At 46.1% G+C, this 123416-nt stretch overlaps 4 protein-coding genes across 10 annotated transcripts in view; all 4 read right to left on the bottom strand.

Moving 5' to 3' along the window:
• The window catches only part of LOC142582961 (cell adhesion molecule DSCAML1-like), a 159219-nt gene extending 146497 nt beyond the window's left edge, over positions 1–12722 (bottom strand). Inside the window, exon 1 of the mRNA XM_075693128.1 lies at positions 12311–12722. Within this exon, the coding sequence (XP_075549243.1) occupies positions 12311–12362 (52 nt within the window). The 5' untranslated portion in view covers positions 12363–12722. The remainder of the gene's footprint in view (positions 1–12310) is intronic.
• Positions 12723–46797: 34075 nt separating this feature from the next.
• On the bottom strand, positions 46798–85318 carry LOC142582956 (homeobox protein PKNOX2-like). 7 transcript variants are annotated; one of them, XM_075693118.1, is made up of 11 exons: positions 85137–85318; positions 83546–83675; positions 80247–80509; positions 77843–78014; positions 74216–74497; positions 67668–67775; positions 65393–65507; positions 63279–63412; positions 61247–61323; positions 59419–59630; positions 46798–52585 (listed from the first exon to the last, which is right to left on the bottom strand). In XM_075693118.1, exons 3-11 carry the CDS (start codon positions 80468–80470, stop codon positions 52470–52472), a joined length of 1440 nt encoding a protein of 479 aa, XP_075549233.1. In that variant the 5' UTR covers positions 80471–80509; positions 83546–83675; positions 85137–85318; the 3' UTR covers positions 46798–52469. The 7 variants fall into 7 exon arrangements, with proteins under 7 accessions (XP_075549233.1, XP_075549232.1, XP_075549235.1 ...); XM_075693117.1 differs by lacking the exon at positions 85137–85318 and adding an exon at positions 84568–84822; XM_075693120.1 differs by lacking the exon at positions 85137–85318 and adding an exon at positions 84370–84508.
• A 5644-nt stretch (positions 85319–90962) lies between these two features.
• Nup44A (nuclear pore complex protein Nup44A) lies at positions 90963–118851 on the bottom strand. Its single transcript, XM_075693124.1, has 8 exons — positions 118174–118851; positions 116781–116831; positions 116537–116642; positions 115749–116031; positions 106334–106570; positions 104956–105043; positions 103172–103250; positions 90963–91238 (listed from the first exon to the last, which is right to left on the bottom strand). The coding sequence occupies exons 1-8, from the start codon at positions 118282–118284 to the stop codon at positions 91075–91077; spliced, it is 1119 nt and encodes a 372-aa protein (XP_075549239.1). The 5' UTR covers positions 118285–118851; the 3' UTR covers positions 90963–91074.
• On the bottom strand, positions 117146–118175 carry LOC142582958 (U6 snRNA phosphodiesterase 1). Its single transcript, XM_075693125.1, has one exon. The coding sequence runs from the start codon at positions 118118–118120 to the stop codon at positions 117248–117250; it is 873 nt and encodes a 290-aa protein (XP_075549240.1). The 5' UTR covers positions 118121–118175; the 3' UTR covers positions 117146–117247.
• Positions 118852–123416: the final 4565 nt, after the last annotated feature.

Genomic DNA, 123416 nt, shown 5'->3' with positions numbered 1-123416 from the left:
TAATCCGCCGCTGAGCTGCACCTGCTGGACAACGAGACGCTGAAATCCGAGAGGAGGGAGAAAGTCATAAACACCGAGAGAGGACTTGTCTTTTTTTTTTTTTTTCATACAAACGCGGAGGTTTGCAGCGAGCGGCACTGTTGGGTATTCGTAGGAACCCAGATACACGAATGACGTCATGTGGAGTAATCGGCATCATTAAAACTGGATGCATGTGCGAAAGAAGGCCACCCAGGACCTAATACACGGACAGTCAGCACGAAATCAGCGGATTCGTGTGCCCCGGTAAGGGGCCTTCACAATCATTTCCCTTCGCAGCTCGCGATATATATGCTTATATATTAACGCAACAACACACTTCTGATTACAGATATGCTTAACAGCGATATTTACTGCTTAGTGCTGAAGGTACTCGGCCCTGTAGACAAGCTCCGCTGCGGCGAGAAAAGAGATAAATAGAAGTCTCCTAAGACCGTCAAATCGTTCACGATGACAGAAAAATCGGCCTGCCCGCCTCCAACGAAGGCTTCCTAAGGGAGCTTCGCGCATGCATCTAATGCTTATTCACTAGAATTATGAACACTAGAACCAAAATGAACAAATCGCAAAATGAACACTAGAAGCCAAAATTTTAAATCGAACATGCTGCAGCATATTCGACGTGACCAACCACGCGTTGAAGTAGAAAAAAAAAGAGAACAAAAGAAAGCCAGTATTTCTGACTACTTTGAAAAAAAATGCGCGGATAAATATATAACAGTTACATGGGCATAAGACGTATAGCCTCCGGTGTACGTAAGAACGGTTTATTTATTATTGGCCGGTCACCGCCGCCGATAATATACACGCGTACTTGCTGTCGCGGTCGGTTCGCCCGATGTGAATACGGACCCTGCGTCGGCTCAGCCATCGCAGCGAGTCCTGCAGTCGCTAATCCACCGCCGTTTCTGGTCGCACGGCAAGGCAAGTGTCAAGCTCGGCGCTGCCGCGACACTTGGCGATCCGAGGAAAGGGGTGACATCGCGGAAAGGCGCGGTGCACTTCGGGATAAAAAAGAAAAAAGAACGCGTTTCTACCCGCGCGACGATGCCCGCAAAAGAAAGTTGACGTCCGCGCGCAGTCGGTTACGGGCTTTTCGCGGATTTCGCACAAGACGAACGGCTCCGTAGAAAAATCTCCCTCAGCCAAAAGAGACAGAGGAGAGAGAGAGAGAGACTGCAGCCGCGGCGCCATCATTCAACGCGCGCCACTTACAAATCCCCACTTCAAAGGATGGCATGCGGCCACAGTATTGTATACACCATCCGCGGCTTTCGAAGGGGACGCGCCTGCTTCGGCATGCATGAGTCCGCGGCCGCCGCCTCATCTTCCAAGTACGCAGGGCCCGACACAAACGCAAGTCTGAGGAAGGGCCGCCGCGATTGCCGCGGCTCGCGCAAACCCCCTGACGAAGCTGAGCGAGCCGGGAGTCGCGCTGCGCATGCCAATGCCCGCCCTTCCCCACGCTCCCTCCAACTTGCTTCACTCCAAGACGATGACCAAGCGGCCCCCCTTCAAGACAGGACTGCACCTGCCGTCCTTGAAGTTGTATGAGTCTTTAGAAGAGCACGCCTAGAGAACGCCAGGTGGAACACGATTTGCCAAGTTTTCTGTATCATACGAGGGCCAGCGTATAAGTGGGGGGTTGGTTTCAGAAATTGCCTCGTTTTTTGTTTTTTTTTAAGCCCGTGCCGCCGTAATCTGTATACGAAGAACTATATGCTATAATGACTTCGCTAAAACGATCGCGAAACTTCCAGGCACGCGTATATTAGCGCACCGAAACCACAACAACGACAGGCCGCCGCCGATCCATTGGCGGAGCGAGCGAGAACCGTCGCAGAAACGCTGTCCATTCTCTCGCGGCGGCGCGTATATACGCTCGATGACCTCAGCCGCTCGAACTCGGTTACCCGACGAAACGCCCGCGACGCCTCCCAAGAGACCGGCTGTCCACCAGCTCGCTCCCAACGTCCATTTTCACTCCGTAAAGCGACCACTTAAAGCGGGGTTCGCATTAGCGGGGACCTCCGAAAGAGCCGTTAATTCTAAGAGAGTTGCGCTGATCGTCGAGAAACGATATGCGGCTCGGCAAGGCATCGCACAAACGCGGCGCGCGCGCGCGGAGCACTGACCTTGCCCTCAATGCTCGTGCGCGTGCCACGCTTGGCACAGACCGCGAGCCATTGTCGCGCCGAACTGCTTTTGTCTAAAAGGCGAACGGTGAGCGGACACGACCGCGGTATACGCACTGCCCGCTCGAGAGCCGCGCACGGAGTCATCACACGCCCGCGCGCTAACTCGCGATGCGAGAGAGCCGCCGCGATCGCGACGGCGTCTTGGATGTGGAACGCTGAAACCGGTAGCCGCACCGCTAGACGACGCCGGCGTTGCGTGTGTGTGTTGAACGGCAATTCGAGACACTATTGGTCATTACTCTGCTACGGATGATGTCTAAAAAATCTGCGCGTGAGGAACCGTTGCTCGCGCCAAAGCGGTCTCCGTAAAACGGTCATGCGATCGCCTTCACCCCGACACCTAGACGTTATTTTTTTTTTTAAATCTCGTTCACGGCATACGTTCGTTGACCTACTGCTTGAAAACGCTAATTCCTCTAATGGTGCTTTAAAGGATTGGAAACTCGGCCCGTATCCACAAAAAGGAAGGTTGCTACACTAGCACTCTTACTTAAGAAGATATGTGACACAATCGTGACGTTGAAATATTAGCCGAGGCAGCGATTATGAATGTGAAAGTTTGTGAATTCGGTCTATGAACTAGGGGTGACCCCCCCCCCCCCATGCTTAACAATGTTACGCATCGTCGATTGTATGGCCGCCTCTACTAAATCTTACTTCATACTGCAATCGGCGCTGACTCACACTCGTTTTGTTAAAGGGACAACGTTCTCCAGAAGGCTGCGGAGCTTAGCTCACAAACGCGAAACTTGCAGACCTTCTGTTGAGAGTTGGCAGCATGCAGCCGAAGGCGACTTAAAACGAGCTCGGGAAGGACCGAACGCTTGACCTTCTCAGAGGATGCGCTCGCGTTTGCAGGCCTGTCATTATGCACGTGGCGTGTACTCTCGTGTCTTCCCCCTCGTAAAACGTGGCTTTCCTCTTACACCGACGTGGCATGCAGCGCTAGGCGCATCCACGGGTCGAGTGAAAACACGCAAGCTGCTTCGCGGGGGATCAACGCGCCAAGAAATGTCCCAAGTTAAACGATAGACTATACAAACACGGCCTCCCGATATGAGTCATTAGAGAGTTTGAGCATAGCGGAAATGTGCTAGCGCGGATGTATAAGGAAGACTTCTCCAGGAATAGCAGCGCATGTGAGGACATCTTGCGACGCTGCGCTCAGCCAGAACACGTCGGAAAAGTTTGTTGTTGTTGTTGCAGGACTCTTCCTCTTTGAAAAACGAACGAGATGCCAACTACGTCACTGCCGATAACTTTACGCCATTTTACGCCACAAGCGAAACACGCGTGGAACACAGCACATAATGTAACACAACAGTTCCGTGCGCTCTGGTTAAACATAGCGCCACAACATGTATCCACTAGCACTACTGTGCATGGGTACTTATTGCACCACGTGCATAAACACTTGCGCTATATGATCCTATAGTACGCCTGCACCGCTTGAGCACACGTGTGGTGACGCCGGGGCTTACCGGCAGGAACTGACGGGCGCTCCACTTTCACAGGTGGACACTGGGAGATTTAGCGCACCGCTGTTGCTCTGCCGTTACTGTTACCACTGCGGCCACCTGAAATTGCCTTGAACCACGTCATTGCGTGCGTGCGGCACGGCTTAGCTAATTTGCGCAAAGCTAGCACGCGGCCGACGCAGCAGCAGCAACGGTAGAGAGACGGTGGTGCGTTAAAACTCCCTATTGTGAGGGAACAGTGCGGGTGAGATTTCATGAATTTAAAACCTAACGAGGAAACAGAGATAATCACAAGGCCGCGACCGCGAGCCAGAGCTGTGCTTGGCGATGACGTTGCACCGCAAGGCAAGAGGCGGCAACGGGAAAGAATTAGAAAAAGAAGAAAGCAAGAAAAAAATGCAACCGAGACCGTGAGGGAACGCGCAGCGCCTGTTTTCTCGCGCCAAGCTACACGGAAAAGAGTCGCCAGCGGCAACTGTCGCACGATCGCGCTAACGATCTTCCTCGCCTCGAGGCAGAACAGGCGCTAGTTCGTAAAAGGGCAACATCGGTGCGTGCGGTAATGCTGCAAGCACTTAAACGCCAAGAACCGGGATAAGATCGCAGCAGGTGACGAAAAAAGAATCATCTCGTAAGGCATACCACATTCGCCAAACAATGCACGATCACTCAGAGGGAAGGTGCCCTGGAAAAATTTTTATAAAAATGAACGAAAGCTAACTGTTCCTGCTTTGAGGCTGAAAAAGTGTTCGGTTACATCCCCCCCCCCTCCCGAATACGTTTCCGCTTCTTGACAAATCCGCCCACCCCCCCCCCCGTACTAATGCACCGTACGGTGCATGAGTAAGTGCTGCTACTTGGCAACATGTGCAGTCGGCTCCATATGTCAAAGGGGACGCGAGAGCAGCCGAGAATTTTTACCTCTGGCAAAGTGCACAGTGCGGCTGACTTGTTATTGGTTGCGCCGGCACACCTTTCGAAACAACAGCCGACACGCAGCTAGAACCCCAGCCAAGTGAGAGTCGCGCAAACTAGAGCGCTCCCTTTAACAGTGTACCGCAGTGTGTGCACTATTAAAGCACCGCGACTGTCACGGAACGAGGGAGAGGAGGAGGACGCGCAGACCTCCTCGGCGCGAAGCGGCGGCGCTGGAATCCCGTCTGGCTTCGGGGGAATCGATTGCTCGCGATGGCCTGACCTCGACAAAAGGTGCCAGCCGCCACCACCGACCGACCGACGCAGCGAGCGGCAGCAGCAGGTCGCAGCGGCTGCGCCCCGGGGTGAAATAGCGGAGAACAGCGGAGAGAGAAGAAACGAAGAAACAGCTCCCGGGGCACCGCAGGGCAGCGAGCGCGGCCTGGACAAAGTCCGTGCCGCGAGGTGTTTTCTAGAGCGCGCCCGTCCATCGCAGCATGCGGACTGCAGAGTGCGCGCCAACGCAGACGCGTCGACTCTTCCAAACCTGGAAGCCTACGTAGCTTAGCCTCCCTTATCCCTTACCCCTTCTAATAATAAAGTTGACACTCACTCACTCGACTCTTCCACTCGTGTAGCAGCAGCGAGCACGACCAACCACGCGGCTCGCAGAAGCTCGACGCGAACCACTGTCCAACGCCCGCGGTGGACTCCGCGTATCGAGCTTTCCACTCGCATTCGGAGACAGGCAGCCATTCAAAAGTGCTCCCCGACTCCACTGAGTGGATGGATGGAAACAACTTTATTTTAAATCCGGCAAAGTTTGACGACCCGGGCTCGGGTCTCCCATGAGGGGACTTCGAGGCCTTGCCTCGTCGTGGAGCACAGCGCCACCCTTCTGCTGATGAACACGCGCTTCAGTAATGCTTCTCCGTGATCCTTATGACGCAGACGTGCTCGAGAGGCACACCTTCGCTCAAGAGCATTCGAGTAGATAGCGCAGTGTACAGCGAAAATATGCGGAACTTGAGCGTTGGAAGCCGGCCGCGGGCTTCTTTGACACCGCGTTGGCGGCACTGTTCGGTGGCATCGGCGAATGCAGCGTTCACACATTCTCCTCCGTTCTTCTGTAGTTCAAAGGTGTCGCTGAGGATGGCGTAAAAAAAAAAACTTCACAGAGTCATCAAAGTTAGCTGACCGTGGTAATCGGAATACCTAGCGTGAAACGACGCTTACAGTACCCGTTAAAACCACTTTGCCACGTTGTCCGGTCGGTACATACGTACACAAAACTTCATTCGCGACGTGACAAACAAGGATGTGGCGCCTCCCACCATCGCGACGATACGAACGCACCCTGGAAGTGAAACAAGATTAAATACCGACCAGCGACGAGTGTCAAAGGTATACGGGTTCGTCCACCTCGAACAGCTTCCCACTGGAAAGCAGCGCCCCGGTTCTTGGCTATCTAAATCAGCTAAGCCAGCGGGCAACATGAACGGGGCAAAGCGAGCGACGTGAAGGGAGAGGAAAGCAGTAAAAAAACAGCCCGCGGCCATAACCACACATTTCGAATGTCACCGCGCGAGCTTCGCTTCCTTTGTCGTCGCCGAAAGTGCTTTCACCCGTGCAAGCGAGGTCCCCGCCGTCTACCTGGCGACCATAGAAAACCCACGCGCCCCTTCGAAACAGCACTGCAGAGGCTGGTTCGCTACAGCACCCCGCTATCTCTCGACATGAGATTGCTTGGGGCAGCCAGCCCTGCGCGTGGGCTTCCAGGACCGGACTTCCAAGGAGTGACGGGGCAAGAAGGAGGGGACAGCGAGAGAAGAAAGACAACGCCAGATGGACGAAGGAGGCGGAGGGGGGGAGGACACTCGACGTGACCCCGACGCGGAGCCAGGTGTGCCACGATAAGGGGACAGGTGGCGCCGAGCAAAACACGGCGAACGCTGCCTTGCTCGTGTCTCCGCGGCACAGCCTCGCCTTGCAAAGCAGGGCCCCGCATCCATGTGCAGTGCGCACCACGGCTTCCGGCACACGACTACAGAAGAGCGCCGAGCGGCATGTCTAGCGTCGCGAGCTAACGTTGATCTCGCAAGAGGCTGTAGCTAAACGGTCGTTCTAGAGAACGATGTTCCGATCGATGCGATTCGCTAGAACTGACCGAGCAGTGTTCTTTTCCGAGTGCTGCCGGAGTACGCTTAAGATCAATGCCATCAGTGTACACGCCAGTCAAGTACTGTTCCGCTGATCAGCATGCATTTCGATTAACCTATTCAGGCGAAGTGACATTTCACTTTCGCTTCCGTGTCAAGGTTGGAACAAGGTAAATATTAACACGAAATGAGAACCGCACACAAAGTTTCACGTTTGAATGAGTTCTCCTTTATAACATCAGCGATATTTTTCGTTTATAACAGTGAGTTTTAGTTCAGGGAACGCAAGGCGTTGGGGTCCCTAGCGTTTGAGTACGCAAGCAAAAACACGTTATATGTCAGCGGCCCCAAACGCAAGCCGCACTCAGGTCGCATGCGCTCGCAGCGCCATCAGTGTCTGATCGTTGCTGCGTTATCATATTTTAAAATAAGAAATCAAGCATATGAAGTAAGGTAGATTAAACTATTTTTACTAAAAACAGTTAACATATAGACGAACGATGTCTGTCGACACTAGGAAAAATATTTATAAAATTATCTACGCGCATACGTTACGACTGAGGCCGAGCCGAAGCAATCCAAACATACGTTTGGTAAACTGTAGTTAGACGTCTCGTGCAGCATAATCCGTTGTGGTCTGTTTTGTTTATTTAGATCCTCCTGCAAATTTTGACAGACCGCCGTTGCGGCGACAGCGTATACCGGTTGCTCTGCGACCAGCTTCTTTACCACGTCGGCCGTGAGATGCACACGTGCACAAGTCCCCGCCGGCGCAGTCATGTTCTCCGCCTGTGTGGCGGGATGGGCGGCTTGTCTCGGCTGGTCTCGCTTCTCGTAAGTTCTCGTACACCGCGAGAGTCACGTGGGTAACGTGACTTCTTAGGGGCAGCGATGTTTTCGGCCGCTCCAACAACACAAGGACGCAAGTAGACGCAGCGGTCGGCGCATGCGCAGTACTGTCGCCCCTAGTTCTTGCGTACGCAAACCGCTTGCGTCCCCTAAACTAAAGCTTTCTAATAATTGCACTCGTTCCACGTTCTAGTAACATCGCGCAGTCAGGGACAGTGATGTGAGACCGCGAGTTCCACGTCGCCAGTCTATTAAGTACTGTTTATAACAAGTGTGTGCACGCCTCTGCACGGTAAAAGCCGCACAGAAAGCACAACGTATACACCGCCGTCGGGCATTTCTGTTTGAAAACGAATCTGCAACATGTAGCTTTGAAGGTGTCCAGATGTTCGCTATGCCGCGGTCAACGGTGAGGCATAGACAGCTCAGTGCAATCGCACAGATGTCCGTGCAAAGAATACCACGGGTCTTTTAACACAACAGCACATTGACTTTCCTGCACTTCAACCTTGATGTTATCCGAAGCCAAAACTACAGGCGTTATAACAGATCTTGGAGAATGCGTACTGGAATCCTCTGCAACAAATGCGCCCGTGGTATGTACATGCATAAAGGTATTTACGTTATATGAAAATATTCTGAACGCCTGCTTCCTCCCTGACCCTGTTGGAGGAATTAAAGCGTGACGGGACGGCAAATTAATACTATACAAGAGAAGAAAAAAAGAAACAAACATTTTGCACGTAATGTGCATCTCACACACTAACCTAATGGGGAAGCTAGACCTCTCTAAAGATGGAACAATGAAGTTTACAAAGTGACACACGTTGACTACTGACTCGGCCACTGTACAAAGCGCTCGAGTATGTTGGCAGTGATTCAAAAGTTGAGTGGACTTCTTTATGACTCATTAGACAACCCGAGGGCAAGCTGTGATGAGCAGAGAGCCAGGAGAAAAGAGAAAGAGAGAGAAAGGAAACGAAAGAAAGGAAACGAGAATGACGCCGGGAAACGAAGCCCCGAAAGATTTCCCCAGTTTCCGTCGCCACTCAGCGCCTTGAGTCAACACGCTTTAAAAATGCTTTCGCGAAAACAACTGCAAGATGCCTGTGATGTGGAGCGTTACTCTTAATCCGCACTGCGCGCGTACCGATGCCGTGACGTGTACCGTACACAATCATCCACGAGGCCCAAAACTTACACAAGGACGAGAAACTGCAAATCGAATCACCGATGTCGCGCGCTCACAACCCCGCCTGCTCGTCAGCGCATGTTCTCCTTGCGAAAGCACCAGTGCAGGCAATTTAACCGAAGAGTCACGGAAAATCGTGATGCATGGAATGTAGTCGCTATGGAACGGAAAAAGAAGCATCGTGCAGTGTGCTAGGGCCATGAAAGGGAAGAGGACGAATCACGCCGCCCTTGCATTGCTTGCGATATAAGCTCACACTGTTTCTACCGCCAACAAGTAGCAGACAGATATTCCATGCGCTTCTGTGTAGCACGGGATATGTGAACATGTGTCGCGAGTCAACAACCGTCAGATGAGCGAGACGTGGGGGAACACCTCTCGTGCAAGCACCGCAGGAAGCGAGAACGCAGGGGTCCCAAAGGAAAGCGGGAGACCACCGCTGGCGGGGTTTCGGGTATGCGTTCCCCCAAGAACGCGCCTCCCCATCCATTTAAGAGCGCCGTAGGGGGAAGCCCGCACCGCCACACAACCAGTGAACCACCAAGGTGGACTGGGCCCACGCGGCGCTCTGAAGCCGTGCTGCGTGGCTTTATACTGTGCGTAGGCGTCCCCTTCGCCAGGGGGCAGCAGTTGCTTCTGCTGACCCCCTCCTTTCATTCTCACTTCTTTTCGGGAGACCATCCCCTCCTTTTCCTTTTTCCCAAGACGGAAGACGAGCTGGGGATCCTGAGGCAAACTAAAGCTCAGGTAGGTAGACGACGAGGCGACGCCATTCGCATCTCCCCCGCCCGGGCGGGCGACCAGGTAAAAGCGACAGAAAACATTCCAAAGAGAAACCGCGATAACAAAGAGACGTAAGAAGGGGAGAAAAGGGCACGTGAGACGGGCACATCGCCTTAACGAGGGGTACGGCGCCAGGACCCGGCAAGTAATCCGCCCAGGCGGTGGTTCAGAGGAAGTTGGCCGACGCCGTCCTAACACAAGAAGCCTCTGGAACTGCCTTAGGCCTAACGACCACGTGAGTTTCCTTGTGAAATGACGAATATGGCGGCTGCCCGCTTCCACAAGCGGCTCGCTGCAATGTTCTTTCAGTATAACGCTCACATTTACTCGTCTCGCCAGATACACCTTGCTGAACAAGAACACACGGGCCAAGCAAGTCCCAAGTATTCCCTTACCCTCAGTGCCTCTCTCCTCCAGATACCGAGCTACATTAACGCAAGAGTCCTCAATGTTACTGGGTCTTCTTTTTTTTTTTTATAAGTCACACTATCCGTCGTGTGGCATTATTTAGTCCGAGCTTCTTTTGTTTCGGTTCTATGTTTAGACTATACAGCAACAAACAGTAGAAGCAAGGAGTGAAGTTCGCCTTTGTTCCACGCCCCTGATTTGTCCACGTAGCAACTCGAGTGTGCTAACAGCTCAGACATAGCAGCTCCCCTTTATCTGCATGCACGCGCTGAAAGCTCTCAGAGGGCGCTGTTGCAGTGCTTATACTTAGCTTATACTGAATGCGCTGCGCGACGGCGATCGCAACTGAATCAATTCCCAAGTCGCTTACGCCGATGATTAGCACGAAAACGTGCGACCGGAAATTGCAATTTCCTGAAAACCGGGGCTGCAGTTCTCACATATATGTCACGCCGGTCTCTTGTACTCTCCACCTTCTGTCAGTAGGCATAGACTCAGGCTTCGAGTTGCCAGCGACTAATCTCTTTCGCTTGTGTGCTTCTGCGAGTGGCGAGACGCAGGCCGTTAAAGCACAACGACAAAAGGTCCGCGCATGCTCCATAAATTCCGGGGACAAGCCTGCAGAATCTATTCGGGCAGCCCTTGTTTCGACCGGAAAATCTTGCTCAGGAAGATAGTTGAATCCTTTCCGGAACAGACTGCTCTTCCTTGAGCAGAGAGGAGACATCAACAATGAACCGGCGCAGTGACGGCAGCTGCTTGAAAGCATGATTGGCACAATGGGGACGATGGCCACGTAGCGCTGTCTTGCACCGTTTCCTGCTTTTGAATGCGTGTTTTGGTGAGAACTAAGAGAGATCCGAGAGCGGGAACACCGCGTCGGAATAGCACTAGACTAGTATACGCACGACTACGTGATGCACAGACATCATCCGTTCGTTCGCCTTCTGTAAGGACGTTTGAGACCTTGCGTTGTCTTCTGCACACTGAGCGCGAGCCTCTTCCTTTTGTGCGTAATGTAGTGATACTTGCGTTCTGGGAGAAGTTAGGGGACGTGCGCTGTTCGCACGCCTCCTTATTTCGGCTGACTTTAGCAGGGAGCTTGTTTCCGATGGCAGTGCTGTGTGCGCCTGTCAGGCTATGTCCTTCCCCATCCTAAAACCCTTAAGCGTTTGCTTTCTACTGTCCGCACATGTTGTATACAACGGCTCAGAAATAGTACCCCGTGCATTCGGTTTGCATGTGTGAGCACTGAGCACATTGCGCACAGACGAGGCGTTTCTTCTGGAAAACGCCAGGGGTCTTCGAAGTTCCCTATAATCTATTCACCTACACATAGAATTGCAGCCTCCTTCCAAACACTTCGACGTAGACACGCAATTTCTTCGCCGGCGCTCGCATAGGTTCGATAAATGCGTCTCCGTTTACGTCTTTTCCGTAGCACAACAAAGAAATAAGGCAGGGGGGGGCTCGAGAGAACTCTCGCAAAAGGCAATTTGCCAAGCCGTGTGGCCATCCCGGAAGCTAATAAAGCAAGGCAGCAGCTACGCAGGTAACACGATGGAGACATTCAAGGCTTCTTTCTGACAGAGAAGTACTTGCAGCACGACACGAGCCAAGCCAAGCGCTTCTTTTCGTTTACTCTCTATGCAGACAGCAAAGTTGTTGCACAAAAATGTGCTTATACGATTCTCGAGCAAATGTAGCGGAGAACAAGGTTGGCGCACGCAACTTTCGCACTCGAAACCAGCGTAATTAACCGAATTCCATGCTCTCCCACACAGATCACAGCACACGGGTTCGCACACATACCACACATGAGGGCACGCACGATTCTTTGGGCTAGCAGGCACAAACTAGCAAGTGAGGCGCCGCAAACATAAGCGCGAGGAATACGTTTGAAAAGCGCTGCAGCGGCCACGAGCGGCGCGCAGTACACCATGCGGAACGAACCCGGCGCCTCTTTTGAAGGTGTTCCCAACGGCCGTTACGGCAGGAAACCGTTTTCAGCTCTCCGCTAGTAGGATGAAGTTTTATGAAATCGTGATTTAATACTGCAGCACAAGTAAGCTTTGACCACGATCGCCAGAAATACGTTGCGCAGTGGTTGAACCATGCACTTAGCTTTACCCACGGTCTCACACACTAACGTACTACGACCACCTGGCGGGGAAAACGATTTCAGCAACCTGACGAAATGGAATTTTCACGGGCTCCCGTAACGTATCCTTGTATGTATCTTTCATCGACGCGCGTTTTCCCTCCCGATGGTCTGGCGCTAGGCCTCACCTGTGAAGAGGTGCCACCGGGAGACCAGTCCACCGTCCTTGACTTGATGCATGGTGTCGTAGGTGTCGGCGGAGTGCACACTTGCCAAAACACGCACCGACGCACACGAGAGCAATCCTCCGGCAGTGTCAATGCACGCGTATTCCTCGAGGGGCTGTCACAGGCGCGCGCGCGCTGGGAGTCACGACGCGTAGGCTGCCATCGCCGTAACAGCAACCACCACCAACACACACGCACCGTCGGCCAGGGCGAGCCGAGCCGACTGGTTCTTCGGTCGCCGTCGCCCCTCGCACCGTAGCCACGCGCGGAGGGAACAGCAGCAAGAGCAGGCAGGAGCGAATAGCCGTAGAACTGCCCACCGAAGGCCGAAGCACACAACGCCGCTACCGCCACCACTCGTCGCTCTCCGCAATCGCACGCCGGCGGCGCAAGGAGACAAGTCGCCTTCTCACCTCGTCTAGTTAGGAATGGCGACGCAGTAAAGAGTTCGCAAGAAAAGCGGTAAATGACGGTCTACCTACTGCAAATGTAGTTTACTTAACGTATCTGCAATAATTTTGGCGTCTAATTATATACCTATTTATTAAATTATTTCCCATTCAAAACTGTTTTAAAAAGCGAAATTGAGAGCCATGAAGCGGGCTACTTGAACTCAGCCGTGGACGTTATTTTCGGCGAGTTCCAGTAAGCGTAATCAAGAAGTTACTTTGATTCCGTAATTGCAAGGCAGAAACATGTACTTACACTCTGTCCATACGTGCTATAGAAATGCTATCAAAGTAGCGGATAGCTTATTTAGGCAATCTTTCAGTGCAATGTAGCGTACGCAGGAGTACAGACTATCGTGGAACATATATAGCAGCAAAGATGTGGCGCTGATTTTCAAGTACAAACGGATACATCTTAAGCAATTTTTAGGCCATTTAAAAATTAGCAAAAATCATATGTTTACGATAAGAAGCATATCACCACGTATTCTGCATCTCAACGCAGAACAAATGTCATCCACGATTGACTACGCTGTCTAAGGCACGGTTCTTATTGTAGCATACACTACAATTCAGCGACCCAAATATCAAGGCAGCATTTCCTTTTAGGAAGGTGATATATTTCTGAGCATACCACAGCTTTATTTCCAGCCGTAAGCTTGTGTACGTGTAGAAGATATGAAGAGAAAATGGCAAAATTACTCAGTTGATTTCTGTACAAGTTGTCTGACTTAAACTTCACGAGAAGGTAGTACGAGAAGATGAATGTTTTACCCAAAATAACTCAGCGTGGCACTATGGTCACGCTAGCGTTTAAATAACGAGATTTCTCACTAGACTTCATGGACTACAGCAGAGCTGTGTGGCATACCATGGGAGCAACGAAGATAATTTCCAGTATTGACCCTTTTCGCGGCGATTCCGTGGGCGCTGCCATGTTTGATCACATGGCGACGCGTACATTTCTTGCCTCGACTCCCTCCGTTGCCTCCGTGTTTACAATGGGTTTGTATGACGCCGGTGCGGCTTAGCAAACCCCTGTTTCGGGATATATCGTAGTCGGTGACAATAGGCGGACGAAAGGAAAATTTTGGCCACAGCTTCAAGACTATACAAAAGCACTTTCTGAGCTGGTTAAGCTATGTCCAAACGGCACGAGCAGTGCATATCGTGCTCGTTCTAAAAGCGGGGCCAAATATGTATTCCAAGCTTTCCGAACTTTCCGTTTATGAATTGAATCAGGATTAGTGTGTTTTGCTCTTCGTTCTTTATTTGGCAAATATTTATTTATTTATTTATTTATTTATTTATTTATTTATTTATTTATTTATTTATTTATTTATACCCTCATGGCCCACAGGGCATTATTGAGGGGAGTGGTACACACATTTCAATAAATTTGTTACAAAAGGATGCAACGCATACAATATATATTGTGAGACGAGGTTTAGGCAGCCAGTCTCTTCTTTATTCTCTCTCGAGAGACCCACCACCAGGCCCCAAAACGGTGATGATGAGTATGTACAGGTGAGAATATGAAGCGTATGAATAATGCTCACACTAATTTCCCCGCACGCGCAAGCGGCCTGCCAGGCCGCGACTTAGCCAGGAGGGGAACGCCGAACGAATCGTTTTAGGCGCGAAACGTGAATCTCCGAACCACGACAACGATGGTCGGAAGAAACGTCTCCGGGAGTAACGCGATAGTTCACGGGGGATGTTTCTTCATTAATAATATAGGGTCCAAGGAAGCGGGATTCAAACTTCTCGCACAAACCGGGTGTACGAATAAGCGTCCAAAGGAGCACTTCCTCTCCAGGACGAAAGGAGACGTCGCGACGACAGATGTCGTAACGTTGCTTGCGATCTAGCTGACTGACTTCTGTGTTGAAGCGAGCACGTTGACGGCATTCCTCAAGTCTCGAGACGAACTGTTCGGGTATACTGGCCGAGGTGTTAGTTGGGGCATTGAAGAAAGCGGCGTCGATGGTGAATGTCGGTGAGCGGCCGTAAACTAGGTAGAAAGGTGAGTATCCCGTAGTTCGTTGGATAGCGGTGTTCTGAGCAAAATTAAGTCACGAAAGGTAAAAGTTTGTCCCAATTGTCGTGTTTTGGCCCGATATACATTGATATCATATCTGTTAGTGTGCGATGAAATCGCTCGGTCAAGCCATTTGTTTGTGGGTGATATGCGGATGTCGTCTTATGAACTGTGCCACAAGCTCCGAGTACTTCTGTGAGCATTGTTAACATGAAAGTCTTGCCGCGGTCGCTTAACAGTACACGAGGTGCACCATGGCGCAGCACAATGGCATCTATAAAGAAGGTGGCAACGTCTGAGGCCGAACTAGAGCGTAGAGGAGCGGTCTCTGCGTAACGTGTGAGCTGGTCAACAGCTGTCACGACCCATCGATGACCCGCTGGCGTTATGGGCAGAGGGCCGACTAGGTCTATCCCAACGATGGCAAACGGTGGCTCGGGACATGGGACGGGCTGTAAAAGCCCAGCAGGAGGCGAAGTCGGTCGTTTCCGCCGTTGACACTGAACACAAGAAGCGACGTACTTGGCCACAAAGGTAGACAAGCCTGGCCAAAAGAAACGGCTCCTAACGCGGTGGTATGTTTTGTGGAATCCCAAATGGCCAGCAGATGGTTCGTCGTGCAAGACTTCAAGGACTTGTGTGCGCGTCGAACGTGGAAGAACGTGGAAGGGGAGGGCCATTACACGGTGTCTTCACTTTTCGCAATCGAGAACACAAGTGAGCCCTAATAACGGAAAGCGATGCACCTGTGTCAACCAAGGCTTCGATGCGGACACCTTCAACACACACCAAAAGTACATTTGACGGGCGCTCCGGAGGAGTTTCACATTGTCCAAAAGATGCAGCTTTCCCTCCTGAAGCTTCACCATTTAGTTTTCCGGGCGGTGATCGGAGGACGAAGTAGCCGGTCGTAGAGGGGAAGAAGAGCGCCGCATCGGTGATGGAGAGCGACGACGCGGGAAACGCAATGAACCGGTAGTGTTGAAGTCCTGTGGAGATGGGGAACGTCGTGGATAATAATCGTAGTCAGAACGCCGACGTCGTGGTACAGGGCCAGAAAACTGATCCCTTTCAAAGCCGTCATAGCCACGTCTTTCATCTTGCTGACGGCGTCGGCAAAACCTGGAAATGTGGCCACGGATGCCGCAGTAGTAACAAACCGGTAGAGGTGGGCTCCATGCGTTATAACACGGAACAGGCGATGGTCTTGCAGTGATAGGGTTCAGGGGCATGTGCGGTGCAGGTGCCTGTTGTGGTGGCTGCTGAGAGGGTGGCACTATAGAGGCAACCTGAGCGTACGTTGGCGTATGGATAGGGTGCGGGCTCGTGATTTGCGGGCAGGTCACGGCAGCTATCTCTTCCCTCACGATATGGCGTAGGCCGCCACCAGGAGGCGTCAGATGGACCTCAAGAGGGTTTGACGAAGCTTGGGCGTGCAGTTCCTCACGGATGATGGAGCGAATCAAGGCACGTAGCTCGCTGTCGTTGGACGCCTTGAAATCAGAAGTGTCAGGGTGTAAGCGGAGCATATGAAGCTCATCGAGACGCTGACACGTACTGATGCTGTCGGCGACGGTAGTGGGATTCAGCACTACAAGAGCATTGAATGCCGCAGTCCCAATACCCTTGAGCAGGTGGCGTACACGGTCACTCTCTGCCATCGAGGTGTTCACGTGGCGGCAGAGGGCGAGGACGTCCTCTGTGTACGAAGTGTAGTACTCGCCTGAGTGCTGAACACGCTCTGCAAGCTTCTCCTTAGCGATATCGGAGCGGACAGACGAGTTCGCGAAAATCTGGCGTAGATGGTGTTTAAGGATGCCCCAGTTGACCAGATCGAGCGCATGGTTGTAAAACCAAGTTTTCGCAACTCCGGTTAGGTAGAAGGCGACGTGAGCAAGTTTTGCTGATTCGTTCCAGTGGTTAAAGTCACTCACGCGCTCGTATAGCTCCAACCAGTCTTCAATGTCGTCGCCTGGAAGCCCAGCAAATACCGGTGGATCCTGCTGAGGGGTGGTGACTGCCCAAGAAGGGGTTCCCGCAGGAGTAGGCAAGGTGGATGTCGTGGTACTGGTCTGCTGGTCTTGCGACATGGTTGAGTGCAGTTAGTAGAGGCGGCGACCTGAGCGAAGCTCCAGGGATGTAACGTAGGTGAAGCTGGAGAGAGACCGGGAGCGAGAGGGCGAAGGAACCGGACAGCACACTCCACCACTTGTGAGACGAGGTTTAGGCAGCCAGTCTCTTCTTTATTCTCTCTCGAGAGACCCACCACCAGGCCCCAAAACGGTGATGATGAGTATGTACAGGTGAGAATATGAAGCGTATGAATAATGCTCACAATATATATATATATATATATATATATATATATATATATATATATATATATATATATATATCTATATATATATATATATATATATATATATATATATATATATATATATATAGTGGAACAAATACTTAATTAAAAACCCGGAACATGAAGTGAGCTCAAAATGATACAAATACCAAGAAACGCTAAATCACACAAAGAAAAGTTATGCAAATTGCAAAACGCCACCATTAATACAAATATTAACGCAGCAAATCCGGGGGAAAATATATAAGAATGCGCATGATTACGAGGAAAAAGTAAATGGAACCAAAGCTATGGTAAGCAATAATGTGTTCATAGTGTTCTTCTTAAGTTCATCAAAGTCTTTGGAAAGTGCAATATCCCGTGGTAGGTAGTTCCAGTCCAACGATGTTTTTGGAATGAATGAATTCATGCAGGATGTTGTACGGCACTGTGGAACACCAACTTTGCATGTGTGATCTATAAGCGAAGGAAGGAAGGAAAAAGTGGAAAAGGAAAGGCAGGGAGGTTAACCAGTTTAGCTTAACCGGTTTGCTAGCCTACACATGGGAGAGGGATGAGGGCGATGAAAAATTGGGAGGGGGAAGAGAGAGAGAGAGAGAGAGACAGAGAGAGAGAGCACATAGCACAGCACACACACATCGTCCGTTAGAGTCCATCAATCAGGCATGGTACGTGATATCACTGTCACAGCCGCTTGCCCAATCCCGTCGCTTTCAAAAACCGAAGTAGTCCCTTCGTCGCCTTCACCTGCGATGTCTGCTGTCGGCGGCATGTGAAAATCGTGCCGAGGGAAATGGTCTAGCTAGAACGGATGCCAGGGACTGTCGCTGAACATTATATTCAGGACAGTCGCACAGAATGTGTTCCAGCGTCTCCTCGCAAAGGCAGGCATTGCAGAGAGCGTTGTCGGCCATTCCAATGCGAAATGAGTAAGATTTCGTGAAAGCCACCCCTAGTCATAAGCGATAAAGCAGAGTCGCCCCTCTTCGGCGGAGTCCAGTTGGCATATAGAGATGCATCAAAGAGGGCAGGTGGTATTGACGGTTGCTCTGGTTGGTCTGGCTGTTTGGTGTGCACCATAGAGAGAGCGTGATCTCCTGTGCAAGCACTCGAAGTCTGCTAGCTGCGTCGGATCGTGAAAGCGATATGGCCTCTTCTTGTGCGTCTTCAAGAGCTGCCCGAGCGGCATTATCGGCGTCTTCGTTTCCAGTGACGCCGCAGCGACTTGGCAGCCACTGAAACGTCACGTGGTGTCCTTTCTCCTGTGATGTGTGGAGTAGGCATCTAATATCGAATACGAACTGTTCGAATGACCCGCGACGCAGAGCTGATAGTACAGATTGTAGGGCTGCCTTTGAGTCGTTGAAGATTGACCATTGTCGAGGTGGCTCCCGATTTACGAAACAAAGTGCAGCGCGAAGAGCAGCTAGTTCAGCAGATGTCGATGTTGTAGAGTGGTCAGTCCTAAAGCTGATGGTAATAGCTTTTGCTGGGACAACCACAGCACCAGACGAACACTGGATGTTTGTGAAAACCATCAGTATAAATGTGTTCACTGTCCGCGTACCTCTCGTGCAGAAGAAGCAGAGACAGTTGTTTCAGCACAGGCGACGACAGTTCAGACTTTTTCCCGATTCCTGGTACACTGAGATGGACTGTGGGGCTGATAAGACACCAAGGGGGGGGGGGGGGGGGGCTATCGATGGTTTAAATGCAGCGGTGAAGCCCGAGGGAAGTTTGTCGTTGTACTTGATGATAGTTTTAGAGAATGATGATTGGTGCCTGTTTGAAGGTAGTGTTGCAAGGTGGTGATAGGGGGCACGTGAAAAATGTCTGATGTGCGTTCTCAGGGCTTCCACGGTAATGTGAGTTCGCATTGGATGGTCCCGAACAATCGCAAGAGTTGCCTCTGCTGACGTGCATCTGGGCAAACCAAGGCAGACTCTGAGTGCTTGAGCTTGTGCTGCCTGCAGAACACGAATATTTGTCTTGCAGGTGTTCGTCAGTACAGGTAGACTATATCTTTAAAAAACTGAGAAAGAGAGCTCTGTAGAGTTTAAGCATTGCGTCTACTGACATCCCCCATGTCTTTCCTGTCAAGTATTTAAACAACTGGGAAGTTGCTGTCAGGCGCCGTTTCATGTAGGCCACGTGCGGGCTCCAACAGAGGTCTCGGTCAATAATTACGCCAAGGAATCTGTGGGTTCGGACATAGGAAATGGTCCGCCCATTGATTCAGATGACATAAGGCGTCATCGGTTTGCGAGTAAATGCTATAGTGCGCATTTTTTCTGGCGATATGCTCGGACCCTGTTTATACAAGTAGTTCGCTATCAAAGTGGCCGCTCTTTGAAGCCGCGCACGTATCTGAGGACGTGTGACTGCCGAAGTCCAGATACAGATGTCAGCGTATATTGAAATTTTGATGGTAGTTGGCAAGTATTCAGCAAGTCCAACAAGAGCGAGGTTGAATAGCGTCGGGCTGAGAGCACCGCCTTGAGGAACGCCCCTGCTGGTATAGCGTCGTGTAGTTGGGCCATCGTCAGTTAACACATAGAATGATCTTCTAGATAGGTAACTTGCAATCCACAAAAAAACTCGACCACCTAGGCCAACGGCCGCAAGAGCGTCGAGAATGGCCTCATGTAATACGTTATCGTATGCCGCTTTCACATCTAAGAATAAAGCTGCAGATAAACGCTTACAGGACCTTTCGTGCTGGACATATGAAACGAGATCAACTGCATTGTCGATGGAAGAGCAGTCGCGTCGGAAACCAGCCATGGAAATCGGATAAATCTTGTAATAATATTTGGGGTTTTACGTGCCAAAACCACTTTCTGATTATGAGGCACGCCGTAGTGGAGGACTCCGGAAATTTTGACCACCTGGGGTTCTTTAACGTGCACCTAAATCTAAGCACACGGGTGTTTTCGCATTTCGCCCCCATCGAAATGCGGCCGCCGTGGCCGGGATTCGATCCCGCGACCTCGTGCTCAGCAGCCCAACACCATAGCCACTGAGCAACCCCGGCGGGTATAAATCTTGTAGTATTCAAGGTACCATTCCAGGCGGCCAAGGATCATCCGTTCCATTATCTTTCCTACACAGCTGGCCAGCGCTATTGGGCGGTAAGAGGCGAGTTCTATTGGGGATTTGCCTTGCTTTAAGAGTGGCACCAGGCGGCTTACTTTCCATTCGTCAGGAACATTTCCCTCCTGCCATGAGGAGTTGTAAAGGCTCAAGAATTCTATCCGTGCGGACTCTCCGAGATAGCACAAGGCCCGGTATGATATACCATCTGGACCTGGAGATGATGAGCGCCTGCAGAGAGCTAGTGCCGCTTCGAGCTCCTCCATTGTAAAAGGAAGGTCCATGCGGCAATCACGGGAATGGGAGGAGCGTCAGCTCGGGCTGGAGGATAAGCGAGATGAAACATATGTTGGCGGCGTGAGTAATGTATCTTTAAGGGTGGAGTTCATGTGGTAAATTAAAAAAAAACAGACACAGGCGTGATATTTTCCTGCGCACTGAGAGAGTGGTTAGTGACAATGTGTTTTTCATTTCTGTGACGCTGGACAAACGATCGTAGTTACGGAAGATGAAACGTGCTGCTATGTTCTGTACGGCTTCGAGGGCGTCGATAAGAGAGTTTATGAAAGGGTCCCATACTGAGTTAGCATATTCTAATTTGGAGCGGACAAGCGATTTGTACAGAAGAAGTTTAACAGGTGTCGGGGCTAAGGAAAAATTCCGTTTCAGATATCCAAGCATGCGGTTAGCGGACGCGATGACAGAAATGATATGTGCCTTCCAAGCTAGGTTTGACGTTATAATGACGCCGAGGTATTTCTAAGATGCTACCGATGTTAGCAAGGAAGAACAAATAGTGCAGGGAGCGGGGCACTGATTGACGCGACGCGAAAAACGCATTTTAAGCTCGAGCCGCCCATCGCTGCAAGCCGCACCGCACGCTTGCGGTTGCGCGAAAAATTGCACGTATCCAGCACTTGTGCACAAATTTCGGTTTACAATGTGTAAGGTATACACTGTTTACACAGTGTAAATGGTAATCTGTGCACAAGTGTTTGATACGTGCAATCTTTCGCGCGACCGCAAGCGTGCGGTGCGGCTTGCGGCAATGGGCGGCTCGAGCGTAAATCGGCCCTAAACAGGCCCTGCCATTTTCCATTGCGAACACCAGTTATATATAGTAGCTAAGTCTTCCTGGAGTAGTACGGTGTCATTAGCATTTTTTTTATTATTTCCCGGTAAACCACACAGTCATCCGCAAAAAGTCGCCTCGTGGATGTCACGTTGTTATAGGCAAGTCATTAATATATACCAGAAGCAGCAAGGGACGAGTTAATGCCATTAGCGTGCACGTAGTGGAATCTGTTAGATAAAAAGCATTCAATCCATCGTAGTACATTTTGGTCGATATTAAGTTTAGTTAGTTTGTGAAGAAGCAAGCTGTGAGAGATTTTGTCAAATGCTTTGGAAAAATCTAAATAGATACAGTCAACCTCACTGCCACGATCAAGTATGAAGTTAACATAATTTGTAAAATTTATTAGCTGTGTTTCACAAGAAAATTGCTTTCTAAAACCATGCTGTGCACGAGTGAAAAAGGATGATGAGTCAAGAAAGTTTGCTAGGGATGACAAGATGACATGCCCCATTATCTAGCAAGGAATACCGATTAGTGATACTGGCCGATAGTTGAGTTATAGGTGCTTGTCGCCTGATTTATGGAGTGGAACCGCCTTAGACAATTTCCTGTCGTCTTGAACGTCACAAGTTTCAAGGGATTGCTCAAATATTTTTGATAGTATGAAGGAAGAATATATTTAAGTGTTTTTGATGATGTTAGAGCTGATATCATCGGGACCACATGAGGAGGATAACTTTAAACGATATATGATACTTACAATGCCTTCAAAGTCAAAACAAATGGGATCCATTGGAAATATGATATTGGGAGTATAGTGTGGTAGTTATGCGCTAAAAGGGACAGAAAATGCATTAGCAAAAGTCTCATTAAGCACATTAGCACTGTCACTGTTAGGGATGGGATTTGATTGAGAATCCAGGAGAGAGATTGATGACTGATCTGAACCATTAACAACGTTCAAGAATTTTTTAGAATCAGTTAAAAAAATTATGGCAGTGTGACATTAAAGAAATGTTGTTCAGCAGTTTTAACGATATTTTATAAGTGCTAACCCCTGCTCTTAGAGCTGACCAATGCTCTGATTTTCCCGACGACCTCGCCCAGACATATAACCGCCTTTTTCTGTTCCCAAGGCGTTTTAAGGAACGAGTGAACCATGGTGACCTACGATTAGTCGTGATGATTTTACGAGGGATGTGTAATTCGATTAATTCACGCAGTTTTTTTTAAAAAAAAAACATGCACCAATTCTTATTAACAGATCGTTCGGCACATGCCAGGACGAAACCGTCGAGAAAAAGCTGGAGGCCATCATTAATTGAAGAAAAATCTGCTTTAGCATAATCGTAAATGATTTTCGTTTTATTTGGCGTTTTATTCGACATTAAATTCAACGTGATGTGCAGTAAACAATGATCACTTAAGCCTTTACCTCGGAAACAAAATCTGGGGCGCTCGTTAGCAAAAGGTCTAATATGTTAGAACTGGTAGCTGTCATCCTTGTCGGCTGGGTGACCATTTATGTTAGCGAGAAGAAGGGGCAAAGGGCTGAAAAACTTGCCGACTCAGAAGATCCGTCACCGTCCACTGCAGTGCTAGACCAGTTAATGGTCGGGAAATTGAAGTCACCAAAAATAAAAATAGGACGATCAGGAACCTTTGTTTGAATTATGTTCAGAATATCATGAAGGTCGTTAGAAAAGCCGACGGGCGTAGACGGTGCGCGGTAGCATGCACAAAATAAAAGAGCTTTATTGTTAATTGTAACCTGTACACATTTGAACTCCAGTGTAGTATCAACCCTAACTTCAAAGCGTTCTATATTGTCGGGCACAGCGATTAATACACCACCGCCGCGACCAAAAGAACGGTCAAAGCTAAATACACGGTAACACATTCCCTTGAAAATATTTCATATATATGCACAGTTTCTTTGAACCAGGTTTGTTAGTACAATGATGTCAGCCGCTGTAGTATCGGCCGTGCAAGATAAGCTATCACGATTGCGAATGACACTTCGTATATTAGTAAAAAGAACTGAGACGTTATGTGGTGCCTGCGCAGGTCGGTGCTCATGTTCATTGAGCTGTCTCGGAGACAAAGGACTACCCGCCGTGGTTGCTCAGTGGCTATGGTGTTAGGCTGCTGAGGACAAGGTCGCGGGATCGAATTCCGGTCACGGCGGCCGCATTACGATGGGGGCGAAATGCGAATACACGCGTGTACTTAGATTTAGGTGCACGTTAAAGTACCCCAGGTGGTCGAAATTTCCGGAGGCCTCCACTACGGCGTGCCTCATGATCAGTAAGTGGTTTTGGCATGTAAAGCCCCATAATAAAAAATATATATAGCAAAAAAACCAGAGTTAGTTACAACACGTTTTTGATCTTTTTCTTGAACGCTATCAGTTATGGGGCAGTAGGTGTAGCATTTTTTCTTCAGAATAAGCTTGTTAAGCATGTCAGGATTGGGGGCTCAGTCCCATCGCTCGTGATCCGTTGTCAAGATTGGAGTCGGGCATCAATTAGAAGGTAGATGGCCCATGCCGTCGTCCAACTTATCCACGCTGAGGACGTTGTTGAAGGGAAGGACTGCTTCTCATCGAGAACGAGGAATATGGGTTTATTTACAGTATCTATACCAGTCTAACATGACTGTTTGAGAGAGAGTGCCCTGAGCAGCCGCACAACAGCGGTTTTTAAACACTCGGTCCTCTCCCGATACAAGGTGATGCGAACGTTCGTTTAGTCATCGCAAACTAGCCGCCTCTCCGCGGCACGGTTTACACATACACACGCACACACGCATACAAACACGTGTTTACGGTCCGAAACCGACACCCCACTAATTTCATAGAACTCGGAGCCGTTCCGGGTAGCGCGTGGTCTTGCGTCTTGGTCGAGGCGTGGGAAGGAGCGAAAAACGGCGTTCCCGCGGCAACTCGCGCACCCGTAGCAGATCAGGTCCGCGTTGGGGAGTTTGGTAACAATAGTTGGCCCACCGAACTCATTCCGTCACAACGGCGATGAGGCTAGAGGTTGGCGGCGGTTTCAGCACAAAGCCTGCTTCATCGAACGCATCCTAGCTGAAGCGACGGAGAGTGGAGGACGCGCGTGTTGTTCCCCGACACAAAGTCGATTTAGTCACGCTGTGGCTAGAGGTTGGCGGCGATGCTCCCGAGATGTTGCTTCCACAGTCGCAACTGGTTGGCAAAACTTGCACTGCAGCTGGCCGTTCTTAACAAGCAGTGGCTTGTAACATTTCTGACTCCCTCGGTGGGGTCGCTATCTGATTATTTTCTGCCTAATCACTCGCGGCTGTGCTCACTTCCGATAGATTTGTTCTTGCTGCACGCAAAGCTTGAAACGTGGCTGTCTTGTACTTTGTAACACCTTGTAGCAAAGATGTATTATCGCTAGTAACTCGCTTACGCTTGTGGACCGCCACGAAACATTCAGCTTCGACCATTCGTGTGCTGTTAGTGCAGTCCGTCATTTATTGTGCGTGTATGGCGCGCATATATTCAAGTGTGCGCCCATTCACTCGTAGACACATTGGCGATAAAGTGGGCGTAAGTTTCCGTCCAGTTGGGGTAAATGTGTGTTGATACTGGACGCGAAACTTACTATGGCAGGAAGCGGTGCTGTCCCCTTGTCATTGTTTAACGAGCGGTACTCACTCTTGTGGGCGTTCTGAGGCTGAAGCACTTCTTCTCTTCTTTTTTTTTTTGAAGCGATAGAATGCTGGCGTATGAACAAATTTCTGCGTCCTCGAGGAAACCCGTACATCTCGAAGTGCAGGTAATACGAACGCACAGTTGCAGCAGCGGTCCGTGAACTTGGCCACGTAGATTGATTCCATTCCTTAATATGACAGTCACTATTTTTGCAGCCAATTACTGCGCACGTCTTATATCTACATGATCCAATCCAGCATGACTGGAGCACAGTGCGTTAGCGAAAGCTCAGTTGAATTTCCGACAGCTGATCGCACAGAAGCAAGGTGGAAGCGGTAGTGGTTTCGTATTCGTGCGCTGTCGCTGAGGCTACGCGCGGCGCGCCGCCGAAAGCGCCATCTCGTTTCTCTAGAACAAACTGCTCCGCGAAAAGGGTCAATAAATGCATTTCAAAACTGGGTAGTCAAGCTCGAACTCAGAAGTCAGTACTACAGCTAGTGACATTATTTGTTTTCATCGCTGAACATGTGCATAGTGCAGAAGTTTGGTATCACGGTCCAGCCAATTATCGATGCAGTCCGCAACCTCCCTCTCTCTCTCTATCTGGAGATTCATTTACCAAGTTTGTATAGGTGTTCTGTGCATTTACTTAACTTTCGGTCGCTTTGGATTCCAGCGCATGATCGCTGTCTGACGAAGTGGTTCCGCTGAGATGAAACCTCGCTCGCTATATTCAGAGCGAGTAAAAAGTATTCTATATCTCATCAACTCTGTGCAGTACATCGAAAACTACGGGCCATACGTGCGTCAGCCAACCGGAAAAGTATTTGCTCCGCATAGAGGTATACACTGGGAGAACAATTAAGATGTTCCTCCACAGTCACGGATCCTATTTTCATTAAGGCGAAAGCCGCGCGACACCGGTTGAATTGAAGCTTCGTGGCAGAGCAGGCTGCTTGTGGCACTGAGGGATGCGCAAACACGACGCAGGCATCGCCAAACTAATGGCGTTTTTCACTGGTCGATTCGGAGCAGGATTTCTTGCTCCGTGGCAACGAATCCGAATTTCACTGGTCGATCTGGAGCGGGTTCGCGCGTTCCACTGGTCGTTTTGGATCAACTCGCTCCGCGCCGGATCGCTCTGACTTGCTCCGCCGCCGAGGCGCGGATTCGGGCGGAAATAGTTCGCGTCACTTCCGGCTTCAAGCGAAATCGGTACCCGGTTGGTGCGCACAACATTGTGTTGCTTCGCAAGATGGCTGCGTTCGGTGCTGCTGCAGCGCTCGCGTTTAGTGACGAGAGCGCAGACGACAGCGATTACGAAGTGACGCAGGTGCTGTACGAATACTTCTATGCACGTTGTCCATGCACAATCCCTGCTGGCGCGACATGGAAATGACGGGCTATACGACTGCCACGGTCAAATTACACACGGGGGACGGCGAGTTTGGTTGCCGTGGAAACGTACAGAACGGAAGTAGGGCATGTAGCCTAACTAGAATGGAAGCTTGCACGGTAGCGCACGATGGGCGTGCTACGAGATAGCACTGCGTGCAACATAACTCTAAAGCTGACACGAGCCCTAGACTTCGCTGTTACCGCAAGTGGTTGGCGAGTGGTTAATGCAGTGTAGTCATTCAATAGTCGCTCTCTATAGGTCTTTCTATCATCTTCTTCTTTCTTTTTTTCAAAGAGAAGGCAGCTTATAATTACCGGAGATCTTTAGAGCGTCTTCCTTGCTTCAAAAGAGATGTCGCCTCGTCGTGTCTGGCTTAATTTTAAGACACGGCATGCATAATACAGAGAAGAACAAGGTCGCAACAATTGCAATCACTTTTGGTCATTGTAACGTACTTTTTTTTTTTTTAATACAACCAAATCAACCTGCTCAGTACTGCCGACCAGATGGCTAAAAAAAATTCCGTTTTGCCGTTGAACACGTCGAACTCGCCAACGTTAAATGATTTCTCGGCCTTGTGGGACTCGGGGTTCGTGTCCTCGGAGTCTGGCGTCAACTGAGGGTGGCTCTCTAGCCTACGCCGCCGGTGCGGTGCGCCTCGTAAAGGGTAGCTGGCCTACTCCACGGAGGCTAAGCGGGCCCACGCCGACGTCCGAGCTTTCTTGACGAGGCTCGCTTCCTTCGTGATGAGTATACGAGGACGAGAGGTATAAGGAAATGAATGAGAGGGTTTATTTACATAGGAATTTATTTACACAACTATACACTCTAAAAACTGTTTGCACCCTTTGGGGTGTATATTTGTCCCACAACAATAATCGTCATCTGCCTTGCTTGCGTTTCCTTTCTTGAAAACTCGGCGCTCGCTACTTTCCTGTCGAGAATGCTGCGCCACACTGATAACGCGCATGCTGTTCGTGACTGGGAAGTACCGGGCTCGCAGCGTTAAAGAAAGGAAACGCGGGCAAGACAGATGGCGATTATTGTTGTGGGACAAAAAAACACCTCAAAGGGTGCAACTGTTTTTAGAGTGTAGGGAAACTCGTACAGGTCGCGGAGCACGGAGCGCAGTGCATCGTTCTCGTAGCATGAGCTGCAGGTCTAAGCAGACTGTCACACGGCAAATCTAATGTCATTTCCAACAAATCGCATTTGTTGCGATTAATGTCATTATCACAGCGCGCTGTCACACGGCGAAAACTAATGTCATTTGAAAATGATGACAATGACGATAGTAAAAAAAAAAGACACGCCTCAAACCCACTTTTGTCCAATAATTATTTTACAATATGCTAAATTCCACTAGGATATGTGATCGTTGCTTTCAAACCGTAGCGTTCGGTCACTAACTTGTCGACATTGCCAACGAAGTTGAGTCGAGCCAAGCCAAGCCAAAGCTAAAGCAAGCAACAGGGCCATAACAGGGCGAAGAGAACGGTATGCGCGTCCGCTACATCTGCTAAAGTGGTAGGAGAAGGGCAGTTGCCTGTCATCGCCGTTCTGATGTGCATGCGTGCTTCTAATATCCTCATTCTTGGCGCGTGCCACAGGAAAACACGCGCACGCTTTTACGCCAAGTCAATTGAAGCGGCCGCGGCCGATGCGAACCAACACGACTGCTGCAGCGAAAGCTAAAGACGGCTGTCTGGTCACTGGACGGAGAGTAGTTTTCTGTATTTACGCACGTGATGGACTTCAATGTCGTTAAAGCAATAATTAGGTAATAAAATGGATAGAATAATAGTGATTTTTTGTTAAAACAAAAGAGAAGCATGTACTGTTTGCGAAACACTGGTAAACTCGTGATGTCGAGGCTACACATTCAGTTCCAAACGAATGCGAATGAGTTTGGCGAACTCATTCGTTTGTAAATGTCATTTTCGAAAATGTCCTTACATTTTACCGGGTGACAGCAAACAAATGGCATTATCAGCGAATGTCATTCGTTGTAAATGACATTAGATTTGCCGTGTGACCTATCTGGGAGAGCACACACCAGAGCACACTAAAATGTCCGCCCAGATCCACCTGGTCTCCCTAGATCTCAAGCCAGTGAAACCCGCGGTCACGCCAACCTCCAGGTTTCAGCCTCTGCGGTTTTGAACACAGTGAATTAAAAAAAAATGCCGATTGTGTTTCGGCAAGTGATTTAGCCGATATTTGGTATTACGTGAAAAGGAGTAGCAGTCTCCATTATATGGAGATTCAATCTTATTTTCATTTCAGCAATAACGACAAGATTATAATACAGCGATGTGCCCATCTTCGTTTATCAATAGCAGGGATAGAACTAGTAGAGTCCATGAGCAGAACAACACATATCTTTATTATTGTTGTTGTTTTTTTCTTTTTTGCTTCGTGCAGTTCACTTGGGCTTATTTACAGTGCATTCCAGAAGGGTACACCTGTTCCTTCTCTCTGCGCGCGCCTTCCTTCTGTCAAGCTATTTCTGCGGGAAGAAATTTACGTTTAGTGTGTGATTTAGTCCTATCAAATAATTTAGCGCGCGAAAATAAAAAGCAATACCGGCAAACAGAGGCCTCGGGAGAGCATAAGAGATTATAATAAGCCTCCTATGGCCAGGCCGCGAGGAAAGTGAGAATTTGCGCATGTACCAAGTTTAAACAAAGCGTCATTATTCAGTACACTTTGGCGACACCTCCGGGACAAAACAAACGGGCAATTATAAACACCAGTGGGGACACCAAAGCTGGAACCCGGGCTACTGGTTCGTGGGTTTGGGGCTCGCCGATGCCTACACGTGCCCGCTGGGTATAAGATCGGCTGTCCGCCAGCCGATTTTGTTTGCGAGCGCCGCCCAGCACACTCTGGAGTCCGGCCTCGCCAGCGCGAACCCGCGGACTGCTCTGGTTACAGGTTTGATGGAGATCCCATGAATTTCTTTCTCTATGGAGATCCTCACGAGACCTTGCACTGCCCGCTGTATTAAATCTCCGGTGCTCTTTTCGGGCATCCACGACTCAAACAAACCGTTTCGACGCCGAGACTAGAGTGCTGCGATGGTGCTGCCTCAGCGCGGAGATGAGGGCAAGCGTAACGAAAGAACAATGACACCCGCGGGATTCGAGCGAGAGCGTACCGCGTTGAGTATTGTAGAAATAAACCGTAGGAAAGCGTGCTGCCAGGAGCCGCTACGATTATCTCGCAGTGCTTCCAGTTATGCGCGTAGGTATATATGGAGCATGTTATGGAGTAATGGCAGCGGTAATACTCACAAACTTCTCACCACAAAGACGGCACTAGGGCGAAGAAGACATAACGGTACAAGCCCCGATTCGCAACGTTTTTTTCTTCGTAGCACAGATTGGTGGGCTATAGTAGCGTTGATCGCTTTTACAGCGAAGCTGTATATACCTCTACCATCCAAGGAAGCTTCCGTATCGTTGTAAACAAAACAAAAAAAAAACTACCCGTACGTGGGCCGATTCCGAAGATAGTGCAATGCCGGGCCGACCCGCGGCGTAGGTGAAGCAGGCGTTAAGCACTCCCCATACGTGGGTCGATCCCGAAGATAGTGCAATGCCGGGCCGACCCGCGGCGGAGGTGAAGCAGGCGTTAAGCACTCCCGATACGTGAGTCGATCCCGAAGCTAGTGTAATGACAGGCCGACCCGCGGCGGAGGTGAAGCAGGCGTTAAGCACTCCCGATACGTGGGTCGATCCCGAAGCTAGTGTAATGACAGGCCGACCCGCGGCGGAGGTGAAGCAGGCGTTAAGCACTCCCCGTACGTGGACCAATCACGAAGATAGTGCAATACCGATCCCGAAGATAGCGCAATGCCGACCCTACCCGCGGCGGAGGTGCAGTTCGCCATTAAGGGACCGACATACACAGCTTACACACACAAGGTGCAGCGGTGGCATAGAGGTAGAGCATCCGCCTGGCGTGTAAGAGGACCGTGGTTCGAATCCCGGTGCCGCGCAATTTTCCACCGGATTAAAAAAAAACGCGTGTTGATAAAATTGCATAAACAGGCCTGGAGTGCGGCCTGATCCCGGTGACCAGGAACGGCAATGCACTCTCTCACCAAAGCAGGATTGGCCACCCTGGTGCAGTACTTGGCCACAACCTCCCATAAAAATACAACAATCAAACCCTGGACCTCAATCGCCAGCAGCTGCGAAACAACTGACCACGGCAGCGGTCAGACCTGTCGCGCAGCAGAGGATGCTAAGAATCCCTGGGTCCGGACAGGCCGCCATTGGAATCTGAACCTGGCAACGTTTAATGCTAGAATCTCATCTAGTGAGGCGAGTCTAGCAGTGCTATTGGAGGAATTAGTGGGCAGTAAATGGGATATAATAGGGCTCAGTGAAGTTAGGAGGCCAAAATACGCATATACAGTGCTCAAAAGCGGGCACGTCCTGTGCTACCGGGGCTTAGCGGAGAGACGAGAACTAGGAATCGGATTCCTGATTAATAAGAATATAGCTGGTAACATACAGGAATTCTACAGCATTAACGAGAGCGTGGCCGGTTTTGTTGTGAAACTTAATAAGAGGTACAAAACGTGGAATCGGCGATGGGTAGAGTGAAAACAAAATACACTATACTAATGGGCGACTTTAATGCCAAGGTAGGCAAGAAGCAGGCTGGAGACAAGGCAGTGGGGGAATATGGCATAGGCACTAGGAATAGCAGGGGAGAGTTATTAGTAGAGTTTGCGGAACAGAATAATATGCGGATAATGAATACCTTCTTCCGCAAGCGGCATAGCCGAAAGTGGACGTGGAGGAGCCCGAACGGCGAGACTAGAAATGAAATAGACTTCATACTCTGCGCTAACCCTGGCATCATACAATATGTGGACGTGCTCGGCAAGGTGCGCTGCAGTGACCACAGGATGGTAAGAACTCGAATTAGCATAGACCTGAGGAGGAAAAGGAAAAGCTGGTACATAAGAAGCCGATCAACGATTTAGCGGTAAGAGGGAAAATAGAGGAATTCCAGATCAAGCTACAGAACAGGTATTCGGCTTTAACTCAGCAAGAGGACCTTAGTGTTGAAGCAATGAACGACAATCTTGTGGACATCATTAAGGAGTGTGTAATAGAAGTCGGTGGAAACTCCGTTAGACAGGATACCAGTAAGCTATCGCAGGAGACGAAAGATCTGATCAAGAAACGTCAATGCATGAAAGCCTCTAACCCTACAGCTAGAATAGAACTGGCAGAAGTTTCGAAGTTCATCAACAAGCGTAAGACAGCTGACATAAGCAAGTATAGTATGGATAGAATTGAACATGCTCTCAGGAACGGAGGAAGCCTTAAAGCAGTGAATAAGAAACTAGGAATAGGCAAGAATCAGATGTATGCGTTAAGAGACAAAGCCGGCAATATTACTACTAATATGGATGAGATAGTTCAAATGGCTGAGGAGTTCTACAGAGATTTATACAGTACCAGTGGTACCCACGACGATAATGGAAGAGAGAATATTGGATTGGAAAAACTTCCTGCAGTCCTGCAGGACGCACGTCAGCGCGCAGTGGGCGTCTCCCACGCATGGACCGACAGGGAATACCTGGCGGCCGCTGCGCGAGCCTGCTGGACGGCCCATTGCTGGTCATGTAGGAGCGGGCTTCATAGGGTCTTCTCCCACTTGTCGAAGGTAGAGTCAGGAGGAGCGTTTCTGCGCTCCCAGAGCACGTGTGCGAGTGTCGCCGTGACCCCGCACGAGGGGCACGCATCGTCTGGGTAGGCGTCCGGGTAGATGATGTGTAGGTGGCGGGGTTTGGATAGGTATCTGTCTGTAATAAGTGTAGCGTTAGCGCCTGCGGCCTGTTTAGATTAGGGTGCGGGGGTGGAAAGAGACGTCGTCCCATGTAAAAGTGTTTGGTTATTTCATTGTAGGTTACTGGGGCATCTCTGTTCGCCTCCAACTCATCGAGACGTAGTTGCCCGGCGGTGACGGCGCGGTCGGTAAGCGCGCGCGCAGCGTCGTGGGCTGTCTCGTTGAGGTTGGGCGGGGCGCCCGGGATCCGACCCAGGTGGGCGGGAAACCAGATGACGGTGTGGTGTTTGAGGGTGCTTTGATCAGCGCCGCGGAGGAACGCCTTGACGGAGACGACTCCTCTCTCGAACGCTTTGATGGCTGGTCTCGAGTCGCTGAATATTGTCGTTCGCTTATCGTCGAGCATTGCCAGGGCTATGGCCACTTGCTCCGCCACCTCGGGATCACGTGTGCGTACCGTGGCGGCGCTTAAAGTCCGTTGCGAGGACGAGACCGCTACCGCGGTGAAGGCTCGGTTGCATCGGTAGGCGGCGGCGTCCACGAAGCGACGTCGTCCGCTTTCTTGTTTATTCGTTTGAGGAACGCGGTGGCCCGGGCTTGGCGCCTGCCTCGATTGTGTTCCGGATGGACGTTTCGCGGAATGGGTGCGATCGTGATCAGGTCGCGGAGCTCGCGGGGAACCGGCGTAAGCTCCGGTGCATCCTGGGTGTGCGCTGGGAAGATAGAATATAGTCTAGAGGAATTTTAAATCCCACAAGGAACGCCGGAAGAAGTAAATAAAGCCTCGGGAACTATGTAAAGGGGGAAGGCAGCTGGGGAGGATCACGTAACAGCAGATTTGTTGAAGGATGGTGGGCAGATTGTTCTAGAAAAACTGGCCACCCTGTATACGCTATGCCTCATGACCTCGAGCATACCGGAATCTTGGAAGAACGCTAACACGTTCCTAATCCTTAAGAAAGGGGACGCCAAAGATTTGAAAAATTATAGACCGATCAGCTTACTTTCCGTTGCCTACAAAGTATTTACTAAGGTAATCGCAAATAGAATCAGGAAAATGTTATACTTCTGTCAACTAAATGACCAGGCAGGATTCCGTAAAGGTTACTCAACAATAGACCTCACACTATCAATCAGGTGATAGAGAAATCTACGGAATATAACCAACCCTTATATATAGCTTTCATTGATTACGAGAAAGCGTTCGATTCAGTCGAAACCTCAGCAGTCATGGAGGCATTACGGAATCAGGGTTGTTAGATATGGAGCTGTTTCCTGAGCCTACTTCAAATTCCCCAGACCACTTCGAATCGCGCCACTTCTAAGTAAGGGATGTAGAAACACGGATGACACATTCCAGAGGATCGCTCGAGCCAACAAGTTCACGTGCCAACAAGTTCGTACGCCGCGGTAGCTATTCAATGCTTGAGTTTTCCAGAAAACGAAGGGATCGCCCGGCATTGTTGCAAGGAAAGTGGGTCCCGAAACAAGACGGCTGCGATGTTCCGGGAAGGCCTGGCAGCGTCGCACCGGTCGCCTTTGAAGAAGGCATTTGGCACCTCAGCGGGGCTGTACCACCGGGAGCAGGTGAGCCTCGGACAATGGGGCCCAATCATGCCCCTTCTCCGCCTTTGAAGAGAGCATTGCACCACAGCAAGGCAAGACTGCGGGGAGCCGCCGGGTGTGACATCACGGCACGGGTGCCTACCATTGGCCGAAGGTGGTGTCATCTGAGCGGGCTCTCCCATTGGCCGAACTTGACGCGACTTCCAGTCCTCGAAGGGTTTAAAAGAAGCATTCCAGAGAGACCAGAGCATTCCCTGATTCCCTGATTAACCTCTCTCGAACTTCTTGCCGCGGGCCGCAGCGTCCGAGTTGCTGCCGGCCCGTAATGACTGTACGACTGTTGCTTGACTCTCACCTCTCTGTATATAATGTAAAATAAATCCCTCCCAAGTTTGGTTTTCATCCCGAAGTCCGTCCTCCAACCCCTACAACTGGTGGCAGCGGTGGGATCGCCTCCGAATGCAACAGCTGATGGCAGCGCTACGGATCAACCTTCGTCGAGAGAGATCCTAAGGAACCGGGAAGAGCGAAGAAGAGAGAGCCTTCGTCGAAAGAGGTCCGAAGAAACTGGGAGTAGCGAAGAAGGAGCGAGCCTTCGACCCAGGGAGTCCGGAGGAACCGGGAACAGCGGACGAATGAACCGGATGGCAGGGTGCTGCAACCGTAAGTGAGCGCGTGGTTTCTTTCCTTATGATTCGCCAGACTCAAATGTTGTGTGTTCATTTTGATAGTTCTGGGAATCGGGAGTTTGATGCATTGTGTGTTTGCACAAATTAATTAAGGAAAACAGTTCTAACCACCTGTCGGGGCAGCTGCCATGGATCTTAGAAGGTTGACGAGGTTGGACTTATTGTTGGTGTGCGACGATTTGGGAGTTGAGGCGGACGAACGGATGAAAACGCCAGCTATCATAAAGGCGATTAACGATAGTGGCAATGATGGCAAAAGCATTGAGCTTGCTTGGGAGGTGATACAGGAACCACGAGAGCGTGAGCGTCGTGTACGTGTGCGAGACCGTCGTGAACTTAGGAGTGAGAGTAAGCGTGAAGAACGCGAGAATGAACGGAAGCATGAGCTTCAAGAACTTACTCTTAGGTGTGAACGTCACGAACGTGAGAATGAACGCGAACGTGAGTATCGTGAGCGTGAGCAAAAGTATGAGAGAGAGAAGGCAGCACTGATCAAAGAGATACAGTATTGTGATCAGTTATTGGCACAGAGACAACGGCTGTCTGAGAATTCTGCAGGTAGTACAGAGCGAAAGAATGAGGAAGTGTCTAGCGGATTTTCGCCAAAAGCCGACGAGAAGAGTAGTGCCTGTGAGAATGGCTGCCGATTGATAAGTGAAGGGAATAGGCTAGCTGCTAACGATGCCTTAGTGGCAACAGAGGCTGTTAAAGGCCGCAAGGAGAGCGACGAGGTGCTGTGCCAACAGATGACTGTAGAGACAGCTAGGCCAGCTGCGAACAAATTGGCACAGTTACCGAGCGTGTGCGTCGCTGGTAATGTTAGCGAGGTTGCTAGCGAAGAAAAGGGTACTGCTGACCCGACAGACGCGAGCACCCAGGTAGAGCCAGATCTGCGTGCAGAAGTGATGTGCGAGCTGGACGATGCAGTTGAGAATAGTTCTCGGGATGGCGAGCTCCGTAGTTCACGAGAGAACAACTGCATTGTTCAGGGATCGGTGCGGCTCTCCGCCAGTCTAGATAGCCTAGATAGGGATCGTTCAGTTATTAATCATTCGGACTGTGCTCGTGAGGCAGCAATCGATACCGACGGGCTGTGTGCCGATGCACAGCGTGAGCTGGGCAATGTAGCAGAGGGCAGTTCGCAAGAGTGCGAGTTGTCTAACTCGAGTAAAGCCTGCTGCATTGTGCCAGAGTCGGTTGGGCTGTCCGCCAGTCGAGGCAAAGTGAGAGTAGATTTAAATGTAAATCACTCAGACTGTGCGGGTAAGAGACCGATCCGGGCCGACGAAATGTGTACCGGCCAGCACGAGGCACGAGGCGACATGAAAGCGAGTGCAAAGAGAAAGCGCCGTAAAAAGAAGCGCGGTAAAGACCGAAAGTCGGTAACTAATGTAGCGCCGCCAAAGATGGCGAGAAACCCAAATGGGCAGGGCGCGAGGAGAAGAAAGGTGGGGTCGTCATTGACGATGTTGACGCACCCAAAATGTTCAAACCACCGGTCCAAGGGGGACCGCGAAGCATGTTCTGCACGGACGCGGACAAAGGGCACGAGGTTGTTAAACTCCTCGTCGTTCCGTAGTTCTTTTCAAAGCTCAGCGTGCAGTTCGAAGAAACGCAAGGTGGAAGGACGAGACCAGGTGGGGAGTAGCGACGCGGTCAATCGAGTTTGTGAGGAAAGCGGGGCGCGAGGACGCAAATTGGCAGGAGACCGTAACGCCTTGGGGGAGCTGATAGTTAGTCAGCCCTTTTGTTGTGTCCCGGTAGCCAGAGTAGCTTTCAAACCGCGCCCACCTCGAGTCCGACTGAAGGTATGAGTCAGTCGAAAACGTTTGGAAGGGGAGGCCAAGAGCGCTTCCGTAGAAATGAAGTGTTTTGTTTTATTTTTGAACATCGGAAAGTTTTCGCGAATTGAGACTAGGATTTCTTTCAATGTGTAAGGTTTGAGCTTTGTTTGTTTTCGTTTGAGAAGCTCCGAAATTTGAAATATGCGTTTTATGTAAACCTGTAGTCTCGCGAGATGTTCATTAATAAGTATATAGGCTTTCTTTTTGTGTGTGTGTGTGAGTAACCTGAAGGTCGAGGTTATCGTCGAAAGGCATATGGTAAAGCGCGTGTGTTATTTAACCTTCTTTCTTTTTAAGTGTTGTTGAATTTTCTAAGGTTAAGCGCGTATATTTTCAGTGAGTGCATGATTTGCACTGAGAAGCGTTTTTAGTTCCATTAGCGCGTGTCCTGTGTGGACGGAAGGAAGCAGATTTATGGCTAGGTTGCTCGTGTGTGTTGAGGGCAGCCGTATTCTGACTTCTCAGATAAGTATGCGTGGAACGAGTTATTAAAAGACGCATTATTTTAAGGGTTCTGCGGAGTGTGTAAGTCCCGCAAGTTTAATTGTTCGTTTATGTCACGTGTCCTGTAGGACTTTCAGGGAAGAAACGTGAGTAAGCGTAAATAAAAAGTTTGCCTACAACGCAAGTACGCGTTTTGTTTAGTGACTACAATGCTAGTGCGCTTGTGATTACGTGCTTGTGAGGTTGACCAGATTGTTCAGTGGCACCAATACGTGCGATAAGTACGCCACTGCGCTAGATTGGAAACATGCTGTTCGTGTAGTTAGGCCACTTAAGTTATGTTCGGCTGTTTTCATTTGTTGTTTGCTACGTCAACGACACTTTGTTTTGCAACAACAATAGTACTCTGGTCTTGTCGGCATTTGAGGTGAAATGGATAGCTGTTTGGAAGGGTGGTTGGAACTGTTTTGTCGAAATTGGGGAAATAAAAGATCAGGGTTCATTTTGACTCAGTAATAGCCTGGCGAGTCAGGGGTGAAGAGCCTGCGCTTACGCGTGGTGCAGCGCTGTGTTGTTTGGTTTGTTTGACGTCTGTTCTCCAGGGCCCAGGATCCCGAAGTTCGTCAAACGAGGCTCGACACCAATACCCTGCAGGTTCTTTCAGCGTTCCTCATGGCCAGCGAATTGAGTTCACCGGCCATTCAGAACAACCGGGGCGAGGACGAGCTGTTAGATATGGAGCTGTTTCCTGAGCCTACTTCAAATTCCCCAGACCACTTCGAATCGCGCCACTTCTAAGTAAGGGATGTAGAAACACGGATGACACATTCCAGAGGATCGCTCGAGCCAACAAGTTCACGTGCCAACAAGTTCGTACGCCGCGGTAGCTATTCAATGCTTGAGTTTTCCAGAAAACGAAGGGATCGCCCGGCATTGTTGCAAGGAAAGTGGGTCCCGAAACAAGACGGCTGCGATGTTCCGGGAAGGCCTGGCAGCGTCGCACCGGTCGCCTTTGAAGAAGGCATTTGGCACCTCAGCGGGGCTGTACCACCGGGAGCAGGTGAGCCTCGGACAATGGGGCCCAATCATGCCCCTTCTCCGCCTTTGAAGAGAGCATTGCACCACAGCAAGGCAAGACTGCGGGGAGCCGCCGGGTGTGACATCACGGCACGGGTGCCTACCATTGGCCGAAGGTGGTGTCATCTGAGCGGGCTCTCCCATTGGCCGAACTTGACGCGACTTCCAGTCCTCGAAGGGTTTAAAAGAAGCATTCCAGAGAGACCAGAGCATTCCCTGATTCCCTGATTAACCTCTCTCGAACTTCTTGCCGCGGGCCGCAGCGTCCGAGTTGCTGCCGGCCCGTAATGACTGTACGACTGTTGCTTGACTCTCACCTCTCTGTATATAATGTAAAATAAATCCCTCCCAAGTTTGGTTTTCATCCCGAAGTCCGTCCTCCAACCCCTACAGGGTGTAGACGAACTGTATGTAAAAATACTGAAAGATATCTATAGCAGCTCGACAGCCACCGTAGTCGTCCATAAAGAAAGCAACAAAATCCCAATAAAGAAAGGCGGCAGGCAGGGAGGTACGATCTCTCCAATGCCATTCACAGCGTGTTTACAGGAGCTATTCAGAGGCTGCTGAGCATGAGGTCGCGGGATCAAATCCCGGCCACGGCGGCCCCATTTTTACTTAGATTTAGGTGCACGTTAAGGAACCCCAGGTAGTCGAAATTTCCGGAGTCCTCCACTAGCTAAGGCGTGCCTCATAATCAGAAAGTGGTTTTGGCACCTAAAACCCCATAATTAATTAGGAGTCATTCAGAGACCTGGATTGGGAAGAATTAGGGGTAACAGTTAATGGAGATTACCTTAGTAACTTGCGATTCGCTGATGATATTGCCTTGCTTAGTAACTCAAGGGACCAATTGCAATGCATGCTCACTGACCTGGAGAGGCAAAGCAGAAGGGTGGGTCTAACAATTAATCTGCAGAAAACTAAAGTAATGTTTAACAGTCTCGGGAGAGAACAGCAGTTTACGATAGGTAGCGAGGCACTGGAAGTGGTAAGGGAATATATCTACTTAGTGCAGGTAGGAGGAGGAGGAAAAACTTTATTTGCTCTAATTGATTAGAAATTAGCGGTGGCAGATGTGGTCGGCCGTCTTCACGGTCTTATTCCCCATCTGCGCAGGGTCGGCGCCCCTATTCCAGGGCACCACTGAGGGTGGCTACTCGGTGAGCGTGCCTTACTAGTCCATGCTGGACTTTCGGGTCGCTGCTGGAGAGCACCCTCTCCCACTGCTCCGCACTCGGGTCTTTTATTTGAAGGAATTGTTGGTTCTGAACGCATTCCCATGTAATGTGGTATAAGCTAGGCTTGGCGCCGCACCAGGGGCAAATGTCTCTATACTGGGTTGGAAACATCTTGCTTAGTGTGTTTAGTAGTGACCGCGGATCCGTATCACGAGACCGAAATAATAGGAAGAATAAGAATGGGCAGGGGTGCGTTTGGCAGGCATTCTCAGATCATGAACAGCAGGTTGCCATTATCCCTGAAGAGATAAGTGTATAACAGCTGTGTCTTACCAGTACTCACGTACGGGGCAGAAACCTGGAGGCTTACGAAAAGGGTTCTGCTTAAATTGAGGATGACGCAACGAGCTATGGAAAGAAGAATGATGGGTGTAACGTTAAGGGATAAGAAAAGAGCAAATTGGGTGAGGGAACAAACGCGAGTTAATGACATCTTAGTTGAAATCAAGAAAAAAGAAATGGGGGGCATGGGCAGGACATGTAATGAGGAGGGAAGATAAACGTTGGTCATTAAGAGGAAGCTTTAGCTCGGGCCCAACTCCGACGCGGCCTATTCAAATACATGTAAAACGCAAAAACGTTTTTATGAGATAACCCCTGGACCGATTTTGATGAAATTTGTTGCATTTGAAAGAGAAAGTTAAAGTCTAGTGACTGTTGGAAGCCGAATTTCGATTTAGGGCTTGAATTTTCTTCAAACGATTTTCAAATATTTGACCGTTTGAAAAATATAGAAGCACGAAGTTTGCAAATTCATAGCTCTGCATCAAAAACTGATATCGTGGTTCTGTAAACGGCATCTATTAGATCATTCCAAGCGGACAAATTCAATATGTCATTTTACATCTTACGTGAATTTGTTACGTTGGTTACAACGGTTTTGCAAAAGTTGTATTTTCCTAGGATTACATTTCTTTATATTCGTGTGTAACATATCAATTTTGTCCGCTTTAGATGTACTATTAGATGCAATTCACAGAATTGTATTATCATTTTTAGTGGTTGAGTTACAGAGTTGTAAACTTGACAGTTTCGTTTTTTGAAAATGTTCGATTTTTGCCAATTTTTGCAATTTTTGCCAACTTGGTGCAGTGGTTGCCGAGAAAAACGAATTCTCCTTTTACATGTATTTAGATAGGAGCACTCGAGCTAAAGCTTCCTCTTAAGGGTTACGGACTGGATTCCAAGGGAAGGGAAGCGTTGCAGGGGGCGGCAGAAAGTTACGTGGACGGATGAGATTAAGAAGTTTGCAGGGACAACTTGGCCACAATTAGTACATGACCGGGGTAGTTGGAGAAGTATGGGAGAGGCCTTTGCCCTGCAGTGGGTGTAACCAGGCTGATGATGATGATGGTGATACACAGCTTCGCTGGTCATCCTTGTTCCCAGATTGGAAGGGCACTGAGATTTTTTTAAAGCGAAGTTCTCTTCGCCTATCATCCCATGACTTCGCCTGGGTCGGTCGGTCGGACCACGGCCTCTGGTTGAAAAAAAAGATTGGCTGCGGCTTATACCCGACATCTAACCGAGCCAGACGTGCAAGGTCTGTAAAACTGAATCAGCAACACTCCCCCACATGCTATGGGAGTGCAAACATGAATACCCAGACCTTAATCCCGTGACCCTCTCGTCGAGATGGCACGCCGCCCTGCGCAGCTCCCATCTCGACGACCAACTCTGGGCGACCCAGCAGGCCTACGAAGCGGCGAAGAAGCAAGACCTCGACGTCCCGTCGTGGGAGGCCTAGGCCCAGCCGACTGAACTGCTGGGGCGCGATCGGAGATATTTTGTTCGATACGCGTTCTGTTCAGTTGCTGCAACGTCACAAAGTTGCAGTATGTAAAATTTGTGACAGCGGGGCGGAGAGAGCAGCCAATCAGGAAGCGGTGACCTCCCCGGAAGTTTACTTCCGTCGTTTGTCGTCTGCTTGCAAACAGTATACTACAAAACCAAATGTTTCTCGTCTTCCAAATGAATTAAATCTTTATCTAAAAAAATGTATTTTTTCTTCTCAAGCCCAAACACGTTTTCAAATAGTAGTACGTGTGACTACTGCAATTTATAACTATAAGGTTCTTTGCGTCGTCCCTAGGTGGTGTCGCGCACAGCGAGAAGAAAAAAGAAAAAAAAAACGACGGGAAGAGTGGCGCACTTTTCAAGAGGCAGCGACAACATTCCAGTGGCTCGCTGGCACCGATGATGTTGTCGATTTCTCTGTACAACCAACGAATTATTTGTTTCGAGAAACAAAAAGGACTCCGGAATTCACTTTCTGCCATTTCTTCAAACGCGTTTCGCACCGCCACCCGCTCTCCTCCTTCCTCTAGAAACGCCAGCGCAACAACCTAAGTTCCCAACGGAAGCGCCATTTTCTCGAATTAAACTATGGATTGGATTCAAACGTGCCATTCCGCAGCCTAAAAGGCCGCCTGTTGGATCCAATCCAATCCACCGGACGCGCCATGCGAAGCCGTATGATCGCTCCAAACTTCCCAGCTCCCGTCGGGTTCGGCGCCTAGCAGACGAAATGCTCGGTGGGAGGATGATTGACAGGAGCGTGTCATTTTGACGTCACCAAAAACGTGGCCGCGCCCCGCGGCTGGCGACGTCGGCGCGGAGTAGGCTGAGTAGGCCAATCGCGCGCGCCGGTAACCGAACGAACGCGCCGAACAACCGTCTCCGATCGCACCCCTGGTGCTCATTAAAGTTCTCTCTCTCTCTCTCTTGGCGGCTTAGCTCACCTAACCCTGGATATGCGAAGCAAAAACTTGGTTTAGCTTGGGGTAATCTTGGTTTCACTTGGTTAACCTTTGATTTAGCTGTAATTATTATACTTAGGTATACAATCATCGTTAAGCCAGGTATGACAGCTGTGCCTAGGTCGATGGCTAGACATGACTGTGATTAGGCTTGGGTAAACAAACATCATTCGACGGTGTGACGCCTGTTGTGTCACAGGGAAAGCGCAAGTGCGGAGGTGAAGTCTTTGCGGAGACTTGCAAGGAGACGCCGTGAACGTGCGCAGCGTCGAAGCACAAACAGAAAGGACGCGAACGCGGCCGCTACATTGATCTCGATGGTGCGACGCCAGTTGTATTCCGGACCCTCTCCAGTGAAGCAGCTGGCCGGGTGATATCCGCGGGGTGGCGAGACGCCACTTGGCGACGATGGCTCAAAGCCTCCCGCTCCCGCGCAACGCTCACAGAAGACGGCCCGCCCTCACTCTCAATCATGGCCAAGCTTGCACTGACTAGGCGAGCACGGCGCTCCTCTTAGCCAGGCGCGCGGCTAGTCACGTGGTCAGGCGGCGACCCCGCTGTTGAGAGCGCATGCGCCAATCCGGCGGCGGCGGATTGGAGCTAATATAATATTAATATAGCATTAATATGGAGCTCGGCACGGCGAGTCACGTGATGCGTTGGCAAAGCTTATGGCGCAGCTGCGGTCAAATTAAGGTCAAATTACTGGCCACGGCGAAACACGGCTCGAATGGGTTAATAAACTTTCTTTTTAAAACTTATTCTTTTGCTCTAGACTATACAGTCAGTGCACTGCGGTTGCAAGTCAATTAATTGCGACTGGCACCCGTCAGGACTCCGGATCCGATTGTCTCCCTGTCAGTTGGTGGATGGATGCTATGGGCGTCCCTTTGGAATGGGGTGGTGGGTTGCGCCACCAAGCTCTTGTTATAATATGGCCTGTTTTTCTATGTTAAAAAAGAAAAAAAAAAGAATAAAGAACCCGCATAGACTCCACCACCAAACTTTCTGAATCCCTATTGGAAACTGTTTTTGTACACCTCTGTTGTTTGTAATTTCCCTACTTCCACCAATCTTCCAATTGCCTCTTACCAATATCTATTGCGGACATGTTTACTTTCCCCCTGCTCTCGCTGAACCCAAGGGCTTCAAGGAGGCTAGTGGTGCCTAAGTCGACTGCTGGGCAGATATCTTTACATTCTAATAAAACATGCTCCCATTGTTTCTCTAGCTTTACCGCAGCATGCACATGCTTCTTTTTTCTTCTTATATATCGCCTTACAAGTGCGTGATCTAAGGCATCCCGATCTCGCTTCGAAAAGTAATGAGTTTCCCTTCGAGTTATCATAAATTGTTCCTTTCCTGATTTCGTTTTTTCCTCTCAAGTAGTTACTCATGGCAGGTTTCTTTTCCAATGCCGCCACCCACGAGATTATCATGCACTCTCCGGCTTTCCGCTTTACGTTCTTCGTTGACATGTTGCTCACCATACAGGCCGCATACTTGCTGGTAAGCTTCCAAGTTCTTTTCCTCCATTGTGAATCAATGTTTTTCTGGTACAAATACCTGAACGCTGTCCCAGCCCATTTGCTTTCTTTACTTTCAGTGATCCTGTAGCAGGGCGCCTATGCGCACGGAGTGGAGAGCGCCTGCCAGGCCAGCAATAAGGCACCCTAGAACCTGGCAGCCTGCACTGGCACCTAGTGGACAACAGCAGTAATCACTTTCAGGAGAGTGCGCAACGTCGTAAACTAGGGAAGTGCCCAGCACTCCACTCGTGAGGACAGGATATTCCTCCACACCTTTCCTTTATACTCGTGATGCGTCCTGAGGAAAAGTAGCATTGACATATGGGAAGGAGGATTAGTAGATGGACACACAGGACAAGCTTGCAGTTTGGCAAAAAAAGTGTCTAAACTAAAGGAGTAGCCTATGTGCCCATGGGACAAAATGATGTCCGAGGTTAGCTCACAAAGCCTGGTCCACAGAGTATATAGTACCACAGAGCACCTAAGCAACTTAATTGGTAGAATATTGTGCCTCAACTTGCCACTTGAACATTAAATAAACATATAGCACTAAATAAACATATAAGGCCAATTAATTAATAAGGGAACATCAGACATCCACCCATGCGTAGCAAATGTTACAAAGGAAACCTATATGGGTTCCTTGAAAGAAAAGCCTCACAGTTCAAGAAAAATTCGTCCTGGTCCGGGAACCCAAGCGGTAGTCCCGGGCTCGAGTCCTGGACCAGGCCAAATTTTTCTGCAACTTGGAGGCTTTTCTTTCGAAGAACCCGTATGGGTTTCCTTTGTAGCATTTGCTACAAACGGGTGGATGTCTGATGTTCCCTTTATTAATTACTTCTCTCCACCTTGCGGGTTTCCACAGAACTATTACGTCAAACTCTTGCCTTTGCTTCGAGTTGACAAATTCGACTTCGCCCTGCCATCTGCTAGTCACCTGGTTAGCTCAGATGGTAGGGCGGCTTGCCTGGAGAGGCGGTGGTCCCAAGTTCCAAGTCCCGGACCAGGACGAATTTTTCTGCAACTTAGAGACTTTTCTTTCGAGAAACCCATATGGGTTTCCCTTGTAGCAATTGGTATGAAAGGGTGGATGTCTAATTTTCCCTTTATTAATTACCTCTTTCCACCTTGAGGTTTTCCGCATAACTATTTTGTCAAACTTAACAAGTACGTTAGCACAAATTTGCAATCTGGACTCCAGTGATACTTGCCACCAAGCAGTATGTGTCGCATGCAATCAGCATGCCTGCTGTACAAAGTTACAGTTGAAAGAAACTATGCATAAGGGAGGTGTAATAGTTTGCATAATCGGTCAAGTTTCGAAGTCAGTGCAACAAACTTAGTCAGGCTAGAATGAAATATAATGTTAAACAGCAAAGTGGAACACCCTTATGCAATATTACTTTACATTGTACACGGTAGTATTTTGTTCTGGTCTGGTAGCCCCAAAACTCAATGCTGTGAATGAACCACGCCATGGATTGCAGACGCTTACCAATCTGCAGCTGAAAATATGCAGAATATGCTAGTTTGTTTTATTTGTAGCAATTTATTCTGGCCTGCCTGTACAATCAGCATAAATTCAAACATGAACAAACAAAAATACGACTCGAATTCATTGTTACGTTTCCAGTTTCACCCGCATTTGTAGCAGCGGCTTAATTCAGATGTGGAAACATACATTTCTGACTATCCCGTGCTTAGAAAGCAGCTATAGAGCAATTGCCATACTTGAATGAAATTTTTTTAAATATTAATTACGGGGCTTTACTTGCCAATGCGTTAATTATGTGGAGAGAGAGAGAAAACTTTATTTGGTCCATTGAGGGTTTAGCATTCGGTCTTCGTCTTCATCGCTGCAGACGCTTGACCTTCTTAGCAGGGTTGGGCCCTACTACTAAACCCTAGTCCAGGATTCGATTGAGCCGCGCTGCTTCGCTTGCGTGCTGCACCATTGCCTTTTGGGCGGCGAGCTCGCAGCTGGTGAGCCAGCTCTCCCACTGCTCCTCACTCTGGGTTTTGTGTTGGTGGAATTCTACATTTATACTCCCAGGTTATATGGTAAAGCGTGGGGGTTGCCCCGCACCACGGGCATGTGTTCCTAAATTGTGTAGGATACAGCTTGCTTAGTATATGTAAGTTAGAGAAGGTTCCCGTTTGCAGCCTACGCCAACTAGCTGCCTCTTGCTGTGTTAAGGCTTTGTGTGGTGGGGGGTATCTAATTCTCTTGCCTCTGTGGTAGTTCAGTAACTCTGAATAGCCGATCTCCACGGTGAAGTGCTGTTCCAGGACGTGTGGCCGCTTGACTCGGTACATGATCTCGCGAGCCAAGCTGTCTGCCCTTTCATTTTCTTCTATCCCCCTGTGTGCCGGAATCCAGATTAGTTTGTGGGTTGCGGTGTGTCTGAGGTGTTCTGCCTTGCGGAGGATAGCTAAGGCAGCCCTGCAGATTCTACCCTTTGTGTAGTTCCTGCATGTCTCTTTTGAATCCGTTAAAATGACCATTGATTTGTCTTTTCGATAGCCCTCAGCCACTGCCAGCGCACCAGCAACCTCCTCCGCTTCCACTATCCTGGCACTACGTGTAGTTGCGCAGGTGATTAGCTTGCCTGCGTTGCCAACCACTACCGAAGTTGCCTTAATGTAATTTGTATGTTTATTCCATGGATACAGTGCCGCATCCGTGAAAACCATGTTTTCTAGTTTGGCTAAATGCCTTTCCACATAATCTGCCCGCGCCTGCCTTCTGGCCACGTGGAGATTTGGATCCATGTTTTTCGGAATGGGATTGACCTGCAGGGTCTTACGGATCTCATCAGGTGTAACGGCGGATCGATCGAGATGCCTCCTTGGGTCGTGACCTAACCTTGTCAGGAGCGCTCTTCCCATAGCCGTGTCTCTGAGTCGGTGAAACTGTGCTCCAAGCTGTGCTTCTGCCAGTTCGGCGAAGGTGTTGCTAATCCCTAGCAGTAGCAGCTTGTCGTTCGGTGTATTTCTTGGTAGGTGGAGTGCCGTCTTGTAGGCCTCCCGCAGGATTGTCTCTACTTGTTCCGTTTCGCTCTTGATCATGGGGTGGTATGGCAGCGAGTAGATTACCCTGCTGACTATGAGGCTTCTGACGAGTTTTAGCGTGTCGTCTTCTTTCATCCCATGCCTTCGGTGGGAGACTCTGGTTATCATTCTGCCTACCTGTTCAGCCGACTTGCTGAGGAGGCCGAGTGTGTGGCTGCATTTCCTGCTTGCAGCCACATTCCCAGGACTCTTATCATGTTCCTCTCCGGGATTTTGACCAGTTACTTTCTGTTCCACATTTCAAATTTATGCTGACAGTACTGCTGTTAGCAAACTATCGGAATTATGTCTATGTAACTCACTCCATACGACAAGTATATTAATAATGTCTTTTTTATTATCATCTATATTAAATAGAAACCTACAACTTGCTGCTGGTAATCTCCTGACGCTGCTAGGCTATATCATATAGTTTGCTATTTGGCAGACCCCTTATAAAAATGTGGCATAAAGAAAAAAAAGACTACATAAAAGATGGCATCAAGGAGAACAGACGCACAAGAAGAGACCCTCAAGAAATGGTAACAATAACAGTGCAAGTTATTAAGAGTGCCTGCTATGAACAACGTAACTCGAACATTTGCACACGCAACACAACATCTAGAACCAGCACAAACCTGCCGATGTGGCACAGGTGAATGGTTGAAAGATAAATAAGTGATAATTCGGTCACAAAACATAAAACATCAAAATTACATTGGCAACTCAATAAGTAAAGCAATAGCTTGCCACTAAAGAGAAACAGCAACTGCAAGCTAGGTGGTTTGCTTCAGGAGACACAGCAGCCCTGTACCTTGTCGATCACTAGTTTTTTCTTAAAGGGCTTAAAGGCCCCCCTCATCAGGTTTGGGCTTTGCAAACGAACAAGTACAGTGTGTAGATCATGTGGAGATGACGTCTGCAAAGTAATGAATGGCTGCATGTGGTGAAAACAGTTGAAACTTCAAACAGAAGGCCGGAAGCCCTTCCTCTCGAGGGAGCCAGGCTTCCGGCGAGAGAGTCAAGCACACACTCATAAATGCCTCTATGCAAGACAGAATGCTCATCACTAACCATGGCACGCAATGTCGGTTAATCATCCAATGCAGAATGCACAAGGAAATGTTCCATGCAGCAAAAGAAGAAGAGAAAAAAATGGTGGCGGAGTTCATCACATGAATGTGGCACAGTCCCTCGGCTCCAGTATGGGAGAATGCGGGGAAAGAATGTCGCTTGTGGACACTAGTCGAGGCAAAGGAGGAGAGTGTCTTTCTTGGCAGTAATATTTGCCTTCTGGTGGCATGGTAACAGCACAGTTGATTTCGTTTACCTCCTCCAATAATGAACTGATCTGTGAAATTATTTTGGTACAACACTTCCTAGACACCACCTTTGCAACTTCCGGTGTATAACCAAAATTTGCAACGGGACCTGGTAAGGGGCCCTTTAACAATTACTGCTTTGAGCGTACACTGTACCAAGTAAGGTTTCTTAACTGTGAGTATATTCACAGCGTACAGCATGACACAATATATTAAAATATACTAGTGTATGTATTAAATAAAAACAGAAAAAAAAAACCGAAGAAGCAGCCACACCATCAAGGATTTGTAATAAGCTTTGAACACAACAGAGAACACAGTGACTTTTCCACTTTCCTTAGTGAAGCCCATGTTCATAAACCGAGCATCAAACACAAGAACTTGCGGCCAAAACATTCTGTCATTTAACTCCAGAACAATCTTTCATGGTATCAGAACTGTTGTGTCCCTGTCCGCATGCCTTAACTATACCTAGCAGTTGCACTGGCTTCCATTTTCTGTGCATGCCTTGCTCTCTCGCTACGTGAACCTTCGCGAATGAAACATTGCAACACCAGAGCATGTGGTGCATGGCCATGCGATTACAAAGAGATTGCATAAAAGTCTGGCAACACCATGCCGGTTTGCTGCACACTTGGTTTCTTCAGAATGCCTAGTTATTGCATTCGGAGGGGCTTTACAAAATTCGTACCATAAAACCTGTACAAGAATCACTATGCACTCATAACAATCGAGACAAGTAACCATGGGTGGCTACCCCTGAGCTTCACATAGGTCTACCCTGGTACTAAAACAGGGCAAACTGCATCTCACAGCTCCTATTACCTACAGGCTGATAGAAGGAAAATTCCCGTGCATGTTTGTCATTTGCTTTGTACAATTGGAAATAACATGGCAATGTACAACTGCTTCAGATACTGGCTCTGTATTGCGCAAGTCAGCGTCAAGGTTTTTTTTGTCACTGTTTGATGTCCCTGGCATTGCAGAGAGACACAAAACATCAACAACTGTGCGATGAAATGCATATTGGATTGAAACAAGTGTTTCGCTACTGCCCGTTATAGCTCAGGTCATCAGCAGGAAAACAAAAACTAAAACACACACATAAAAAAACATGAACAAAAACTTCACTCAGAAGGGAAAGACATAGATAACATTGTGCACTCTATTATGATACACAATTCACTTGCACACTGTTGAGCGCTGTGCAGCCCAATTCTCGACTGCACTGAAAAAAAAAAGGGAAAATATAACAAAAAAGAGGTTCAACATGACTTTCAACTGACTGACACAAGTGACACAACATCAAGATAAAAAAAAACTTAACAAAGCTCGACTGTTAAAAAGGATACCACCACAGTGTGCAGGTATAATCACAATTAAAACTGCGACAGTGCAGATGCCTAAAACACATGTGCACTTGAAAAGAACACTTAAACCGGGAAGCCTTGAGCAATTATTATCGGGTTCATCAGAGAACCTAAGTTTTAAACATGCTCCCAACACAAGACAAAACACGTTGTGAGGGTGTCAAAAGAATGGCGACTGCACAAAATGAACATAACACAGCAGAAATACGGTTGTGCAGTGTCGTACACCAAAATCCCTGTCAGTGCTAACAGAGTGAAACACCGAAGATGTTGAATATATTACAAAATCTATGCACAATAACAAAAGGGAAGGGGAACAAGGTCGTTGTGAGCTGAAGACACAGCATGCCTAATAATGCCAATTGAATGTCCCCCAGTGACATAACTGCTGTTGCTCACAAAATCTCAAACCATTTTGAACCCAATATTTCCAGCACCAAAAAGCTTCTTTACGGTGAGAATGAAATGAGAAACGTGAAACAAGAAGTAGTGATGTTTTATGCAGTGCTCAGCGTGCTCAGCGTGTTGACAGGCATCATACTTCAGCTGCAACATATTTCAGGCACTATGTTTTAAACTGCAGTGATTCATTAGCAAAGAGTGCGACGCTTGTGTGTACTTTTTCACACTAAAAGGCCAGAGTTGGAAATTCAGCCTGAAACCCGTGAAAACATGAAACCCGTGAAATTCCCACTCAGCTGGCTGTTGCCTGCCTTGAGAAATTATGGACAGCAAGAAGATTACATTTCTGAATCTTACAGAATATAATGCTACGGGAAGACTGTTCATGCCAGGCTCTCAATGGAGAACATTTTCCGCTAAAAAAGGTGCGGTTTCATATGTCCACACTAAAGGGGAAAAGTGCGAGAGATACATTGCTATGTTTCATTCTCATACAAGAGCGTGAGACTACAGCCAATAAAATGCCCTTTTTTTTCTCATGTGTCTACATTGAGCAATGCTTAAATAGAGTGAATGATTGCACCTTGTCACATCACAATGAGAAGCAGGAATGTTTCAACTAAAGAGGGCTCAGAAGCCTATAAGACAGCAAGTCGCAAAAAGCCTATGTTTAAAGAATTCTACAATGCTGATGTTTCTAAAAAATTGGTTGATGGAAACAGGGCCTGCTACCGTTGAAAATACATTAAAAGAGTGACTTAAATTGAATGCATGTTCATTAAGTCTTCCAGGAATCTTCTGCTTAAGTGAGACAAATCACATTGTTACTTGAACTTTTTAACTGTTAGCTCAGTGTAATTCATGACTAGTAACTATTTGTGCCATAAAAGAAATGGAACTGCATCTGATGGCTAAGTGAAATTGACAATGTCTGTTGATTTTGTGTCAATTTTCAATAACCTTTATGAGAAGTATGGGCACAGCTCAAATCATTTTTTTTTTTTTTTACATAGCTGCACGCACTGTTTGATGGCTTATGTTGCATGGAGAAATAGAGCAGCCAACAGATTTTTGTTCCAACTTGATGAGTTATGACCACCATGTAGTGAATGCCATCCGCGCACCCCTAGAAATGGCGTGCATTGAAATGGCTAGTTTATAGCGCCACTCTGTGAAACCATGTTATGCACGTGACGGGTAAGTCTGTTGGCACACTGCCCCCCCTCCCTCTTCTTGTGAGAGAATAAAAATTTAGTCTGTGTTTGGAACTCATCGCTCACGGTCTCATTGCTTTTCACTCACGCTAGCGACTAACAACAACATATGCCCCAATGCTTTTACCGTTATCCCTCACCTTGCCAATGGACTGAACGGACACAGACGGAATTATGCTGACCAACACCAGCCATGTGTAAATCTTGATGTTGGAATGCAACCCTATGTCTGCATCAGTGTGTCCAGCTGTCGGTGTAGAGAAGAGATTACAAACCAGCATGTGAACAGTGTAGTCATCGATATAACATCTCGTAAATCATATAACCAAGAACCACAACCTTGCATCCGTTGAATCGCTCTATTAAGTCAGAGATGAGAAACAATAGCAATGTCTTGAGGAACTGCAGTGCAACATTGCGAGTGCCTAGAAGCAGATTCTCCAGACTGTCTTCAGAAATTCTAAGTGAGGGTGTCCAAGAAGCCGATTTCACTGCCTTTCAAGTTGAAACGTTTTGTGAGCTTTACTGGCAAAATGGTCAACTGTACCAACGTGCAACACCATGCAAAAATTGAAATGTCATGCATCGCCAATATTGGTATTGTAAAAATGATACTGGCTGTATTTTTCTTGGTAAGGCAACTCATGTTTTCAAGTGCTGTTTTATGTGTAATTACACAGTTTTGATTCAAATGACACCGAAAAGCACCTATACATTTCGGCCTATCATAGCAAGTACAGAAAAATCTTCCAGATCAATGCGAGCTAAAAATTATATAACAGAAAGCATGCCGGTTGTCACTCCCACCAGCCACCAAGATCCAAGGTTACGCACATACGTTTGTCTGTTGGTGGCAGACCAGAAGTCGTTTCGGGACAGTTTCTAAAATCCAAATGGTCCAAATCAAGTCCGAATGGTCGGTGAGCGACTGTGTTCCCATCAATATTTAATGTGCACCAATGCTTGAGCAATGCAGGTGGCAGTTTGTGTCCTTATATAAAACTAAGCAAAAGCACGGAAAAACAGCTTCATCACCTAACTGCAGCACCAGACAAGGTTTCAGCATAACTGAGTGTCTGTCTGTACAGATCTTCGCTCTTATTATGATGATGACACACTGACAAGCAGTTCTCATGCATGCTTGTATAAAAGAATGGCATGCATTCACCTGGGAATGACTTATGTTCTGCACTGCAGATCTACATAATGGAGCACCTGGCCAAGAAGCGCATCACGAATGCCTTTACGATATGGCACAAAACTAAACCTTGCCTTGGAATGACGCTGATGAAGCTGTGAAGAAAAGATTCTTCCCTCTCCCTGTGTATCTTTGATTCCTTGGGATAAAGAAGGACTGCATGCACTGAGAGGCACCTCTAAGGCAATATCAAAGGGGGTAAGCGGACATGCATGAGTCTGCCTCAAACGAGCAGAAACCCACCTTTTGCGCTGACAAGTTAAAATCAGTAGTGCAAGGTCGCGTGATGTAAAACGATGTAAGCTAGTCTAGAAGGCTGAAGTGAGAACTCGGGGGAAAGAAAGAACAGGAGCAAAGACTATCCGAATGCGCACAAGACGTAGCAGAAATGAACAATGAAAAGATCAGATTCTTAGACAAGATGTAGAAGATGCAGCACTCATGCCCTTGTCCTGTGCTGGGCATGGCCCCATTGTTATTTAGAAGCGGGGCGGTTGCGCTGTTAGGCTTTGCTGCTGCTGCCATGGTCCCTGCTCTCGTCTTCTGCTGCCGAGTGACCGGTGTCCCCTCCACAGGCACTGTCGTCAGAAGCTTCGGAGCAGAGGCTTGTACCACTGGCTGTTTCAATGCAGAAAAAAACATGCGGTGAGGACATAAAGAAAGGAAATACTGAAAGGAAAGTGGACGTTCAACCACTATGTGATGTGGAAATAATGCAGATAGAAACTTTGTCTATAAATTTATTCTTATTTTATAAATTTGTCTATAAATTGTTTTTTAGCACCTTATTTTTTTATTGATTTGGCTAAAGCATGCACAGTACAGTGCACTGTTAAAGGGAGCACCCCTATCAGAGGTTCTTGCTTTGCTGGCTACTCCAGATGGATCTATGTCAGTGAACTTCACAGGTGTGCAGAAAGGGGCCAGTGCCATCAACTACAAGTTATCCGCTACAACGACGGCCGATTGTACATTTGCCAGAGAGAAAAATTTGCACAAGCTCTACAGTCGTGTGATCCCTTTAACAGTGAAGTGCACTGTACACTACAAAAATGAAACACTAGATTGTAATCCAACGCATATGTGCCATTCCTGGTGTCATCATGTAATCAAGCACTTACAATATACCTACATGAACTACACATCTGCAGCTGTACTATTTTGCCAGGTGGACAAAGCTTGTGAAAGGGCACTTAATAAGCAAATAACGATAATAAGTTCATAATTATGTTTTACGGTTCTCCAAGAGAGCATGAGCTTTGAGTTACCAGGTGCAGGAGGTGCAAGTAGAAATATTTCATGGAAATCACAGGCTTTTGAACGAAGTTCTTGCAGATGCGTTTTTGGTTGTATCACCATAATTACAAAAAAAAGCACAAACTGCCTCTGCCCAGCAATATCTAAGCCTACCTTGACTTTTTTTCCCTGGGCGAGTAGTACTGTTAAATCTCTGTTGTCTAACTATATACAAATAAACTTTATATACAAAAAAAATAGGCCATAGGGTCATACCATAAACACGCTAAACTTTTCATGCCTCTGTTGTCTCTACAAACACAAAACACAGTTTTGTTCTACCTAGTCGATTCATTTAAGCTATTTACCTTGTCGCTTTTGCAGTTTCCTATTTATCAGCCCCAATCTGACTATTCTGCTATGTCTGAAGGTCTTCAAAATACATGTGTGACACGAATAAACCATATGATGTTTTGTAAGGGCTGCAAATTTTGAAAACGAAGTACAAGAAAAAAAAAAGGGGGGGGGGGGAGGGGGCATCTTTGCATGGACTGCATCACCCCTTCTGAATAGTGTACAGCAAAAGCAGTGGCACCATCATAGCTGCACATGACGGGGGCACATGTTGTGGTACTTTGCATGACCGCTGTGTGGTATGCTGAAAACATTAAGTATGCACTCTTTCCTGCTATTTCTGGCACTTTAGTTATTGTGCAATTTAAGAGTAGTTGTGCAGGGTGTTTTCTTTCCCCTACTATAAAATGGTGCACAGAATCAATGCCTGAATTTGAGGATAATCTCATCTTGAACAAAACGGTTCTCGTGAAATGGACTCCAGGTTCGAGAATACTGCCAATGACAGAGGTTGAGGCATCAACTGAGGGTAACCGCAGGTGCATTTGTTTATCAGTGCAAATTCTAATTGACAGTAAAACCTCGTTAATTCGAAGTTTGGCGAACTGCGCAAAAATATTCAAATTAAGCAGATTTTCGAATTACCCAGAAATAAATAAAAACAGAAAAAGAAGAGCAAAACACTTATTTTCCATGTAGCCTGGCTACTCAAAGTAATCCCTGATGCGGGATTGATTGTTACAGTAGTCTGCTGTACCAAGGGTCATGGGGCAGTATTCTCGGATGACCACTTTTGGAGATGAGTTTCACTTTCGTGAGAATTGATGCTGAATGTGCCGAAGTATATGGCCTACAGCACTTCAGGCACTGTGCGAGAATAATGAGCTTGGCACAGAACCAGAATGCTGTCGCCTGTATAGTAGGCGGATGCGTCCGCCACCGAGTCTCGCAAAATATAGCGAAAGTGAAGCTATCTCCAAAACCGATCATTTGAGAATACCGCCCATGAGCTCTAGCCTGCTAATCAAGCACAGCATCTAACTGGGAACCCTACTACACTCAACGAAGCTACGAACAACATTCAGGGACTTGATAACTCGCTAAAGCGGGCTCACAAATGGGCTCGTTATCATCCCTACCATTGCCCATGGCTACCCTGTCGGTGACTTTATCTACCACGTTACCATACAGTGTCTGCCCATCTGCTTCCATGTTCAAGTAGTCGGCAAAGCCTAGTTGGCCTGGTATGTCAGCCCAGTCACTGGCTTTGTACACTAGTGGAAACGGGTATGTGGCAGAGATTTTTGTACGGTCGACAATCGCACGCACGCATCACGGCAGTAGTGGATAAAACGTGATAACACATGTGACACAACTAGCGGGGTAGAACCAGAAATAGAAAAGCAAGAGCACGACTTATAGCACCACATTTATTGATGACAGGAATGTAAGCGGCCAAGAAAGTTTTGAACCAGCTCTGGGAGCAGCAGATTTGGCACTTTGGAGCAGGTTTGGTGCATGAATTGTCCGTTTTGAAGCAGCTCGGTAAAGCTCAACATGAGTGAAATTTAGACACATGAAGAAAAGGTGTCCTTTATTTGACTTTGCAGAATACTATTAAGTCATGGCAAATCAGTTCTGCGGTGGAGGAAAGTTCATGAAAGGGAAACATTGTCATCTACCCAACTGTAGCATGAAGCCACAAAAAAACTTATAAAGGTTTCTTAGAAAGCATTATCAAGTTGCACACCTGATGCGCCAACTAAATATGGCCAAGAAAAAATATAACCGAGAGCTTTACGTGAAAGGTACCCACTATATGTTGATAGACTTTTGTTAATACCAATAAAGTCATCTTTTTTTTGTTGTTGTACAAGAAACTAATATGTAAGTTTAATTAGCTAACATTCATTGCTTTACTTATTCAATAAGGTGCCAATGCAAAGATTGCGGATGACTTCTAGAAATTACCAACAACAACGTATAAGGCAACCTAGGTCATGTGTGGCCCATTTTCAGAGAAAAAGCAAACATACAAAGCTCGTGAAATTTGAAAAAAAAATTTCATGTGACAGCAAGTCCTCGCACCAGTAATACCAGCGGTCTCAGACGTAAATTTTGTGGTCTAATATGTTGAGTGCATATTACGCATGTGCGAACCAGGGGCAAGGTCTTGTAATGGTTAAAGCCCCTCAAAATTCATAAAGTGGCAACCTGCTTTGAAGAATGCCGTGTCGGTAGGGACTCCTCTCCTTTCTACTTGCTCACCCTTGCCGCAGCCGCGGCAGCGTTCCTATTGCCCTATTGGCACCACATGGGACCAAGCACCAGGTTCGCTTGTTTATAGTCACACTTCGCCACTTCTGCTTCAGCGGTGTCTCTAGAAACTGGCGAGGAGCACATGTTGGCACAGTTGCCCCCACGTGCGTGTGGTGTTGGTCCTTTGGGCATGCCGTGAACTAAAACTTTATGACAAGAGCAGTGTGCCTTCTTGGTGCTTCTCCTGATTATGAGCTGCTGCACCTTTGGATGCCTAAATTGATTCAGTGAAGGGCAGAAGCTCTTCGCTATGCCATCCAGCAAGCACAATGTCTTAATGTAGATTCACCAAATTGCCAGAAAGAACTTCAACTGACATCCTTGACACGAATTTGCGATGCAAGTTGAGAGTCTCTCGTAGTAATAGTAGGTTATGAGGCTTGCGTAATTTGCTGCATGCTATAACTTCGTGAATACCGTGCCATGGTTTAGTGAGCCTCATTGTCATTTCTTTGCACATTCTTAAACAGCTCCTATGCAATGTGTACTTTGTTTCTATCAACACTATGTGGCCGTGTTCTGTGCGCTTATCCATGTATACACCAATTGGTCCAAAGTTGCAGAAACGTGAGGATACGTGCAAAAGCCTGATTAGGAAACTTTTAACATTCAGCACAGTTCTTCAAATAGAACTTGAAGCTGGAGTGCAAAAGCTTACTTTGGAAAACCAATTCTATGCCTTTACTAGTTACTTGTTCACTTTATTTGGGGGGTGAGGGTGAACAGCTTTCTTTGCCTCTTTCACCAGCGTTCGTGGTTGGCGTTTGATCAGGGGACTTGTGAGGCCCTCATGTAAAGGGTGAGCGCTCTCGCGCAGCCGAGTTGTGGGGCAGGTTTGTTGCTGAATGACAACTCTGTACCTCTTTGATATGCACATTCGTTGTGCATGAGCATTGAAGTGTCCAAAGGTTTAGATACGATAGTGGAATGCTTGGCAAGGAAAACGTGCGGTCACTCGCTCGTTCAATGACTTTAATTGCTTGCTTGTTTGTTTATTCAACTATATAGCTCATACGCCAACTATGTCTCTGAGATGCACTGTTCAAAAATATGCATGCAAACAATGTTCATATTAGAACAAGTGTAGCTACGTATACTGACTTGCGTCTGCAAACCTGTAATGCACCAACGTCGGCAAATAAATGTTTCAACTCTCAAAGGCTTGAGTACTAATTACACGGTTTCTTATTGTTGTGTCATTTCGAGCACTACTACAAGATCATTTCATTTCCCACAAGAAAGGACCTGTTTAATGAACAAATTCAAAGACAAATTGTGCAAATGTTATTTCAGAGAAACCACAACAGCCTTTAATGTATGCCCTTATAAATTATTGAGTTCATCAAATCAAGTTCATTGCTTCTTGCAGAGACGGACTTACATGTGCTGAATCATAATCAGTCACTATGCTGGCAAAAAAAAAAAGATAGTTTTCTCAAAGAAAACCCGCTATGCTCTTTCTTGTTAGCCAGATAGAAATGCAGTTACCACATTCTCACATGCTAGAAAAGTGTTTATGTACGCAAAGTCCTGACTCAATTATTAGGTGCACATATATTTGTAGATTTCGAGGCATTAGCGATATAATAGCGCACAAGTGCATGGTCCAAGCCTGTGAGCATGTGGATAATATTGTCAAGCACGTATGAAGGCTGCCAATTCATTGGTATTGTAGCTGTAATGTGCTACGAAATCTTCAGAGCAGCGACCATTCGAGCTTCCTGCCAGCCTATGTGCGTCACAGCTTATACATGCCACGAGTTCACCTGGCAAGGTGAGCGCGGATTATGTAGGTTGCAAGAGGGCTTAATGGACGCCAAGACAATAAGTGTTCGATTCTAAAACTGTCATTTGCAAACATTCGCAACAAAATCTCGTGACACCAACCTGACAAGGTTTCATACTTAATTGTAGTGTACATGATACATTCGATGTCGTCATCAGCCAGCTTTAGCGTTTGTTTAGATATTTTCACTGCGGAATAATTATCAAAACACAAAAATGCACAGTTACTAAATTTGCAAAAGCCTACCAGCAGAAATTCTATGCTGTAGATGAAGTTAATTGGAGCTAGATTGCTAGTGCAAATGCCAAAAAAGCACCGCCTGGCTACGTGTGCATTCACTCGGCGAAAGGTCGTCCGCTCTGCTGGAACAAAGTAGGTGGCACAACAGTTGAGGAGGGGGCGCAAAAGAGAGGAGATACGAGGAGGAAAGAAGGAGAGTGTGGCTACTTTAAGAGGTTTGAGGGGCTTTAGTAGCCATTTTGTACTTCAGTAACAATTTCCGCAAACACAATTTCGGTCACTTGCGTTTTCAACTAACTTTTGTAACCACCATTTGGCTGCTAAGGTTGACCAAAACTTTACCTCCTTGGCTTGTGTTCTGCAGGGGATTTTGTGTGGTGCGGTCGTGCAAAATATGATGTAGCTGGAGTCCAAATATGAGTGACGATTATGGTTGCCATTAAATATTTGTGGCCAAGAAGTTTCACGAAAGTAAGCAGGTAATTTGTCAGCATGCCGCACTGCCATCCCAGTAACCCAATGTGCTGCACACACAGTGTTCGCTCATTAATCAAAAGAGATTTACCAATACAGTGCAAAAGCGAGTGCTAAAATGTATAATGAAACTGATGAGCTACACGATGAACAGGCCGTAGAACTTAATCAGCTGATAGTGCAGCTTTACTTCTGGACCACCCCATAAAATGAGAGCTGTTTCAAATCATCTTTAGCTAGTTCGCATAATGCGTAAATGCATAAAGCTTAATAAAACATTCCTAATGCATTGTACAGCACAAACAGGTATTCATTTTCTTGCAGCCAAGTTGCAATGCACCACTAAACAAACACCCACTCCAAAGATGCCAACGCTGAAACGAATTGCTTAGGCTTGGATTCCAGGGCTAAACGCTCGCCAACGCTTAACTATGGCTGCCTGGTTGCCACTGAACATGCAGATCCCGCTAAATTTGGCGACTTCGTTCGAAATTAAGTGTTTTGGTGCAAGATCGTTCAGCGCAAGGTGGCACAGGTGGCGCAGCACTTACATTCCTTTGAGGAGAATGCTATAACTGGCTTCCTTGTAGCGGGCAACAACACTATCGCACACCGCCTCACTTAACGCAGCTGTACTCTGTACAGCTGCACGTAATATTAGTGTCCACGTAGCGGAATCAGCATCCACGTAGCGGAATCTACATCCGAATCACAGTCCTGGTGATTGCTTCCTCAGATCAGACCTCAAAGGCCATACATTTATGCAATGCAAGCACCAGAAGCAGCCAATGTTACTAGACAAAAGCAACTGCAGCAGCCAGAAACACGCCATGGCTGCCATATCATGGCCACCATGAATTGAACAATGCCTCAAAAGGCCTGGCAGCCAACTAGGATCTATTTCCTCAGAGTCAACGTGCACATGGGCCCCAAAGGAAAGGAGGAGCAATGCTAGAGGAGGTTGGCTTCCTGAGGCTTGATGTCAGGCTCCCCCTTTGTTCATTCTTTCCTTCATGCTAAGACCACAAGTGTGAGCACTCACTGGAAGGCCTGCCATGGGCACTGGGAGAAGAAACTGGAGCCATGCCATTGTGACTCGATGCTCGAGGCTGTAGGGATGCGATGGCATCGGGCCAAAAGCGCTCGACCGGCCGCACCGTCTGCACTTTGGCCTTCTTGGCTTTCTGCTGGCTGTTCTCGGGGTTGCTGGCATCCAGCATTGGCTGCAGAATCCTCCGACGGGCATTAATGAACCTGGGCAGGTGAACTCAAGTGACCTATTTGGAGAAGTTTCTCAAGTGTGCAGGTATATAAGGTAAACGTAGAAGCCAAGATACACTTCCGTCAGTTTCACTTAATCAGACACGTGATCTGTGCCAGCTGTTTTGGCAGCCATTTGCTGGATAAGTTTGTCATAAGTGTTAAAATCAACCCAAACGACTTCACCTGTTTCAAACTTCAGAAGAGATTCTGGGAGGCTAGCACTTCGGAAATTATAAGGTGGAGGATGCTGTCTTTAACATGCTAAGGGTGCATTCACATTGGCAATCGACTAAGGTCTCACGACTGACACCACTGGCAATTAAATTAAGGAGGGACTCGCACCGATTGACGTTCACTGCAGCAAGCGCAACCTGCCTGTCATCATACCCAAATGTCTCAAGACTGGCACCATTTTCATCGGCTTTTGCACCAAACAGGTTTGATTCTTGGTGATTAAGCAGCATGAAGGACAGGAAAACACGAAAGACTCAAGTAGAAAAAAATGTCTGCCATCCAGACTCGATAGGGTGCTCTGCGTCTTTCATTCAGCACACACTTGCCTCTTGCTGATTTTCACTTGGGTTATTCTAGTGCTCTCACTGCCTACCATGATGACGAGCTCACTACAAGTGCCTTGAAATGTACAGCAGCACCATCACCTGTGGTTTCGCGGTTTCCGCCACAATTAAAAAAGAAAAGAAAGTAGCAGTAACATGCAAATCAGCTCAAACTGCTATTGGCAAATAAAGAAAGTGTCAGCAAATTCCAAGGTCTTGCTCTTCCTGGTTGGTTCAGTGGCTTTTTGCAACAGACCCTAAATGGCCACTTTTCTACCATTCGAGACCTTTACTTTGCAACCAACTTGCTTGCACAACCTCCATGATTAAGTGGTGTGGATGCACCAAAAGTTTTTCTAAGCTGCTGGCGCTCATGTGCGACTGAAGCTCTGAGATAACTGCGTCAGTTTCAAGAGAGATCACGTCAAGAAATGAAATCTGATCCAAGTACCTAAATGTATCATTTAATTTAATAAGAAGGTCTGGGAATCTGAAAGACTGTTTATGTGCTCAGCTGTTTGAACTGTTTTGTATAATATTTCACTTTCTTTACACCAGGACAAATGCAGAATAAGATGCAGCAGTGAAAACGTAAACATAATGGGTGCCTTTCCACGCAACATCCAATCCAAATACTCCCAAGAAAGAGTTCCATAAAAACATTTCAATTTATTACAAGCATGAAATCAAAAACACCTCCACTTTCAATTGTGAAAACACTATCCTACTGACATGACAAATCATTAAATAGCAAGCACTGGTAACTAGATGTATTATCTCATAATCCAAACTTTCCAACTTGTCTGCTCAAGCAATGTTTGATTCCTAATGAATCAGAAAAGTGACAAAAAATTCGTATTCTTTAAAGGTTCCCTTCGAGCAGAATTGCAAGCTCCTTAGGATTTCAGTCACAGCACAGACAATAAAAGAAGCAGGCATCGATGTAGAGGTAACTCTCATGCACATTACCCATAGTGAGGATAGACAGGGATACAAAACATTTGAAATGTTTACAGCAGTTCTAAACAAGAGCTTTATACAAAGACTCACCAGTTGTTGACTTGGAGAAGGGTCAAGTTGGTTTGAGCTGCTATTTGCCTCTTTTCATCTTCAGTGGGATAGGGGTGCTGAACCAATAAGCAAAGAGGGAGAAAGAATGAATATTGTCAGTTGTGTTGCAAAAGTTTGAGAGAAATGCAGACGAAGCTGACTATATTAATATTGCGTATTTTAAAATAAAACTTCACTTAAAATCCCACTTAACACTTTGGCAAGAATTGTGTATGCGTTGTGCACCTGTAACAAATAGCCACCCAGCAGAATATTCAATGTGCCAAACACTCCTGCCACTAGTACACTTGACTGGCTTTTCCTTCCAAGAGTGGCTTTTACTGTGCTGCCCTAAGTGGGCTCAGCAGCAGCCCTAACTACAGACAGGACTGCCACCACTAGCTCTACATTCAGCGAAAAATCCAAGCATCATGAGCCAACCAACAGAAAACCAACTCCTGACTTACAATAAAGGCACAGCATTATAAAATTTTACAGCAGAGCCCTCCACACAGGGATTTGCCTACTACACACAGGCAAAGCAATTGATGTCACGTCCAACGAAACAGAAGCAACTGCAGATTTCATTTCTTCCAGCCATGGAGTCTCTTACAACGCTACCAAGAGGAAAACCTAGCCCCACTGTTAGTGCCAGTTCCCAACCACAAGAGTACGGAACGTTCAGCTTGTCTTGAACGTGGCTTGGCCCAAAGCCCCTCCATACATGTTTACGCCGACCAAGTTAACTACCACCAACATTCCCTCAGCTTCTGGAGTCAAGCAAAATTTATGTCATGTCAACTTCTGGTTCCAAGTAGAAATGACAGCGTCTGCCATCTGCTACTACTGTGCAGAGCTTAGAGCATGCAGCAACACTGAAAGTGGAAACTCAGGAAGGGGTAATCATCAAAGCAGAACTACTGGAACTGGAAATCCTGAAATCAGAAATTGCAGAGGAGTAGCTGATGTGACACATCAGGAAATGGCAGCACATATCAAGGGTTGGCATAACTTAGCAAAAGCAGTAGTGGCACGTGGGTGGAAGGGCTTTGGCCTGGCCTAAAACATGGTCACAGCATGGTCATGGCAGTGCAACTGAAGCTTTTTTTGGAAACTGAATCTTTGTAACATGTCTTAATTCCCCCATACTACTTCTTGCATTACCACTTGCTCACATATAATGAGCAAACAAAACAACATGCGACTGAAAGCGGAGCACAAAGAGCACAGACCTTCTCTTCCTTGCAGTAACATGCTGGTGATCTTGTCCACATTCAATATATAGCTGCATACCATAGAGTTAGTGGTTATGTTTTAGTAACAAGCTCTCACGCAATAAAATGGAAAAAGAAAGCCTTTTGCACACTGTTTAAGTGAAGGCTAAACCTTGTGGCAGGCAGAATGATGATTGCCAGGTGCATCTTCAAGGTGACCTGGCTCCCTGACAAAGTCTCTACTTCCTGGCTCCCTATGCATGCAACAGTCCGGCAGCATTGCTTTCTTTCTCCAGTTATTTGCAAGAAGCTCTAAGCCTTTACAAAAGAAAAAAACGGAAGGTTATTCAACCTGTAGTTGACATCGATCAATGACAATGTCTTCCTGAGCGAGTTGGGGGTGAGAATGGGGTGTACGAGCCATAGAATTTATTCTGAGGCCCGCAGTATCTCAAACGACAACATCTTTGTCTTTGACCAGAGGCTCAGTGTCTCAAGAACAGCATCTCAAAACCCTAGCTGTCACTAAGAAAGAATGCGAAACGCTCCCTTGAAACACTGGTACCGATGCCACCAGGAACACCTTTAACGTATCTATCTTTGTGATTGGTGCACATTTTTAGACTGCACTATATCCGGGATCAGCCCACGAAAGAGGCTAGAAATATAGCCGATGTAGAAAAGTGGGGGGTAACTCACCAAGACAGACATTACCTTTAAAAATGCTACCCAGGAATCTATTGCAGAGACAAATTACACAATGAAAAGAGAGTGAAAGAAGTCAACGATCCATAGGAAACAAGACACATGAAACTGACCACGATGTGCTGGAACAGCCAAGAGCGCATAATGCTGGTCGCCTGCTTCGGCAGCACTCCGCGCTTCTGTTTCTTCTTCGAGCCCAGGAGGTCCTCCTCTTCATCATCACCACTCACTGAGAGAGCCCTCGGAGCTGCGTGAAGTTGGGGTATGAGCACAGTAATTTCACAATTTTGAGCAGGTGTTAGCACTTCATCATACACAACCTGAACATGCCTCTGGCATGGTTGCTGGCTTGAAAAGAAAAATTTAATAGCATGGTTTTATATGGCATGTTGCGAGAATTAAGAGTGTTCTTAGTTGCATTGGAGCACGAGATTATTTTACTTTGCGATTGAGATCTGAAATACTTTTAGCACTAAAGCAAAGCATAGAACCTTTAGGATAAATTCATTACACAATAAAGAACCTAGATGATGTAAAGCTTTAAAAATTCCAACTGCAAAACTGGAATTCATATTGCACCAGTTTCCTGCAGGACAATATTAATACAATTCAGTGCAGCTGTGCTTCCTTCATTAAAAAATGGCACATTTCTAGTTCATTCATAAGCTCTCCGAACATGTTCTACTGAGCGATGCTTTACGACCTAGAACTGCAGTATCAGTATTTCTCACACTTTACCAGACCATCTTTTTACAATATACAGCCCTCTGGCATTTCGATCAATAATAAAAAAGCCTAATTGCAGCTGCAAGCTAACAGCTGATAACTCAAATTTAACTGTATTTTCTAACTGATTTCAGATTGTACCAGAAAATGATGACAAACACCTCGGTGCGTTTGCTACATATCTTTGCAAAAAATGATAAAAATTGTAAGGCATGGTCTCGGGTGTGTAAATTTTCGAGTATGTTCAATAGCAAATACACTATACTATGTTGCGTCTCTGAATCAAATAGCAACAATTTAAAATTCCAGGTCATCCTTCACATAGTGTCCAAATAATTTGCACAAACTTGAGGATGACTGGCAGGCATATTTGAAACAAATGGTCATTGTTTTCCAGCTTGATTGTTAATCACTAGACTAAGAATATGGAGCTGGCTTGCAATATCATTAAGCTATTCAAAACGTTTGCATCATATTGCCAGTGAAACTATATGGTTCAGTGCCATCACCTTTCGAGAGACATTCAACTCTTTTCAAAATTGCCATTTGCCACATCCTTATCACATCCTAATGCTCTAGACACCACATGTGTTTCAAATACTACAACACATACCAATGGCCATTTTCTTTGTTGATAACGTTTGAAAATATCTCCAATGTTGTGCAACGTAATGTGCAATGCAAAACCTAAGATGAGTATCCTTTCAATGCACTCTAGAGCTATGAATAATAACAGGCGAGTCATCCCTGCTATTGAATTAGGCACTTCCACTGGCTTTGTTCACTGGTGCGCAGTGATTGTGATACTACAAAAGTGACCGATCAAGCATATCTCCAGTGATCTCACATTGTTTAGGAACAGCAAAAGCAAAGCAAGAACAGCTCCAAAATATCACTTTAGAATCATACCTGCCAAGCAAACTGACAACAGCCCAGTCAAAGCAATGTGCATGGCAATCACTTCTGTCTAGCATGCAAGCATGACTCATAAAAGTCTTATGACATGCACCAATGGTTTACACAAATCAGTACAGTAATAAAGGCAATAACACGCAAAGAAGCCAACAAGAAAAAATATAGGCAACTATTTCACAGAAAGTTAACCACAAAAATGTGAGAACACTGAGGTTCCTGAGCAGAATCCAAAACTTGCGCACTATATCTGCCACCCATCCAGTAACACTATTACAAAAGAATCACAATACATCTCTGCACTCACAAATTCCACAACATGAACTAGTAACACGAAGGTGGAACATTTTCAGTGATAACCTAACACAGAGCTACACCATAAGCATATCCATTCAGCTACAAGGAAAAAGTATTCTAAACAGTTCAATGAAAAAAGAATGAGAAGTACACTGTTGCTTCAGTAGTTTTATTTTAACACGTGTCAACTGGCTCAAAACTTCACACGTTGCATGCATGCACAGAAACATCTCAGTATAAGACGTTTTTTTTTTTTTTTTCCTAGATGCAGGTTGAGATCTCCGAAACTAACCGAGGTTAGAGACTCGATGGTCTTGGTTAGAAGCGGAGAGGTTTGCACCAATCTGAGACAATGGTGTCCCACCGTGGATTGATGCTATCACAGGCAGAGTTGCACTTGTTTGGATCTGAAATAAAGATGAGCCTTGAGGCATGGACTTTAACAGCAGTGCCACTTAGGCATAATATGGAAGTTGTCACAACAATTTCAAAATATTAAGGTTATAATGCAAACAGTCGGTATGCTACTGGCCACAATAAACCAGCACTCTAAATTTACGATTTCAGTTTTGAGCACTACATTGCAGGAGCACAGATGTCACAATTTTGTGTGCAATACAAAATCCACAATTCATAACAGTAATTTTTTTTTTTGAAGTATTGTGGCTGGCCTTGCGCATACCTTGGTGGCCCGGTGGCAGAGATCACTACATTTTTGTAGCATAAAAGTGGGAAACCAAAACTGCGTGTTATATTTATAACATGGTAAATGTATCCATGTTAGCTGGGAGACACAAACATGCAAGCTGAATTTCTGATATCTATAGTCCTAGGAATTTGTGATACCTAAAGGTAAAACACTTTATGATACACTATGACATCCTTGCAGCAAAGCACATAAGGTTAGCAGTTTAATAAAGCACACATAGGCAGCATAGTAGCTTGACTGCTGCAGTACTAATGGTTAGAATAGCTGAAGTGAGCTTTGCCCATGCTACAGCACAGTCTTGATGAGGTTAATTGGAACCTTCAGTTCACTCTGCCTGATACCAGCATACAAATAAAAATTCACATTTGGAAGATGGTGCGATTAAGATTATATGTGCAATGGTAAATGGCATGAAACATGCAAATCAAGCCTTGGCTACACATATCAGAGAGGGCCCAGCCGATGCACAATGGGAGGCGTGATGTAGAAAGATAATTGGAAGATAGCAAACAGGATGACATACATCACTGAGCAGCAAGTGATTTAATTCTTGAAAGCTGGAGATATACCTTTCCTTTAAGTGAAGAAGATCTGCTTTATTGCACTGCTGAAAGCAAATGCCAAGGGTAGGTGCCTTTGTTTTCATTTCATTCTCACTCAAGCAAGTGTACACAGCAATCCAGATGGATTATGGCGCAGCACGATCACTAGAATGACAGATATTCTATTTCTTTTCCGAGGAATGCAACTGACACCATACTTCTGACTCAGTACCGCCTCGTAGATGACAAAAACACCAAATATTCCCTATGTGTCCAGACTTTGGTAGTGCTTTCTGATCGCCACCCCACTGCAAGATGGATTCTATTCATTCTAGCTACTGTTCACTGACGCTCTATATGGTTTTTTGTGTCATATTCATATACTTGCCTATTAATGTTCCCTCATCAGCTTACTTTTATTTTATATACTAATTACAGTTAAATGTACATCTGCCAATTTCTTTAATAAAATCAGCCGTTAGTGCTGTGTGCCATTTCAGTGCCACCTTCCATGTTTCTGCATTGTTTTCATTTCAATATGCAGACACCTTTATGCTCCTCAAGCATGGAGCCCTTTTTTGGTCATGTAACTGATCTAACACAAGCATTTCTCCTCTATGAAGCATGGAGAATTGACTGGTATGATTAATATTATGAAAGCTACAGTACCGCAATAGGCTATTAAAGAATGCAATGCAATTTCAGACTAGTAGATATAATTAGTACACTGGCTGAGATGGCTGTAGGGAGCACCAATTAATCGGTTGCCAGCAGCTCAACTGCTACCTGAGGGCACACAACGTGCAAGTTTCGACAATGAATAATGTGAATCCCAGCCAAACTACACTCACATGTTACTTTCCTTTCAATTATCACCTGTCAGCCCGCATATCACTTATAACATCAGACAGCTCACTGACTGCATCCTCTAACATATACAGATGGCTTACCATGACATCAGTAAAGGTCCCATGCTTGCTATTACTCTCAATAAGTCTCTAACTATTAGCATTGATTGCTTTCTACTTGAAATTAATGAGGCTCCATCACAATTTCAAGTGTTGTGACGAGAGAAACTGACTGCTTCTGTAAATTCCTTGAGCACTGATGCAGCGCAGAAAAAAAACTATGCTTTCATTCTATGAGACTGATATGCACCCAATAAAAGCCCATAGAGTACAGAGTGAAACTGATGCCACCTCGACTAAATGATGGATGTCCGCTACTCCGACTAGCTGACACTGGCAACTCAGCAATGTTTTGGATGGGGATAAGCTAGCTGCCTGGACCCCTGCCTTGGCCCTTGTGACCCCTACCTGAATGGGCTGTGCCACGAACCCAGCCGTGGTCTGCACAACTTGGAACACTGTTCCCCCTGAGACCACCTGCCCAGAGCTCAGAGCAGAAGACGAGAGGCAGTTGCCCTGCACCACCACCAGAGGCAGAAGAAAAAAAAAAGGTAGAGGCGGATGAGTTGGCAACACGCAGCAGCTGCACTGAAAGAGAGGGCCACCTCCCCTTTTTCATGACGCTGTTATCATCAAGCACTCCCACCACCCATGGAACAAGCCAAAAGGCCAAAAATGCAGTTGGCTTGCTTCATGAACCTCTAGAAAGATGCTATCACCTGAATTATTATGGTTGAATTTCAGAGGTAAAACAGGCGTTATATGTAGTGTACTCTCCCCAAGACTAATTACCTGTGCCAAAGGTCAAGGCTAATGACATCAAGTGTCCAAAAAGGTTCCAATATTTGCCACTAGCATTGACGTTGCTGCCGTATATGTGGAACGTGTACCAAATGTATTGATTAGATACTGTAAGTTGATTAAGTATAATGTCCAACATAAAAATGCCCATTCAAGTTTTATCAATGCTATCTATTTAAGCTGCAATGTTGTGGTTGCTTTATACTAAATGGTGCAATTTATACTTGAGCTGGCAAATGTTGTGTACCTTAAAGCAAATAAGTTCGCAGAAATTCCCCCAGATCAGCCATATCATAGAAGCTAGTGCCATAAGATCTGTGTGAAGTGGACCACTCAAATGAAATGATACCTCAATGCCTCGAACATTTAAAGGGACACTAAAGAGGAATATCAAATAGTATTAGTAAATTACATTTCTGAAATAGCAAAGTGGTTACTCTTACCATGACAGAAGGCATGGTAAACCAAAAAAGGTAAAAAAAAAAAGAGAGAAACGGATGGCCACACTGTTACGAAGCACCAACTCACCATGACATTATGTGTTTTGGCAGTGTCTATTTGGCCCCTGTTATTTTTGTTTCTTAGTAAAGAAAGAGTGAATTTCATAATAAAGGAACAAGAGACTCAATGTAACAAGCTTCAAGAACATTTCCTGCACCCAAACGATGCAACTGTGAGCAAATAGTTTGAAACAGCTGATATCACACTGACGCGCCAATGCTTAGGTTACTCCTCGGGGAGGGGGGGGGAAGGAAGAAAAAAAAAGCCTAGGACCTAAATTACTCATAATATGCGTCATCCCAAAGTCAGCATTCAAAGGAAAAAACACATTAATGAACCAGTGTATATATACCAATGATGGGATCAGCGATAACGCATCAAAAATAAGAGAAATTCCTTCTAAAGGTGACATACTACAGCTAAACCTCGATATAATGAACTTCAATATAACGAAATTCTCTATACAACCAAGTATTTAACTTTTCTTACTTCTTGCCTACAGTAAGTTGAAATGGCCGTGGACGATGATGGTCAAATGGTTAAATTGCACCTGCTTGCAAACGAACAACTCTCAAATCAGTTGGTGCTTGAGCAAAAGTGACTGCCGAAGGAGAGCAGCGTCATGTTCTGTACAAAGTCAGCGTGTAACAAGATCCTATCGCATCCGGTGCACTTTATGCTTTAGGTGCAAGTGAACATGTGCAAGGGTGAGCTGTCATGATTCAGTTTCGGTGTGGCCGGTGATGTGTACCAAAAGCTGAAGGGAAGAAGGAAGAAGTTGTGCGGGTAGCTGTCGACGTTTTCGATAAGACGCTTAGGGCTTCGGACCCCATGTGCTGGGTAGTCACACTATGCTGGCGCCGCCAGCACCGCAATGGTCCCATACGTCTGCCGGAACCCTGCGAGAAGTTTCCATCGCAAGCATCTATGATGTGCCTACTTGCAATATCTGGAAGACAATCAACATGGTGCCCGGTGCCTGTGTTTACCGCAACGGCATGAGTGAGTAATCGACGACTTTGCAAGCTTTCCACGTTCAGTCTAGGGTATGCTGGGCCATGTAAAGACACTACGGATGAAGAACGTCTTTAGTGTTATACTGATACTAACATAATTTTTTGGTCGTTGAGTGAGGTGCTCAGGTCATTTGCCTCTTTCATTTATATATGTGCACATGTGCTTGTGCCCTGTCTGCTGTCATAAAGTAGTTTTCTATGTGTATTGTCTTTGTCACCACGTCTGAGATTCTGGGACCACACTCCCCATCACAGAGCCCAGAACGATAGTGGCGCAGCTTGATGAGAGCTGTCTTTCCGCACAAGAAAAGGGAAAGTGGGGAGGGGTGCAAGCTCATGGTGGGACACAAGGACAGGGGATGTTGGGTGCAGGATGACGTGCACACATTTTTTTTTTCTAGCAAGGCCGTGGCTGTGCATTACTGTCAACATGGCTGAGCGTGTAGGCAGCCAGTGAGAGTTGAGATGGCATGGCATTGTACGCTGTCTTCTCGTGCTGAAGTACTGGAGGTTGCATAATCTGGAGTTTGGGAGGTGCGTTGAAGTGAGGCAGACAAAGCATCTGATCCCTGCCAGTGTTGCCATTTTAGCTATTTTGTTGCTAGATTTAGCGACTGTCTTGTCTGTTTAGAAACGAATTTTATAATTTAGCAACCGACACCATTTTTTAACAACATGAGATTTTAGCAACTTCGAGGTTAGGAAAGTTGCTTTGAAAATAGCCCTCTAGGACTCGCTTTATTCAAAAAGCTACATGTGAGTGGTTGAAATTGGCTGTATGAGGTGTGGGCTCTGAGACCATGATGAAGCAATGGTTGTCTTCAGAGAATTAACAGTGCTCACAATATGCATTTTTCTTTTTAATTTTTTCTTTAGAAAACCTACTTGAATGGGTCATAACAGTCCGGGTCCCACACTTTTACTAAATACATTCAATTGCCAGACATTTATAAATTTCATTGTGTGATTTAGACTGAGCAGGCGAATAATAATATAGACTGACTGTAGAAAGGCGCACACATAGGAGTGGCTGGGCTCGTTCATATGAGCCTGAACACACTGCTTTCTTATCACATGTGTTTTAGACAAATCAGTACTGAGAAGAGCTCTCAGGAACCAAGGGACGGAATTGCAGTATCTGACCTACATAAAGGTCACTTACTGTCATTGCCACGTTAACATGCGACCTTGTGCATCTTGCAGACTTTTACTGTCCTTTCAGGAGAGACTATAAAATTTTCAAGGATATAGCGGACCAAGTGCCTTTGTGTGCTTAGAAAATCAGATTGCTTGTGTCGTTTTGAACTGTGCTGCATTTGGTACTTTACAATCTGAGAGCAAATGCCAAATTTCCGCTGTCATCGTCTGTCGTCATGTAGGCCTAAGTATACTACTAAAGTAAAAATCCACTCGACACTGTTGGTAAATTCCCTTTTTATTCCTCACTCACGTGAACCCTAGACAAACGTGAGATGTTTAGGCAAATTACTATGCCATGCTACCATTATTATATAGTGTTCCAAGTTACCTAAAGTTTACTCTAAAGATTGAGCAACAATTTTAGCAACATTGCAGCAAGATTTAGCAGAAATTTAACATTTCTATTGTCTCACTTTAGCAACACGCAGTAAAAAATTATCACAACACTGCTCCCCACTGCCAGCCCTTTACATGATAGCATCATTCAAGCACAGGCAACACTATCAGCCACAGGGGTGGAGTGGACGTGAAAGCCGGACTGGCTTCACTTCGTACCACCGATGTGAAGATATGGTGAACATGGCATCAAACTCTCAAATTCATCGAAGTTAACTTTCTTTCTCATTCAACTTGGCTTTTTCCAACTGCCCAATAACTCGGAAAATTTTGCGGCCCCTTCCATGAATAGGAAAGTCTAACAGCAACTGTACTTATCTGCATAAAATATCAAATTTCAATATACCAAAATTTCGACAGGATGAAGCAAATTGCTGATTTTATCGATTGTGTTATATCGAGGTTAAACTGTATTTCATTCTTTTCTTTTTTTGTATGTACGATCAACGAGTGAAACAGCCTTCCCTTGCAAGTTATTTCATATTCACTAAATGATTCTTTTTATCATGCATTATGTGCTTAATATTTGCTTAGCTTTTCACTGTTATATCCTCCCTGCTTTAATGCTTGTACAGGTGATACAGGTACATAAATAAAGAAAAAGAAAATTCAAGGAAGGGAAAGTATGGGCTACATTTACTTCACTAGTAACCAACTCTTTTCTACCAAATGAATGAAAACAATCTCCAAGAGAATATTTTGACAGCTGATACTAACCTGGTGTTCTCTTTAGTGTCCCTTGAATGTCATTAAGTTTGAGCACATGGCATAGGCTTGAGGTAGCATACCAATTCACTTTTAAACCCTTGTGTCCATACCACTGTTAGCTACACCAAACACCCAGGAATATGTTCAACCAAACAACATACTTTTGCAAGTAAATGAAATATTTCCTTACAATGCCAGGCAGACCCACTAAAGGCCTTACTTGCAATCACAACAACCCCTGCAAAAGCTACCATCAATGACCCTTTTAAGTTGTAGCAGGTGTTTGAATACTAAAAATTTTAAATGTAAATTAAATATTTCTGTCTGGAATTGAAGTATTCAAAGTGAAAGCTTGATGTTAAAATTATTTGAGCATCTGCATGTGATGGCCAAATATGCAGGATAAGTTATTATTAATGGAGGGGGCCGGTTATGGAGATTCTGGAACACTAGTATTCTGGTAATTCTGGTACACTAGGCACTTCAGCAGTGCTCAGCAATTCAACAAGGGCTCATGATGAGTTTTCACTCTTTTGTGGGTTTATAAGCTGGTCACATGAAGGAACCTCCAGATAGTAACATGCGAGTTGAAAGAGTTAACGTTTATTACTGCTTTTACGAGGCAGAAGATATCCACTATTTGATTTTATATTCAAAGCCAGTATTCATTGAATACTTGAGTCAATGTGAAAATTTAACTATTCAACCACTCCTGGCTACTATAAGCAACAAACTGTAGACACACAGCACACCATTTCGTGCGCAATATGACTGCAGAAAGTATGGACACTTGTCACTCTACTGCACCAGTATTAAGCACACAATTACACCTCTTTATAATGGCATGGGATAATATAACAAAATACTGATGAACACAACGCAATAAATAAAACACCCTTTCAAAGCCATGTGCAAATGCATGCATGCAGAGGCTGCTCTATACCATATTTACTCACATAACGATCACACTTTTTTGTCAAAAATATTGACGCAAATTCAGGAGTGCGATCATTACGCGGGTTAAATTTCCCACAAAAAGAAACATTTTCATTTTTCATCCTGCACTTGCAGCGTGATGACAAGCAGGCGGCTGCCACTGTTAGTGCGGGACACCAAAACAAAAATGGCGGCTGGCGGAGCAAGTCGAACGCGCTGAACGCGATTATTTTCCTTCTCGTGAGTACATTACGCGCATTGAAACAGTTTCCTCTGTATCAGTAATGAATAATATCGTTAATATCGGCAAGTTTGCGACAATAATGTAGCCATGTCCACTTTAAGGGGACAGAAAGAGAGATGAATGCACTTAGCTGCCAGTGAAATAGAAACACGCGGCGGGCATGCTGCGGAAACTGCGGCATTTGTCTTCACTGCTATTCTAAGACGGCACGTTTCCGCTAAGGGTGGGCGAATATCTTAGCTGCGTTACAAGCGTCGGCATATGGATAGGGTACACTTCTAACGTATCAGTGTAAACGTGGCCACTATCGTTGCCGCTCACGATTTGTTGCGTGCCCACGAGTGCAGACGAGAAGAAACGAAAGGCGCCCTTTGTGTTGTTGTTGTTGTTAACTAAAACCATTATGAAGCCTACAAATAATAAAGCCGAGGCAACTTTGGTTGTAGCTTTCTTTTTTTCGTGGAAGTGCGGAAAATGATGAAAGGAATGAAATGGGGCATCTGCTTAAGAATGTTGGGTGCATGCAGACCGTTTGGTATGTCTTCAAGAGCCATTCGCGTAGCATTCGACAGATGGTAAGCGCGATCATCATTAGCTAGACTTGGAACATGGCATATCGCTGCGACAAGTTCAGGGTGCGATCATTACATGGGAAAGAAAAAAAATCTAATTTTGACGACAAAATTCAGGGGTGCAAGTAAATACGGTGTTTACACTACCTTTAAGCTCTTGATATACTTTGAAATCTCATTGCAGTTAGGCTTTAATAAAGCAAAACCTCCAAACCAATGAATGTAAAGAACAAATTCTTCCCAAAACAAAAAGCCACCTGCTATTTTGTGCCATGTATTCTATTTAAAACAATCCACCGAGAGCTGCTCAATATGCAAGAAGGTCTTTGAAGCTGTTTGCTCATATGAAAAGGCAGCTGTACAAAACAAGGACACAAGAAGAATGAGAAGGATAACAGAAACATCAGTCATCCTTGTCCTCGTGTTGTATGCCTGCCTTTCCGTACCATGAATCCCTACCAACTTTCTCAGCTTTCTGTCATTCTAAGCATTCATTTGTAAAACACTGCTTTGTGTAGTCGCAGCTAAATCACAAGATTAAGCATTAAAGCTTTCCCTCCGTGGAAGCCTTCCGAAGCCCACCTGTGTGGCAGTGACAAGGGAGTGGGCGGGAGGGGGAGATGGGTTGCTGGCTGCTGGTGGCGGGGGCGAAGAGCACGAAGACGAGGAAGCTGTGTCGCTCATGCTGCCACCTCCTTCGCAGAGGGACCCCGAGCCTGGAAAGTCAGCAGACCGGAGCAGGTTCTCGCTTTGCATTTTGCTCTTGAGGCAGGCAATGTAGCGGTTGCAGAAGTCCTTGCACAGCTCCTGCACCTTCTCCAGCTCCAGCAGGTGGATGCGGAGCACCTGGATCGCCTTCACCATCTGCACACAAACAGGAGCATGGGTGGGCAGCTCATAATGACAGGTTAGCTGGATTTACTTGATGGACTTGATTGTGGATGAATCAGTCATGTAACACATGACATACATTGGACAACTTCACAGCTTGCACTCACACAATAGAGAAAAACAGATGACAATGCAGATGAACTGACCCTATTTTTGTTCCATAAACAATGGGCAACAGCACTAAGGCCATCTAGATGGTGCCTATTTCACTCCGTCGTCTTCCAGCTAAGAGCATGAGCCGCATCTTTTTGTTACACGCATTTCAATTCAATTAGACTTCAATTGGAGAGCAGATGGTTGTTCACAGACTAAAGTGTTTAGTTGTCAGTAATTTGCTATTTCCCTAAAAAAAAAAAAAAAAAATACTAACAGTGACTTGGCTGTCAGCTGTATCGTGAATTGCCTTCTCATGGACCAAATGAGTGTCGTGGAAATGGTCGATGTATGGTTCAGTGATATGCAATCCACAAACCCCAAATTTTTGCAATTCAGTCCACCATGTAAACCTAGCTTCAAAGGTGATTTCCCTGTTAGTCTTCAACTTCAAAGACTATATTGCATTTATTAAACACAAACCATGAGACAAAGCTTTTAGACTGCGAAGAAAGCAGAATGTACTACACAGCTGTAGTAGTGTGGGTGGTTCTTCTTGTCTATGCAAATTCTTCACTGTTCAAGCAGTTGATAAGCAGTTGCTAAGACTACTCTTGGAGCCATTCCCTAGGCAAATGCAGAGTTATGCAGCAACAGATTGCTTGGCAATCTCAGTGCCACTGAAACAATGGCTTAATTGTATGTGTTTACTGAGGTACAACATAATTGTGTCGATATGCAATTGGGGCCACACAGTCTAATACACTCTTTTATATCACACACTGTAACCAAATTGAATAAACCGCCTCGTTACACTCAAATTTAACATTAAATTATGGGGTTTTATGTGCCAAAACCACAATCTGATTATGAGGCATGCCGTAGTGGGGAACTCTGGAATAATCTGCACTACCCAGGGTTCTTTATCGTGCACCTGAATCTAAGTATGTGGGTGTTTTCGTATTTCGCCCCCAACGAAATGCGGCAGCCATGGCCGGCATTTGAACCTGTGACCTCGTGTGCCTCATTACATTGCCACTGAAGATGAATGACGCAACAGAATTACAAAAGCTTGTAAGCATGTCTTGTGTTCTAGTGCTATCGATCTGTGTGCAGTTTTTCGAAATTTTAGGCCTCAGAACACTCCTCGATTTATGTTCGGGTTTATAAAGCAAACATAATGGTTTTATTTAATTTTTCTTGTAAATTTTTTTCTAGCACTTCAAACATTTGTGAGCTAAACCCCTAAACACCACCGTGATCACTACCATCTATAGAGTCATGTTAAAACACACGCAATCAAACATGGCAAAGCAGTACATCAGGAGTGCTGCCTGTTCAATAACCTTGGTGGCGGGTAGGATGATGCCATTCTCACCAACAGTGGCAAAGATGTCAGCAGTGACGAGTAAATTGCCCACACACTCGTCCTTTCACTGTACTTTGCAGTGGCAGTTCATAGTAACGATGAATGAAGCACTCTGCGAGCATCCGCTTTTATGCATCACTTCCTGTTTATTTGCAACATCACTCAGCATTATAATCATAATATAAATTTTTTTTCTTTTTCTGAGAGACCAAAAGTCCCCCCTCGCATTATATTTGTGGTCGCATTATTTACATGCAAATATAGTCATTCAACTTCATTTGATTAAATTTTTCACTTAATTCAATCTCGACCAACGGTAATAACAATGATATGCGAGGTATTGTCAGTATCTGCAGAAGTGGTCATGCCTGCATTTTAACAGCATCCTATATGTGATACAATAGAGGGCACAGTAATAGTCAGCACATTTTATCACAGAGGATAAAATTTACCACTAGGGTCAACATTAGGTTTTTAGGACTCCCTAGGGCCTGCAAGGACGTCTGAAAAATTGGGCGGTTCCCCCCCCCCACCCCCCTCAAGGAAAGAGAAAGAAAGCGTGCCATTTACTGTCTCCAAGGGCTCAAATTGGCACAGGCACATTCAAAATAACTTTGAAGGCCTGCCAGTACACTTAATAGGTGTATCGATCACAGTGCTTTGACAGGAGATGGCGGGTGCACACGTTTCTAATTACGTAAGACATAATCTGACCCGCGACAGTGGCCCCTTTCCACTCTTAGTATACTTCACTGCAATGCATTGCGAATGCTCGGCCACGTAACACTGCTGCATTGCAAAAAAAGCTAACATTAGGAAACCGGCATTACGCTATGCTTAAAGGAACAATATTTTAACCCTTGCTGTGCTTTCTGCGCTTTAAGCCATTGGCAAGGATGAAAAAGCAGAGTTGGTGCCATTGCTGACGGCATCGAGTTCTTTTAATAAAAATTGCGACACCTAACAGCAGGAAGCTTGATCGCAAACGTCGAAGCAGCTAGGCCTAGCATTGCCGCAGTGGCTACATGAGAGCTTCAGTGATTACGGCTGCCAGCGGATTGGCATACGAGAGCACTAAATGGCGGCAATAGTGGCTTCGATTAATGCCAATTTGGACCTGTGAAAGCACTTAAAAGAACTGTACAAACAGCATGGTTGTAAAAAAAGGGGGATGGGGTCAATGTTTGCAATGGTGTTCACAGTTTAAAACAACAAACAAATACCGTGAAGATGTGATGGCCATAGCTATACCTGGCAACATTAAAATTTTACAGAAACTGAGCAGCTACCGTTTCTTAAAAATCTTAAACCAAGGTGGAAGAAAGTGTGCAATCATTGCATTCGAGTAGTACTAAGCTATGAGGAAAAAACTGGGAGGATAACAAGAAAGCTTGAGAAGAAAATATAGACCACGCAATGATCGATCGAATGAAGAATGAAAATTCTAATGTTAAAGAGACATAAAAGACAGCAGTATGAATTAGAGAGCAAGCGGGGGCAGTCAACATTCCAGGTGAGACTAAGGGTAAGAAATGAAGTTGGGCACCACGTGTTGCGTCGGACAGATAACGGGTGACCTATTAATGTAGCAGAATTGGTGCCAACTGAAGGGATGTGCAGTTGAGAATGGCCAAGGTGGTGCAACAAAATTAGGACATTTGCAACTACAAGATGGAGTCAAAGAAAGCAAGGCAGGGGGTAATTGGAGGTCATGGCGAGAGGCCTTTGTCCTGCAGTAAACATAAACTAGGCTGACTGCGAGAATAATGATGACGGCAAGCATCAGAAAATCTGCTTCATCGGTACACATCACAGGAGTTGACAACATTTAACGAAACACGTAGTGAAACCCTCACCAGGCCGTCCACTTCAGGATCATCGCTGAAAAAAGGCTTGCGGTCCTGTTCCTGGTGCTGTACGAATGCCTGGATGTCAGAGCTGAAGCTTTCAGAGCAGGGGACCTCGGCACTTTGAGTGGCTCGCTCACACTTCTCAAACAGCAGGGCCAGTAGGGGAAACAGAGGGTGCCTGAAAGTGCACAGACAGACCCTTCAATAGGTTCCACTCTGACAAGAATGTGGCTGCGCAAAGCATTCTTTGCTTCAATCCTGCGCTCTCCTGCGGGAGGTATGTCTATCTGACACCATATGCCCTTGTGTGTATTGCCTCAGGTTGTCTAATGAACAGGCTGCACTATTTATTTGTCAACGGAGTACAATAAGTCAGCTGGGTACATAGATTTATACAGGGCGCAGTTCATGAAATGTGTTGCACAAGATAACCGAAATGTGAAAGATAGGTATCACACTTTGGTAGACGCCATCCCTTGTTCGTAGTCATGAACCCTGATGCATCTATGGCGCGCCATATTTCCGAATCTAATTGTGACAAAATTTAATCGCAATAGTAGTCAAAACAAAAGCATGTACAAAGTTATATCATCCCGTTATAACAAAGTTATTATAATGTTATTACACAAAACAAAGTTATAACATTGTGGAATTGTGTGTGCTGACATTCAAGTGCTACCGCCTTAGTGCAGATACTCACTGCGATATGTTCTGCATAATTTGTGCAGTTTATGCATTAAAAAAGCTTTGCATAACATTTATTTCCAGAGTGCTCAGAATCTGTATATTTTCTTAAATATTGGAATGCATACCACATTCAACAATGATCTTCATATTAGTGAAATAGACGAGCTTTGGCACTGCTCTGAAAAAACATGCAGAGTTGCCATCTCTAAAGTTATCCAGGTAGAGAATTCTAGCTAGAGACACTGGCACTAAAAAAATTCGGGGGATCTACGCTGTTAAGTTTTTACTTGAAAAGCTGATAAAACTTGGCTTCTTATTCTAGAGTATAAGGCCCAATAAAAAGAACAAGAGGGTGAATCTTGTGAAATAGCTTTTTATTCCTGCTGACAGAGTGTTGAACGAATTTGGCTGCACTTGCTCCACTGGAGCTATTTGAACTACTGACACAACTCCAGCCAACACCGCACATTCTTTTGCTTTAAAGGTACTGACAACCAATTTTCATGGTACCTATTTATTTTTTATGCAATGGAAAGCTTACCGATCAGAGTGTCTAATCGTGAATTGGTAACTTGGAAAATGCCATGGAACATAATCTTTTATCCGAATTTTTCTATCTACAGTCGTTCACAGGAAGCATGCTGAAAACGGTGATAGGTGAGCGTGACAGCGATTATATGCCGGCACTACTGGGAGGCAGACGACAAGTATGACCGTAACTGAGAGAAAGCATTATTTCGTTTATCAAGTCGATGTTCTTGCGATTCATGTTTTCCTAATCGTCAAAGTATTTCTGCAATAATAACTAGTACGTGTTTTTGTGGTTTCCTGCCCAACTGCATTGGTGCTTAACCAGTCAAAACAAAACCAATCAGAACGAAATGAAGGACTTGTGTGCCATAGGCACATGTAGTATGACCCATTGCAAGGAAAATGTCACATTGTTATAGTGTAAAAGATAAAACTACAACATAGCCATACTACCATAAAGATTAAATGATAGACTACAAGTTCAAATAAAATGTTGTCATGTAGGCTTTCAGCACGAAACCGAACACAGAGCTTGCATTACCCATTTTGTTTCTGAATTGATTCAAGAACTTTTGTTGTCACACTTTTGATAATTAGTGACACTTTTTTACCAGACTGAGAACAGTAACCTGACCTAAACAGTCAGTTGTTGCATCAGTATTTGGCTATTCTTAAATATAGCTCTTTTTTGAATACGAATCAAATATTACCGACTAACTATTCATATTTGAAACTTCGAATATTCGCCCACCCGGACAGAATATAACTTTTGTCACTCAGCTTTCTATTAATTTTGTTAATATCTTGTTCTCTGGAAATTAAATGTGTCACTTCAATGAAAAAGAAAACCTGAAATACGGCTGTCCTTATCGATCGTGAAGCTGGCAAACACAAAGTATTAGTATTTAGATCACACTGTACAACCATACTGCAGCAAAACAGCTACAAGGGCTGCTATGGGCAATCTGCAGAGCACCGGACTGGAGTCAACACTTCTAAGAAAACAAGTTTGTTGTATGGCTACTGCATATATGCATCCATTCTTACTGTCATTGCCATTATCTTCCACCACTTTTTCGTCTACTTTCCTCCGTCACCAGTGAAAAGTAAAGCAGTGGCACAGAGCATACTAAGCATGCTCAAGTCATCCTCTCTGCCTTTCCCAAGTCACAAGACTTTGGTTTTCACTCACTTGTAGACTGCCCTCTTGTCAGCTTCGAGCTGGGCTTGTGTCTGAGTGTCGGTTGGAGTAAGGGGAGATGGTGAAGGAGACGTGGGCGCAGCAGGGGCTGGTGAGGATTCTCTTGATGGCACAGAGTCCTGATCTGAGCAGTGGCCGCTGCCACCGCCACTGAGGGGCTGCTGCAGGCTGGGCATGCTGACCACTGTGTCCCCTCGACTTGACGCCTCCTGCATCACGCTGTGGCAGCTAACCAAGGCCTCCTCAGCAGCCAACTGCACAATGCAAAGTAACAGCAGCTTCATCTAAACAGTAACAGCAGCTGCAACTGCTAAATTAGCTTCTTTCACATTCTCATTACAGAAATTTAATATCAATTAGGTGACCAAAATGATGGAAAGCCACTGTAATTGGCATTGACCCAGGGTGGCAACAACTTGAAGTGACTTGAGGGGGAGGAGATATTATCGGATGATCACTTTCCCTAGATTTTGTATGACTTGGCACCCCATGCATTGGCATCTAAGGCAACAGCATTCCTGACACCATACCAAGACAGCATGCTTATCATTATGCAAGGAATGCTCTTAGCTATGGGCCCCAATGCCCGCTGCCAAGTCAGGCGAAACCTTGCAAAAGTGGCTGTATTCTCATAAGTGACCATACAAGAATAACGATCTTGTACTTGAGACATGCAGCATGTTCCATATGGTGGGACGTGCCCCAAGTGACGCCTTGATAAAGCAATTATCAATCTTGCCATCGACCACTAAAATGACGAAATTGATGTTTCAGTGTCCGTACCAGCACCTTGTTTTCTGTTTTTGTGAACAAAGTACCTGTATGGGCACTGAAACATCAAGTTAGTCATTTTACTGGTTGGTGACAAGATTTACAATTGCTATACAATGACTTCACCTGGCCAGACGGCTTTCCGTCAGACCCTTGACTATAACTGACTCCTTCCAGCAAGTAAGACAGATTCTTGCTAGGGTTAACAACTGTCTCAGATTCTGATTCACTAGCTCGATTTTGCGCAGAGGCATCCCTGCAGAAGTTTTATTCACGTCGAGACAGCTGTCTCTCCTGGACTGAAGTATGAGGAGGCTCTTAGACATATATATCATCATAACAACAGTGCACTTTACATACACCTCTGAATTAGGAGAGGGGCTTACCTGCTCAAAACTGCTCAAAGACACTCCTTATTTTTCATAGTAAAATTTGCCCTGAGGGACAACATATTTTTATGTGGAACTCAACTATATCTAATGTCAAGTGGAGTTCTGTATAAATTGTGTTAGAACTTGTATAATTACAGCAATTGTATCATACAAGAAGTATTGACAGCCAAAACAACTATCACTTTCAGGATTGTAGACATACGAGAGTGTACAGAAATGAGGACTTGCAGCTCTCAACAGCTCAATTTTAACATTTTCATGCCATCTAAATGCAAGGTACACAACCTCCCGCCTTTAGCCGGTCCCAACTTCTGGATAGAACTGTTAGCAAACTCATGTTTGCCACATAATATGGACTCTCCCAGCATTATAACGGCATTATAGCAAAACCTAGGGGAGTTCAAATATTAGAATTTCCTAATCGAATTGAGTACATATATTTAGAGAAATATAACTTAAAATATTGAATTGTATATCGAATACTTCCTAAAAAATGAAAGAACACACCACTTCAGTCTAAGGTGCTGGTTACTAAATACAATATGTTAAGAAAAAATTAATAAAAAAACAGAAGCGCTGCTCTATGTGCTACGACTAAAGCCTAGAGATGGATTAACAACACAATTTGAGCATTTGTTTACAGCGTTTCTTTTATCTTTTTGCACTCGACGGCCACTGTCAACGATTCTTATCACATACTATTTGGTCATAGACAAATATTCAAACACTTTCAAAATCAAATTCTCTGGTCAAATACGACTTGGATAACACAGATGTCTCAATTCGTACTTGAAATTTCGAATATTCACACCCCCCAGCAAAACACTTCTTTGCCATAGTGAAACAGATGTATTTTGTAACGGTCCATTTCATTCTCCATTCTTTACAGGTTTCATCATTGGCTTGAGCACCATAAGCTATTTTGCCATAACCTGCCACTTGGCATTAGGGATCAAAATAAATGATGAAAAATGATAGCTTGTGGTGAATATGGCCCCTGCATCCAACTGCGATTACTCCTTACACGACGAAGATGCCACAAAAACATAATTAATAGATACAGAGATGGCTATGCACTTTGCATGCGTGACATATGCACAGCAATATATAAAACAAAGCAACACAAGAGACTTCGATTCTCGCAGACCATGACAATCCCAAAGTGCTTATATTTATATTACGAAGACTTGCATGAGGCGTGAAAATAAAGGACCCTTTGTGTTTTTAATTTCACTGATCAGAGCAGATTTCTCACATTTACTGCCTACAGATATATTACCTATGACAGATGCTTCAATAAATGTTCAGGTAAAAATGTGACGGAAGAAAGAAAAGGCAGGATAGGTGAAGTGTGCTCACTAATTTATCTTTTCCCTTCGTGCAAAAAATAAAAATAAATAAATAATTAATTAATTAAGAATGAAGGCTGACAGATAGACAGGTAACCACACTTTCTGGCACGGGAAAGAGCGCTTCAACAGAAATCAGCCTCAACTGAAAGGCCAATCAAAGCATTGAACAAGACATGACCACAAATAAAATAAGCAGAGAAAACTATGTGTGTGTTGTTTCTGCGGTCACCTCTTGTCTAATGTTCTGCGATTCACACGTCATTGCAAGAGCAACTATCTCAAATTTCCATTTTAGCGAAGCCTTAACACATACAAATGATGTGGTGAATATATGTGGCATCTATCGCACCTCAACTTGTAGAACCAGGCTGTTTAGTCAAAAAAAGAAGAAAGAAAGAAAGAAAGAAAGAAAGAAAAAGAAAGAGAAAGAAAGAGAGAATTTACAACAAAATATGTGGCTTGCTCAATTTGCTTTGGCTCATTTGAATTGTACGAGTTCCATAACATATTTGAAATCACTGAACGTTCAATGTGTTGTCCTACTCATACATGTTGAAAGCACTGCTGCAATAAAGCACAGCATGAATGTTTGATGATGTGATCAGAATAAATTTGTCATGAGCACATGAAAGATTTCATGATGTAGATACGCGAGTGCTGCAAGTCCTGCTACAGCAAATTAAGAAGAAAACTAAATCAAGCTAGTTGCTATTCCCACGAAACAAGAGGTTCACGTGAGAGTTGTGACATGAACGTATTAGGTTCTAAAGCTCACCAGAAAGAGGCGATGCGCGGAGTATCACTCTTCCGGCGTCGACGCATTGGCGGTTGCGAACATCACTAAGTGAGCCGATGATCCATTCGCAGCGCAGGTGAACGCGTCACTGGCCACCGCGCGAAGTTCGCTGCAGGAAATGAAAACAGGCCAGATACACAAGATGAGGCGTCGATCTCGCCCACACGCCGCGCTCGATGAATAACGCCGTTCAGTAGGCGTCCTTGGACGATGCTACCGTCGACAACAATAGTTCAAAAAAGAAAAGGCCGTGATGGCACCAACCAACGCACTTGTGACGTGCCTTAACAAACGTGAATAAACGGGTCCAAACCTTCACGATTGGGAACCGTAAATTAACTGTCCCTGCGATCCTTGAAACAAATGTTTCAGGAAAAACTCGCACGCTGCGCACATCGCGAGGCCGCTTAAAACTGATTAGAATCTTGAAACAGGTTTCCTGTGAAATCCTGTTTTAAATAAGCAACCTGTCCGTACCAAGGCGTCGCGTTTGCGACATCCGGCCGCGCTATAACGGCGGCGAGTTGCTCGTGCAGACACTGCCATGAAACGCATGCTTTATCGCACTTGGCCGCTTTATCGCGTTGAAAGCCCAAATTGTTGCGAGTTTGGAGGCCGGCGTGAATACGGCGCAGAGCTGCCCGTGCGCGATCACGCTCCGGCTCACCCACGAAGCACACAATCGAAGACACAACCATTGCGTCCCGTTACAGCTCTCGCACAGCAGAAAAATCCGCACTCGCCGTCAAAATAAAAGACCAGTGGCGCTGAAACAGCGCGGCAGAGCGGCGGGGAACCCACACCTGTCAATTTACTCGCGCAAACTCCTCCTTTCGTCAAGAAGTGGCATGCTTCGCAGCGCATTCGCGCATTTGCGTAACGTCTGCACGCATCGCCAGCCTCCCTATTCGCTGCTCGCGATCGTGACAACGGTATTTAGGAGCGCGCGTATCGTGCTTTCAAGCGTGAGCGGTAATTCGACGGTTTGAGTGGCAGCTTACCAAGGTGTCAGTCTTCGTCAGAAATGGCGGCGTCAATTACAGAAAACTACAGCCCACCTCAGATTGACGCTTCTGACGTCACAAGGGGGTCCGACAGGGATGCCGGATTTAGAAGACTGTCGCAAACTTTTGTACGCCAGTCGTTACTTTAGCAACGAAACAGCAAAACTTTAAAACGATATGTCAACATTCAAACGCATTAGCGCTTTTAGTAAAAGTGCGTTTGCTTACGCTGCTAGCAAACAATATGTCGAAGTACGACATCCCTCTGAACTTTTCCACCCATCCTAAGCACGTCCTCCGGGCAAAATTTGTTTCTTGACATGCAAAGAGGCTTCTAGTTTGCACAAATTTCTGGCGAAACCAGCAAATGAATGCTTGCAAGACCTTAACCAGGCAAATCTATATGGAAAGAGCAACCTTCGGAGCCAGTGGTAACGTCAGATGTATTACAATTCTTCGCATAATCACGTCCGCAATGCACGAGGGATAGCGAAGGGGGCGTAGCATCTCTCCGCAGTGGGCCGGGTAACAATTTGAGTTTGACAGAAATTAATTCTTGGCCTTGCCTTCGTGGAGGCGCGAGAGGAGGTCCGCGCGTTCGCGCGCATAGGACGAATGGAGGATGTTTCGTGCTTTGCGAACGGGCACACGACTGCTTTTTTTGCAGCTGCTTTAGCAGGTGTTGTCGCAACGTTTGTCTTCTGCTGCGCTGCAGTTGCCTCATGTAGCGCCTTGCAGAGAAAACACCTGTGTGCTTTACGGTGCATGAAGAAACGTATTTAGGTTCTACTTACTGCTTATGACGAATCGCGTGGCCAAGCCCGTAAACAAAAAAGAACAGCCGCAATTATGATTTTGTTTTAATTATTTTTGCGTTTGATAAATATGTCTCTTTGCTTTACGGTTCATTCTGTCCTGCACGTAGTGCATGTGTAATTTTATTCGTCTTTATCACTTAATAAAGCCGTTTGCAATGTCATCCACCTAAACAAACGCGTGTTTTAGAACTTGAAGACTTGGTGCCGCTAAGTTCTCAAAAAATAAATAACTGGGTCACGTTATCGTACGTTGTCCTCGCGGGCCCGATGAACAGGGAAGCTGGACCGGCACGAGCAACTTAACCTCCTGCGATTACATTTATCGATATTGTAGTCGAGTTGTCAATTGCAGTTTCCAATAACCGTCGGCTGTGCATACGTGCATACGGTACAACCGATGGCAGCTGTCAATTCACAGTACGTCCGAGATAAGGCGCTATACAACAGTCTTGCTTTCGCGGATCTTCGCGATGTGTAGCGCGGCCTTCAATATTTATCGCTGCCATTATCGTATACCGGTTTTTATCACTGTGTTCACCCCTTTCATTAAAATTTTAATGTGTGTGTGTATGTGTACAATGCAGACAGGCTAATTGTAGAACACGTGAATTAATTTAATTACCATCTCGGGAGTTACCAGTGCTTCTATATAGAGAATACCTGTACTTCTACTATAATTAAGCTCATTTGTGCTGCCTTTTATTTTTGGCTCTATCGGTGCTATGCAACTCTTTGGCAATGTAGAATGCTGTCCATATGGTGATACATGGAAAGTTGACTTAATTTGTGCAAGTTTGCAACACACGCTTTATGCATGGTGAAGGCAACCAGGAAAGACATCACACAAAACTCGCCAACGTATCCTGTGTAAAGTAATCATCATCATCAGCCTCTTTTATGTCCACTGCAGGATGAAGGCCACGTACTCCCTGTGATCTCCAGTTACCCCAGTCCTGCACCAACCAATTCCAACTAACGCCCGCAAATTTCTTAATTTCATCACCCCACCTAGTCGTCTGCCATCCTCAACTGCGCTTCCCTTCTCTTGGCACTCATTCTGTAACCCTAATGGCCCACCGGTTATCTAACCTACGCATTGACCTGCCCTGCTCCATTTCGTTCTCTTAATGTCAATTAGAATATGGGCTATCCCTGTTTGCTCTCTGATGCACACTTCTCTCTTCCTGTCTCTTAACGTTATGCCTAACATTCTTTGTTCCACCGCTCTTTGCACGATCCTTAACTTGTTTTCCGAGCTTATTTCTCAGTCTACAAGTTTCTGCCCCATATGTTAACACAGGTAGAATGCTTTGATTGTAAGCCTTTCTTTTCAATGATGATAATGGTAAGCTTCCAGTCAGGATCTGCAATGTCTGCCGAATGCGCTCCAAGCCATTTTTATTCTTTTGTAAATTTCCTTCTCATGATCAGGGCCCCTGTGAGTAAATGACCTAGGTAAACATACTACTTCACGGATTCTAGAGGCGGACTGGCGATACTGAATTCTTGTTCCCTTGCCCAGTCATTGATCATTATCTTTGTCTTCTGCATATTAATCTTCAAACCCACTCTTATACTCTCTCGATCTGGTAAGGTCCTCAATCATTTGTTGTAACTCGTCCCCAGTGTTGCTGAACAGGACAATGTCATCTGCAAATCTAAGGTTGCTGAGATATTCGCCATTGATCCTTACTCCTAAGCCTTCCCAGTTTAATAGCTTGAATACTTCTTCCGAGCACGCAGTGAATAGCATTGGAGAGATTGTCTCCCCTTGTCTGACCCCTTTCCTTATAGGTATCTTCCCACTTTTTTTGTGGAGAATTTAGGTAGCTGTGGATTCTCTGTAGATACTTTCCAAGATATTTACGTAAGCGTCCTGTACTCTTTGATTATGTAATGATTACATAAATTGATGAACCAGCGTAAATGTATCAATTTGGTCCTTGCTTGTGCACTCCTGTGCCATACACCGATTTTAGTATTCTGCATCCACAAATTGTACATTTTGATCGCCCTGCTTCGCGAATCCTCCTAGTGTGTCATATGTGCCACCAAGATGTGAAAGCATGCAAAATTTCACTTGAAATTGCAATTTAGCAAACTTGGTGTTGCCACAGGTTCGCGTCAACTTATTCCAAGCCTCTCGTACATGTCGTATGAATAATCACAGACAAAAATGAGAGAGAGACAGAGACAGAAGTGGAAAAAATACAACGGTGTGTACCAAAATTATGGAGGCAGAGAATTCTCCAAGGCGTATACCTGTATATGTGCCTTACTCATAAGCAGCGTTTGATGAGCAAGAGCAAATATGTCAGTACAGGAGGGGCCTGAACTTGCTAATGCAATCCCCTTCAATCAATTTAAAAGACATTTAGTCTTGATACACTACTGTGCATTAGACAGCTTGAAGGCTAGCTATCACTTTGGTTGTATTTGTCATCTTCAGACGGGCCTTTAGCATGCGCAATACATTGCAAAATGTTCAAAAGCATGTTATGCTCTTCAGCCACTTTGGTTACAAGTTTTCTAATGAGAGCAGCAATGAACACTTGATGGATTGGGGTCACCAAATTTTCAGCATCATGGCTACACTTCGTTACGATGGCTTAAACGTTGAGAAATTGCACGTAGCATATATAGTAACTCACTTAAAGGGACACTAAAGCGAAAAATGATTTCTTCTGCATCAGTAAATTACCGTTCTACAACACCAAAAACACCACTCTTACAACGATAAAACGTTTGGTAAGCCAGAAAAAGCGCAAGAACGAAATACGGGTGGCGACGCCTACTTAAGTTCCCGCACCTGGGGGCTGCGACGTCTTGGATTTTGATGGCATCTTCTAGGGCCTACTAATTATATATAGCGGTACAGATTGACTACATTGTGTTCTAAAGGCACCAAATATAAAACATGGCAAGTTTCGGGAACCTTTATTCAGCCAACGTGGCCCAAATGTGAAAACATACTTCGGAATCCCTGACGTCACGCTGACTTACCGGCGCTGGGGTTCCAGCGCGAAATTCAAATGACGATACTTGGACCTTCATTTTCTCATCTAATAACCAAACAAGTTTTTTTAAATGACTGCCTGCAGGGTTCTCAAACAATTCTTCGTTAGTCTAAACTGATTTATTGTTTCGCTTTAGTGTCCCTTTAAAGTTACCTTACTTAGGTGCGAGCACACCTATGGCTTTTATATAGTACAGATGTGGAGTGCACATACTGTGTCCTTAGTACTTTGTTTTATCTTTGTTGTTTCAGAGAGTCAAGTACATCGCAGGTTGTAGAATGTATGCCATCGCACAGACTTTTTAAGTAAGGTCCAGGTGTCCACCTTACCGTACACAGTGTTTTATAAGTTTTTTTCATTTTGAGACAAATTAGGCACATCATCCAGAAGCCTCCGAGCTTCAGGCATGACCAGCTTGCTTTCAAAGAAAAGCTGTCATCAAAAGCTGCGATTGTTTTTGTTATTGCCATAGTATCATCGTTCCATGCAATTATGAAGATGACAGTGGCATTAAAGCACCTCATAGAGTGAGTGTTCTTTTGCATGGCACAGGCATCACCAACACAGGCTATGGATGAATGGCTGTCCTTCCTACAACAGATGTTGCAAGTAACCTGTCTTTAGCTGTCACCCTTCAATAGCCCCTCCTATTACCTTTCTCAAGTGCAGAGCAGTGGGCTAAACTTCCCTGCCTTAGGATGGCTTCCCTGCCTCACACTGTTGAAACCATTTTTTCAGATTTGTGACACAATGGAGACTGCCACTAGGCCACTGAAACATCCTCACAAAAGCCAGGGGTTGCAGTCTTAAACATTTGCATCCAGTGACACTTATTGCGTTGCTATGGTGTTTTGTGGCAGTGAATCATATTCCTTTTAGTATAATGGCTGTGCATTCTGTCAATGCACTTGGCAATGAAGGAACTTGAATACACAAAACTCACATTAATTCATACTTTTAGAGAACACAGGCTTTTGTTTGAATTACGAGAAGTCTAAATCACCTTACTATGACTAATGTATGGTCCAAAACATGAATTGTAGGCTTTTGTGCAGCTATGTGGACCTGGTCATTTTCAAACAAGCTTGCAAGAACAGATATACAAACAGATGTACATAATTCCCGTTCACATTCCTGGCAATCAGGTTGACGGTGCTATAGTGTTGTTGCACCAGCCAATAGCCTGGATACCAAATTCAGGGTTCATATATGTCTACGAGACAAAAATTCAAGGATGTTCAAGGACTTTCAAGGCTGGTCAAAGCTTTTTCAAGGGTGCACCGCAGCATCCCATGTAGCAATTATTTTAGTATAATGTTTTGAAAACACTATAGTTATACTTATCTAGCGAAGTCGGTAAAAACATTTTTCGTTTTTTTTAACTTTTTGTGCGAATAAGTACAATCACTGACATTTTTCATGCACGGAAGTGGCCATAGGGCTTCTTGCATTATCGCGCAATCTAAAAAAAAAAAAGAAGAATGAATTTGACTAAGGAAAAAAAATCATTTTGTTGAATTTGAGAGTTCATGAACAATGATATGGTTTCATGCTGTGTCAATGATACCTTTACATCGACGGTACGAAACAAAGCCTGCGAAGCTTCTACGTCCATTCCACTACCGTGACTTATAGCGTCACCTACAGTGAAATGGCGCTATTAGCCATTTTGGCTCGCCCAAGCTTTGCACCTGCTGCAGATTATCTCCAATGAGGTGCAAGGGTCACATAAGAAAATAATGCAAGCCACCGCACCCGCTTTTGTGCCGTGTACCCGACATGGCACGACTTTGCCACATCGCCAGCCTCACACGCCTTCTCCCGCCTCCCTTCTACTCCTCCGAAATATCAGTTCGACAGTGCCAATGGGGAAGGGGTGGAAGCAGGCCGTAGAGAAGTGCGAGAGGATGCGATTGCAACAAAGGTGTGCCACGCGGGGCGTGCGAATCAAAGGTGTATGTGTGGCATGCAGACGAGTGTGGCGACTGAATTTTTTTTTTCTTTTTTTAATTTTACTGTACCGTTGTTTCTAAAATCAGAAGCTTACTGGATCCATGCTGATCTGCCATAGAAGACGGGTCGCGAAATTGATCTTAGACTGAACTACCCAAGAAATTCAAGGGTTTTCAAGTTTTCAAGGGAGAAAGAGAATTCCAGGACTTTCAAGGGCCTTCAAAACATAGATTTCAATTTGAAGGATATTCAAGGGTCTCAAGGTCCTGTGGGCACCCTGCAAATGTGGACACATTTTGACTAATTATCCTCTGTAATTGTCTGTTTTCTACAATTTTTCACCCTTGAAGTCAACAAGTTTGAATTAACTGAAATCTGCAATCAACCTAAACCTGGCTACCAAAACTGAAGGTTTGTTTGAAAAAGCTGCAATTCTTCATTACTGCAAGTCTCACTATAATGTGTGAGGAGGAGCACCTGCCGCAGACATCCTTTATTGCAACTATTTCCTCTGGCTCAACCAAAAGGCATGCTACGAAACTGACATGCCTGAAAGGGATTGTTCCAGGACGTGGCCCTAGAAATCCTGCGCACTAGGCATCAGTACAAAAACAAAGCACACATTTATTCACAAAATCATTCCACTGTAAGCATTTCAGGTTTGGTCATTTTCTGCCGTGAGAAAAATGTGGAAGGCAGTAAAGAACCACATGGGTTCAGTGCCACGGCGCCCTCCTAGGCACAGCTTGGGCCGAGTTTCCACCCGAGCTTCCAGTTTGCCCCGGAAAAGAGGTCATGTCGGCCGACTGCTTGTCTCCTTGGACCACGCCACCGTCACCTTGCAATGTGGCTATGCACTTCCAGATGCCCATGTAGTTGGCTGTTGGAAAGACGCCATTCATAAGTCGTACAGTGAGCAATAATGCAATTAACATGCAGTACTTACGCATTGGGTAAAGAGTGGAACTACCAATGATGTAGTCTCTTAGAGTTATGTTGGAAAAAAGTCCCAGCCAATTATGAAGTCAAAGGCTCTACTTCCTGTCCGAAATAACTGAACATGCATGGCGTGCGCGAGCTGTACCTATTGTAATCAGTTGGATTTTATTCTGACAAAGCCACATCAAACACGAAAATATTTTATCTTATATTCATCATAGGCATGTATTTGCCAAATTAGTTCTTTGGAAGCTCACAAGGTAGAGGACGACTCATGAAAGAGAACATTCTTATCCACCTGATGGGTACAAAGAAAATCCGTATGCGTTTCCTTTGTAGCTTTACACTACAATTGGGTGGATGACAATTTTTCCTTTGAGACATGTATTTTTAACACACTGGTATCGGTGAGGAACACTTTGGATTGACTTCTTTATATGGTGACGGATAAGCGACGCAAAGGATGGTGGGCTTAGAAAAGTGGACGTGACAAGCGCCCGTAAAGCCCTCTATACCAGAAATTAAACTGAGATGTGTGGCAAGTTTGGTTGGTTGGTAAAGTTGAACAGCACAAACATGGATGTGGACTTGGAAAGCAAATGGACATAAGTCGACATCCTTTTCTGCACCGTTTATCCATCACCATGAAACTTTACCAGCCAGCCCAGCTTGCCCCATTTGTCATTTAAATTTTTTGCTTTATCATATCCATGTTCTTTATAGAAAGGCTTGAGTGTATAAATACAGCAGAACCTCATTGATATGTTCTCGTTACATACATTTCTCAGTGCCAACATTCGCAACCAAGAACACAAAAAATGACGCAACAGAGTTACGCTAATTTTTTACCAGTTCATACGTTCCCGGAAAACACAATTTTTCGAAACCAACATTCAGTGCATTGCCAAATTGCGATCGCATGGTACGTCTTCCAGCCGCTAGGTCCTATGTAAACAAGAAAATCTGCATGGCATGTGTGATCAAGAACGGTATATAGCTGCCTGCTGTGGCAGCTTCACCGCAATACTTATCCGCCCGTGTCACGTAAGAATGCCGGCGCACGCACTCGGTTTTTGATTTCGATACCAGCAAATCGCCGGGGTCGTTGCACACAGCATCTTCGTCTATCTGTTTTACACTGCGTGGTGCATAGTGCCATTGGTAGCGTACTGCACGCTTTTATTAGCAATAATCCAAGCGTGCGCCGTTCCCTGCTGCAGGCAGTGCGATGTGGGCATCACGTTTCGCTTCGTCGGAATCCGGCATCGCCCATCAGCTCGATTTTGCTTCAGTTTTCTGTCACTCTCTTAAAACATCAGGCAATATGAAAACAACAAATCGCGTCTCGGGCCACTGGAACACCACCAGCTCGACGCCTATTGGTGTCTCGTGCTGGAAAAAACCATGTGACGCTTCGCATTACGTAAATGTCAAGAATAGGTGAGCCTGTCAAATTTTTTGGTTAGTTTGGATCATATGTTTTCCCAGTTAGTATGTTTTTTTCTTTTCAAACTGTATGAACGACGTTCTACTACACATATATAAAAAAATCATTGCATTCTGTGAAAGTTTCATAACAAAGATGTTAAGGCTCTTGTTGCCATTTGTGTGGAGCACCATTTTCCTCGTTTTTCCACATGGAATGAAGACCAGGAAGCACAAAATTTAATGTTGATGAGCCAGAATTTCAAATTGCAGCACTTGAATGCAATCAATCCTGCGGCTTCACGGTGTGGTTCGCCATGTCACCACTGCCACAAAGGATGCTAACGGTGCTCTTAGCAGAATGAATATTAGAAGTGCACTAGTCGTAGATTTATTTTTAAGTCTCACCAACTACCATCAACCGACAAGCCGATCAGTGTATTTCTAAGTCTCTTTGCCACGAAAAACTGGCTTAACAACACTTGCGATGATGGGGCAAAGAATGAGGATGAAAATATTAGAAAAAATACTAAGATTGTACATTAGGCACATGATTGCAGAGAAGCACCTTGCCCAAAATATTTTTCTAGTAAATCGCCAGCAATACCCACAGTACAGCTAGTCTTAGCACTCAGCTCAATGTTGCCTTAAATCTAAGAACCTAGGAAACTTGGCAGGTACTGACATCAATGTGTCAAACAGGTATGCACTGTCTGAAGTCGGAGGCGATCCCACCGCTGCCACCAGATGTTTGGGATCGCACCGCTGGTACGATCTGTTGGGAACTCGGCGCTGACGCCCGTGGTTGTACCTGGGTCGCAAGCCCCAAGGGTAGCGTTGGCCTGGCGGCCTGGGGTACAACTGGAAGCATCCGAAGGTCCCGGCAAAGCATGAGTCGACTGGTAACAACGAAACAACTTGTTTATTTTAACATCGCAAAGAGTTGGCGGTCAGGTTTGACCGTAGTAGAGAGACGGGAGAGCACTTCACTCAACAGAAGAAATCGGAGCCCTCCTTTTGGCGTCCGGGGGCAGTTGTTTTTATACTCTCGCAGTTGAGGGCAAGAAGGAACCCCTCAAAAGACGAGCACGTGAATGTACAATGGGCTAATGGTGACGCACACTGTCGTAGCGATGCCGTAGCACCATGTCGAGCACGATCTCGTAGCACCCTGTCGTGGCGCTGCCGGTCGGACACAATGACTGTAATGAGAGGATGGTCCCTGCTTTGGCATCGCCTGTTTCGGGCACAATGACTGGAATGAGATCCCTGCTTTGGCATCGCCTGTTTCGGGCACAATGACTGGAATGAGATCCCTGCTTTGGCATCGCCTGTTTCGGGCACAATGACTGGAATGCGAGGATGATCCCTAGGCGGTCGCATCGCCGCAGTCGCGCCTGGAAACACCTGGCGATGAGTGTTGCGGCGACGACGATCGGGCCAAAATGTCTGCCGCCCCGCCGCAGTCGCGCCGGAAAAACCACGTGTCGCAGGCGAAACGCAACAGCACACACTGACTGCATTGAGATCGGTCTCAGATGCAGGTGACATGTAACATGCACAGACTGGAATCCCAGCAACTAAAAATGTGATGCACTTCTAATAAAGATGTTTGATTTGCAAAGCTTGAAGAGACTGTAATTAGGTGGTCTTGCATGTCATTCAATTTAAGCTCCGAGACTCCCATTCGCAGCATGGCTTCTGTTCTTCTGCTAAGCGCAGCTCAATCGAAAGACTTTTTCCAGACAAGCACGAAAATTGGTCAGATCTTTATTCTTCCGGTCTGTGTGTCTTAAAGGTCGGACCTTTTCTTTAAATATCATTTCACACTACAGTGCACAGTAATGCCCAATCAAATAACAGTTCTCCATTCCAAGAATTCGTCCATTGGTACGGAATTTGGCAGTACTCTTTCCCAGCAGTTGTTCATGATCTTAAGCTTGGGCACAGACTTTCCCAGGAGTCGTTCATTGGTCTTGAGCTTGGCCGCAGTCTTTCCCATGAGTTGTTCATTAGTTTCCGACTAGGCAGCAATTCCTCTCATGGCACAGCCATAAAAATCATGGGTGCTGGTAGGTGACAAATCGCTCCCTCCTGACATTGGTGGTAGGTGTCACTTGGGATCCCTTGGGTATAAACAGTCAAACAATACTGTAGGGTACATTTCTGGGAATCCATTTCTTCCGGATCACGTTGACATAAACGCCGTCACTTGAAAGTGATGACCGCCGCAGAAGTATGCTCTGCAAACTGTTGGAAGGATAACACCGTTCCCATGGCCAGGCTACTTTGCATCCACACATCAACCAGAAGGAATGTGCAAGTACGGTGTGGGGCAAGTGGTCTAGCTGTTCCAAAAGTTCAGGTGCCAACTCTCGTTGCGGCAGCCAAAATGTCTGCCGCCCCGCCGCAGTCGCGCCGGAAAAACCACGTGTCGCAGGCGAAACGCAACAGACCGCCCCGCCGGGGGAAGGAGATCCCGATGGACAGGGGACTGCATCCGCTGTCCGGAGGGATGTCGCTCGATGATGCTCATAACCGAAGTCGGGCGTCCCTCGACGTTTCTTGAGCGCAGCGCACAGAGAAGGCCTCGTTCTCTTGTTCAGGTTCGCACGGGACACTGCAAAGTGACTTCGGGAGAGTTCACATTTTTGTTCTCGTTCCCGGCAAGCGTTAGAACTACGCTGAAACTCAACCGCTCAGTCAGCAAGCACGGCACAACCCTCACTAAGCCCTGCCAGGCTCTTTCCCCTTTTTATACCACTGCCTAGTTCCTTACAGTAGTCTAGCATCACTCAGAACGCGTCCACAAATTGAAAAATTGCACTAGAAAGCATATCATCACTTTGAAACACTAAACAAAAGCAATATGTTAAAAAAAAATCCTGCCTCAGGAAGAAAAACATCAGTAACAAACAATTTTGAGGCTGATTCCTACGTTAGGGGCTTCGACTTAAGCCATCGGCGTTACCGTTGAGACTCCCCTTTTTGTAACGCACCTCAAAGGAATATTGTTGTAAAGCGAGGCTCCAGCGCAGGAGGCGGCCATTTTTGGGAGAGATGGTCTGCAGCCATTGGAGAGGGCAGTGATCCGTCTCAATGATAAACCTCGAGCCGGCTAGATAGCATGACAATTTCTGAACGGCCCACACGAGACACGCACACTCTTTCTCGGTGGCGCTATACGCCTGCTCACGACTGGTCAGCTTACGACTAGCATACAGGACGGGGTGTTCTACTTCTCCATTTTCCCGTTGGCACAGTACAACGCCCATGCCTCGCTCACTAGCATCGCACTGAACAATGAACCCTTTTGTATAGTCTGGCGATCGTAGCACAGGCTGGCTTGTTAGGGCACTCTTTAGGGCGCTAAAAGCTCTTTCCTTGGTCTCGTCCCAGACGACTGTTTGAGGCTCTGTCTTTCTTAGAGCATCCGTCAGGGGAGCCGCGATATCAGAGTACCTAGGGATGTACCTCTGATAGTAGCCGGCGACACCTAAGAACGACCGAATATCGGTCTTTGTGCGCGGTTGCGGAAAGTCTCGCACAGCGGCCACTTTTATTTCAGAGGGGCGGCGACGACCCTGACCAATCACGTGACCGAGGTAGACAACCTCGGCCTGTGCTAACTGGCACTTAGGAGCCTTGACTGTCAAGCCCGCTTCGCGCAGGCGGGTTAGCACTGCCCGCAAGTGTGCCATATGCTCAGACCAGGATGCGGAGAATATCGCTACGTCGTCTAGATACGGTAAAGCGAATTCTTGCTGTCCCCGCAACACTTTATCCATGAGACTTGAAAAACAGTATGGCGCGTTCTTCAAACCAAAACTCAACACTTTAGGACGGAATGTTCCCATTGGTGAAATGAACGCCGCATACCTACTAGCCTCTTCTGTAAGTGGAACCTGCCAATAACCCCTGACAAGATCTAGGGTGGAAATAAACTGAGCGCTACTAACTTTCTCAAGGCGCTCCTCGATGTTAGGGATCGGATAAATTTGATCCTTAGTGATGGAATTAAGCCTGCGGTAGTCGACGCAAGGACGAGGTTCCTTGCCCGGTACCTCAACTAAAATCAAAGGGGAGGTATAGTCACTCTCACCTGCCTCAATAACACCGAGCTGTAGCATTTTCTTTACCTCAGCCTCCATAATATCGCTCTGGCGGGGTGACACCCGATACGCCTTGGATCGTACTGGCTCTGTGGAGGTAAGTTCTATATCATGAGTAAGTACAGAAGTCCTACCAGGCCTCTCAGAGAACAGACCTTGAAACTCTTGTAATAGCTGGTGTAGTTCGGTTTTCTGCTCGGGCGACAGCGGTGCTTTACTGATAAGGTCACTAATGACTTGACCGGTGTCTTCCCTGTTCGTCACTGAGCCTAGTCCTGGAAGCTCGACCGGAAGCTCTTCAGGAACGTTTACCATCATGCACACCACTGCTTCCCTTTGTCTATAAGGTTTGAGCAGATTACAGTGGTAAACTTGCTGTGCTTTCCGCTTTCCTGGCAGACTTACCACGTAGTTAACGTCCGACAGTTTCTGAACAATTCGTGCTGGGCCCTCCCACTGCACGTCTAGTTTGTTGTTTAGCGATGTGCGCAATATCATGACCTCATCGCCAACCTCAAAACGACGGGCCCTGGCTGTCCGATCATAATAAACCTTGGCCCTCTGCTGGGCCTTTGTCATTGCTTCACCTGACAACTCCTGTGCCCTTCTTAAGCGTTCGAGGAGCTTAAGCACGTACTCCACCACGACTGGGTCGTCGCCCCTACCTTCCCACGATTCTCGAAGCATGCGAAGCGGAGATCGAAGCGAGCGACCGTACACCAGTTCAGCAGGCGAAAACCCCGTAGCCGCATGCGGCGCGGTCCTTAAAGCAAACATCACCCCAGGCAGACACAGCTCCCAGTCAGTTCGATGTTCAAAACACAACGCTCTCAACACGCGCTTCATGACGGAGTGGAGCTTCTCAACGGAATTCGACTGTGGGTGGTACACTGAGCTGTGTAACAGCTTTACCCCACACCTTTCGAGAAAAGTTGTCGTCAAAGCGCTAGTAAACACTGTGCCCTGATCTGATTGAATTTCTGCAGGAAAACCAACTCGCGCAAATATGGACAGTAGTGCATTGACTATCTCCACTGAGCTGAGTTCTTTAAGCGGCACTGCTTCAGGGAACTTTGTCGCTGGGCAGATCACAGTCAAAATGTGTCTGTACCCTGTGGCTGTTACCGGCAGAGGTCCCACTGTATCAATAACGAGCCGTCTAAAAGGCTCCGTTATGATAGGTACCAATTTCAACGGCGCCCTTGATTTGTCCCCTGGTTTGCCCACCCGCTGACAAGTGTCACATGTCCTCACGAAATGGTCTGCGTCCCGAAAACACCCTGGCCAATAGTACTCTTGCAAGAGACGGTCCTTAGTTTTCTTAACTCCTAGGTGTCCGGACCACGAACCCCCGTGTGACAAGCGCAACAGATCCTGACGATAGCATTGAGGCACGATCAGCTGATCGAACTCCACTCCTCGGCGGTCTAGATACTTCCGGTACAGGACTCCACCTCTTTCCACAAAACGCGCAGTTTTCCTGGCGATACCTTCTTTGACATTGCAGCGCACGTTTTCCAGGCTGCCATCCTTTTTTTGCTCGGCTATCAAAGCCGACCGGCTGACTTTTAGCAACCTATCAAGTCCGTCTGACGTAGGCGCGATGAGCAAATCAGTAGATAGCTCTTCTAACTTTCCCGTGTCGGGCATTTCCTCTCCAGTATCTGGCGCCTTTAATGTTACAGACTCAAGTTTATTCAGTTCGGGCGTGCTCGGAATATCAGCTTGCTGCGCCTCTGACCCTTTTTCGTTGTTTGATAACGTCGGCCCCGCAACTACCGCCTTTGCAGCGAGCTCCCGAACCTTCGATCTGGTTAAGGCCTGAACACTAGCTTCACCAAACAAAAGCCCCTTCTCGCGCAGGAGGTGATCGGACCTGTTTGAAAATAGGTACGGGTACTGGGGTGGCAGCATAGATGACACTGCCGCCTCTGTCTCAAGCGCTCCGAAAGGTCCTTCAATAAGCACTTTTGCTACCGGCAGACACACGCTATGAGCTTCCACGGCTTGCTTGATCCATGCGCACTCGCCCGTGAACATATGGGGTTCTACGTAAGACGGGTGAACTACATCCATCGTAGCTGCGGAATCGCGAAGCACTCGGCACTCTTTCCCGTTCACGAGGAGGTCTCGCATGTAAGGCTCGAGAAGCTTCATGTTCTCGTCAGTGCTGCCTATTGAAAAAAACACAACTTTTGGTGTTGTTTCCGGACACTGCGCCGAAAAGTGACCCGGCTTCTGGCACGTATAACAAACGCGCGCTCGCCTCATCTCGAACCGCTTTCTGCGTTTGGCTGCCGCCGTCTCTTTACGTTTGGTCGGACTGCTTTCGCTCGCATCCGCACTACGCGTGTCCCCCTTTAATCTCATGGGTGTGAACTTTGGCCTCTCAAACTTCGAGCCAAATTCACCCTTTTGACCGTCCTTAGCTCCGCGAGCCCGACGCGTCACAAACTCCTCGGCTAGCTCAGCGGCTTTAGCCACCGTACAAACGTCTGGCCTATCCAAGACCCAGTATCGCACGTTCTCCGGTAACCGACTATAAAACTGTTCTAGCCCGAAACACTGCAGAACTTTATCGTGGTCACCGAACGCTTTCTCTTCTTTGAGCCACTCCTGCATGTTTGACATAAGCCTATACGCAAACTCTGTATATGACTCACTTCTGCCTTTCTCATTTTCCCGAAACTTCCGACGGAACGCCTCCGCAGACAGCCGGTACTTTTTTAGAAGACTCGATTTCACTGTGTCGAAATCCTCTGCCTCCTCTCTATCCAAGCGAGCGACTACGTCGGCCGCCTCGCCGGGTAACAAAGTGAGCAAGCGCTGTGGCCACGTTTCCCGAGAGAACCCCTGCTTCTCGCACGTTCGCTCAAAGTTAACCAGGAACAAACCAATGTCCTCTCCAAGCTTAAACGGCCGCATCAGGTCAGTCATTTTGAACAATACGCGTTCTCCTGCACCGTGTGCCTGACTTCCATTACGAGCGCGTTCCATCTCTACCTCAAGACGCTTCATTTCCAAAGCGTGTTGACGGTCACGCTCTTGTTGCTCTCGCTCTTTCTGTTCTTTACGTTCACGCTCTTCTTTTTCTTTTTGTTCTTTACGTTCACGCTCTTCTCTTTTTGCAGTCTCCCTCTCTTCAATAGTCTCAAGGCATTCCGACAGCTCGTCATCCTCAGCCTCTAACTCAAGAATAGCCTTTATCAGTTCTGGTTTTCTTAGTTTGTCTGAGACATCCAGACCCAACTCTCTTGCAAGCTCCAACAATTTCGGTTTGCGCAACGACTTCAAATCCATGGCTGCTCTGAATGCTGCTTTCTCTACTGCCTATTATTGTCTTGCCGCAACTAACCCGGCAGCAACGACAACCACAATTACCAGCTCTGTTTCTAACACTAACAAAAGCCTGGCAAAGCTCAGAAGAAGAAAGTCCCGCACTCACCAAACCTCGCAGGCAGGAATTCCGCGCAGTCGTTCCGCTGCAGGCAACCAGTCGTCACACAGGGCTCGTTGCACTGCTCCCGGATCGTCGTTGAGCTGCTCAGCATACAGTCAACTGCATCTCTTCGCTGCTGGCCTCCGTTGTCGCGATCTCACCGCTGGCACCAGATGTTTGGATCGCACCGCTGGTACGATCTGTTGGGAACTCGGCGCTGACGCCCGTGGTTGTACCTGGGTCGCAAGCCCCAAGGGTAGCGTTGGCCTGGCGGCCTGGGGTACAACTGGAAGCATCCGAAGGTCCCGGCAAAGCATGAGTCGACTGGTAACAACGAAACAACTTGTTTATTTTAACATCGCAAAGAGTTGGCGGTCAGGTTTGACCGTAGTAGAGAGACGGGAGAGCACTTCACTCAACAGAAGAAATCGGAGCCCTCCTTTTGGCGTCCGGGGGCAGTTGTTTTTATACTCTCGCAGTTGAGGGCAAGAAGGAACCCCTCAAAAGACGAGCACGTGAATGTACAATGGGCTAATGGTGACGCACACTGTCGTAGCGATGCCGTAGCACCATGTCGAGCACGATCTCGTAGCACCCTGTCGTGGCGCTGCCGGTCGGACACAATGACTGTAATGAGAGGATGGTCCCTGCTTTGGCATCGCCTGTTTCGGGCACAATGACTGGAATGAGATCCCTGCTTTGGCATCGCCTGTTTCGGGCACAATGACTGGAATGAGATCCCTGCTTTGGCATCGCCTGTTTCGGGCACAATGACTGGAATGCGAGGATGATCCCTAGGCGGTCGCATCGCCGCAGTCGCGCCTGGAAACACCTGGCGATGAGTGTTGCGGCGACGACGATCGGGCCAAAATGTCTGCCGCCCCGCCGCAGTCGCGCCGGAAAAACCACGTGTCGCAGGCGAAACGCAACAGCACACACTGACTGCATTGAGATCGGTCTCAGATGCAGGTGACATGTAACATGCACAGACTGGAATCCCAGCAACTAAAAATGTGATGCACTTCTAATAAAGATGTTTGATTTGCAAAGCTTGAAGAGACTGTAATTAGGTGGTCTTGCATGTCATTCAATTTAAGCTCCGAGACTCCCATTCGCAGCATGGCTTCTGTTCTTCTGCTAAGCGCAGCTCAATCGAAAGACTTTTTCCAGACAAGCACGAAAATTGGTCAGATCTTTATTCTTCCGGTCTGTGTGTCTTAAAGGTCGGACCTTTTCTTTAAATATCATTTCACACTACAGTGCACAGTAATGCCCAATCAAATAACAGTTCTCCATTCCAAGAATTCGTCCATTGGTACGGAATTTGGCAGTACTCTTTCCCAGCAGTTGTTCATGATCTTAAGCTTGGGCACAGACTTTCCCAGGAGTCGTTCATTGGTCTTGAGCTTGGCCGCAGTCTTTCCCATGAGTTGTTCATTAGTTTCCGACTAGGCAGCAATTCCTCTCATGGCACAGCCATAAAAATCATGGGTGCTGGTAGGTGACAAATCGCTCCCTCCTGACATTGGTGGTAGGTGTCACTTGGGATCCCTTGGGTATAAACAGTCAAACAATACTGTAGGGTACATTTCTGGGAATCCATTTCTTCCGGATCACGTTGACATAAACGCCGTCACTTGAAAGTGATGACCGCCGCAGAAGTATGCTCTGCAAACTGTTGGAAGGATAACACCGTTCCCATGGCCAGGCTACTTTGCATCCACACATCAACCAGAAGGAATGTGCAAGTACGGTGTGGGGCAAGTGGTCTAGCTGTTCCAAAAGTTCAGGTGCCAACTCTCGTTGCGGCAGCCCCGCCGTGTCCAGCCCACCCGTTCACCAGTCTGCCAAGCACTGTTTACATAGGCCGCATTGCTTGCACCTGCTTGTTTAGCATATTATGTTGGGCTTGACACTTCCCTTCCAAGGTGTGTGATACAACGTCCAAAATGTGACACTAAGCAGCAATAAAAAGCAAAACAGAATATGATAATGGAGCCAGCTGTACCACCACGCTTCAGCTAATGCACTCCGTCCCAAAGCCTTTCTATTAACTGAAAACATGAACTGCTTTTCCTCCTTCCCTCCCTTTATTTTTTCGTGAAATTCTTTCATGAAAAAATTAGTTTGGAGTTTGGAGTTCTGGACATGTTAACTGAGACAACACTGTCGGAAGAGAAAACTGTGTCTGGGCAGGGGACTGAATTATGTGATCTTACAAAACAGCATAGAGAACAGCTAGGGGACATGTAGCATCACAGGCTGATCACGAATGGTTCCCCATCTCACTTGACACCTGGCAAGAAGGTCAGACACAGTTTGCAAGGGGCAGAGCTTACTCACCACTCGCAAAACGCGACACAGCATTAGCGTTAGTGTTTAGCACGCCCCTTTTGTGCTCTATGGTGAAGTTCCAGATTCCACACATTCAGCTTCGCGCTATGCGGAGTGGTCAGAGGATCCGTTCTTCCGCATCGCAGATGGCGAACGCTTTTCCCATGGCCAAGCCCACTCTGCCACTTTGGATCCATGCATCAAGCCGAAGGAATGGGCAAGTGGCAAGTGTGGCAAGCAGTCTGGCTGTTCCACAAGTTGAGCCGCCTACTCTTGCCACAGTAACCCCGAGCAGCTCCGCTGTTGCCAGCCCACTCATTCTCCAGTCCACCGAACACTGCTTTCACCCACTCATTTCGTGCCGGCTCGTTCAGCATGTTGCGTTGGGCTTGACAAAAAGTATTTTAGAAAGTCAGGAATTCTTCGCAGTTCCGTGATTACTGGTCAAGGTCTCCATGCTTTATAAGCAAAATTACTGCATAAGAATAGCTTATTTTCGTAAGCAGTGTGACAATGTTGAATACTGCTAAGACAAAATTCATAACTAAAAGCAACAGCACCTACCTTTCCACAATCTCACACAGCCGTCATCTCCAGAAGATGCAAGGATAGTGCCAATGATGTTCCAGCTTACCCTCCAAGCCTGTTGCAATACAGGAGAAATGAAACAAGGCAAGTCTTTAATATAGTGATTAAACTTTTAGTGACGGCACATATAAATACCCCCCAAAAATGTTCATTTTCTATCTACATGTGCAAAACACATCAAGAATAAGCATAACCAAGGAAAATATTTTTCGGATACTTCTTCAGCAGTAGGGGGTAACCCCAGGCAGATGACTGGAAGTGGGCTTCACTCCAAGCCATCCATGACTTTATTTGAAATTTGTACTGACAGCATTTATCATATGTGACCCATAGGTGTACATTTCGCTTGCTTTATATCACATGTGTGACACAACTGCAGCCAGAGATCTTGCATCGGTCTGTATCCTCTGACCGTGCTTTCAAAAGAAAACGAGTCACACGCCAAACTTCTTCATCCTATAATCTCCCTCTAAACCAACAAATGACAGTTGCTGCCCATTGTTCAGTGTTGGCTGAAGACAGTTAGCCAGGAACTTCATACTAAATACCAATACTCAGTAAGAAAAAACTTTTTTTTTCTTGTATGTTGCTACTGGGCAAAACTCTTCAATAAAGGGTGAAACCTGCTATGAAGAGCACAATGGTTTATGAAGCTAAACAGTATAGCCCAGTCACTATGAAATCAGTGGTAAAAAGTAATCACTTCATTTTATCCACATTCTTGCTAGGTGCACGCTCATAATGAAGACACAAAGAGTCAGCATAAGAAAATACTACGAGGAGTGTTCAAATAGTGAAACTTGTAAACTGCATCAAATATATTAATATTAGAATGCCGGCATCGAACAATGAACTGAAAACAGCTATTTTAGCTTCTAAGAGCAGGGAAAAAAAAAAAAAAGCCCTCCTATCGGAGAAACATTGCACAAAAAATATCTCATTTTTCTTTCTATGCATTAAATGCTATTCGGAAGTCCTTACTAATAGGCAGGCAGGTTGAATAGGCAGGAACAAAATGTGGTAGGTTACCATAGCTCTCGTTGACTGGAAAGCTACGCACGAATAAATTAGACAACGACCCATGGAACAGATGAGCACATGTGTATTTGTTCAATTTATTCGAACTTAGTTTCCAATCAACATGTCAGACCACCTAGACCAACAGTTCCTCCTGCACCATATTGCCTGAAACCGAGTGCGTAGCAGCATTCTCGCGTGGCACAGGCAGGCAAGCTGCCATTGCAGGCCCCTACCACTCGCGATAACTTGTTTACTTGTTTACATGGGATCTAGGGGCCAGAAAACATATCATACGACTGCAGTTTGGCGATATACTAAATGTTGGTGCCAAAAGATTTTTTCCTGGCAATGTATTAACAGGTAAAAAAGAAGCGTAACTATATTGCGTTATTTTGTGCATTCTCCATCATGAACGTTGGTGCTGGGAAATCACATGAAACTGGATTGTATCAACATGGTTCTACTGTGTTTCCTTGTAATGTGCTCATGCAATTTTTCTGAAATAAAAAAAAAAGATATTTTTCTCAAGAGTTCTAAGGCCTGCTAGTCTGTGGAGTTTTCTCATGGCTCTCATTCCTCACTCACCCTATATCCACACAAACAGTTTTATCTGCACTGTCAATAGCGAATCAAATTCCATTGAGTATGCAGAAATGAAATGGGAAACTTAAATCGTCATTACATCCAGTATATTACTCCAAATGATCCTGTAACAAGCTGGACAGATTGTGAAATCTCACCTGCGAGTTATGATCATCAAACTGAGCAACAACTTTGGTTTCGAACTTGGCGGTGCCATCTTGCATCTGAGATGTCATCAACTCCGGCCTGCAGAGTTTGGGCCAACAACAAAAAGACAAACTCAACACAGCAAAATCAACTTTCATGCAGAATCAGCGGTGGCAAAGAGGAACTGGTATTTTGCAAGGGGCTAAACAGTGCTGCTGATTCACTAATTTACACGAGTATACATATGCCTAATGCCAGTAAAAAAAAAAAAGTCTTCTTTACAGGTCCCCTGCACTAATTTAGAAAGGACTGCACTTCAACTTTGTGCTTAACAGTAAAAGTTGGAAAGACACCCGAAGCTGAAGATCTACATTTATTTTAGCAGCGAGTGGGAAGTACAGTCCGTCATGCTTGCCTTGGTTTGGTTTGAATGACTAAACTTTTTTGCACGCAGAAACCAGGGACACAAACAAGATATCCCTTTTTGTGCCCATGGTTTCTCCATGCCAAGAAAGTTTGGTCATGGAATACCAATACGCTTGATCTCACTCTGTTTGCTTTTAAGCTTCACTTGCGTCCTCATCTGCCAAATAGCTAGGAACACTCAGCCTCTAATGGGAATTGCTCACAGCCCAGCTTTCCAAAAGCGAACTCCATGAAAGGTGATTAGAAATGACATTTTCTGTTTTCTTTAATGATCAGCTCTGAGCAGACCTGAATCTTCGAACACAACACAGCTGTATTCAGTTGTGTTCAGCTGCATTCACAAAAAAAAAACAGAAACTGTTCCTTTTTCTGCATCAAACATCTGCACTTCTTCATGTCCCGAATAAACCAGTTGGCACTATTTTTCAAAAGTAATAATTCAATTGAAGTTCATTCCACATTATACTGTTGCTAGTAACTGCACCTAACTGCAATGGTGCACATTTACAAATATGATGTGCGTGTGCTTTCCCCCTCTGCATTTGCCTGTTTAAGGGTATATTAAGTGTCCTATATTTGCAACTGTACTACATGTATAAGCTTTTTCACTGGACTGGCCTTAGCAAATCAACATACGTAATGTGAAAGAAGAAAGCACCTCCTGCTTAAAGCTATATTTTAAATAGCTTCATTTTATTTCAATGCTATATTTTTGTCTGCCAGGCTAAAACTGCTTGTAACAACATCACCACCACCACATGGAGTGCCGAAGTGTTTGTATGTCTCAAGAAGGGTACAGGAGGGGGAGCCCACTCTGGATCCATGAGTGGTTAAACTGCACTTGAGACCCATTGCTACGTTCAGCAAGAACATTGTTTCACGACAAAGCAGCCGCGCTACTTCCTTCCGCTCGGTACACTAGCAGCAGGTCAGCAGCAAATGCCAGCAGTGTTGTGCACTCACAGCGGCTTGAAAGAGATGATGCGCACGTCTCGTGAGGCAATCCCCAGGAGGTAGTAGGAGCGGCCTACACTGGGAGCAAAGGCCAGATCGTGTACAGGGTCCACAACTGTGATGACAGTTTCAACTCGCGTCCAACGACGGCTCCCTTCACAATACTCGTACACGTGCACTTTGCCAGTGGTGGACGGCCCCGGGTCATCGCTGCCAACTGCCAGCATAGGCGGGTGGTTCCGGTTACTGGGAGAAGCAAGGTACAAGCAGAATTAACTTCAAGCCTCCATCCATACTGGAGAACAGTGCCCGCAACAAGTTCAGAGAAGGAAAGGTGGATAGTTGGGATGGTTGGAAAACTAGAGTGCGGGGATGACGAAGCACAAAGAGGAAAGAAGAGGCATGCAAGCATTTTTATGTGTTTTCTTCATGTTTCACCGTCCCAGCTATGTACAGTGAAACCTCGTTAAAACGTAGTTGGCTGGAGCTCGGAAAAAGTATGTGCTAAACGGCAGTACTGCTTAACTGAAATAGCATGAGATCGCCCACTTACCTGTCAAAAACGGAACTCGGAGAGAGTGCGATGAAAGGGGAAAAAACATGCAGTATTTATTTACTTCGCGTGGCAAATGTGTTATTTTCGTTTGATGCTGCCGCGGCCTAGCAGCAACGACAGTGGCCTCAAACTTACTGAAGCTGTGAGCCAGCTTTTCAGCCTGCGCCCTCTTCTCGGCAAACACTCGCCTGGCAAATTCCTTGTTGGCGTTGCATAATCTCCGTGCACAGGCGCGGTAGCGTTGCAGAAGTCGCGGGGCACCTTTTCATTGCGGGGTGCTGTTCTCGTAGTGACGATTGCATTCATGAGACTAACATAATGTGCAGCTTCTCCCACTGTTAGGCCTGAGTCGCCCGTGCTGTCGCTTTCCATGTCATCCTTATCACTGTTGCTAGGCAACACTTTGGCAATAACAGTGGCAACGATGGCGAAAAGTCGGACCTCGTAGCTGACATCTCTTTGCAGTCGCAGCAGCGCTGCTGAGCAAGTTCTTCTCATTCCAAATGCCACACACCGTAGCCAACAGTAGACCCATGTCGCGTGCCAGCGCCGACTTTTCGCGTCATGTTTGATAGCACGAACGATGTCTAATTTTTCTTCTATGCTAAGCACCCGGCATCTTTTTTATCCGAGTTTCGGCATGACGCGAGCTCCCGCTTGCACGATGCCACAACGATGTTGATGTGGCTTCACGCGCAAACACATGGGGGCGCTTAGAGACCACTGTGCTGATCTCTGAGGCTTATTGTTCTGCCAGGCCGCCTGATGGAGACGACGCACCGTCGTGTTTGCACGATGAAAAGTGGAAACACTACATGTTAACCGATACATACGCAATAAGCTGGTATGGTTTATGCGGATACAAAACACATTATGTTCAATGGCCGCTGAGTTGGGGATTTGACTTTACTACTTTTAGAATGAAAATACTGCTTAAGCGGGTACGGTTTAATGAGGTTTTACTGTAGTTACCCAACGGAGAGGTCAAGGGCTTCAGTGCCGTTGTGCTTCACTCTAATGAGCAACACGATCCAAATCAACAAATGTAGACCAGTGAGCAAAAGTATACGAACCACAGGGTCACCGAACTAAATTTCTTCGTAATTAACAAACATAAACTGGAATTAATGAGCACACTGAAAAGCTCACAATGCCAAGTTTGTACTGCAGTCCTCAATTTCAAGTTGTGTTCCCAGGCAGAGTTAAAAAAAAAAAACGGCTATATCGCGCAACCCCTGGTCCATATACTTTTCCTCACGGGTGTACCTGTTCACCATAACCAGCGGCTATCATGTGGTTCATCCATATGACAAACCTGAGTATATCATGTCTATTTGAGTAAATTTTACACATTAGCTCTTCATTTCTAGAGTGCTAAGCCACAACACAAAGCCACAGAACTTTGTACTTTCTTTCAAGTAATTTTGGCAATGTAACCACTACGGCTGCACACGAAACACTGTAATGCTCATTACTATTGCCCATGAAAATTTCTTTCATGAAAGTTCTATGGCAGACAGAGTCATTTAAGCTTCTCTGCTTGTTTTTATGACGAGTGCGATGAGCATTTAATATGTTCATTGCCATGGTCAAGTAAAGAGATATGCCATATTATACCGTGCGTCCACAACAGCGATCTTTCAAGTTGGTGGACGATGTCAAATCTGTCCTTTTCTTTGCTAGAGAATAACAACAGATAACCCCATCTCCCTTGACCATTTGTACTGGAGGAGTCTACTGACAGGGTGTCTACCAAATTGAGATCTCTAAATTCCCTGAGTTTTCCAGGTTTTTCCTGGGTGTCCTTGCAGAATTCCCTGAGTGACACACACCTTTGTTTTATGTCAAGACGGGCTGACACCATGTTGCCAAATGCTCTCACTCTCTAGTAAGCATGTTAAAAAATTAAAGAAATGACTTCATCCAGTTTGAATATTATGGAGTAGTGTTTATTTTATTGAAAAAGAAAACAGAAGGGAAGGGTTAGTAAAATGCACAGCGAATAAAATTTCTCCCAAAATAATGGTAAAACCCATTGCAATTCGAGTGTGACATTCTCAAATGGATATGCATACAGAAACCAATATCTTCAAACACGAGCTATATCTAACAACTAATAGCAAGCTCAGTGGCATAAGGCGTGAACTTTATCACAAGTGAGATTCTTTCTCAACAGCTGGTAAGTTGACCTCAACTGTCCTGACATATGCTGAAGCAAGATAGCAAGGTGGGCGAGTTGGTTAGGATTCATCGTACTTTTGGTAACAGCCCAAAGCGATACGGTCAAAAGGAAGAAACACGACAACATGTGTGCCTGTGTTGCCGTGTTTCTTCCTTTTGTCCGTGTGCCTTTGCATTGTTACCAAGCTAACAATGTGCCCTGACATACTCTCAGCCCGCGCACAATGCCTCAGTGTTGTGTTTCACTGCTTCAGTGTGTTTATTTTGGTTTGGATAGAGGGCCACCTGCATCTTGGCTTCAGCCAACACTTCACTTTTTTAGCTCAAGTTCTTTCAAAGAGGCGGCGGCATGCTTCCTTTTCCATTCATTCCTCAATGCATAGGTCCTTCCTGTTCTCATCCTCCTTGCATCGCGCGTTCGCCGCCCGGACCATTTGAAGCATGCTCTTGGTCAGTTGTACAGTAAACGTCCCATTTTTTGGACTGCCTAGGCGCCGCGAGAACGTTCGAAAAATCGGGCAGTTTGAAAAAATTAATGCATGTCTTTCACTGCCCTTAAAAGTTCAAGTCGCCACAGGCACATCCGAAATAGCTCCGAAGGCCTGCCAGTAATTAGGCATATCGGTGCTCGCACTGTGACATGAGACGGCGGGTGCACGCGTGTATACTTAAGGAATAAAATACTGTGTGCCATGACAATTGCTCCTTCCCACGCTTATGCTTCACCGCAATACTTTTGTGTATGGTTCACCGCGTAACATTTCTGTATTGAGGCGAAGCTTTCTTTCGGGAACCGGCTTCGAAGCCAATCATGAGGACCACAAAGGCGGAGTCAAGTGCCGTAGCTGACCCCCAACGGCGAATTATTTCAACGAAAAACATGGCACCGAACGGCAAGAATCTTAATGCCGAACGTCAAAGCAGCTAGGCCTAGCGTTGCGGCGTTAGTGGCTACGGCTGTCAGCAGATTGCTGCGACAGCGCCGATTCGAGGCGGCACGGTAATCAAAATGGCGGCGGTGGTGGTTTTGGTTAATGCCGTTTCGGTATGGTGGCGAGAAGGGGGAAATGCGACGGGTGGGAGCCGCCGAAAAGCACAGAGAAGCGATGAAGTTGTAGATGGCACTACTTGCAGCTGGTGTGCATCATTCGCGGCTTTTGAAGGGGGGCGGTGCATGGCAGCTAGCACGCGCGTTCACATTTCATCGCGTTTGAATGTCATACGCTGTCCAAACATCCAGAAGTGTTAGCAGCTAAGATATACATCATTAAGTAGGGTGACACTTCTTCGGAGAGCAGAGAATGGAAAGATGCATTATTTGAAGCACCGTAACGCACAGCAAAATGTTTAGCCATGCGATTTAAAATAGTAGTAAGATCACATTTGAAGGCCACTCCACACAAGTTGATTTTTACTGAAAAGCTTGGTGTTAGTGCAAGCAAACGTGGACCGTGAACACAAACAACCCAAAACAGCGACTTTCAACTTTTGTGATTCGGTTATCTGCCATAAATATAGTCAGTGGGCGCAGAGAAGGTCGTACACATCACAGACAAAAAAAGACAAAGCAGACAAAAACAACGCTGGGGTTGTGTGCAATAAACCAGGAAATAACATCACTGTGTCGCTAAAGTCACTCTCCGTGTCCGCGTGCGCCAGCAACATGCCCTTTAATTAAAAAGCTTTACCTATGTAAACAAAAAAAAGTTACGTACATGTGTGGGTGCTCGGCGAACCTCAACATGCAATAAATATTTTCCATCACCGCTTTTGTTGTGCTGGCCCACAAGACGAGAGGAAACACTTTATTACGTAGCAGTAATCCACATGCACACATCAGACCGAACTTGGCAGTAGGCTATACTTCACTCTCCTTAACTTCAAATGTTTAATCTGGCACTCCCTTTGAAGAGCCTTCTTCTTGTTCAAAGATTTTGTGAAAAAAGAGCAGCCTAATTGACACCACAAACTGGATAATTTTTGCAGTGAGCTCTTTAGAATAGAACTCGCATCCGACTTGGCAGAGTGTTAAAGTGCTCAAGGACTGCATAACATCATACACACTGAAAGTATGAAGCTCCTCTGTTGAAAAAAATAATGTGAATGCATCCTCTTGCACTTTAATGAGCATGGCCAACTCATCTCCAGGATACAACAGGCCTCCCCTATCCAAATTCTGCATGAACACGTCTGCATTGCATTCAGCTGCTTTTCTGGTGACTGTGAGGCCAGAAGCACAACGTTGGCAAGAAATTTTGCCACTAAACTGTACAAAACATGTTCATGCTTTCGATGCCATGAGTGCACGCCGTGTTATCTAATACATAACACAGGAACAGCAGAATATCACACACTACTAGGTCCTCAAAATAATCATAGTGGTACACGTGCGATGCTTCCCAGCTTACAAGTGATCATGATCGACGTGCAAACAGGCTATGCTAGGAGAATGCCAGCAAACTTGAAAGTAGGAAAAAATCGAGAGGCAGACATAGACAAAGAGACAGGAAGGTGGCGCGGTCTACACGCCTATTGTTGCCCGGCAGACCTCGCTGGCACTACACTGGCAAGGGCCGTGCTGCGGCTTGTCCATGCACACCAACGCGCTTCAGCGCCCCTAGCGGCGCTGGGAAATTTCATTGTTCATTGCGCCTTTCCCTCGCATGGTGCAGATACGCCGCCCATCACACTGCCGCTTTCTAGCCACCATAGCTATGGACCTGCGGTCGTGGCAAAAAGTTAGGAAAATCGGATGGCGAAGGGTTCTTGCATCTGAAATTTTAGACGTTCCTATACATTGACTCTATGGGGTACGAGGTCGTGCCACAAAGCTGTCCGAATTATCGGGCGTCCGGAAAGTGGGTCGTTGACTGTACACTGGCAACTCCTCCAGCCGACAACAAAACGTCAAAGACGATTCGTTACGACTGCTCTGTGTGACTCGAGCCGGCATTACTGCGACTTTCGTTCCCTTTCAATTAAATTATAGCTAATTTTCCGTGATAGAAGCACAAATCCCCCGAGTTTTCCCCGAGTATTTCCAGACTATTCAAAATCCCTGAGACACCCTGATTAAGCATTACTTTCACAGCCCCTAGAGATTTCCACGTTTAACCACAGAATTCCGAAATGCCATTCTACATCAAAGAATATTAGAATAACTTGGTCTCAGAGTATCAAAAATGACATGTTGGGATTTGTGGAGTTAATTATTAACATCACTCACTAGCTTTGCTGTAAATCCTGGGCAGTACACAAAAAGCTGAATCGTTCTTTAAGGTTGGAGCAATTTTCTGCTAATGTTCTTCTCCTTAAATGCTCAAACTAAGATGTAAATGGTAATTCATAACAGAGCTGCGCACAAGCCGCACTTTCAAGAGCGGGTCCCGCCCAAGCCCGATGTTTAAAGTCCACCCAAGCCTGACGCTGAAAAACAATGAGCCCACCCAGCCCGGTGCAATATAGGAGAGGCCTGGGCCTAGCCCAATGTAATATACCAGAGGCCTGCGCCTGGCCCACCATTATGAGGGCTTTGTGGTGGAGACAAAATATTTTCTTCCAATGAAATGACATTTCATTGAACATGTTGAAATAAAACATAAATAAGCATCCAGTGCTTACGACAGCCGTAAAACACACACACATCACAAGTTATCCTGTAAAAACAAGTCCAATGATTTGGGTTTCAATCAAGTATGGCGCTCCTGGATCACAAATCCCACCGAACTTAAGTTCTGCTCGCTGCTAGCACTGATAATAGGGATTGCCAAGATCTTCTTGGAAAGTAGAGCAAGCTTTGAGTACTTCGACTCTTGGTTTTCCAAAACTTTAGTATGTCAGATGCAGAGCCAGGCAATGATTTCATTGGTAAATATTCACGAAGCCCATCTTGCATGATGGACATGCTCTTGTGATTGTCATTTCACTCACTAAACAATTCTAAGCATTGATATTTCGTGACAGGCAGAATCTAGAGCAGTTTCCACACACACTTACGAAAATGAAGAAACAAGTTGCCTCATGTGCGCACATACTTCATCGCATTCTTTGGATGTCAGCATCCGAAGTTATCGAAACAGAGGGCAGAGAAGTGTGGCTACTTTGCACTCAAGGTTGGGACTCACTTTTTTTTTTTTCAAGAGGTGCAGTGTTTGTTCTTGGATCTGTTTTTTTCTGCAGCTCTTGACAATTGCAGGAGATATGTATCAAAGTCTCTTCGAAGCCTAGCGAAATGCAGAAGAACCAGATGCAAGATTGGTCGTTTGTCTTCTTCTGGTGCACTCATAGCTTCAGAAAATGGCTGGAGAAGTACAATGAGGTCTTCCAAGGTGTCTTTATCTATGTTGTTTGCAAATACAGGACTCTTAGATTCAAGCAATGTTTCAGTGTAATCAAGCTGAGAAAATAGACTTTATCATAGAATGATTTGAATTCCATCTTGTTGGGACCTCTTGACTAACGCTTTTGTTGAGTTGGCTCACTAGTTCGCTTTGCTTTAGGAATTTCAGGACAGATTTTACATTCTGTAGGGTCTCGGAGATTGACAGGGCTTCAATTAAGATGAACGATTCGCAAAATGTGTTGCGATGAACTGTACTGAGCAAATGGGCGCAGCAGTTCAGCCTATTGTAGGGCTGCAGAGCAGACATTATATTCGCACCCTGGCCAGTAATAAAAGTTACTCCGTGCAAAGCTTTACTCCCAATACTGATTTCCAAAAGAGTACCAATACTAAAACTCTTTCTGGGTGCTTTCCCCAGTTTTGCATTCATTTGGGAAGTCATATGTGAAAAGAATATGACAGTGCAAGCACCAATCACTGTCACTCTAATGTGCTGTAACAGTTGTGCATGGAATTTTTCTCTAGTCATCCGTCCACATATCTGTGGTGACTGCACAGTGGTGTTTGTTAATGGCTGCTGCAATTTCTGGCATTAGAACCTTACAAACCTGCTCAGCTAGTTCCGTAACTTTTCTTGACACAGTTGTGTGATGGGGGAGGATATCTTGGATATGAATATTGCCGTGACGAGCGCCACTGTGAATTAGCTCTTGAGCTACTTCAGTAAATCTGCTGCCACTGACTATATCATAAAGTCGCATATCCTTGGCACAAAAATGTGCAAGAGATACAGTCAGTTGTTTTTTCACAGCTGCCAGCAGTTGTAAACTTGTTGGCTTCAAGAAAGGGATCACACTTGCATTCACAGGGCTGGTCTTGCATCGCTGTCTTTGCAGATACTATGTTCTCATTTTTAAAAACAAGTATGTGAGAAGGGAATTGCACGATTTGCACTGCGGTTGTCCTAAAGGCAATGATGATGTTTTTGCTGTCTACCATCACAAGAAACTTATCCCATATCGCACTTTTTGCATCCATTTTTGGTAGCAGCTTGTAGCAGCTGGCCAAAACGCCCCTTCTAAAAGAATCAGTGCGGTTGGTTGCCAAGTTGAATGCCACTCTATTTGTCTCGAAAACGGTCGGGGTTCCGAGACATGCGAGCATCTTGATGCCAGACCACTGACTATAGAGGCAGCCCAAAAAGTAAGGACGCATGTCAAGTTCAGCTATCTTCCCTTATGCCATGCAAAAGTATTTCCATGTGTTTGCAGGCCCCGAGAGTATGCACACTGTTGGCTAGAACGACAGCCCATTCGCAGGGAACATCGGAGGTCAACACACCAATGGTCGTTTTGAACTGCACAACTCCTGCAGATGTTTTTAACTCCTGCACAGAATATGATGCTGGCAAACCCGCCACCCACTGTGACAGCAACACTGCCATTGACCTGTGGCATTGTGGAAACTGAACAAAAGGTACAAAGGCGCCGCTGCCAGCTAGCCTGTCAAAACATGGGGGTGCACTACTTAAACGAAAGCTGTCCTTGTCACATAGGATAAGTGAGCCGTCCACATGCAAGCAATTACACGGCATGTATTTAAGTGTGCCCATTGCTTGGGAGTGCACGAGCCTGGGTAAGGTGCGGATTCCAGCAATAAAAAGGAAATGTGGCTTTTGCTTGCTTGTATTTGTGTATTTTGTTGTGGTTTGTTTTCCTCAAAGTAAGGGCACAACATGAGGAGTGGCCGAAAGAAAGGAGAACCATACAGAGGGGACGATCAGAGGGCCAGCAGAAAGAAACGTGTTTGTCAAGCCAAGATGTATCAACTCGCCCAAGTTGCTACATCTTGGTTGGTTGCTACAAGTTGGTTTCAGCTGAACAAGCATTCCACTTCTGGATGTTGCGCTTGAGAACCATTCTGCCATGGTGCCCATGTTTTGGGCTCAAGGCGGGCTCTGCGTGTGGCCTGGCTCGACCGATAAGAAAATGCAGTGGCAGAAGTCGGACAATTATGTATCACCTCACGTAAGCACTTGATATAGATCAGTTTCCATGTCATATTGTGTGCTCTAATGTCCAGAAGAGTCCAGAAAAATCAGCTCAAAGTTCTCTGACTAACTTTTTACTAGGAGCACAATGCAAGAAGAAAATTCCTATTGTTTACCAAAGTATGTATGTATAATCCCCATTTGTAACTTTATTATTATGCACAATAAAGAACTCTCAAAACTCTCAAAAGTGTTCAGCATGCCACATTTCGAATCTACACACTTAACCTGCACGAGGTAGGGTGATACATCTGCAACATCTTTCTTAGCCTTCGAACGTCGATAAGATACTTACAAGGAGTGGTTCCAGGAAATGCAGCTGAGCGGCATGCGGCAGTTGATGTCACTCTGCAAGGACCACTGGCTCAAGTTCATGACGTCGGGTGCTTCATAGACGCGCACCATCCCATCAGCTGAACAGGTGGCCAGCTGCAGACCCAGCTGCTTTGGTGCAAACTTGACATCTGTCACCGATGTTCGACTGTCCACCAAGCTGGTGCGCTTGACCCAGTGGGAGTGACCTCGCTCACCCCCGCTACCAGTGCCACTGCCACCGAGTACACCGCTCTTACCAGCCACTGTAGAAATAGGCACCGGAGGACTGTTTTGTCAGTCGATTTATAGATAAAAACACCTCATAACATAAAATAATGGGAACAAGAATGGCATGTCAGCAGTGGACATGTACTTTCCCCAACTGTAGCTTTTACTACTGATTAACCTTCAATGTGCTCACCATCAACGTTTGGTAATCAAGACACAATCTCACTGCTTTCCTAAAGCAGTGAGGTTGTTTTCATGCAAGTAAACATTGATTAAATAATATATTACTTAATTCTACATATAAACATTGCTTTTACAAGTTATAAGCATTGGTTCATCTTCACCACCTTAACTATGAAGTTTCAGTTGTCAAAGCATAATCTGCAAACTTTCTTAAAATCAGTCAGCTCACAGAAGTCAGGACTCAGCAAATATGAATACTGAAACTTGTACATGTACAATGCAATAGCCAGTTCGAACCAACAGGTGTCTGCACAGAGCACAAATTATGCAACTACAGAAACTAATGATGCAACTCACCTAGTTCCTCCCACACAGTGGCCATGCGATCATAAGAGCAAGTCGCCAGGACCTGTCCGAACTCTGGGTGTGCCCATGTAACCTTCCACACAGACCCACTGTGTGTCTGCGCATGGAGAGCACAATAGTTGTAAGAAGTGACAATTTTTCGTTTTAAAATCTTGCTTTAGAAAGAACTCTGCACAGTTTAGTACGAACATTTCAGTGAGAAATGCCTTGTGTAACACACAAAGAAACAACTAACCTTCCAGTTTGCTGTACAACGCCACTCTCCATCTTCACCAAGGTCCCATACCTTTAATGAAAAATCAACACACCAGGAGTTACCTGCTTTCAAGATTAAGACCTCTCTATACCACTTTCAGCTTTGGGCACTAGTATAATTCACAAGACGATAGCTTACTTGCAGTTATCTATGGAAGCTGCAATATTATTTCAGCTTCTATCCCAGTTAACTGCAACTCAAATCATTATGTATAACAGTGCTGCAGAAATTTGAATTTACATGCTAACATAAAAATATTAGCTCAGCAACTTTTTTTTAGATATCCTCTTAAGCAAAATAGAAAAATAAGAAAAATCAACAGCTCTAGAGTGAGACAGGCGTTCTTTCTTGCAATGCACTCTGTTTATTGACAAAAATAAAGAGAAAGCACCAGAGGTGCTTCACTGAGAATTTGCTGTCTACATTTCATGAACATGCGTGTCAATTCACTGTTGTAGCAGCGGCAACTCAAACAGCTTGTTTCCAGAACGAAACCACACAGACGAAACGTCAACGGCCAGGGCTGATGGATGCTCAATTGAAAACTGTTCAAGCCTAATCTGAAGCTCATGCAAGCACCGCAGAAGCCGGCCTTCCTCGCTGGCATCACACCACGCTATGCTCATGTGGAAAGACGGTTCCTCGTAGAAAATAGGTAGGTCGTACTCCTTCAAGCAGCTGTCAACTTCGGCTACAATCCTTATAAGATGTTCGACACCTTTGTGCACTTTTAGGCTCAGAAATGTCCTCGTTTTCTCCGCATTTGTGTAGACATCGAGAGAGCCAAAGCGAATGACAAATCTGCAATACGGCGCTGTCACAGCCTTCAGGGATTCCACCATGGGCTGTATCCAATGGTGCCGCAACTTCACAGTGCGAGACAGACTGACGTGACACGTGCTGGGCTGCTGAGGCTTCAGAAAGTCCACGTCTTGACACAAAAGTGATATCAAACTCTGAGTTTCACTTTGTTTGGCGCCAGAAACGAAGACATAGGAAGCCCAGGCGCCAGGTTCGTGAGCAAACGTGCGCACTCTACCATCGTGCCGGCTCTTGTCGTCTTCCCACGCAAAAGGATCGGTGCGATCACGAAACAGGCCTAACACTTCGACGGGCAACTCTAGTTTCGGCTTTTCGAGGTGCCGACGTACTGCTGTAACATCCGGCTGACGGTCATGAGCACGCGGGGAGTCGCACTTGGCCGGCGCGCTCTCGTCTTCAGAATCGCCACATTCATCGGAGGAGGCGTATTGAGACAAGAGAGCTAAGCTGTGACTAGAACTCATAACTGCAACAGTCGCGTACAGCCCAACACGCATTCGAAGACGGTCAAGTCAGAGAAATTATGAGTCCGGCACAAAGCTTTACACACCTTCACAGTCTGGTCACTGGAGCATGTGGCGAGACGCTTGCCGTAGAAGTCGTAGGCGACGTCATGAATTAGGTCGTTGTGATCAGCGGCAATGCTCCTGGCGACGAACATGCCTGATCAGTTACGCTCACAGCAGCAGTACAAGCAGTTTCAAAGTGGTTAACTTGAAAGTTGCGAACACGGCGTTTCAAATAACGCTTGTGCGCAGCGCCATTTTGCGGAACTATGCTATCCACGAATCCAGTGAACCTTGAACCGTGGGAGCCGGTCAAGTGGAGAACGGCGCTGCTTTTATGATTTAATTGTAAATGCGGTAGCTTAATTAGCTTTCTAGTCAAATTTATTTCATATTATTTTACAAATTTGCGCTGCTCGTCACGTTATCAGAGTACAAGCACAGAGTACAAGAGTACAAGCTTCCTCCATGGGTACAAGCATGGATACCCAGTACCCGCGACAATTCTTGTAGGAAACTCTATGCCCGCGACCATCGAGTTTCCTACAGTACTCTATGCCCGCGACCACCGTACCCGCGAGGCCAGCGACTTGTTCCGCCGATGAGGACGCTAACCAAAGCTGGCAAAACGAACACAGTGTGTTTCGAGTCGCACAACGAACGCTGCGCGATGTCCGCGACTTCGACGGTAACCTCCAGTGTCTTGGCACATCACGGGCGCATAACGACTTTTAGTTTGGGCGATCATATGCATCGTTATCCGTGAGAAAATTTACAATTATATTTCAGAGGCTACGCCTACCAGAGAGTGCTGCGGAAACGCTAGAGTACTGTATATGCAAAGGTAGCATATACAGTAACTTTACGAAACGTTGGGAAACGCTAACGCCCTTAAACCATAGGTGTTCTGTGCTTAAACTTCGTTAAGTAGTGACATTCTCCTCCTCCGCCTTCACTCCTCCTCATTTTTACTCTCTTTCACCTTCCTTCCTCGACCGTGGCGCCGCCTACACCGCTCGAGCGTAGCAGACGACCTTTCGCAGAGTGAATGCACGCATAGCAAGGCGGTCCGCTTTAAGCGTTCGCATTGGCTTTCTAGCTCCGAGTAACTTCGTCTACAGCATACAATTTCTATACGGACGGTTATACAAATTCAGTGACAACAGAGTTTTTTTTCCTGTTTTGATAACTTTTTTTTTAATTATCTGAACGAGCGCTAATGCTGTGCCACGACTCCGAATGTATCGCGTTCGCTACATTTAGGTACACAACATTTGTCAAGTGCATGTCACGCAAGACCTTGTTGCGAATGGTTGTAAATAACACATTTAGGATAGAATGCCAGCGTCCTGGCCTCCAAAAAGCCCTCAGTGGCCCAAATAATCTGCGACATCCTTATATACCATGTCAATTCAAGGCGCGTTTCAGCTATGACGTACAAAGGCCGACAGAGGGCACAAACTATTGCTGCTCTGAAGGTTCGAAAGAGCATTACAAACTACAGTCCGGCCAACGTGTGTGCTTGCCAATCTTGTAAGCACGCACAAAGGCACAGAGGTGGGTGCTGGTCCTATTATGTTTCTCGTGCCTCAAAGTCGACAGAAATACACGCGGCCAATTACAGAGTCGGGATATTGCGTATATAGAAAATGAAATGAGTTTTTTTGTTATTCTTTCGCAAAGTGCAGGAATGCAGTAACAGCACTTCATTCAGGCTCAAACAAGTGCATTATTTTTTCAGGTTAGTGGCTCATCACGAATAACATTTCATTGTGCGTTAGCTCATCCGCTCACGAAGTGACGTACTTGTTGCAAACTGAGTTGCACTAAGGTGCATGCATCGAGGACGATTGCGCTCTCTCTGAAATAACATTTGCAGGATACAACTAGTGAAGTGATGACTGCGCAAAGAACTGCCGCTCTATGACACGGCCGAAATTACGGTAAGTCAAACGATGCAGTCGTTCATATTGAGGAACCATTTTCTGTATCATTACGTGTGTCTCAGAGACATATTGGTCAAACGAGCTAATAGTTGAACAAACGAGTAAGTGAATGACTAAACGAACGAGCAAATGACTAAACTGGCCAGTGAATGAGCGGGCGACTGCACGTTTTCTTTGCGAGTGCTCCACCGCCGCATCTTAACCTACACACACTTTAAAGCTGACACGAACATGTAAGCCTCAAAGATTTATGATGCTGTCGTTCGGTGAAGAACGTGGTTTCGGGAGAACACGCACACTTTTCCTTTGTATCGCGAATCCACCGGGCGACCGCCAGTGACGAACACAAACAAAAGAGGCAAACAAAGCTATTCGCTCTAAACAAGTCTAGTTAGTAACCAGAAAATGCAGAGTTGCTTTCCTAAGATGAGTTTTCACGCTCAAGCCTCAAATTTTGTAAAAAGGTATGCGCTTATTCCTAAAGGTTTCGCAATCACTTTTTCGCATGCAGCCTCGCATGCCCGTGAATTCAAGTCTGTTGGCGTACAATACGATTAAGCGCACGAAATACTACCACTTACTGCTTAAATAAACAAAGTACACGTCGCGTAAGAATCATACTAAAGCGTGCAGACAAATGGCAACATCCTCAGTGAACTGTGCAATATCTATCATGTTATGGCCCGCAACAAATTACGCAAGCCTGACACATACTATACTACGAGAGAATCGCAACTACCTTGTATAGTCGTGTGGAGAATGTTGGTCTGAAGGTCTCCCTCCTAATTTGATGAATCCATGTTTTTCTTCTCAACCCATATCGCTTACCAGACGGTATTGAGGAAAGCATCTTGTCTTTTCTAAAAATATTCTGCTGTACGACGGCGCAGCAGGTCATGGTCATAGAAGATGCCGTGAAGCGACGTCGCACTTGCCATAAAGCTTAGTTCAAGGCGTTCGCAAACCAAACAACACAGAATAGCAACGATGCCAACATGCGCTCCTCGCCACTTTGTAGATGCTTCTCAAGCGAAAATGGCGCCGAAGCACGACTGTAAACAAACAAAGCCGGCGTGAAGGGCCACATGATGCCATTAGGCCAATAATGACGCGGCGTCAGCCTCAGCCAGAGCGCGCAAGGAGGCGGCATTCTTTAAAGTGTGGCGCTACTATACGAAGTTTAAGGGGCTTTAGGAAATGTCGGTTACCAGCGCCCTCTATGCCGCGTTTACCTGTTTTGGGCAGTACAAAACGCAGGGCCCTCCTTGTGAATGCAAGGAGCCGCAGTATACTGCTCGTTTTGAGCCGAGCTGCGGTGGGAATTTCGCAGGATTTCATGCATAAGAAGCTTTGCAACATGCTTGTTTTCTCTCATGAGAAGAAAGCAAGGTGTTGTGCCAAATGCTTGCACTGTGTACTTTGAAGTCATAGGCACAGTTATGTGCGCTGCGCTGCTGCACTGCTCAAGTCGCACTATGTCAAGATATAACGGCGGTCTGCTGCAATGTGTTGTAATGTGCAAGTCGCTTATAAACTAATAAGATAATGAATATGACTGTCAATGTCACCAGCTACAATTTGTAAACTGCAATATGCAGCGTAATGTAATTAGTTGAAGAGGTAATTAGCAACTGTTTATTCAAGTACTCATTTTGATTTTTTGTGCAAATAATGTACACCTTAGAGTAATCGAGTAATATACACATATATACACACATATACTCGAAAAACCCTAGTGCACAACACCATTTAAAGTAAGTTCTCATTGTCGACTGGTTAAGAATGCATGGGAACATGCTTGCATCAAAACCTCCCTTTATGTGGATAGTCAATTTCTCCAGTTCATCGAGATAAAAGCGTCTTGTTTTCCTAAACACACAGATACAGGTTTAACATCACGAGGATACTTTGCCCCCACTGTTCATCCTAGATTGCTGCGTTACCTGGTGGTATCTGAAATGGACAACACATTCATATTTCATCTCTGACAATGCAGCAGTACATCTTGCATAAACTATCAATTCTCTTGAGAACCAGTGGCAACAAAGTTATTACATGCTCGACATATGGTATTGCCTGCATCTAGCTTTATTAGCTTTATGTTACACCATATTATTCTTGTTTATCACTCCAGGGGTGGTTATTCTGTAAGAGCCCAGCTAGTGGACTGTCCATTTGGACCGCTGCTGATTGGATGCAGCTGTACTAGCAAGGAGGAGGCGAGCAGCCCTAGCCAATCAGCAGCGGCCGAAATGGACAGTCCACTAGGTGGACTCTTGCAGAATACCTTCCCCTGGTTAAGCATTAAAGGGACTGACAACCGATTTTTAAGGACCTAGTTTTTTATGGCACAACACTAAGCTCACCCTTCGTAGTGTTTACATCTGCAGCGGTTACTTCCAAAAGCGTGTAGATATTTAATGAGCAGAATTTTTCTATGTCAGCAGCCTCTAAAGAAGTAAGAGTCCCTCCTACAGCAACGCTGTGAAGTGAGAACAATGTAGATAGCCAGCCTTGCAAATTGTAAAAGCCGCCAATCCCTCCGCTTTCATAGGAGTGTGTGTGACTCTGGTTAACCGCCTACATTTTGACCTTTTCAACCACTTCTGAAAATAAAAGGCTGGTGCAATAAGTCTGCGTTGTTGTGCAGACATTTCTTATATTTGTACCGCATTTTCTGAGAAGTACATGCCTACGCCATGGCTGGCTGGCCCCCGTCATCGTTCTGTTGATAGACGAGCCAAGCCAACTCATCGAAAACGAAGGCGAAGGCAGCGTTACTTTTCAGCTCACCACAAACGAAGGCTTATCTGCACACTGCAAGTCAGGAAAAATGTTAATCGTGAAAGGTATGCTGCACTTCCATACTAATAAATAGACCAGCAACCACATACACTAGTAGAAGGTCACGTGGTGGACCTCTTATGCAGCTTCATGTTTTTGCCACGTGGGGTGCCAAATGACACCTTTTGCGACTTTTAGTGATGAATTAAGGATACAAGTCCACATTTAATGAGAAAAACATGGCTCGTTTTAGCTATTATGATAGGGAATCATTCCATCAGCAGGGTTATCTCGATTCATGTTCTAAGCAGTCGTCTGTCCCTTTACAAATTATGAAAGCTGCTGTTCACTGAAGGGGAGGCGACACAGGGTCCGAAGAGGATATACATATTATTGTCGCACAGAAGTAGGAGAGTCAACGCGTCGTCGCCGTCGTCCGTATCTCTACCAATGAGCTACTTCAGCGTCTCCTTCATGGCCTGGTACCTACATGTGGCAGCGATATGGGATGTGGCAATATACATATCCGGGACATTGGGTAGCAAGTGTGGCTGAAG

Source organism: Dermacentor variabilis, chromosome 5 (genome assembly GCF_050947875.1).
Source record: "Dermacentor variabilis isolate Ectoservices chromosome 5, ASM5094787v1, whole genome shotgun sequence".
Classification (NCBI taxonomy): Eukaryota; Metazoa; Arthropoda; class Arachnida; order Ixodida; family Ixodidae; genus Dermacentor; species Dermacentor variabilis.
Note: the sequence above shows the minus strand (reverse complement) of the source record. Positions and strands in the feature narration are given on the sequence as shown.

Coding starts and splice junctions, on each gene's coding strand:
- LOC142582956 (XM_075693118.1), bottom strand. CDS start 80,470: ATGCAGGAGGCGTCAAGTCGAGGGGACACAGTGGTCAGCATGCCCAGC. Junction 78,015..80,246: donor GACAAGAGGGCAGTCTACAA/GTGAGTGAAAAC, acceptor GTGCACTTTCAG/GCACCCTCTGTTTCCCCTAC. Junction 61,324..63,278: donor GGCTGTTCCAGCACATCGTG/GTCAGTTTCATG, acceptor TTATTGGTTCAG/CACCCCTATCCCACTGAAGA.
- LOC142582958 (XM_075693125.1), bottom strand. CDS start 118,120: ATGCGTGTTGGGCTGTACGCGACTGTTGCAGTTATGAGTTCTAGTCAC.
- Nup44A (XM_075693124.1), bottom strand. CDS start 118,284: ATGTTCGTCGCCAGGAGCATTGCCGCTGATCACAACGACCTAATTCAT. Junction 116,832..118,173: donor CCAGTGACCAGACTGTGAAG/GTGTGTAAAGCT, acceptor TTTTCATTAAAG/GTATGGGACCTTGGTGAAGA. Junction 91,239..103,171: donor CTGTGTGAGATTGTGGAAAG/GTAGGTGCTGTT, acceptor TCTTTCCAACAG/CCAACTACATGGGCATCTGG.